The 128,226-nt window shown below is 43.2% G+C and overlaps 1 protein-coding gene and 3 gene segments (V, D, J or C); 2 read left to right on the top strand and 2 right to left on the bottom strand.

The window, feature by feature from the left end:
* The first annotated feature begins 562 nt into the window (after positions 1-562).
* Positions 563-17,927, top strand: LOC101350363 (T-cell receptor delta chain C region-like). The segment is given in 5 exon segments: positions 563-620; positions 13,919-14,197; positions 14,812-14,868; positions 15,241-15,354; positions 16,743-17,927. Coding segments are annotated over 3 exon segments (414 nt in total).
* A 3,631-nt stretch (positions 17,928-21,558) lies between these two features.
* Positions 21,559-23,014, bottom strand: LOC111819090 (immunoglobulin heavy variable 3-48-like). The segment is given in 2 exon segments: positions 21,559-22,131; positions 22,376-23,014. Coding segments are annotated over 2 exon segments (558 nt in total).
* Positions 23,015-47,180: 24,166 nt separating this feature from the next.
* Positions 47,181-103,847, top strand: LOC105756940 (T-cell receptor alpha chain C region-like). The segment is given in 6 exon segments: positions 47,181-47,196; positions 50,119-50,415; positions 100,176-100,433; positions 101,963-102,007; positions 102,877-102,984; positions 103,677-103,847. Coding segments are annotated over 5 exon segments (723 nt in total).
* Positions 103,848-117,957: 14,110 nt separating this feature from the next.
* Positions 117,958-128,226, bottom strand: part of DAD1 (defender against cell death 1) — a 26,727-nt gene continuing 16,458 nt past the window's right edge. Inside the window, exons 2-3 of the mRNA XM_004389937.2 lie at positions 126,638-126,812; positions 117,958-118,139 (exon numbers count right to left, since the gene is read on the bottom strand). Of these exons, the coding sequence (XP_004389994.1) occupies positions 126,682-126,812 (131 nt within the window). The 3' untranslated portion in view covers positions 117,958-118,139; positions 126,638-126,681. The remainder of the gene's footprint in view (positions 118,140-126,637; positions 126,813-128,226) is intronic.

Here is a 128,226-nt window from a genome sequence, read left to right as displayed (position 1 = left end):
TAGGCTAAAAGTCCAAATTCAGGATATCACCTCCAGGGGAAGGCTTTCTCTCTCTCTTGGCCTTCTCATCAATGTTCCCCTGGACTAGGAGCCTCTCTGCGCAGGGACCCTGGGTCCAAAGGACACTCTCTGCTCCTGGCACTGCTTTCTTGGTGGTATGGGATCCCCCTGCCTCTCTGCTCACCTCTCCCTTTTCTGTCTCAAGAGATTGCCTCAGGACACAATCCAATCTTGTAGATTGAGTCCTGCCTAACTAACACAACTGCTGCCCATCTTCCCTCATTAACATCATAGAGGCAGGATTTACAACCTACAGGAAAATCACACAATACAGGAATCATGGCCCAGCCAAACTGATACACACGTTTTTTGGGGGGACATAATTCAATCCAGGATACCTCCCAAAGTCAATCCTACCCCTATCTGTTATTGATTATATCGTCATGGACCAGCTGGGTAAAGAAGTGCCATTTTTCAAGGAGCCAAGTCCTAAAGATCCTCCAGTCTTAGAGCAATGAGAGGAAAGAAGGCGGAAATGTTGCTGAGGTTTTTAGAAACCTCTTGAGTGCTGTGATACAAGCTCATCTTTGGGAAAGGAACTCATGTGACTGTGGAACCAAGTAAGTAACCCATTTGTCTGCTCTTTGGGATTAAGGCATTCTCTATCTAAAAAGGCAGAAATATCAGGAAATGGAAAATGGGTAGTAATAGCACCAACCTAGTGTCAAGGAAGAGTCTTGGGAAGGAAAGAACTATGGTGAATCCTCTCCGTAAAAGTTGGGTAGGGGATGTCTGTAAAAGAGGGATTTATGGGTGTGTGAAGGAACCCACAAAGATCTGGGGAAACTGAGATGATTCTACTCAATTCATGAGATTTTGTTCTGGCTGTAGACACCAGAATCAATGGCCCAAATTCCTGAGTACTAGAGTCAAAACTGACCAGGACCAAAGTTGACCTATCTAGGTGATTCTATCAAGGTGGCTCCAGATATAAACAATTCTGACCTTCCTAAGGCCAAATACATGCTCCTGGTAGAGATCAGAGTTGAATGAGCCTCCAGGGCATGGAGGATGAGGCCAAAGTAAATATTCACTGGTGTTGCTATGTCTCTCTTCAGAAGAAAGGAACAAGTTATTGATGCTTGTTTCTAACTGTTTGGACTTCAAATAGATGTCAGGTTAGTAGCCAAGAATATGGAACATCTGGTTCCCTGGTGAGACCAGATTCCAAGCAGAGCAAACTGAATAAGTAATGCTTCCAACTAAGAAATGCTTTAAAGTCTGCAGAACACAGCCAAGAGTAGCTCCCTAAGGGCTCATGGTGTTCACCTTACTCACAAAGAGGATATGGTACCACTTATTAATTAACTATTAGAAAGAACTGATGCTAAAATGGTTGAAGGATTTTACTCTGCACAGAAGGCATCTTTCGGTGCCATGTAAGTGATATTTGAATTCAACGGTGTCTCACTTAAAAAAAGAAAAAAGATAGAGGTCTCCATTTGGCAGCCACTTTCAGTTAGATAGTGGATATTAATCGTAAGCCAAAGAATATAATAAGCCAAAGCAAAACCCTTTTCAAAGGTCCTAGGGAAGTCCAGCAGTAGGGTTAAGTGGTCCCAAATTTTCCAAAGTGGCTACTCTCCACCTTATGCCTTGGCATTCACCTTGTGTTTTCCAAAGTAGGAGACAACACTAAGAGAGATAGAGTGGGAAAGTATGCTGCGTGGGCTTGTCCCAAAGAATAATTGGGCAAGGACAGTCCTGGGTACAAAGTGAGTGAGGCATAGAATTGAAGGCAGAGGAAGGGACAGGGAAGGGCAGGGGCTAGGTATTCCCCAACCTCACACTATGGGGAAAAGTGGGGCTGGGACTTCACATCCAGAAAGAAAGAGAGACCCAAAGCTGCGCTAGCAGAATCAGAGCAGAGAAATTCAGATTAAAAAAAAAAAAAAAAACATAGTAAGATTTTGAAAATTTAAAGACTTCAGACCCTTGCCTTTAGACCTCTGGCTAAAATAAGAGCTTCTCCATGCTCTCATCAAAGACAAAGTTAGTGACTGATTTCCCTCACCTCCCCTTGTTTGCCAAGTTCTTCCTAATGAATCACAGTCCTCTGTTTATTGACTTCCTTGGTCCAGTGTTTTCGTAAGTGTAGAATACACACCTCATGATTTTAGGTGGTATATGAATAGACTTTCTTATCATTTCCATTGCTTTATGTCTGAATGATATCAGAATAATAGAACTAGGTCACCAACTCATGTGATTTAAAGTTTTTTTAATTATATTTTAAGTGAAAAAGTGAATAAATTTAAAGAAAATTATTAAGCAAATTATACCACAGATGGATATAACAAAAATCCACAAAATAAGATAGGATTAGTTGAAGTCTGGGAAACCCTGAGTTGGTGCATTCCAACATCATTTGAAATGAAAAGATAGAGAACACCCAGTAACAGGGAGATCTGGAATATTTTTTAATCGTGCCCTCTTTTTAGCCAACTAATATTGGATTAAAGAGCTATCACTTCAAACCCAGGGCCTTTATCTTCTCAGAAGTCTACTTCCTTTTGATGCTTTCTTTCTTCAGGAGCTTCTTTCAAGTTTTTACTTACAGAGCTCCAGGGTAGCACAAAACTAACAGATCAGGTCCACATAATTCCACAGTCCTAGATCCACCACACCTTTAGTTCTCTGGGTAGATAAGCTTGGGGGGCACCGCTTAACTTCATAAACCAGAACCAAAGCAGCATGGAATGAAGTACCTCAATGAGAACATGTGCTACAGGAGCTTAGAACGCGGCCAAGGTAGTTGGGAACATTTTAATGAAACTGGACCATGAGATGAACTTAGAATAATACGTATTACAACTTTTTGAGTGTCTGCTATGTGTCAGATCACTGGATTAGGTACTTGGAGAATGCCATTTAATTCAGTTTTCACGATGATCGTTTGGAATCAGGTACTTTTATCTGTATTTTACAGATCAGGAAACTGAATCTCAGAGGGGTTTCCCAAGATCACACAGCTTAGGACAGGACCAGGTCAAGATGGGAATCATCAGTCTGATTCCAGAATCTGGGCTCTTAAGAACTCCGCTGTCCTATCAGGGTTGCAGCTCTACTGGGCACATGTGAAGGTTTATCTTGCCTGGTCCAGCCTCCTCCTCAGGCCTCTAATCTGCTCCTTTCCAAGCTGCCTGTGGAGTCTGAAACAATAGTTACATTGCTTCCCTTCCAGCTGCTGCCCCCACCCCATACTTTCACAACGGAAGAGCTTCTGCCCCCACTCCAAAACCAGTTACCCAAAGAGGCATTCTCATTCCCCAGAAGGCGCTAAGAGGCTCTTCCCTCACATACATCTCCAGGGCCTGAGGGTCCCTTAACTCAGAATGGTCTAGATGATCAGAGCAATACCTCTTCCCCCAAGGAAGAAAAGTCCACAAAATCCTGGACTTCTCTTCCCTCATCGTGCTTCTAAAATTCTAAGAGCTAGTTTTCCCATTCCTCTCACCCCCCTGGACTTTACCTGGCATCGCTAGTATTTCTTCTAGCTCATGATGAGCATCTCCCAGAGCAAAACCATTGCACCTGTGATTCTCTGTGCCTGGAACCATCTTCTCCCAGGTCATCACATAGCTTTCTCCCTCTCCTTCTTCAGGTATTTATTCAAATGTCACTTCCAGCAAGGCCTTCCCCAACCACCCCTGTTGTTCTCCAGCCCCCTTACCCTGCCTTATTTTTTATAGCCCACATCTCCACCTGACACATCATATGCTTATTTACTGTTGCTCCATAAGGATAAGGACTTACTGTATCCACAACTACGTTAAAGACACTTAATAAATATTTGATGAATGAATAAGAGGACAAGTCGGCTGTGGTGTAAGGGGAAAGGAAACAGAAATGGAAGGGGACTTGGAAACTGTGGGGCTGAGCCTGAGTCCCAGTTCTGTAACCTGTGATAAGTCACTGTTGATTTTTCAGATTCTCATTATCCTCATATTGAAAATGAGGGTGATGATGCCCACTCTCAGGATGTGGAGGAGCTTTGCAAAGCATAGTGTTCTATACAATGGTAAAAGCTTATTGTTCCCCTGCAGCACAGATTTGCTTCTCATCATGTGCCCATGGAAGCTGAGTGTAATTATTTTGGTTGCTTAGAAAGAAAGTAAACTAGGATCTACCACATACCAGACATGACATGAGGTGCTTTCATATATATTGCTTCACTTAGACCCCACAGCAACTGTGCACAACAGATATTGTTAGAAGTATTTTTTAATAAGGAAACCAAGAAAGATGAAGATAAGTGACTTGCCTTGGATCACACAGCCAGAAAGAGGCAGAGGCAGAATTTGAACCCAAGACTCAAATGCCAAAGCTAATGCTTTTCCACTGCATCACATACCTGTCTAAGAAGCTACCTTTGCTGGGCAGCCTACCACAAAATTTGAAGTTAGTACAGTGGTATTTGTCTTCAGGCTCTCTCATCCAGGCTTTCAGCACCTCTCACTCCTTCTCCCCAAGCACAGTGTCCTCCTGATGCCTCCTGGTTTCCCAGGACTCACCTAGGCTGTCCACTCAGCCTTCTCTTTCCCTATATTACCTCCTATAATCAAATCTTGTGCTCACTACTGTCACACTGCAAATAATTGCCACCAAAAAATCATACCAAAGTGCTAATGATTGAAAGGCATATACTACATATTCCAAAAGCATGTGAATTTTAGCCATTGAATTATAATGGTAGAAAATGTTGAGTCAGTAGATGTTGTTATATATATACTTATAACAATTTTAAATTTGTAATGGTAGAATTATAGGCTCTATAAAGGGAATAAGGTAACTATTTACAGGGAACCCACAAGGGTTGTCCCAGTGGTCCTCAAATATTTCATAAAGGCACCATCTTCTCTGCTTTCTTTGAGAAGTAACTTTGAAATCATGAATAGCCAAGTTTCATTCTCTGGCCCATTAGGTTTCTCTGCAATTCACAGATAATTTTCTTGTTGCAGATGTCTCTTATGTAAACCTAAGAAGTCAATAAAAACCAGAAAGGTGTAATTCATTTATTATGCATTCATTCACTCAACAAATATTTAGTGAGTGCTCACTATATGCCAAGCACTATTCTAGGTACTGGGGAATCAGCCATGAACAAAACAAAAAGAAATCCATGTCTTATTGGAACTTACATTCTAATGGTGAAAGACAGATGGTAGAGAAAATATATAGTGTGTTAGATGGTAATAAGCCCTATGAAGAATAAAGCAGGGAATAAAGAGTACTAGTGGGAGGGAGGACTATGCAATTTTAGATCAAGAGGCCCCATAAGGCGTTGCTGGAAAGGGGGCATTTGAGCAGAAACCTGAAGAGGTGACAGTGTGAGCCATACAGATATCTAGAAGAAGAGCATTTCCAGGCAGGGGAACGAAAGTGCTGCCTAGGGTGTTTGAAGAATAGAAAGGAGGCTTGTATGGCTGGAAAAAAGGTGAGTGGCGTGGGGGGTGGGGATAGAATTTGAAAATGAGGTCAGGGTGGTCAAGGGGAAGAGGAGTGGCTTATAGGCCTTTGTAAGGGCTTCAGCTTTTGGATTTGAAAGGAAAGATCGGAGAATGGAATGGAGGTCACACATGGTCTAGAGAAAAGACAGACACCTGAATTCCTGTCCTCAATCGTAGCACTAGGAAGTGCACACCCATCCTCATCTCAAAAACACCAAAGCCATAGGAGTCTTATCTCCTTCAACAACCTCTTCCCAACAGTCCTTCCCACTGGGAAGTTCTGGTCTTAGAGAAATTACATCCCTCCTGATTCAAGTAAAACTAATTTCCTCTGAGTCTAACCCTAATAAACATTCTAATAACCATTCCTAGGCTTTCTAGTTTACAGAATGCTTTATATACACCCTTTCATTTCATTTCACAACTTCCCAACACAGATGATATAATCCTTATTTTATAATGGAGGCAAATAAAGCTCACAAACTTAAGGAACTTGGCCAAGATGACACACTTCATAAGGGACAGAATCAGAACTAGGTCTCGGGTCTCCTGAAATCTTTCTACTTTACCACAACTGAGAACCACCCTCCATTTTAGTGATTCTCAAAGGCTAATCAGCATTCCTTTAATGGACTGTGAACTGATCTGAAAATGCAAATTCTCTCCTTGGTTTTTATGAGTGACATACAGGCAATCTCATAAACTCTGACTTATATATGAAGAAGATATTTAACCATCACTTCTAAGTGTGAGTGTGTCAGTAACGCTTGCTAAAATTTGATATTCATGAATATATTACTAAAATGAAGACTAATTCTATTTTCTGCTAAGAAGTCTGGCTGCCACACAATGGTTGGCAATAATGCAAAACTCTGACTAGATATGAAATGGAATTCCACTAAAAATTAGGAGTGAGTGAGGTACATACCCACTAGGTCTTTGCCCCACCTAAGTGTAGCCCAAAGTTTGAGAACTGCTGCTCCACAAATGACTTTCTTTATTCCTGATCAAAGTGAGAAAATTCCATACCATTCTACATTCATTCTTTCTCCTTCAGAGCACAAACTCTGTCAGATTGTAACATGGGCAAAAGTTTGAATTGCAATTTGACACAGGAGTCACTTGCCACTCCTTCCTAAAGGACAGCCCCTAAGACTGAGGAGAAAAGAAGTTAGACCAGGTAGGACAGAAAATTCCATTAAATGGAGATCATGTGACTTGGCAATTGGTTCCAGGGTTGCCATAAAGAGAAAAGCAAAGTGGCTTTTAAATTGGGTATATTAGTTGTGCAAACTCCGCTAATCTTTGGCAAAGGAACCTATATGGAGGTAGAACCAGGTCAGTGACTTACTTTTCCTTCTTATGACCACTATGTTTGGCAATTATCTTTGTTAAACATTTTCCCAAGTCACTATCTTGGGAAACACTTCTCCAGCAGGTAACTTAGCAAGGGAAGGTTTGAAGAACAGGAACTGAGTATCAGATAAAGTCCAGGATGAGGTATGTGCTGTGGTTGTCTTCCTGATCCACTATATCCTTCCTGGAGAATCTTTGTTGTCTTCCCTCTACCTAACTAACTTTAGAGAACCCGCTTACTCAACATCCATGCATGCAACGTTTACAGATCCAGGCTGTGACCAGGCCCATCGTGTTGTTGTTGTTAGTTGCCTTGAAGTCGACTCTGACTCATGGCAACTTCAAGTGTTCAGAGTAGAACTGAGCTCCACAGGGTTTTCAAGGCTGTGACCTTTCAGAAGCAGATCACCAGGCCTGTCTTCCGAGGTGCCTCTGGGTGGATTCGAATTACCAGTCTTTCAGCTAATATTCGAGCACTTAACCATTTATGCCACCCAGGAACTCTTTGACCAGACCCATAATACAGTAAATCTAGGTTGTGGACATGAAGTATAATGAAGAGCAGGCCAGGTCAAGAATTTAAGGACTATAGTTCCAATCTTTCTCTTGGACTAACAAGCTCTGTAACTGAACTTCACTGAGCTCTAGTAAAGTGCAGGCTGGATAATTTCCAAGGTGCCTTCCATCTTTAACTCAATATGATCCTGATTATTTAACAAGCTGTGGTTTTGATTATTCTCCAGACCTACAATTAGGGTGATTCAGTAGGAGAAGCAAAGCAATTACAATAATATGAACATCCTGACTTAGTAGGAATTCTGTGATTTCATGAAAAAAGCACTGGAAGGGGAGTCAAATCTCTTCTTATTTATCCAGTAATCATCCCTTGCAGACCATAGTGACAAGCGCCAGGTGAGGCTCCTTCCAGTCCTATCACCTAGTACTCTGGTTCAATGTACAGAAACTGGAATCTGGAAACCTGAGAGGGAGACCCAGCTCAGTCATTCAGTATCTGTGTGACCTTGGCTAAATCTCTTAACCACTCTTATCTTCAGTTACTTCATCAGTACTATGGTTCTAACAATATCCACATCATGGAGTTTGTTACAATAATGTTAGTTGAGATAGTGTAGACACTGGCTGTTTGTAAGTAATTAAATATTTTATACAAATGGTAGTTATCTATGATTATTATTAACCTTTGGATAGACCCCAAATCTTTCACATCAGTGCTTCTCACTCCAGCCATCGTGTCCTTCCATCTCCAGCTGAGGCGTAGTCCTGTTGCAATTGATTTACTTGAGCCTTGTAGTTATGTTTCTGCTGACAATAGCCATCTGAAAATTTTCAACAAAAGCAAAATGATTCTTTTCTCCCTGTGAAAATATGACCCTGAAGCAAGGTCTGGGGGTAAGAGATGGCAGGTTGGGGAGATAATAGAAAATCCAGGGACTTTCCTACATGTCAACACTCTGAAGATACCAGACATCAAACAAGCTGCAAAATACAGAGCTTAGATCTCAGAAACCCTTGCACAGTTCTATGTCTCCAGCTACAGTTGTTCTGCTCCACCCACCCACTTCCAAACAGATGAACGAGATTGACAGGGTGGCAAATAGGCAAGCAGGGTTTTTGTAACGATGCCTGGAGTAGTGCTTTGACAACTCAGCTCATCTTTGGAACTGGTACCCAGATCATTGTGGAACCAAGTAAGTGATGCACTTTACTACAGCTCAGTTATGTGTATCCCCTTGGGGTTGCTGCAGCACAGCCCTGAATGAATGGAGCTTCTTGGCAAGTCAGGGAGTTCTAAATGGGAAATCCATTGCTATTTTTGCTGCAAAGAGTTATCATAAAATTTGAAGGTAAATGCATTTGGTTTCTCTTAAGAAGATACTCTGTGTATTCTTGGAAACTCTGTTCTGAGGCTTGGTATGTTTAAGTCTTTTACAAGTATATAAATAAAGCCCTGGGTCAGGCTTCTGGCATAGAATAGAATAGAGCAATGAAAAGACAGAAGGAACTCAGAATCTTGCTGTAGCTGATTGCAGCCTGATTGATGTTTGGCAAACTGCATCTGAGCAAAAAGTATTGTGTTTCATTTTCCCTTTAAATCATTTCCACTTGAAATTCAGAATTATCTGCAGTGTTAGAGTCAAATCTGTGAGGATGTGCCTTTGGGAGTCTTAGGGAAGAAGGAGAATGATGAAACTGATGTTTAGCCTCTTGCCAAGACACTGACCTAAGCTCCCCAGTGAGACTCCATTTGCTTCTTTGGTTTCTCTTCCTGCAGTGATGGTATAATGCAGTGCTGTGAAGCTCAGGCATGAGCAGTGAGAATTTCAAATCAAGCTCCCAAAGTTTTGACAGCAAATAAAGGCCTTATACCACTGTCATTCTCTTTTGCCTACCTCTAGCCCTAGACTCTTGATTTTTGGTGATGGGATAGAGTAATCCGTTTGTTTTTTAAATTCTACTTCACATGATTACTACATCCTCTTGAGGCTTGTAGCTGGATCCAGATATAGGACAAATTACAAAACAAAAATAAGCAACCCAAAGCAAACACTGGCTTCTCTGACCTGTATCAATGACATGCAGCACCAATGGGCTCCCCCATGGCAACCAATTTCTTGTTCAACCCTCAGGTCCTTAGAAAGCCCTTCACTGGATTCAGTGAAGTAGAAAGTAGATTTGTTATTATTGTGAGACTCAGTCAGAGTGATGGGGGAAATTAGGTTTCTAATCAAAAAGTATTATGTGTGACCCAAGAGAAGGGAACCAGAGTATGAGAACAGGACCTGTTTCTAAACCTTCTTCTTCTCAGCCTAACATTCATTTTAAGAACTGTCAACATTCCATGCCTCATCTCTACCCCAAGCTATTGTGTTCTTGGAGAGTCCTCCCAATAAACTCAATGTTCCATCTTCAAGGCAGCTTTCGGCCACCTGTCACCTTCTTCTCTGGCTCCATTTCAGCCTTGTCGCTGCACCTCTCGGCTGGCAATTTCATGCTCACATCCCTATCCATCTCCAGCAGCTAAACCATTATTAGCTTCAAAGTGAACTGAGACTTTGTGCACTAGGCCCCGTGGTCTCATCAAGGGCAGCTTTGTAGTTCTCTGAGCTGAGTGGTCTCTAGGCTGAGACACAGGCCTGGGAGGCAGGGCAGATGTTCTAGCCCAGGCCCCAGGGCTGCCCCAGGCTGATCGCCTGTGAGGCAGTGTCACAATGTGCTCCTGGGACACCCGACAGATGTTTTTTGGAGCTGGCACCAAACTCTTCGTGGAGCCCCGTGAGTTGATCTTTTCCTTATATTTCTCAGTATAATTTGAGTCATGGGACTGGAGCTGCCACCCAGTTAACACTACTTGAGTAGGTAGAAATAGAAATAGTACAGAAATGAAGTGGGTCAGAGTGAAGACACTGGGCTGATTTGCTAAAGTAGCTTCATAACTATTTTTATTTTTTAAAAGCATACATTAAAACTATTTACTGTTGCTTGTTAGTTGCCATTGAGTCGATTCCAATTCATGGTAACCCCATGTGTGCCGAGTAGAACTGTTCCATAGGGTTTTAAAGGCTGTGACTTTTTGGAAGCAGATTGCCAGACCTGTCTTTCAAGGTGCCCCTAGGTGTTTGAACTGCTAGTTCCCACTTATTTCTGAAATTTTCATAGCAGCCAAGAAAGCACAAAGTAATCTAGAAAAATTACACTAAGAACATTTGGTGCAGGGGTACAGTGGCAGGGACACTTTGGTTCAAATTCTCCACGAGGTTGCATACTCCTTACATATCCCTTTGGCTACACTGACTAGTATGCATGTTTTATTGCAACCTGAAAACAAGTGTCCTGCAGTTTAGAAGATTTTGGAGATGGTTAGCCTGCCTGGTCAGAGCAATCAGGGTGAGCAAATTTATATTTCAGGTTCAAATTAAATCCCATATTGACAGAGAGCCTTGAAATTCTGAATGATATTTATTATAAATGTTGCAGTTCTTAGGGGACCAGCAGCACTCTATAAGAAGCTGAAACACAGATGATTTCTGAGTTTATAAATTAAGAAAGACTGTTCAGGAAGGGTGTTTGTGTCTTTTTGCATTGCTCACCAGCACATAACCTTAGCATTGGATTTTTCAAAAAAGAGAAAGTCTGAAAATAAAATAACAGTTACCCAAATAGCACTTTGAAATGCGTGTTGAAACATAATTACACACGTGGACCATGAGAAAGACTGGAAATTCTTAAAAGATAAACAGTTAAATCTTGAATTTAAATTCTGGACTACAATAGTGCAAAACTAACTTTTATACAGCTTCAAATTTTGGTTTATTTTAAGTCAAATATAAAATAGGTGTGATGACATACAGCAACTATATTGAGTGAGTTCCATTTTTTAAAAAAGGTTCAATTCAGTCAGATAGCTTTTTCTTTGGTTACCATGATATCAAAGAAGGGATCAGATAGAATATTTTTATTTTCGAACAATTGTTTTGAACTTACAGACATTATTAATTGAGAAAGGAGGTCTAAGAAAAGTGTTTTACCAAATCAGTACCTTATGATCAATCTGAAATGCTGACTACAGATTCAGAAGTCAATATCGTAAGTGTGCACAACCTTCTTCAGACATCTGTTTTGTCAACTACATTACATCATTCAATAAATCAGGCCCCCCAGCCCAAAGTGATCATTGACAGCTACCTGATGAATTTAGATTTTAAAATCCCAGGCAAGCCTTAATTATGCAACAAAATTAGACTAGGATTGGATCATACTCTGAAATAACCAAGGAGATAGAGTTTTTTGGTTTTTTGGTTTTGTTTTGTTTTTAATGGACTGGTTTCCTTTCTCACTAACTCATTACTCCCTTGCAAATCAACCGGAATACATCTCAAACCGATCTCAGTATAGTGAGCAAGAAATGTAGCAGTTCTGAAGGGAGGGGCGGTGGGCAACCCTTGTGGTTTCCAGCAGTTAATGCTTAGGTTATCAGTGGCTGTTATCAGTGGCTTCAGATATGCAAGGAGACAAAACAATGAAAGTTTTCTCATGAATGTTGAAGGGAGATTCCAGGAAAGCCCTTTGAATTACAACACACCCCCAACCCCTCCACCTTGCTGAGAGCTAAAGCCAAAAATATAAGGCACCAAATTCTTAGGAATGAGTTTCCTGCCCTGAGTGAGTAGAACAGAATCCAATCTTTTAGCTCAGCTTCCGGACTGGGAAAAGAGACAAAGAATTATGATGGTGTGATGACGGTGCTTTGAACAGCTGATTTCCTAGGAAAGACCTGATCAGCCATTGTCCATTTATAAAGTACGTCAGCAGGAACGTCCTGACTAGGAATCACTCCCTCTAAACCAGATCTAACCAGTACATTTGGTTATGGCCCTACTACTATGAGCATCACAGCCTAAGCCCAAATCCAGATTTAGAACAGAGCATTAGAAAAATCATTTATTTTCTCTTTACACATTCATTATGAAGACTTTTTGTTTAACAATATCTAAGTCTTGCTTACAGACCATTTTAAATTAAAAAAAAAAAATCAAACTCAATACTATCGAATCCATTCCAACTCACAGCGACCCCATAGGGTTTCCAAGGCTGCAAATCTCTACAGAAGCAGACTGCCACATCTTTCGCCCAAGGGGCCGCTGGTGGTTTTGAACCACTGACCTCTCAGTTAGCAGTCAATCGTTTTATTGTAGATAAAAGCACATTGGAATTCAACATATTTTTAATTTGATACCAAGAAGCCAAATGCACCTAAGTTTTAAATACTAACAGCCCATATTCAAGAAAGCAATTAATATTGAAAATCAGCAGTTAAGTTTATGACTGGAAATACATCCAGATCTCCATTCACAGACTGATTGTCTTTCCTGATTTCCAGTATTAATAGGGCTCTTTCTTTAGCAGTTATTTCAAGGTACCCTAAGAATCAAAATATTCACAGACACAAAATCTATCAAGATTCAGCGACTCAAAGTCCCTGGGTGGCGCAAATTGTTAAGTACTTGGCTATTAACCAAAAGGCTGGTAGTTCAAATCCACTCAGAAGTGCCTCAGAAGAAAGGCCTGGTGATCTCCTTCTGAAAGATCACAACTATTGTGGGGTGGGAGAAAGATTCAGAAGCTTCAATAAGGCATAGTGGGAAAGAAGCATTATTACCTCCCTCAAAGCTTCAAGACTTTTGGTTTTAAGGAAAGAAAAGGATGCATTTAAAGAGTGGCTGAGAGGTCCAAGGTGAGGCATGAAAGGAGAGAAGGCCAGGAGGGGACCCAATTGTTGAGACCAACCATTCCACAGCTCCACTTAGAATAAAACGAGAAGAAATGAGCTTAAACTACAACAGGAATTAAAGTTATATGTCTGTAAGGATTTCTTGAGAACAATAGTTTTATTCTCTGATTAAAGACTCAGAAGAAATTGGTTGGTCTCTTACAAAAGAATAAGTATTCCCCTAAAGGCAGGGAGATATACTACTTAATTTAGCAGATCCCTTTCAGTTCCTAAAACCGGGGATGACATCCTGAAGTAACCCCAACACTACTATCTTCAGTACATTTTCACCAGCTGTGTATGCAGCCCTTCTCAGGCCCTTGTTTCTTTAACTGACATAATGCAAAGCATAAGCATCTGCCCTGATCTCCCTCCAAGGGCTCGTGCATTTAATATAAATCTGCCAATGCAGACACATATTCAGCCTGGCCTCCATTGTCCAGAGGATCGATTAATAAAACATAAATCATTGAAAACCCGAATGATCCAGAAACTGCTTTGTAGTTATTGCTTTCCATCTCTGCTCCCAGCTATATCCTTTAGCAGCTCCAAACCAGAAGTCAAACTGACTGCCTTTCATTTCCACTCCTCTTGGCCATCATTGCATGGGGTGCTAATAAGCCCAGGTCACTAGCAGGCTACAGGGAGATCTGAATTGTAGGCCACAACCATGTTTGGCCCAAGGTGAGTTGAGATAACCACCACTGTTTAACTTCCAAGTTGTAGGTAATCATCTCATGAAATAAGTTGATTATATTTGCAGAAAGTCAGCCTCCAACCAAACCATCTGTTTTCGTAATGAAAAATGGGACGAAGGTTGCTTGTCTGGTGAAGGATTTCTATCCCAAGGATATAAGTATAACCCTCAACTCATCCAAGAGTATAATAGAATATGACCCTGCAATAGTCGTCTCTCCCAGTGGGAAGTACAGTGCTGTCAAGCTTGGTCAGTATGAAGACTCAGATTCAGTGACGTGTTCAGTTCAACACAACAATGAAATCTTGAACTCCCCTGACATGGAGCCAAAGATAAGTCATTCAGGTAGGTGGTATCTGGTTTCAAGGAACTGGGGGTTGTCGGGGGGAAAGGGAAGTTGGAGATGTAAACTCTGGACATCTGTCTCAATATGGTATCATGCTGGAAACAAGACTTAGGCCTAACTATAGCCCATCATCAACTGGAAAGGTAATGCTCTGCATCCCTGAACTGGAATCTGAGACAAGGCCCATGTGTGGTCATTTCATCCCCATCTCTCTTCTTCACCAATCACTGCCTCCTTCATACAAATGGCTGTCCCACCACGAGTCTCTGTGATTGAAAGAAACTCTATTCTTGGAAAAAAATGTTCAGTCTAATCCAGTGCTGAATTCCAAACCAAAAGACAATCCAGTCTATTGTGTGGTTAATAATCCTAGTTCTTCTTACATATTAAAGGTATGCCATGCCAGGTTGTTAGTCTCAAGGTGCAATGAAAAAAGTCCAGAATGGGGAATATGTTGGCTATGTGAACAGCTGTATTACCTTAATCAAGTCACGTCTTCTGGGCTTTAGTTTAGTTACTTAAAGTCTCCTCCAGTTTTAAAATCCTGAAATCCTTTGAACGTCTTGGTTGGCAACGTACCTCTGACCACTGCTGCTTTTTCTATGTAATCTAGGACCAAGGGAACCTGAAAACAAAGAGGAAACTTCAAAGAACTGCCATGAACCCAAAGGTTAGTTCAAATCAAAGGGTCAACTTTAGAATTGAGGGTTAAGGCAAATTGTGTAATTGTTAGATGGAGTCAAAAAGCATCGGATTTCAAAAGAAAACAAAAACTGTGCCTGAGCTGAACTGATTTCCTTCAGCCTCTGACTCTCCCAGGAGAACTTGTCTGACTGTAAGCATGGATTTCCAAGGAGGTTTTGTTGGCTAGGTATGAACAGCAGCCTTAGGTCTCTGAGGGTATCTGGCTCCAAGCTGGGATTTGTAGACCAGGAAGAGTACTGGTGATTTGGGGCAAGCTGGTGTCAGTGTTACAGGTCCCCTTTCTGGAAGAATTTAGTATCTCCCTTAAGTCACCATCTTCACTCTTGTTCAACCACAGTTCACACCAGGAAGGTGAACATGATGTCTCTCACACTGCTGGGACTAAGAATGGTGCTTGCCAAGAGTGTTGCCATCAATTTTCTCTTGACTGCCAAGTTATTTTTCTTTTAAGGTAAGAATTAGCCCCTTCATATTCCCATGTCCACCAAAATTATGCAGCACATGGGGGAAAGGGATTTAGGAATGGTAAGAGACCAAGAAACATTGAGAAGGGAAAAACACAAAGACATATTTAGAATTAATAATGTGGGCTATCTCAGGTACTCAGCATAACAATATCCCATCTCCTGTTATCCTCTTATTTCAAGCTGGACTTGAAATCCATTATGTAGTATAATGTACTATTTTTCTAAGATGCCAGCCAATACCCCCCACCTCCACCCCAGGGAGAATGTTGGAACTAAGAAGGAGAATTAGTCTTCCTCATCTCCTATTTCATTTATCTGTCTGATGGGCCAGGAGCTATTTGCAAGACCATAAGTAAAGCTTCACCCAAAGAATATTCAGGGAGAGTGAAAGCTATCTTTGCCCAGATAAAAAGAATGCCAGATCCCAATCTTTAATCACAGGACTCTGATTGCACACAACCTGTCATTGAGATGATGTACACTCCTGTCCATAGTGAACAGTCCACTCAGGATGCATAAAAGTCAGGGCTGATATGTTAATTATTTGTGTTTTACTTGCATTCCCTTTTCAGGTAAACTTGTAGATGAAATTCAAACCAGGATCTTGGTTTGCCTATGAAGCTCCCCCTTGCTCCTTCTCCAGTATTCCCCAGTACAATATTACCAAATACTCTACAGCCCCAGTTCTCATTTAGGTGTAACCCTAGAGGTAGAGTGTTAGACTGATCTGACCTAGCCTGAAAACATACCTAATCATTCCCAAATGGATGTCCAGCTCCACCTGTTATTTTACTAACAGTCCCAAGGACATAGGCCTGTGGTTATATAAAAAAAAGTGCTGCCCTGGGAGTCAGAAAACCTGGGTTTTAGTTTTGATTTTGTCGCTAACTCACTGTTATCTTAGCCAGGTTGCTTCACCTCTCTGGGCCTCAGATTTTGCATCTGTGAAACAAGAGAATTAAGAATGACTAAAAGAAAGCAAGGAAACCCTGGTGGTGCAGTGGTTAAGTGCTACGGCTGCTAACCAAAAGGTCAGCAGTTCGAATCCACCAGGCACTCCTTGGAAACTGTATGGGGCAGTCCTACTCTGTCCTATAGAGTCATTATGATTTGGAATCAACTCAACAGCAACAGTTTAAAGGAAAGCAAATAGGCTTCATGGATTGGGATAACACTGACAGGCTGATACTGACTAGCTGCACTCTTTCCATGTGTAGAGGGAAAAAGTGCTATGATAGATTAGTGATGTCTGCAATGGTATAGCCACAGCAAGTATTGGCCTTCCTAGAGTAGATGACTGCTATGATTCCTTCTGGCACTGAGGGTGTATGATTCCGTAACAGGTGGCTCTCACAACCTTTTTTGCTTGCAGGCTGACTGGGATGAGGATGCTTCATCCCCTGAAATAAACCAAAAACCTACAAAGATGCTATTTCCTAGGCTTCTGACTTCTCAGTGATGACTGTCAAGATGACTGTCACAGCCTACCTTAAATGGCTACCACTCAAACCAGTTTTCTTTTGAAAGCAACAAACCCAGCTCATCCTTCAGACTGGTGGCAGGACAAAAGTCCTGGGTAGAGGGAATTTATGATCATAACTGTGTCAATGCTGTTTTATAAGGGGATATAAGACTCATTTTTTACTCCTACACCTGGTACACTTTGAAAGCAGTGTTCTGTTCCTTTTGACTTTCTTTGACTCCAGAAGTACAAAGTGGAACGAACAGGTTCCCCAATCCATTCTCCATGAGGAAAATAAGCCCTGGGAGGAAGAGAGTACATGTCCTTTTACCTAAACATGAGATGTTTTGCCCAACTCAGCATCATATTTGTCCCAAACTGACATTCTTATCCCCGCATCTTGTGCATGTCCCACCCACCACACTAGAACTGGTGATGGGGGGCGGAATAGTACCAAATTTTCAGCCTTTCTGGTTTTCCTAGTACTTTGCAAACAGAATAACATTTGACTTCCCTAGTATTCTCTGGGAGCCCTGGTGGCACAGTAGTTAAAGAGCTCAGCTGCTAACCAAAAGGTCGGCACTTAGAATCTGCCACCCGCTCCTTGGAATCCCTATGGGGCAGTTGCTATGAGTCGGAATCGACTTGACAGCAACGGGTTTTTAGGTTAATTCTCTCTGAGCATTCCACGGGTTTCTAAAACCTCATCTAAATACCCTCCAAGCTATTAGCAGAGATCAGAATAGAATACAGAAGAAAGAACTCCTTTCTATTAATTAACTTAACAAACATGAATTGACTCCCTCTAAGTTGCAGACACTGTGCTGAGGGTGCAAAGATGAATAAGACGTGGGTCTGCCTTTAATTTAAGCAATGAAATGTGCAAGTGTTTTTGGAGGGAGGGATAGAAATGAAATCTCCTAGGCTTCCCCTGTAAAAACAATATCTCTACTGTCTTTTGCCTGCCAGTCTGCCCAGGGAATTTGAGATCACTGGACACTGACTTTTTGCCTGGGTCTTTGGTGTTGATAGTTTTCTGCTGTTCATTTTAGACCCTGTCTCTACTGCATTTATTAAACTGCATTGTGTGCACTTGCCTTTGGCTTGATTCATTGCTGACCACTGCAGAGAGGAAGTGGGTGCTGTGAACCGTTAAGTCATTTGAAAGCCAAACTGAGCTTATAGGTCACACCGCAGCTTCCTGAGCTTCAAGCGTGCAGGCTCCTGCCTTGGGGACCCAGCTCTGGGCTTCCTGCTGTTGATGCTGCTACTGCTAAAGCAATAACAACAGCAGCAGCAGAGCCCTCGGTGTGGTGGTGAGTTCGGTTCCTCCTGCCTCAGCAGGCTCACAGCTCTTTCCAGGTGCACTCACTCGGGTAGCAGAGCCCTAGCAACCCAGAATTGTGGTTTCCATGACACCTAGCTAGGGTGTCAAGCAGAAGCTCATGATGTTACAAATGGAAGAGCAGCCAACATTAACAACTGTCCCTGCCATCGCCAACCACAAACTCCCGCATCATGCCTTTACAGCCAAACAAAAGAAAGGAGGCAGTAGCATTATGAGTCAATGGGTTTAGAACAATCTAGGATAAGCCAGGTTCATCAGAGGAAAAATAAATAAATTATTCCACACAACTTCACCTTGTATGTATAAAGAATGAATGCTTATTTCCAAAACATTCACATGTTACTTTGTGTAGCATTAGACTGTTTCTCTGAAGCGTCTAGGAAAGAAAAGATCACTTATCCTCATTTTTCAGCTAAAAAAAAAAAAAAAGCAATCTGCAAAACATCTCCCAACATGGATGAATCTGGAAGGCATTATGCTGAGTGAAATAAATCAATCACAAAAGGACAAATACTGTATGAGACCACTACTATAAAAACTCAAGAAAATGTTTACACACAGAAAGAAACAATCTTTTATGGTTACGAGGGATGGGAGGGGTGGGGAGTGAAAAACTAACTAGATAGTAGATAAGTGGTAACTTTGACAGTACCCAATACTGGGAAAGTCAGCACAACTTGACCAAGGCAAACCTATAGAAGCTTCACTGACACATTCAAACTCCCTGAGGGACTGAGTTACTGGGCTGAGGGCCGAGGATCATAGTCTTGGGGGATATCTAGCTCAACTGGCGTAACATAGTCTATAAAGAAAATGTTCTACATCCGACTGTGGTGAGTAGCATCTGGGATCTTAAAAGCCTGCGAGAGGCCATCTAAGATACATCTACTGGCCTCATCCTGGCTGGAACAAAGGAAAATGAAGAAAACCAAAGACACAAGGGAAAGATTAATCCAAAGGACTAATGGACCACAACTACCACAAACCTCTGCCAGACTGAGTCCAGAACAACTAGATGGTGCCCAGCTACCACCACCAACTTCTCTGACAGGAATCACAATAGAGGGTCCCGGACAGAGTGGGAGAAAAACACAAAACAAAATTCAAATTTACAAAAAAATAAAGACCAGACTTGATGGTCTGACAGAGACTGGAGAAACCCGAGAGTATGGACCCCAGACAACATTTTAACTTAGTACCAAAGTCACTCCCAAGGTTCACCCTTCAGCCAACTACAGGGAAAACAATAACACAGGTGAGGAACGCGCTTTGTAGTTTAATCATGTATACGAGACTAATGGGCACACTAGCCCAAAAGCAAACACAAGAAGGCAAGAAGGGACAGGAAAAGTGGACGAATGGAAACAGGGAACCTGGGGTGGAGAAGGGGAGAATGTTGACACATTGCAGGCTTGGCAACCAATGTCACAAAACAATTTGTGTATTATTTAATGAGAAAATAATTTGCTCTGAAACTTTCACCTAAAGCACAATTTTTTTAAAAAAAGAAAAGAAAAAATATATATATGCACACAAAAAAGTATGTACCTTGTCCAGAATCACTCAGTGAGGCAGGGTTATTGCTGGGAGCAGAACCAGGGTATTGAGAGCACCAGCCCGAAGTTCTTTCCACAAGAGCACACTGCGTTCTGAAAATAAGGATAAGGACTCGATTTGAATATCAGCTGGACTGAACTTCAGGACTGTCCTATACTAAACATATAATTGAGACACTCTCTGGCCCACTTTGATCATCAGAAGAAATCACCTTAGCACATCACAGGACTATGAATTTCTTTCACGAAAAGGAACCTCCAGAAAAGAACTATCACAGTGGGTTACAGTTCTTAGGAGCTTTCTTGTGCAGTATCTCATTAAAGTCCCACAACAACCTTAAGGTGGTCATTCAGGAGATTGTTATACACACTTGGTAGAGGGCAAAACAGAAGCCCCAGGAAGCCCAAGAGGCTTACCCACAGCCTTTGAATCCCTCACCCAATGTTCTTTCCATTCCTCCACATAGTAACTGCTGTTTGCCTGCCTGTTTTTGAAGCCCAGACACACTGGTGTCCAAACTCCCTACTGATAAAGCCTAGGGTGACCAGCAAGAGAGAGGCCAATAAGTGTAGCACCACAGCCCTGGCTCTGCCAATGGCCATCTATATCGCCTGGGAGCATCCCCACCCTCAGATTTGTTACTAACTAACCATATGACTTTGGGAAACTCCTGTCCCTCCAAATCTCTCACTAACCCACCATGCCACCTTTGGAATGTCCCTTCCCCCAGTTCTGCCATTAATCATCTATCTGACCTTGGGAACTTCCCTCCTTTCTCTGGGCTTCAGTGTTATTTCCTATAAAATGATTCCAAGGCCTCTTCCATTTCTAAAATTAAAGCCAATAACTCTAATAGTTGTTTGAAGGCAGAGAGTTCAATGGAGGTAGAGGAAGGGGGACCAATTCCCAGGGGCTGAGGGTGTATCTATTTTGACATCACATGGTTGTTTTCCACTGGAGGTAATTATCTCCCCAAAAGAGACTTTGGAGCTAGGATTCTGGGATTCACAGACAACTTTCTAGGAGTACCTCAGTGTTTTTCAGTGGAAAAAAAAATGTTCTGTAAAAAACGGTAAGTGGAATGGAGGTGTCAAAGAGCATCCAGGAGAAATAAGGTAGCTGGACAGACATCAGAAGATGCAGAGAAAATGTAAACTGGGGAAATTTTTAAAGTAAATAATTTGGTGTCCAATTTGATTCTTAAAATGAAAACAGACCAATTTATAATAATAGATAAATGATGATGGAGACTAAAATAAAGACACTTCCAATGGCCTCTCCTGCTCATTCTGGTCATTTGTCGAGCCCCAACTTGGCCCTGGCAGTGCAAAGATGAGAATCCCTCAAACACACGGCTCCTCCCTTCACTACCACGAGTCACTCAGGTAGCAAGGGACCACTGAGCAAAAAGTGAGGAGATGTGTTGTTCATCTGAAGCCAAGGTGCTCCCCAGGGCATGACAAGACCTTTTATTATTTAACAAATAATATTAAATATTTATTACTTAATAAATTTAATTAAATAAATTTAGGGCACCTCTAAAGGCCAGGTGGAGTCCCTAGGTGGCGCAAATGGTTAACACACTCGGCTGCTAACTGATAAGTTGGAGGTGCAAGTCCACCCAGAGGCTCCTCAGAAGAAAACTGCTGCTAAACTCATTGCCATCAAGTCAATTCCGACTCACAGCAACCCTATAGGACAGAGTAGAACTGCCCCATGGGGTTTCCAAGGAGCAGCTGGTGGATTTGAACTGCAGACCTTTTGGTTAACAGCTGAGCTCTTAGCCACTGTGCCACCAGGGCTCCTCCCTCAGAAGAAAGACCTTGAGATCTACTTGAAAAATCAGCCACTGAAAACCCTATGGAATACAGTTCTAGTCTGGCAAACAAGGAGTCACTGTGTGTTGGAATTGACTCGATGACAACTGGTTTGGTTTGGTTGGTTTAAAGGACAGGCTGGGGCACAAAATGACTAAGACGAAGGATGCCATGTTCAAGGGTATGACTTCCCCTGAGAGGTTGCTCCGCCGTGCTGGCCTATGCCCCAGGGGTTTGTGTGCGGACTTCCTGGGCACCTGCATCACCGTGGGAGCATAGGCACAGTAGTAAGTGGCACTGTCTTCAGCCCTCACTAAGGAGATGACCAAGTGGAAGGTTTTCTGGGTCTGACTGTGCTTCACAGAAAACCGGCCTTGAGTAAAATCTGCATCTTTGGATCTGCTGTTATCCCTGTAAAGGACAAACTGAAAGGAGTGATCTGGCCTCATCCGGTACCAGAATAAATCTGGATTTGAGATCTCCAATTTGTAAGTGCAGAGCAGCATTGCCTCACCGCCCAGCCCCACTGTCTGTTCCGTGGGACTCTGAATTACTTCGTTACACAGCATGCCCTCATCTGTAAGGAGAAGAGGTGAGAAAACAATGAGTGGCTGCCCTCCCCAGACACTGGGCCCAGCACAAACTCACCCCAAAGGGAACTCAATGGGCAGGGGCAGGAGGAAGGACCAGAAATGAAAGCCTAAGGCACAGAATCACTGAAAACCAAGTGGGAAAGAGAAAGATAGCAAGAAGCCAAGTAAGAAAAAGGGAAATGGGCTACAGAACAAGAGGGAGGGACACAAACGAATGAATTTACTCACAGGAAAATAAAAGGCTAAAGGCGGCAATCAGAATCATTTTCCTTCTGTATCAGGGCAGAGATTAGAGAATATAGACTAAAACAGGGCTCCTGAAATCTCTGAGATCATCTTAGGCTTTCTGACATGGAGGAGGTAGGAGGGAAATGAGAAGAGACAGGCATCCTGGCAGTCATGTGACTGAGTGAGCTGAGCTCTCAGAGGCAAAGGCCCCCAGCCAAAGAAACAGGTGTTGTTTTTGCTGTTTTGAACCTCCATCCATCTTGAACTAATACTTCTGTAAATACCATTAAAATGAGTTACAAGAGAGAAAGAGGGAGGGAGAAAAAGAAGCAATAAGTCCAAGGATCACATGCTTGACTATCAAATTGCTTTAAAAGTGGCTCACTCTCCATTTCTGTACCCTCTTGCCTCAGACCGATAACAAACTGTCTGTGGGCCTGTACCAGTCAGTCCACGAATCACACTTGAAGTAGCACTGTCCTACAGCACCTACCACAGCTGCAGGCACTTTGCAGCTACTCAATAAACAGAAGGGAGACTTGGTGGCACAGTGGTTAAGAGCTTGGCTGCTAACCCAAAGGTCAGTAGTTTGAACCCACTAGCTGCTCCTTGGAAGCCCTATGTGATAGTTCTACTCCATCCTATAGAGTCGCTATGAGTCAGAAGTGACTTAACAGAAACGAGTTTGGTTTTGGGGTTTTTTTGTTTGTTTGTTTGTTTGTTTTTTTGGTTTAATAAATGGAATAAATGAATGAGGACCTTGGACAAGTCCCTTACTCCTCTGTGCAAAGAGGAAAGGAAGGGGAGTTGGACAAGATGGTTTCCAAAATCCGTCCTAGCTCTGAATTCCATGAATCTGATTTCAGGTGTTTGAACAGTGGGGAGGGGGTCCCCTGATCCTGAGAGGGCTTACTGCACCTCAGACAGCATGACTTTCATCTGCACATTATGCCCTGTGTAGCACATGCTTGACTCTATCTGGAAAATTCTCTCCCTAAAAGCAGAGCTCTCCAAAGGGTGAGCTGCCATGAATGGGTTACAAGATCGCTGAGAGAGTGCTCAAGGTGGTCGTGTGGGACCCGAGGTGGCTGGAGCCCCTGGGTTCAGCCCCTCCCAGCCAAGTGCCATACAAATATTATTTTTCATGTAATCCATGACACAACAAAAGTTGGGAAGCACTGTCCTAAAATATCGAAGACTGACTGACTCCTCAAAATCCAAGAGTACTTCTAGGATTTGTAGAAGTTCTTTTGTTCCCCTTTTCCCCTATACCCAATTCATCGCAAGTCCTGCCAGTTCTACCAGGAAGATTTGTCTCTAGTCCATCTACTTTTCTCCATCCTCACCACCACCACCTCACCATCATCTCTTGCCAGGACCACTGCAATAACCCCCAACTGATCCCCTTCCTTCATCCTTGTCCCCCTACAATTTTTTCTCCAGGTCTTTATAAAAAGTAAATCGGATGACTCAATTGGAACTCTTTCCCAGGACCTGCCTCCTCTCCAGCCTCTCCTAACAACCCCTCCTTCTTTCCCTCACCTTCAGCCGCTGTGGCCTCCTTCTGTGCTTCCATCTGTCCATCTGCCTGAAACTCTGGGCCTCAGCTTTTCACAAATATCAGGTCAAAGAGGTTTTCCCTGGCCCTCCACGTAAACTGGACACCCACCCAGGTCACAGTTAGCCTTTGTTACATCTCTGCCCTTATTTCCCTTCGTATCTGAAATCATGAGATTTATACATATTTATTATTTGTCTCTCCCATATCATCTGCATGTAAGTCCCCCTGCGCACACACACACACACACACACACACACACACACACACACACACACACACACACACTATAATGTAAGTTCCATGAGGGCAGGCACCTTGTTTATCTTTTCACTGATCTATCCCCAGCCCCCAGAATTGTGACTGCCACGTAATATAGACAATCAGTAAATGTATGTGGAATAAAGGAATGCAACTTTCCCTACTTAACAGTTAACCACTGGCACAGAGAAGGTTGCCAGATTTAGCAAATAAAAATATAGCATGTCCAGTTACATTTGCGTTTTGAATAAAAAACAAATATTTTTTAGTAATATTTGGGATATATTTATGCTAAAAAAAATTTATTGTTTATCTGAAATTCACATTTCACTGGATGACCTATATTTTATCTGGAAACCCTAAGCACGGAGAATACCAAAAGTAAACCCCAGGCAGTCCAAAGTCAAACCGTGAGCATCGCCAGAGTCTCTGGGTGTGTGGGGGCGGGGGGAGGGTCCAGGACTGCCAGACCAGCACAGTCGCTGTGGAGGCCTGCACTGCCCCCTGCCTGTAGGGATCCTCTCCGCAGGAGCCCAGCCCACTGTTGGAGGAAGTCCATTCAAAGCTACCAGTTCTTCTTCCTCAGACTCTGCTCAGTTCCCCAACAACAGTCTCCTGGTGTCTCCCTCAGCTATAAAGGTGTTGCCCAGGTTTGATATTTACAGGAGAGCTGAGTGTTCCCTTCCTGATCTAGAAGGCAAAAGCTTTCAAGATAAATTGTTACTCCTCTTCTTATTGTCTAACCTCAGTTACATCAACCATACCCAAGAACAGAGAAGTGGGCTACATGGACCCTCCCACAGAGGGACACACCCTCTCCGTTGATGCTTTCCACAGAAGGTTCAGACACTGAGTCCTCCTTGAGGTGGCATGATTATGACTCTCCCACCGAGTGTCCTTCCAATATCCCTTGAAAGATGTCCTTCAGGAAAGGCATTGCTCAAAATAACTGCACAGTGTCATGGCTAAGAGTGTCCAGGTCTGGCATTTACCTGCTGTGTGACCTTAAAGGGAGCCCTGGTGGCACAGTGGTTAAGAACTTGGCTGCTAACCAAAAGGTTAGCAGTTCAAATCCACCAGCTGCTCCTTGGAAACTCTATGGGGCAGTTCTACTCCATCCTATAGTGTAGCTATGAGTTAGAATTGACTCGACGGCAACAGGTTTGGTTTTTTTTGGTTTTGTGACCTTAAATAATTACTTAATCTCTCTAAGCCTCAATTTCCCCATCTGTAAAATAGAGATTATAATAATAACTTTCTCACAGGACTGTTGGAAAATTAAATGAAATACACTCAGCAACTGATCTATAAATGTTAGGTATTGCTGTTGCTGCTGTAGTTCTTATTAAATAGACTGATGAATTTAGTTCCTGAGAACTTTGTTTCATCAAAGCTGTTCATAGAAAAGATGCTAAGTTAGTCTAAAAAATAAAGTTGTGAAATCTGGCAAAAGACATGTCGTGCCAATCAAGGGTAAAAAAGTGACTCACATCTTTAATTTGTTGTAAGTTCTGAAAGCATGTTGTAGAGTTCTGTGCTCCCTCAAGATCTGAGCCAGCTGTGCCCTTCCCAGACCCATAAGAGTATTAGGAGCATGAAAAATGAGTCTTCTAACTCAATATCCTCATATTTTCCAAAAGTTACAACAGGTTTGTTCATGAGAGATTACAATGTATGACCCAGTGACCCCAAAGTTTAGGGATAAGAGAAACCCTCGAGAATTACTGACTGATTACAGACTCATTGTCCTTGAATTTCTCCACCCTACTTCCCTTAAATCCATTGATATCTACATCATGAGCAGCTTCCCAAGGCAATAAATGCCTAGTAGGCACCACCTACCGATCAGTGAAGCAGAACTACCTTTCATTAGCTCTAGATAACTCCCTTTGTCTTCAAGAGAGGCCCTAGACCAGAGGGAGACCAAGTTTTTGGTAAACAAGGCCAACCCTAGTTCCACAGCTTGACTTCTGATCACTCCTATCACTCAAAAAAGGGAACTTTTCTCCCAGTTTCTATGGAGGTGGGTGACTTTGTTTTTGACCTTGCAGCGCCCTCTGCTGCTCTAAATAGGTCATACTGGAGTCTTAAAGAAAGTAGGTCAGGAGAAGAAAATATTCTTTGTTCACTATTTAAGTCAAAGTTGGTGCTTCTGTTTCCATTCACCTTTCAATCCTGAGCCTGGCAGCTGCTGCTCTGTTAGCCCAGGATTCATTTCCCACCAGTGTCTCGAAGAGGACTGTTTTTAAGCTTATGAGATAGCACCCTAAGAGGGTAGATGGACAGTTTCCCTTCACGAAAAGCCTAATGCTACAGTAGAGGACATGGGGAAATTTCTTTGGATGGATATGGACAAGTGGCCATCTCTTTCTTATGAAAGAAGAGGAGCTAGAAACGTGATAAAAATGGAAAAACTTAGAAACATCTGAACGTGTGGTAATGGGGGTGAGACCTCTAGAGAACGGGTTTCTGAATCACTTTGTTCCTGTACTACCACTCCAGCGTTCCAGGATCAGGCCTGGGCTGAAGAAAGCATGCCAGGAAGAGGACATACAACCAGCAGGCTGGCAGCTCTTCTGTGCTTTTTCTTCCATCCCCAGGCAGGAGCATCACAGTGGTCACCCAAGGACATCTGGTTTGGGGAAGGATCTTGCTAAAGGCCCTTCTGGTAAGAATGAGTGTGAGAAACCTAGCAAGTTTTGTTTTTTTTTTTTTGTTTGTTTGTTTTTTTGCTGAATGTCTTCTTCAAAGCCGGAATTTGAAGGAGAGCTATGTGGATGAAGGGATGCTCCATGGTGTTGCTGTTGCCACCTCTAGAACAACCTGTGTAAAGAACATAAAGAACAGTCTTGGTCAAACCAGGTCAGTGATACCTTTAGTGGTGAGGCTGCTTGAGACCTGGGCTAACTCTTGCCAACCAGATTTCTCAAGCCATCTGAAGGGTCTTCTCTATATTATTCACCATTGTTCACCAGGGCAGAGAGGGGAAACAGGTTATATCTCAATTACCAATCCATCTGTAGAGTCTTCTCTACAATTATTTCTCAGGGCAGGGAGAACAAGCAGATTATATCTCAATTGGTAATGGCTAACTGGAGCATATTGTTAAGAAGGATTCTGAGACCACATCCAGACTCAGAGGAAAAGAGTGATGTGTCTTTTAGCTATATCTGCCACGAGAGCAGGAGCAGGAGGTAACAGCACAGTATTTTGGATTTGCCGTCCCCGCTCTAAATGTTATTCCCTGTAATGAGCCCTGCAGAGAAAGAATAATCAGAGCCAATTCTCTGTTGGATTATCCTTTTGCTAAAGGGCAAATTTTTTAATCTCTACCTTTCCCTTGGCTTCCCTGGAATCTCATGGGCCATTTCCCTTGCTATCAATTGCTGTTGCCTGCAGTCTAAGAAAGAAAGTTTTTAAAATTAATTAGGAGGTTCTGTATCTCTCTCTAAAATAATAAACTATGTGCCAAAACCAAACACCTCTCTCCTATGGCTTACCCACTGTTTAACAGGAATAATCGTACCCTGGGCCAGCCAGGACCATTTATTTCCATAGAACAACTAGAGCCACTAGGGATGGAGCCCACCAAAGAAGATCCTTGTCCTCCTGAGTCACATGAAGGCAGAAGACAGGATTGAGAGGCAGGAGTTAATAGTCCCAGTTCTGCCTCTACCTACCTCCATGACCTACAGCAGATCTACCCTTCAGGCCTTCAGATACTTCATCTGTAAAATGAGGGCACTGGACCAGGCAGTCACTAAATTCTCTTCCAGGTCTAACATTCTAGGATGCTAATGTGTAAGTCTATAGATCCGACCTGAGAGCATTATGACTTTACATCCCTCTGTGCATGTTGCTCGAAATCCTCATTGCCCAGCAAGGGTAAAAAGTAAGGCATGCTTCTTCATTTGAGGGTAGCATAATGTCTTGGTTCGATATGTGTGACTGACTAGAACCCAGAGGTCAATGCCCAGATGCCAACTTGGGACCAGGTTATCAAGAAACAAAAGTGCTAAAAACAACATTTGGGAAAAACATCAACTTGGCCCCCCTCCCCCCCAAAAAAAAAAGGCTCGGCTTACTGTGATAACATTTTGATATCTTATTTCTCATCTTCATCCCTGAGATTCACTCTGCCCCTTCCATCTGTGCTCTGAAAGAGGGAAGGGAGGAAGATCTTCCTCTGCGAAGATGGGGGCACCTGGGGTGGGGGGGGAATGTCTCTGTCTAGGGAGGAAGGAGAACAAAGTCAAAGCCACGTCCCTTTCAACCATGCAGGTACTTCTTGCTTTTGTAAAGGTGTGCACTCCTGTGGGAATGCTGTTGATAGGAAACTGACACTTGGAGCGAAGACTAGAAGAATCATGAAACTAAGCAAGTACTATCTGGCAGAGTTAATTTTTTCATCTGAAAATTGTCAGAGAGAGATTCAAGTGTCCCTTAAGGAATAGGAACAAAAGATGAATATTTAATACAATTCAATATAACAAATATTAAGAGCCTACATTTGTTCCCAAGGAGCATCTGGGCCTATTTCTGAGGAGATGTTGTCATTGCCCTAAACAAGGTGGGGTTTCGTCAATGGTCCCAGAGACAATAGATTTACCTTTGGGATGGGAACATGGTTAACCGTGGTCCTGAGTAAGTAGCTTAGCTTCAGAAAAAAACTGTGCACAACGACATAGATCATCTAAAACACCAGTAGTCGAAAATGTTATTTTATGATTGACTTTAACACGTGTTTCATTATTTTGTAGAAAGGTTTATCTTCCCAATTGTAAGCTTTCTTAAGCTGATCTAGAAAGTCAGTGGTAGAGGGAATGAGGAGGAAATGTTTTAAGAATCATAGACTTCTGAAATTCGGCTCCCAGCGGTCAACATAGAAGTGGCACTTTCTGTCTTTCCAATAATAAAAAAAAGGAGGCTGGCACTCCTGGTATACCTGATGGACCATATTAGAGCCAGCCATGAACTACTGGGTATATATGTTGCTTATAAATCTCTATAGCAGGGTGAGCAACAAGAAACAGCCTCCTGGGTTTGGGGGAGCCGGGGTCTTAGCTCCCTGTGAAGCCAGAGGAGAACTTTGGACCATTCTGACACCTTTGGTCCTGTTGTCCTCACAGCCTGAGTCCTGAGCTTCATTAGTAGGAGAGGGGCTACCCTAAATGACCAGGCTTACAAAGCTGCCCTCCTAATGTGCCCTTAATCACACTAGAGGCATCACTGTGGCCTGAGAAGAGGAAGTCATGACTCAACACTAAGAGGGACTTTTTGTAAAGGGTCCAGGCACTGTGTGAAGAGCACCAAGACACTCACCTTTGGGAAGGGAACTCAGTTGATTGTAAGCCTGGGTGAGTACCTCCATTCAGAGGTAGCTTTATCAGGACCCTCTCAGTAACTAACACCTGGCGGTGAGGAGGCTGAAACACTTGGCTAGGTAACTAATTCCCTTATCCAGTGGGAAAAGGCTGTAAAGATCAAACCACCTTTCCTGTGGGTAAGCAAGACTCTGCGGTTTATGTAAAGGCGTCAGCTCCTGTGAGAAGGAAGGAAATAGGAAATTTACATTTGGAACAAGGACTCAGGTGAGAGTGAAATCTAGTAAGTACTATCTTGAAACCAAAGGTATTGATTTATTCGACTTGGTTTTTTAATTATCTGGAAGCCCCAATGAAAGAACACTTCTCCCTGAGAATTTTGTTCCAAAATTCTGACTTCAAACTTTTAAAAAAATCAAATGTTAAGGCAGATGGTAGACTTGGAAAACTCTACTTCCCTATGTAGTAAGTAGAGACCTACTTTTGTTGGCTTATTTATTTTATTTTGTTTAGGAAACAGGGAAGAGAATTAGACACCCTGGGGGGAGGGGAGATTATTTGTTCAGCAGTTTTTGAAAAATTAGATCTAGGGAATCAAATAAAAGCCTGTCAGCTCAGGAAGACCTTAAAGATCAGCTAACTCACCTTTTTAACTTTGCAAATAAGGACAGTGAAACTCAGAGAGGTTGTGAACTTGCTCAAGGTCACACAGCTGAGCCTGGTATCAGGGCAAAGCCAAGATAGCTCAAGGCTCTGACCAGACCACACACAAGGGAGAGAAAAAAATCACAGTCTTTGCCCATGACAGCATCATTTGCATCCCATACGTTCCTTATCTAAGACTTCCCAAAACCCACCGCTACTGAGTCAATTCCGACTCATAGCAACCCTATAGGACAGAGTAGAACTGCCCCGTAGGGTTTCCAAGGAGCAACTGGTGGATTCAAACTGCTGGCCTTTTGGCTAACAAGCAAACCTTAACCACTTGCTCCACCAGGGCTCCTATCCAAGACTTAGCGAACTCAAAATGGAAGCTCAAGTTCCAATGGGAGCTAAAATCATTCTGTACCTGCTGGAGGAAAAAAACTAGCTGAAGTAGGAACAATAAATGAAATTGATATCAAAGAAAAGGCACAGCCATCTGCAGACTGAAGCAAGGATGGAAAAATCCAGAATGAGTGAAAATGCTAGTCTTGTCTTTAGACAGTGAATATGACTATCAAACACTACCTATAAATTGTACGTAGATAATTTCTCTCCCAGCGGGAGTTTATATTCTGTGATAGATTACACCAGCTACGTTATAGCTTTGGGCCACAAAATAGGCATACAGAATTCACTAGCTGGGTTTTCTGGTGCCTTAAAGTGGCAATAATATATCTGGACATACTTCCCAGCCCTAAAGCCCTAGGCCACCAGACAGAAAGACACCATCACTTGTCCTTCTCTGAAGCTAGGAGGTTGAAGAAAAATTCTCGTTTAGGGGAAGCTCTGCAAAGCTAGGCTCATTAAGTTGATGCTACAGTTTTTTGCAAAGTTTCTCAGCACAGTTTCAGCAAACAGTGGCTCTAAGATAACATTTAGGAAGGGAACTCAGCTCACAGTGAATCTTGGTAAGTGGAAGAGAGAATTGAACTTTCTTCTTGAATGTGATTTGAGATCCTTTTTACACCAACTAATGGAGATACGGAGCCCTGGTGGCACAGTAGTTAAGAACTCAGCTGCTAACCAAAATGTCAGCAGTTCAAATCCACCAGCTGCTCCATGGAAACCCTATGGGGCAGTTCTACTCTGTCCTATAGGGTCACTATGAGTCAGGATCAATTCAACAGCAACGGGTTTGGTTTGGGTTTTGGTAATGGAGATGTGGCTTCTTGCCCTATCTCTACTAATATTCAAGGGCTTCCTGGCTAAAAGATGCCCTTCCCCACCTCCCGTAGTGGTCCAACTGTGGAGGTGCACCCATGCAGATGGATATGGTTCTTTCTAGATTCTTACAAAGTCACTGAACCCCCTGGTCAAAGTGCTTGGTGGCTCTTCTGTTGCCTTCAGAGCCCTGCTGTTTTATCAGTTAGAGGGAGACAAAGGCCCCAAGACTTTTAGACCTTTAGGTCATTGTGAAAATAAGGATGTTGACAATGTGTTTGGCTTCTTGGGAGGAAAATAATAATGAATGATGGTTAAATGCTTACTATTTGATAGGCAGTGTGCTGTATGCTTCCTACCCATTGTAGGTCTCCAAAGTTGCTAAAATAATCACTAGAGAAGCATGCTCTCAGCAACTAAAGCCAAGAATTGATCAACAGGACCACTGGGACACAGTTACACATTCCTAATCCTTCCAAAACATTGCCAAGCAGTTATTATTATCCTCACTTTGCAGATGAGGAAACTGAGGCACAGTTTCTGTGGACCTTACACTAGGTTTTAAACCCAAGTCTGTCTGACCCCAAAACCTGAACTACTAGATAGATAGATAAACAGACAGACAGACAGATAGATAGATAGATATAGACAGATAGATAGATAGACGGAGAGAGAGATTAAAAACAACTTAGCCAGTGTTCACATTAAAAGGTGATTAAATTTTTTCCATAGTCCTCTCCCTTTTCAGGATTAGCCAAATTATTGTATAATCACTCAGCATCGTGTTTCTGACTTTGTGGTTCCCTTAGCTCAGATCAGACCCAGCACCTGGTGGAAGGGTCTTGGCAGTATTCGTAAGGCAGTCTGTCAGGGTGTAACTCAGGGCAGATTGGAAAAGCTCTTCTTTGGAAAGGGAACAAAACTGACAGTAAATCCAAGTAAGTTTGAATAACTAATGCTTTCAAATTTCTCTCTGGAACCCTGATTCCTAAGTTTTCCATTCTGGTTTATAATCGAAGTACAGACCACAGCAGTATGAGTATTAATGGATTCCAATTCAAATAGCCGCTGATGTATACGTACTACATGCTGTTTACCCTCACATGCTATTTTATTTAATAGATGAGAAAATGATAGTGCTAATGGGGCATTTAACCAAAGAGTCAGGCTGTTAAAGAGCTTAATTCTTTTTATAATTGGTGGAATTTGCCATGAGACTAAGAGAAATCAACTAACTGTGCAAGCCTCTATTTTCCTCCTCTGCAAAATGGGGGAGGCATGTCCGGCTCTGGTTTTCCCAAGGCAAGTGTGCAGTGAAGGGCTGTTAACACTTTCTGGCAAAGTGACAGTAAGTGTAAGGAGAAAGGAAGGACTTCATTCAGGTGGACCATAAATTCTACCAGCAATCCCTCATTTTTATAAACAGCTGGTTGTATCAGGGGGTTTCTTGGATGACAAGTAAACATTTAAGGAGGTGGCAAGAGGTCCTTCAGCAACTGCATTTTTGTAGAGTCTTGTATCATTGTGTGATACTGGATCCAACAATAAGCTGAAGTTTGGGAAAGGAACGACTCTGAGTGTTAGACCAGGTATGTTTTAAAGATTATTTGCTTCTAAACATAAGCCACCACTCTTAGAAATTCAGGGTAAGATAACTGAATAACTTACCCAGTTATTAGTGTCTTTGGGGGTTTGTTGCCACAAGTCTTTCCGGTAAAAGTGACAATGCAAGCAGCCCCTGACTTGAGCCCCTTTCTTCAACACCTTTAAGCTCTTAGGAATGCTAATCCTGTTTTCCTTAACGTTGGAAATTCACATCTGATAAATGGAATCTGAATTCAAGTTTTAGTGAGTAGGGGCAGAACACATTTAGAAAGAAGGGGTCAAGGAAAGGACAAATTAAAGTATTGTGTATAGCAATGGCAAGGGGATGTGCAATGCAGCCTGATCCAAAAGGAACCAGTGAGATGCAGCCTATTAATATAAATAGCTGAATGGCCTACCCTCATGTTATCTCCCTTATCTTTCCAAGTCCTCCTTGTTGGTGCCATTAGGAAAAGAATTGCCTAATCCCCATAACTCTCAAAGACTTGGAGTCAAGCTAGTTGGGTAAAGCCATGTGAGCTTTGCTGGTATTGACACTGATGACAAGCTGATACTTAAGGAAAAGATAGGCTTGAAAGTAAACATCCAAATTATTTAGAAAGATCATGAACTTCTGAAAACATGCCCCCAGGACTCTGCTAATCACTGGGCTTCTAACTGGGTACTCATGGAACATTCTCATTCCTGCTTTGACTGAGATTTCTGCATCTGCGAAACCCCTTTTGATACCCACTCATTTCTGTGCCCTTCAATGAAAAGATGGCAACTAAGCTTGGAAGTGTGAGAGAAGGATTCCCTAATCCAAATGCAGTAACAACTCTTCTCTTGATCTTGCAATACCCAGAGGGATATTTTGAGAGTTGCCCGAACATTCTCAAAACAAACCTAATTTCAATTAACTTAAATGTAGCTGAATTTTTGTTCCATAAGGGAGTCTCTATTTTCTATAAAAACAGAAGTTCATTCCAGACAATTGTTTGAGGTTTAAGTTTTGCTCATACTTCCTAAAAGATATCAACTATGTAACAGGTACCTCAGAGTAAAGCTTCTACCTTCATCGCCAAATTATATTCCACAGTAGAAAGCCTAGAATCAGGATGTCCTAGTGAGTATTATGTTAGCTCCAGACAACCTTCCCAAAGTCCTTTATGTCTAAAACAGCATAAGACAGAAAAGCATTTCTATGCTGACCTGTGTGCTCAGTGGCAAAATACAAGGAGTAAGTGGGTCACATGCTATGTCTCCAAACTGAACTGGATACTTAACAGTCCTCTGGATATCAGAAATGATAATCAGAAAAAGCCCATGCAGTTCCATTTTATTTACAATTCTCATCTCTCCCAGAGAACTGGTATAAATTCTCTCCAGTAGGTGTTATATTCATCCTTCTTTTGGTTCTTTATTCATGATGTGTACAGAGACGAAATATTGGTTAAGATTCAAAAAACATCCATGAGATTTACCTTAAGCTTTCCCTGTCAGAGAGATTCTAAGAGCTAAAAAGATGGGAAGCTAACATTTGGGAAATAGATTAAAAAGAAAATCCAAATTAATCCCAAGGAGCAATGTTCAGGAGATAGTTATTTAGACATAAGCACGTCAACCCTGCAAGCCTAGTTGCTTAGTTGGCTGGTCTGTCCCTATCTTGGGCTTGCCTGGAAGAGTAATAATAACATGTTTGTCCCAGGCCTGTCTTGCCTTACAGAAAAATGTCAGCCTCCAGCATTAAAAACTCCTTGTGATGTGGTTTATTTCAATAGAGTTTATCATTATGCACAGTGATCTGGAAGTAATAGAAAAGTGCATTAGAAGCTCCTACAAATGGAAATGAAATGTAAATTTAGATTGTAAATATATGACTGCAGTAAATAGATAGCAAGAAAAAAGATGAGAAGATTAGAAACTTGCCACATTCCTCTACCCCTAATGGGGATGTTTCTATAAATAGTTTTAAAACTATTGAAGAGCAGTGGGGAGGAAGGAGGAGGACACAGGCAGATTTTCTCCTAATCCTCTTCACTTTGCAAAATGGAAATTGTTTTTCAATCAAATTTCCCCGAGCAGAGGAAAGAAACCATGTCTGTTATAAGACTAAAGGGCACGTGGGTAGGTGTCTCCTCGAATTGATTTTGATGGAGGGCTTCCTGTTGGTAACAAGTGCCAGCAATGCCCTGATTTCCAGGGCAGGGGTGCGGTGCTGAGCACAAAAATAAACCCAATAAGTGTGAGGTTCAAGAAGAATTTTCCCTGTTGCCTTTGAACCTTTCCTGTCTTAGCCCAATGGATTAGGTCCCAGACGTACAGGCTGTAGGCTTCAAACCAGCAAATTTAAGGAGAGAGCCAGCTTAGCTTCACTCGTGCACGAGACCTAGGTCTTCTGACTTAAAAGATTCTTTTAATCCAGCTTTTTTTAGGGAGAGCTTTGTTAAGGCTGAAGGAAAGGTGGAGGCTGTGGGGTGGGGAGAGTTAATATCTTGTGAAATGGAAATAAAGATGTTAAATATTTGACTGGCAAAGAGACTGAAATCTGGTCCATGTCTACAATTGCTAAAAGAAGACTTTGTAAAGGAGAAAATAAGCCACCCCAGGAGATGCTCTGTCCTAAACTTCCTGGTTAGTGAGATTCTGGCCGTTCTCCATAGCCAGCTCAGGGCTGCTGGAGAGCATTTCCGGCATTGTCTTCCTGGGGGCGCTAGGGGGACTTGGGGAAGTTTGTGTAAAGCTGTTTGCTGTGGTGTAAATCAGGGAGTCTGGACTGAAGCTGGTCTTTGGGCAAGGAACCAGGCTGACCGTCAACCCAAGTAAGTGTGAAAGTGTGAAGCTGTATGTGGCTCGTGACAGTCTTTTCCTCTCTCCGCCAGGCTCTGCAAGTGCTCCTTGAGGGCCACATCCTCTTGCCTCGTCCATCATAAGGACGCAGACCAGGGAAGCCCCCAAATGTCCACCTTTAAACATGTCCCTTTTAAAAAATCCCTTGCTTTCTTCCCCTTCCGTGATCAGTTTCCGGTAAACCAGAATTGAGTGAGTCGATGTGAGCAATTTCAATAAAAAGCAAAGAAATTGTTACCCCCAAAGTGCAATAAAATAGAAACTATGTGAGTGCCAGCCAGGGAAAGGCAATTAGGGAAGAGAAAAAAGAAATGGATTACTGAACTAAGGCAGCAGCCTAGCCATAAAAAGAAGAAAAACAATAAAAAAGAAAAATAGGGAAATATCAGGACTCCGTTGCCCTCTGAAGCCCAGCACCAGCCTGCAGCTCCCACCTTCTCAGCGTATTATCAAATAACCGACAGTTAAGTGCAGAGTTGAGAAACCAAGTCCATATTGACCCCCCAGGGCCCTTCTGCACAGAGCAATCCTGTTCCTGTTTTTGTAAAGCCTCCTCTGGTTGTGAGAATACTGGAAGTATCATCTATAAACTGACACTTGGAAAAGGAACTCTCGTAACCGTGAATCCAAGTAAGTCTGAAGGGAGTGTGGTGAGTGGGAGATTCAAAACCCTTTTTTCGATTTAAATTACTTGCCCCCCTTCAATAGTCCCAGCTAAACTTGCAAATCTGATGTTTGGTGGGGGGGGTGGTGTGGAGGGGATATAGTCCCCTTCAAGGGGATTAGAACTCCATTGGCACAAAGACTAAGTTACCCTCAGTCCAAACCGTTCCTATCATCCATCTTAAACAAGATTATTGGCACAGGGAGAAAAATTGAACATAGGATCCTAAGGGATTCAGCTAAAGCCAGGAAATGTTTGCCGAAAACATAGAGAGGAAATTGGCATATTGTGACTATGCAAATCCAATAGACCAAATATAAATCTTTCTGACATAGATACTAAAACTCCTCTAAATTTATCTTCCAAAATAATGGGACCCTGCGATTTAATTAACTAATGCGGGGAAATTCTACAAAAAGATTTTTCTTTTTTTTACCTTCACTTTATTTCTCTTATAGGAAGTGTTCCCAATCCCCAGCCCAGTAGTTGAGGTCTCTGTGGGTGGAGCTGTCTGGTTAACTCAGGCAAAACATTTAACCTCACTTTTCCCTCAGTTACTAAAATCATTGATTTAGCCTCCACTTGACTTAGTTCAGCTGAGGAGAGGGGAAACATTCATTTGTCTTCTGAGTCGTGAGAATAAAGCAGTACACTCTCTCCTTCAGATATACACCCACCGTTCCAGAATGGTAATACTGTGTGTGTAAGTACTTGGAAAAGTTAACAATGCTATATATAAAAATAAGGAACTGAGTTGTTACTGGCAATTCTTAAAAAGCTAAACTTCTGGTGGGCTTCTGGGAATGGTAATGAGAAACTATTGCTGTAGAAGACCAACTTCTTATAAAATTCAGGCAGAATGGAAATGGGAAAAACCTGTTGAAGGGCTGCAGTCTCTTTTTCACCTAAGCTAAGTATCCTGGATGCTGAGTAAAGGCAGGCAACCCCCATTTTATTTATTCAGGTCTGCTTTCTGTGATTAGGTGCGGTATATTGGAAAACACAGCCTAGACAAAGCTCTTGAAAAGGCAGGCTCAGGGGGTGCAAATGATTAAGTGATACAGAGCATGCAGCACTGAAGGAGTTAATGCAGCCCTGGTAGCAACCAGCTTGGAATGTTCTGGAATGAGCCCTGCCTGGCAAACTCTCAGTGTGGTTAGCCATGAAGTTACCATGCACAGGAGTGCCTTGCTCAGCAGGGGCAAAATCAGCACATGTCTGCAACAACAATTAAAGCTCCCAGGAACAATGAATAATACATAACATTGCTAAATCGCATGCATTCAGCAGTCTTTCAGGCCTTATCAAAATAAAGCTTCAAGGGGAGTCGTGTGAATATACTAGGAGACTCAAGGACATTGCTTTTCAGAGGGTGAGCAACCAAAGCTGGGGACTAGACAGTAAGTTTTATCTTTGGTGTCTCTCCCTGGAAACACACTAGGGCAGGGCTCTGCAGTAGGTTTTCCAGAATGTGTGGAGTAGTTGGGATCCCCTCTCAGCAACTGGTTGACCTGTTAGGGGACTGACACTGGATAGGCCAGGAAGTTTGATAGCCTAAGGATTTAAAGAAAATATCTCTGCAGGACAAGAATCCTTCCAGAGCTCTAGACAGCAACTGTATGCCAGATTGTCCAGGCAGTGTACTCTATATGCAGGGGCTACAAGGCAAGGCTGGAATCCAAAGGACCTATGATTAGATTCTATTTTCCTTCAATCAGCAGAGCACAGAGGTCAATGCCAAGCAACACTTTAGTGTCTGTCTTTTTGAGGGCTTCAACTGCAGACAGGCATCTGATTTTGGTTATGTCTTGGTGTCACGGAGGCTGGAAGGGGTGGTGAAGGGAGAGCTCTTTGGATAGTGTATGCTCTGAAATAGGGCAGAAATGGGAAGGGTTATTTGAATCCCTGAGCACCGTCCTTAAAGCAGATGGACACTTCTTAGCTAAGTAATAGAATTTCTTCTCACCCTTTTCATGATGATAACCAAGCTAAAGCTCTGACCCTTTGCTAATTAGCACTTGCTTGAAGAAATGACTAGACAGGCTAGCACGAATTCAGTCAAAACAGTGTAAGAGTTTAAAAGTTAAAGAGTTTAAAAGTTGAATGCAATCAAAGAGCTAAAGTATTTGCTTTTTGTCTTCTTTTGGGATAGAGTTTCATCACCGTTGTGCTAAGTAATGAGACTGCCTGAATTTTGTTCTTTACACCTTTTGTGGCCTCCACTAGACTCAGCCAAGGAGACCCTGGGGGCTTCCTATGGCTGTGACTGTCAGAATGGAAGCTTTGTTTGGTCATGAGATGAAAGAGTCTGTCTCTAGTACAGACTTCCTTTGCCTCTACCTCTGTGGTCCAGACTGGCTCTGTAATATTGGCACACCCTGGGTAAGAATTAGTATGACCAACCATCCCAGTTTGCCTGGGGTTGAAGGGCCTCCCAGGACAGGGGACCCTTCATTGCTAAGCGCAGAAAAGGCCTGAGCAAATGAGGACAGTAAGTTACCATCACAAGGCTCAGATGTAAACTTTCTGTGAAACACTACTAACATTCTACCAAGTTCAAGATGGACAGAAAATCCATGTGTGTGAAGGATCAGCTAAACGCACCCATAGTTTTCATTTCTTATGCCAGGGCATGAAGGGAGGCTTGGAGATAGCATTTCATGAGGCTGGAGCCGAGACCTCATCCAATTCTAATCAGCCTCCAAAAAGCTGAACATTCTTCTCCTCTCTCCTGATAATCAGTTCACTGTCATCAGAAATGTGTAACACCTCGAGGGGAGGAGAGGACATGTCTTGAAAACTGATCAGAGAAATTGTCCTGAAAATGAGGCTATAAAATGTAAATGAGACCTTTAAAAAGAGAGATGCTGAATATGAGAAATCAGTAACCTCAGGACAGAAACCAGAGGAAATGGAGAGAGAAGGGAAGAGGCCCTGGGTGGGATGCAGCAGGTCAGTGCTCAGGACATGTGTGGACATGGGCCTCTGGCCTTTGGCGGGAAACATCTCAGCCTCACATATCCATGCTGCACTGGGGAGTTTTTTCTACCCAGAGTTAGAAGAGGAAGCTATCTGTGAGCCTCAGACATCCCCCAGGGTTCTTGTAAAGGCCTCCATTACAGTGTTAACACTGGTGGTGCTGGCTATGGAAAGCTGACATTTGGACAAGGGACCATTTTGACTGTCTACCCAAGTAAGTATAACAGGACACAGCAGCAGACTGGAAATCCCGAAATTTCACCCCTGGTGTCAGGTTTGAGAGAAACATGTGTTTTCTGGGAACCAGATCTTGCCTGAAGTTAACTAGTGGCCTCCAAGGTCCTTCCTCTTCTTTAACCTCAATATTCATAGAATCTCTTTTGGACCTTGAGTCCGTAGGTCTATTCCCCTCCTGTTGTGTAAAGCTCACCCTGGCCTTGAAAAAATAGAAAAGAATCTTTGCTGCTTTCAGAGCCTTCTAGAGGTGATGCCCCAGCTTTTGGGGGGTCACTTTTTCCAACTGACTTCCCTGAGTACCCTGTTCTAATGTTTAGTACCATTCCCTGACATTAGTCCTTCCTTATATCAATCTTGGAAACCCTGGTGACATAGTGGTTAAGAGTTCAGCTGGTAACAAATAGGTCGGCAGTTTGAATCCACCAGGCACTCCTTGGAAACCCTATGGGGTAGTTCTACTCTGTCCTGTAGGGTTGCTATGAGTGGGAATCAATTCAACAGCAATGAGTTTGTTTTTTTCGTATATCAATCTTAAATTCTTCTTGGTGCAGCTGAGGCCATTTCCACAGTGGAGAGGAATAGTTGAGAGCATAATTTGAATCGGTATGTGATATTCCATTCCAATGAAAGTGGAGAGGGAAAAAAATGAAAACTGAATGGGATTCTGGGGTCTCACTTCAAATCCCTCTATGTTTCTGGCATGTCTCCTACTACTTCTACAGATGCAAAAAAAAAACTAGAGAGGGAAAGGATGGACAGAAATAAGCATCCACTGTGTCCAGTCCCTATCACTGAAACCACCAGGCAAGGGATTACAATTAATTCAAAAGAGTTTCAGATACGTGGCTTAATACCTTTCTGCTTGTGGTGACTTGTATCCTTGCTGGTAATTAAAGCAGATAGGAAGATTTGGCTTTGGTGTATTTGCTGCTGCACCCCACCAAGAAGAGAGAGAAGCTCTGACTCTTTTTTAAGATTCATAAAATCCCTTCTGTCAGTCGTTGTACAACTCCCTGCAGCAAGGAGATGAGTGACAGCTCTGAGCAGCTGATATTTGGAAAGGTGACGTGATTAACCATGAAGCCAAGCAAGCTGGAAAGAGCTAAACTCAAAGTGTCCCCGTGTATTTTTGCTCCCTTCCCCATTTTAGGCCTTTTGGCTCTTTCCTTCTTGCAGGGATTCTAATGGAGTCAAATGGAAATGGACTGAGGAGAGTCTGGAGCCCTGTGGATGCTCGAAAATGATAAATGAAAGAAAGGGGAGAGAGAGAGAAAGGGGAAAGAGTAAGAAGGCAGGACTGGTGTAAAGGGTGGAGTCCCTAGATGGTGCAGACGGTTAAACGCTCAACAACTAACCAAAAGGTTGGAGGTTCGAACCCACGCAGAGATGCCTCAGAAGATGGGCCTGGAGATCCACTTCTGAAAGGTCACAGCCTTGAAAACCCTATGAAGCACAGTTCTACTCTGCACACATAGGGTCGCCATGAGTCCGGATTGACTTGCTGGCAACTTGTTTGGTTTTGGTTTTTGGTGTAAACGGTTAACACACTCGGCTGCTAACCAAAAGGTTGGTGATTCGAGTCCACCAAGAGTCACCTTGGAAGAAAGTCCTAGTGATCTACTTCTGAAAAATCAGCCATTGAAAACCCTGCAGAGCACAGTTCTACTCTGACACACACGGGGTAGTCATGAGTCAGAATCGACTCTATGGCAACTGGTACTTGTATGCCTTTCACTGCAGCTTGATAAGACTGAAATGAGGACGTGGATATTGAGAAGGGTGTCATCACTCTGATTATTAGTGCAGGGCACCCTGTTTTCCCAGAATCTCCATCAAGGATAAAGTGTCATCCCATGCCAAAGGGATGGGAGTCCAGTCATTGTATTTTGGGAGGAGCTGTTTTTGAGCAGGAGTAGTGGATCAGGCAGACAGGACAGTTCCTGTCCTGTGTGTGTGAAGGAGGCTGTGTGACATCACTGCCTGTAGCTGCTCCACTGACTGGCAGCATAAATTCACACCTGGTGGGAGTGGAGCTAGAATGTGTCGGTGCTGTTCTAAGGCTGAATAGTGGGTTGGTATGATTATCTTGATTGTGTGAGATGCCTCATTCTAATGAGACATCGTTCTAATGAGCAGGCAGCAGGTTGGACCAATATCACTCAATTTTCATTGAGTTTCTTCAAGCCAGGTACGCGGGAGCCAACACTGAGAGGCTGACATTTGAGCCTGGGATCCCTTTGAATGAAATATGACAAAGGGGTCTGAAAGGCCAAAACAGCTGTCGGAGCACAGCTTTTGTTGTTAGCTCTCTGGCAGTTGTCATTTCAGCAAAACGCATCCACTTAGAAACGTCAGCGGCTCATTAACCAGACAAATGAGAACAACATATTGACCAGAGATAAGGAGCAGAGAGCCCAGAGGTCAGCCTCTGAGAGCCTGGCATTTCCAATCCTTTAATCATGGCATGCTGGTGAACATGTGCTGTCTCAGAGAAAGCAGATCAATGGGGCCTGAGGACCAGGTGTCACAGAACTAGGGCGTGAAGACGGAAATGAGATGCAGTTTTGGTTGTCACGTGAATGGGGGAATCATGGAGAAGGGAGGAGGAGACTAGAGAACTCAGTGGTGCTTTTTAACCTGTAACATGTGGGAAATTGTAATGATACCAAGGGGGAGGAACTCACATTTCCAGCAAGTGTTCTATCATCCCCAACAGAATTTGGCCTAAATGTGGACCCACACTCCCTGAGCCGACAAGTAATGCTAAACTAACTGTACCTGAGATGCTTTTTGAAGTGGCATCAAGAAAGACTGGGGTTTAAGATCTTTAAGAGCCAGCTGTCAGTTATTGCAAAGGGCTGGGTGACTGTGCAGTAGTCTCCTACAACAAGCTGATATTTGGGCAGGGGACAAGCTTATCAATCATTCCAAGTAAGTCTTCCCTGACTGTCCCTGTGGATCGTGATGGGGCTGATCTTCACATACATGGGGTTCGAATAGCTGTGCAAGTGGCATAATGGCTGGGGACAGAAAGCTGAGGGAATGGCAGACATACTAACTCTGATCAGAAAAAAAAAACAGTCAAAGAATGGCAAAGGTAGGTTTAGTCCTTAAAAAGAAAGTAGCACAGAAGCTTGTGACTCAAAAATGGCGATTTGTAAGTCACCAAGCTGTGTTCTATCTATACATTCTCACAGCGCCTAGGGGGCAGGGAGGGGTGGGGTGGGGGTCACTGGCAATGGATACTGCCTAATGGAAATGTTAGGGAAATGAGGCAGGTCAGAAAGGAGCAAGGTGATCAGAGCTTTATACTGGGTTAAACAAGAGAAAGTGAATTGTTTCAGAAATTTCACAGAGAAATAAAACCCTTCCCAGAGTCAAAAGATGTAATAAGGAGACCTGATTAAAATGCATTTCAGAACCATATGATCATCAAGAGAAAAATGAAATTTTAAAAGAAAAAGAATCTCTTAAATGCCCAAACATAAAACAAATGGGCCTACACCTTTAATTAGGCAGCAAGCAGCACAAGATGCACATTAGCTTTCCCTTTAATCCCTCTCAGAAGGAATGTCCCTCCAGCTGCACATGGTCGCAGCTGCTGCAAGCTCTGAAGTTCCTTCCCGCTAAAGCCTTTGCTTCTGTGCCTGCAGAGGGGGGAAAGAGGTAGCCTGCCTGTATGCCTGCCTGTCTGCGGCTGGGGCCCCAGGTGTCAGCTCTGGCTCTGTCTTCCGCCTGGTTTTTGTTGAGCTTCCTATCACAGTGGAACACCGGTAATGAGAAGCTCTATTTTGGGACAGCGACAAGTTTGACGGTCATTCCAAGTAAGTCAAAGAAAATTTTCCATCACCATTGTGTTGAGCAAATGCTTTAAACTCCAGAAAGAAACGTCCCAAGTCTGCTACGCTGTTTCCCTGCTGCTAGGCAAAACTTTATCTGGAATGTAGCAAAGAGCACTCCCTCCCCTCAAAGATGATTTATGCCCTGACAAGTCTTTATTTCCCTGCCTAAAAATTCCTGGGGGAACAGGGCAGGCAAGCATTGTTTGCAGCGATGGTCACCCCCTCTAGTTCACCCCTACATCTGCATTGACCAGAGAAGGTTGGCCCTTTGGGGCACAGGTCTCAGGAGCAGAGAATGAAGGGACAATTCTCAACTGATAGAAAATGGACTAGAAGACTAGAGAAGGAAAATAAGGCAACTTTAGAGAAAAACTGAAATATAGGATAGTGAAAAGGATGAGAAAGATGGCAGGTGTGTCCAGACTCATCCCTGAGGGAGTCACTGATACCAGCTGCAGAGAGAAAGAGGATTTCTGTTCTCTCTGAAGAGAAAATTGGCAGAAAAAATCGAAACAGACACACATGCCAAACCTCTCCTAATTACAGCCTTTCATCTCAGTTTTTCTCAGTTGTTCCAGCAGGAAATGATACTAAAGGGTCACTGATGGCTTTGACGTTGTGGAAGCATTGGAAGGGGAGAAGGAAGTCATAAGTGATGAGGGAGGGAGACTGACAGTGTGGGGACTTGCTTAGAGTTTGGGGCAAACTTCTAACTTTGAAGGAAACACCTTAACCTTTGGGACTGGAACCAAACTCACCGTTACACCCTGTAAGTACCTCGTCATTGATCAGGAAATCAGTTATCCTTTCATTGTCAGGTTACCTGTATGAGATTCTGGGGGTCATACTAGACCATGAAGGCTTAGACAGGAGAATTTTCATCTATCCTTTTTCTTAACTGATAGAGATGGTTGGAAGCCAAATATCTGAGTTTTCTAGGGAACTCCAGTCTTGAATATTTAGTCCTAAACTAGCAAATATGATTCACCATTCTGTTTTTGCTGCTGCCATCATTGGCTAATGTGACATGTGAAGAGAATTCAGATAGAATGCCTGCATCTTCATTTTCATCTCATATGATAATTTTAACTTTGAGTACTGCAAGTGTCTGGAAGAAATGGTAGAAGCGTGGGATATCAAAGAGATGAGCAAACCAGAAGACCCAAAGAGGCAGGCAGGTGGAATACCAGGCACGATAATTTCACAGAACTAATCCCGTGTTGTGACTCTCAGTAGATGGCAAAGGTGTTTGGATAGGTGCTGAGAGTTGGCGCTCTGGCTGGAGCAGGCTTATGGTTAATGGGGGCCCTGAGCGCTGATCCAAAAGGGAAATTTATACTTGGAAAACTCAAAGTTGTTTTTCCCCCAGTGTAGTTTATCAGTGTCGCATCACATCTGGATTTAGTAAATTACAGAATCAAGGCACAGAATCGACTGTTAAAAACAAGTATGTTTGATAAGTGTGTGTGTACGTGTGTGTGTGGCATATATATGCACACAAACATACACACAGTAGTGTGCAGTACATGGGGTAAATAGATTACTTGCACCTGAAATTCAAAACTGTGGAAAGTTTGAATATGTTCACTTCGTATCAAAGACAGCCTCGCAAAATGGAAAGAAAAGCATACAGAAAGAGAAAGAACTGGAGGTGTGGAACTTTTCCAAGTCAGGATTTCCCAGCTGTCTTAACCACTCAGTTACTTAGAGGGATCTTTCTTCTTTTCTTTTCTTTCCTTTTTTTTTTTTTTTTTTAACTGCATTAGAAATTAAAGGCATGGGGATTGAGAATTTGTATGGCTCAGACTCTTCTAGTGAAAATTACATTATAAAGTGTCTCCCAGTGAGGCTGGATAAAGCACCTTTAGACATCAAAGGGGTTTTTTTGTTTTTTTCTTCTCTCTGAAAAAGATAGGAAAATAGTGCTCTCCTTACTCTGAAGCTAGCAATGGGGAGCTCTGAGAGAGTCCTAGAGTTATGAAGTGAGGTGGTGGCAGAGCTGAGCTGTGGGACATGGGACCCAGTGACGGTCAGTCTGCTCCCTATCACAGATGCCACAATAGCCAGAAGAGTTAGGGCACTGTCTCCAGGTGAAAGCTTAACACGCCCGGGGAAAAACCCCACTCTTCTGTGTGCCACTGACAACAACTCAGTATAGGAATGCTTTACAGCCAGAGTCATTCTAAACCAGAGGCCCAAATATTTGAAAGCTTTATGTCGAAGCCAGCTATAACAAGTTCGTATTCCAGGCAGTGCTTCCAGAAATTTTTAGTGGTTGGTGGTTGCTATGGATTTTGAAATGGGAGGACATCTCAGCAGAGTAGAGTTATTTGGAATGGGGTTATGATTAAGATTAACGAGATGAAAGAAAATTCTGGATAGAGGGCTAGAAAAGTCCTAAAAGAAAAGATACAGTAACGCTTTGAAGGTGTTTCTTCTAGAGAAGAGTTGTAACATTTATCCTAGTCCAAGAAGCAAAGAGCAAACACAAGCCAAATTCCAATACACAGGTAACCTTTTCACATTTAGAAATTTCTGCAATTATTACGTCTTTGGTTTCTTGGCCAAATACCAGCCAGTCCTAAATGGAAAGTGGGCCAGTCCTATCTCCAGGGTCAAATCACTCACCTCCCCCCACCCCCCACCCCTACCCACACCCAAGTGCTGTTTTTGTAAAGGAGTTTGCTGCTGTGTGAATTACGGAAACAAATTCATCTTTGGCTCAGGAACCATTTTGAGAGTCATCCCTTGTAAGTATAAAACACATCAGGCCCACCCTAATCCCAACTGGAGTTTCATTACATGTTGAATGGAATCTTTCTGGTTTAGAAGTGTTTTATTCTAAAGAAATAGTAAGTGAAATTTCAGGTGCAACACCAGCACTGCATTAGTGTGATTTGCTTAAGAATTTCCATGCCTTGCGTCTGAGAGAGCTAATCACACCGATTAACTGGTGTGACCCACAGCTTTAAGCTTGAATTTGAATTGAAATTGAAAAAAAGAAGTCAGTGTCTCTGTGGACGGCGCTGTTTGGATGTCTAGACTCTCAAAATGGAAACCTTAGTCTGCAGTTTTGAGTTTAGAGATTTATCCTGAACCTGTGACTTAGCCAGGGATAAAGAAAGGATGCATACTCCCCAGCTTGTAGGGTGTTCCTAGGATCAGTGTCAGGAGAAAGCCTGGGCAGGCAGTTTGGTGAGGAGACACTGGTGACAGGTGTCTGCCCTGTTTCTGTAAAGCTGCTGACAACAGTGAGAGGGTGGCAGCACAGACACTCTGACTTTCAGGACCAGGACTCGGTTGGCAGTCAGGCCCAGTACGTCTGAGGGGAAAGTGATATCTTTACATCTTTTTCTATTATTTGTTCTAGCCTGGCATTTGAGTTGTCCTAGTTTAGATTCCAGATGTACACACCGGAGCATCTTTTGTACCCCTTTAAATATTTGTGACTAAGGGCCCCTGCCCTACCATCCTCTCCTACGTGGCAGAGAGTTTGGTGACCATGTCTGCTCTCATGAAGAAGTCAACAATGATATGGTTGGTAGCTGTGTCATGGCACTCCCTGTCCTCATCTGCAGGCCCCTTCTTGTTTTTGTGTGGTTTGAGCTTTTATGCCAGCAACTGGGGGGTGAGGGGGAGGATGACCAGCAGCACGAGTAAGGGCCAAAGGCCTGGTGTTCATGGGCTTCGGAGTGGCTATAGAGGTTCTCAGAGACTCGGGGCATGGGTTTGTGGCAGAGAGTTTATGTAAAGGGGAGATTCAGGGTGAGAACACCGGAGGAAGTTCCTACCAACTCACCTTTGGGAAAGGGACTCAGCTGATCATCCAGCCCTGTAAGTACTTTGACCTGGAACCTGTGGATCTAAATGCAGTCCCCGTGGGGACATTTCCAAACTCTGCTCATGAGCTTCTGGAACCACTGGTGTCGTTGCCACAGTCCTAAGCACAACAGGGAGTTTGAGCCTGTTGATGAGGGAGGTGATGCAGTCTGTGCTTTGGAGGACTCTTCAGAGCTGCACTTTTCAGTTTTATTTGACTACAAGGCCATTTGGGGAATTCTGGGCTCCAGCAGACAAAGGCTTTGAGCATAAGGCTGGGGCATGAGTACACACAGACCATCTTTGCAGTTGCATCCATAGGAACTGTGGAAATGACAGAGGTTAGGTTGTTTCTCCTTTTCCATCTTCATGCCCTCTTCTCTGCATGACTTAGGGACCTTAAATTAGAATAACTATTAATCATTTGATTTCTCAGCCCCATCACTCATCAAGTCTGACAAGAGGATCCATTAATATAAACCCCAAAAGGGAAAGGACAAACAGCTCAATTCCCAATGTCTTCAGAGTTGAACTTGACAACTCCTCAGCCTTAATCAACTAGCCAGCACCCCATGATCAATTTAGGTCAAAAAGGGCAGCCAGCAGGTAGTGTTAGTCAAGGAAGTATCTGTCCAGAGTCTGGCTGCCCTCAGAGCGGTTAATACTGCAGAGTTTGAGAAATGGGAATGGATCCTTGAGGGCTGGCCCAGGCTGCCCATCTGGGAAGAGGTCTTGAGAGAGCTCAGAGTAAGGGAGTAGAGGGTATAGACCAGATGTAAACTCAAGCAGAAGGTTTCTGTTATGGAGCATCTTATAGTGTAACCACTGACAGTGCCAGGAAACTTGTCTTTGGAACAGGAACAAGACTTCAAGTCACCCTTGGTAGGTAATAGGAACCATGAGGTAACCTTAGAAGTACGTTCCTCTAAAACAAAGGGGTCTACGAGGGAAATATCCTGGCTGATTGTAGTCCTCGCATCCTTCAGTGGGAGATGATTTCACTGAGGAGAACTGCATTCAATCAGTATTTATGTTATTTTTATTTCTGTTACTGATGCTTTCATTTCCACCTGTGAAAACAGACTTTTCTGTGCTCCAAGCTTCTTCAGTCTTAATGACTCTGTGCCTTGCCTTTGGAACAATGGGTTTGGAAATTAATTTATCATTGGGACTTTGTCACTCTGGGCAGCAGAATGAAAAGGCCTCTCAAATAGAAAATAGAGAGTCCTGCTTATTCTAATGACTTTCCAGGGGAGATATGTGTAAATGAGAGGGAGTGGGCTAGAATGAGCTTTTAATGATTGTTCTAGAGTGACTGTAAGGAAACTTAACATCCTACACGCTTGACTTCTGAGAAGAATCCTTTTGCTAGGCCCTTAATGGAGTAAAAAGCAAAACCTTGACCCTCTGTGAACATAATCACATGCCTACCTCCTTCCCTCAAAGTACTGCCATGTTTCATTATTTACCAATTACGAAATGACTACAGGATAGTTAACATGAAATTATATAGATGAGTAGTTTGAGCATTTTGAACCCATAATTAAGATGCAAATTATAGAAGTTCTGGAGCTTGCTACCAGGCAGTACCTCATACATAGTGGTCCCTGAAGACAGTGTGTTTGAGCATGATTTGTTTGTGGCATTGTTTTGTACACTGTTCAGGGACCTATTTGAAAGATATGTCTCAGAGCGCCAGTCTGGGGTCTAGATTAGCTGTGCTCAGTGCACTGGCAAATGTCCACTTTAATAGCCTAGCAGCATGACAAAATGACCCCACTCCTGCAGGAAAATGAAAACAGGAGTGTTGTGTTTTATAGTGTGATATTATCAGCGCCTCTCCCCCTTATCCCAGCCATGCCAGGAGCCTGGCTGCAAGGTTTCCTGAGGAGGTTTTTGTTAGAGGTTGTATTACTGTGACAATAATAACAATGCCCCACACTTTGGAGCAGGGACCAGACTGAGAGTAATACCAAGTAAGTAAGGGGAGTGGGTCAATCTCAAAAGCTGACCTAGGTGAGTGGTGGTGCTGTTCTGTCCAGTTTCAGTGGGATTAAGACACTGCCCACTCCGAAGAGGATTGATGCCCGTAGTTTCTTTGTGCACTTGAGCTGGTTGGAAGTTGGTTAGTTGCTGAATTCTGGAAATCCTAAGGATTAGGTCATGAAGATATAGAAAATTCCACTGGTTTCTTCACTGGCTCTGGATATATGGGAATGCTGTTGTTGCTGGGTGCTATCGAGTTGATTCTGACTCATAGCGACCCCATGTGACAGACTAGAACTGCCCTAAGGAGCAGAGCATAAGCAAAGCCCATATCTATAAGACAAGGTAAAAAGACCCGACAACGCAGAAATCAGGTTTTTCTCAATAAGACCCCTTCCATCCAAGTTGAGGAAACCCTGGTGGCGTAGTGATTAAGAGTTTGGCTGCTAATCAAAAAGTGCGGTTCAAATCCACCAGGAGCTCCTTAGAAACCCTATGGGGCCATTCTACTCTGTCCTATAAGGTCGCTATGAGTCAGAATTGACTCAACAGCAATGGGTTTTTGTTTTCATTTTTTAAATCCAAGTTGAATGCTATCATCTCTTTTGTCTTTTTTATTATTTTTCTTCTTTTGAAGAACTATGGCTGTGAATGTGGCGTGATTCTTGGTCCTTAAGATAGTCACTGTATGACCTAATGTTGACTACCTGTGCTGGGTGGCGTGTGTCTACCTGATCTTGCTATTCACCCCCATGTGTCTCAGGCATGAGCAGGCCATCAGAATCCAGTGTGCCAGGAGCAGAACTGGTGGTTTAAGATTAAGCTCAGATCTGTCTGCACAGCCAGCTGTTACGTTAAGAGAAATGTCCTAACCCTGCCAAGGAGCCAGGTGCTGAGGCTGCAAGGTGTTGAGACTTCCACTAGAGGGGAAGGTGACCTCACTGGCTCAGTCTCCCCTCATTCCTTCCGACTTGCTGATTATTGTAAGGTCCTGTATGACTGTGTGAATTATGGAGGAAGCCAAAGAAACCTCATCTTTGGAAAAGGCACTAAACTCTCTGTTAAACCAAGTAAGTGCTGGCATTTCAAATACTGCGACAGTGCATTCCACTGAAGTGCAACCCATAAGTGAGTGAGAAAAAAATGTACCAACCCCTTTCTCCGTGGTATTTCCCAACCTTCCCCCATGAGCCCCCCTTACTCCTGGACCATGCCCCTGTCTGTCCTCAGCCCTGACCAACACTTTTCATCAGGCGAACATAGGAAAGCTCTGGGCTTCATAGCATGTGACAGGGCCACCTCCCCATGACAGCATGTCTCCGCTTTGGGTGGGTGACCTTCTCAGCAACTATTTCATGGAAGGAAAGCTTTAATTACACTATCAAGAGTCCCAGATGACCCATTCTGTGTGGCTGTTGTGGGATGCGTTTTTAGACATTAGCTTGGCTAGGGGACCATCGGAGGAGCAGGGACAGGGTGGCTGCCAGGAGAGGATTTTTGTTTAGGGAGAATGCACTGTGGAACTCAAACACAGGGTATGCACTCACCTTTGTCAAGGGCACCTCACTGACGGTCACACCCAGTGAGTTCTTATGGTTAACTAATTATCCTTTCTGGAAAGAAACCCAGTGGAACCTGTTGAAACACAGCTGAATTTGTCTCATTTAGCATGCAGTTGTTAACTATGTAGAATGTGTGAGCAAGATATGAATACGTTTCCCTAGAGGCTAGATTTGGTTATCAGGGCAGTTTGATAAATTGTACTAATACTGCAGTCAGTGTTTCTTGGAGGTCCACAAAACACGTTGGGCTTTGGGAAAGAGGCAGAGATAAGAGGAAGAAAAGCTTTGTGATAGAGGCAGAAACAAACCAATGAAAGCAAGCCTGCCAGAACAGCAGTGTATAGCCAAGGAAGCATGTCCTTAACAGATAAGCAAGTTTATGCCCATGTCATCTGGTGGGACTGAAAAATCCAGACAGCAGACTGAGGACACGGGTGAGGGGAGAGCAGCAGAGCTTCTCATGCTTTCTTCTTCTGAGAGAATAGCAGAGCAGCCTTTGATGCGACACATTGGTTGGCTTGTTTCCCTTTGGACAGCCCCTTCCTTTGCCTCAGGGACAAAGTCATTTCCCACACGGCTTCACCTTTTCCCAGGCTGGCCGAGTGGGCTCTGGGAAAAGCAGAGAATCACAGTACCTTGGAAGCCTCCCCACCTCCTCTGGATTATCTGTGATAAAGCAGAATGTTTATCTGAGTTGGGAAGCTGTCGGGGACAAGGTAATACAGAAGGATTATAGAAAGCAGTATTGAGAATTTACAGGCTATTTCCACCCTTGCAGAGTTCACTGTTGTTTTTTCTGTTAGAAAACACCAGCACACTATTTGCAGAAATGCCTGCCATCTCATGTTTCTGCAGTGTTTCATCAACAGTCCTCTGTGCCTGAACCAGGTGTGACAGTAAAGTAATGGGGCTGATTTGTTAACACATAGAGTTTATAGATTCAAATGAGTGGTCCAGTTAACCCACTCGCCTTGAGGTGGTACACGCTTTAGTCCACCACACTCTCCATTGCTAACCTCCTCCTTTCAAACTGCCCTCAAAGACCAGAGCACATTCTTTTTATAGCATCCATGATGATGTTATCTTTTGAAGGTGGATTTCACTTTTGTTAAGGATCCAAAGGCTTTCAGAGCCAAGACTTACAAAGGAAGGACTCAAGTTAGTTACTGAGGTGTGGCTATAAAATAATATCATTGGTTTGTTTGTATGGCTCGTAAATTGACTCTCGAAGAGGCATTTCAAACCTGTTTTAAGAAGTAGCACCATCAGGTGTTTGTTCTGCTGTGTATATTCTCGACAACAACAAAAATATATATATATTTTTTTAAAGTAGCAACATCAGTGGAATAAGCGTCTGGATTCCCAAAGGGAGTACTTTGCAGGGTTCAACAATCATTTAGGTGTTTAAATCCTGATATGCTTGTTAAATCAGCCTGTTTATTTAATAAACAAACTTAAGATAAAGAGCATGATGGCAAAAGTTTGGTAAACTCAGACCCATTAGAAGCAGTGAAGACTTTCTGTATGGACTGAGATGTTATCCCAAATAAATTCCTTTCAGAAAAGCATGAGGTCAAGACCTTCCAACAGGGAAAGTGCATATGTCCTACTAATTGCTGGTAGAGTTACTCCAAGAAATGGCAACCTTACGTCAGTTTATGTAGAGACATATAGCACTGTGACTACCTCAGGAAGCTACAAATACGTCTTTGGGGCAGGCACCAGGCTGAAGGTTTTAACAAGTGAGTATTACATGCAAGACAGACTTTATTTTAAAAATTATTGCTGTTCATATTTGAGGGGCAAGGGCAGGTAGAATAAGGGAAGTACTTGTTATGAACTGTGGAAGCTAAAATTACTGCTATCTGAAGTGGCAATTCTGGGCTGCTCTACTCTGGACAAGAGAGCTCTGAGGCTCACCATGATGGACCTACCACCAATTTCATAAGAATTGTATTAACCATTAGAAAAATATTTATTAGCTGAAGACCTTGAGAGACTTCTCTAAACACGACAGGAATTCTTTGTTCTTTATTCTCCTCTTTAAAAAGTGTATTCTCATTCCACATTTTTCTCTCATTTTTCCTACCGCTCTTTATTCCTTTCTCCCCTGTGCAATTCAAGTGCTGTATCTGGGCATTCATATTTTGAGAAACCATCTCAAGGGAAAATCATGCCTACTTCTTAGCTTGTCATTCAAGACTCTCTAAAATCGGAGTTCTTACCCTTCTGCAAATTTATTTCCACCTATTCCCTTTCACAAAACCTCTGTTCCAGCCAAACTGGACACCTACTGTCCCCTGAACACCTATGCATACCTACATCCGTACTCTGTGTCCATAAATCAGATACTATGGGCCCATCACCCAAAATAGACTTTGACAGGTGAGACAGATTGAATTTCCAGTCTCTTAGCCAGGAGAAACAGTGCAAGTATCGCCAGACTTAATTTCACAGGGAGAATTTGAGAAATCTTATCACTTTTAAAAAATTGAGAGGCAAGGTAAGAGATCCAACAGACAAATAGCAAAGTAAGAAGGAAGGAGATGACTTCTATAAATGGGATGGGAAGGCGGAATCAGTCCATGGGAAGATACTCTCTGGAGGAAGAACAACACTGACTAAATCCAACAAGGAAATTTGTAGGCTGCCATATTACCTGCGTTTTTCTTGTTTTCTCTCTGGAGAGTTCCATTCCTGGTTGTTGGTTATTAAGTCCCTGGCCTTCAAAGTGACCAGTGGTGAAGAAGAGGGAGGAGACCCTGCTCCATACTCAGCAATGGTGCCCATGGAAGTTCTGACTCAGATTTTCCTTCAAGTTACTTCACAATTGAGACTCAAAAGGATCACGTAGAGAGGAAACCTCTCAGAGAATGATTCCAGGTTAATCCTTAATATGTATTGTCTCCTGGTAAAGGAACATCGAGAATGGAAAAATGTCCCCTAGAACAAGGCTAGAAAGTGGTGAAAAGTCCTGTTCCTGGTGACCATCTAAGTAGGGGCTGAAAAGATCTAGAATTAGAATCAAGGGCGAATCCCATGGAAGACCATTGTCTGGGTCTGCCTCTAGTTCTGTGGAATAAGAAAATATGGCAATCACCTTAATTGTTTCAGGAGCTGGATCTTGGTCAGTGGTGTCTGGTTCCAGCATCCTAAAGGTACAAACCAACATGCTAGCCCTTCTTGCCAGGTGGGCAATGACAGCTTCCCTAAGTCTCTCCCTCACTAACAACGGTCTCTCTCTGTTTTTTGCTTTGGTGCCATGGACATGAACTGTTCCTACTTTGTCCAAATGAGGTATGTGATTTTCAGAACCCCTGGAGAATTATTATCTAAAACACCAGAGGATATGCTAGGATTTTGGCAGTCACTATTCTAGGCCTGTGCAGGAAAACTCCTTCTTTAGAATATTTAGAAAGAATATCCTTCATTTATCCAAAACAGAAACAGTCCTGAAATCCAAGCTGGTGCAGGGATTCTGTGCCAGGTTATTACTGTGACAATTACTTAATATTCTCTGTGCTCACAGTATCGCTCCTTCCAGCAGATCTTTAGGGAAAACTTAGTTCAGTTTCTAGGAGGTTTTCGCTGAGCTCAAAATCACTGTGTGAATAGTAATGCCGGCAGCATGCTTACATTTGGAGGGGGAACAAGGTTAATGGTCAAACCCCGTGAGTATCTCTGCTGAATCCATAATGACTGCTCTAATTTCAAAAGGAAATTAAAGCACTGAGCTTTGTTTGGGGGCTGTTTTCCCCCCACTCAATTTTTTTTTTTTTTTTTTTTACAGAATCTGATTCTAATGATTATACAGTGTCTATACATGCAATATGTACATGTGAAGATGGGCACATAAATAATCTTCTGACACAGGGACAAAATAACTGGAGGAAAACATACTCCTTGTCCTTTTTTGCTTATCCATTTGGGTTGTAAAGTCTGATTGCATTAAACATTGGGAGGGGTGAGAACTGGAGTGGGAGAAGTTTCTTCTCTGCTGGCCTTGTCAGGATTTCATCCTTCCCTGCTGGCCTGGTCAGGGGGCAGCTCGATCTGGGTGTGGAGGGATGAACTGCCTAACCTCAGAAGAGCTTTTCCATCCTGCCTATGCTGTGAACTGACCATGATAATAACAGTCTTCTGCACTACCTCTTTGGCCAGGGTCCAAGCTGGAGGAGCATACCAGCTGGATTTGGGGATTGAAAGGGATTTCCTGATACACATTGGCCTGGTTGGTTTCTATAAAGCTTTCTATGACTGTGTAATGTTGGCAGCAGCCGTGAGCTGATTTGGGGACTGGGGACAAGTCTGGCAGTAAATCCAAGTGAGTCTTCATGTTAACTCTCGCAAACTTGTCTGTGCAGTATGAAATATCTCAGAGTCTGCCTCCGTTTTTAGCCCTAATGGTTAAAATGTCCAGCTATGAGTAGTGTTTTTCTCCTGTCCACCCAAGCTGAGCCCTTGCCTACCCTTAAATCAAAATAACTAGATAGAGCTATCTAGAAGTGCATTTGGAAAGTAGTTGGAGTCTGAGACTATTTTCTTAATAGAGCAAACAGGTGGCTACAAGCTAAAAAGGGCTGTCAGAGAGTATTCAAAGATAGAGAGGGTAAGAGTATGCACCCCGTCTCATGGCCAACCTCAGCATGGGCTTTGGTAAATACTGTTTCTCCCCAGCCAGAGACAAGCTAAGTGCTGCTGGGAGCTCCAGGATTTAGGGTCATCCCATTGACCACACAGGAGAATTATCTCCCCATCACGGATTATCCAGAATGACTTAAATTCACCATTTCTCGGTCCTCTTTGGCTTATAGCTTTATTGTGAATTTGCCAGAGGTACCAGGAAAAGGGTTGAATTCATCCCAATTCTGGCCTCCCCCTCAGAAATTCTCTCCAAGAATCTCTAGGAGCACCTTAGAGACTCCCTACCCTGTGCAGGAAAGGAGCCCTGGTAGCACAATGGCTAAGCACTCAGCTGCTAACTGAAAGGTCAGTGGTTTGAACCTACCAGCCACTCTGAGGGAGAAAGACTTGATCTGCTCCCATAAAGACTACGGTCTATGAAACCCTACCGGGCAGTTCTATCTTACAGGGTCTCTATGAGTCCGAAATCAACTCTACTGCACACAACAACAACACTCTGTGCAGAATTTTGCTCCATGCAAGCAGACTGTGTCCCCAATAGTCTTTACTGTGGCTTTGGCAGAGGCTGGCTCCCAGGTTGGTTCCGGAGCTCCAGGCTTGGCAAAGGAAGGAGAGTTGTGCAAGGGGCTTGGGGAAGACATCTCTGATAAAGGTGTTAATGAATTTCTAAATGAGCTCTAAATAAACCTGATAAGACTCTCCAGGGAGAAGGTCACCTTTACCTTTGTGGCTCTAAATGTAAGACGCATTACAAGAAAAAGTGGGAAATGGTTGATTGCAGCTCCAAAATGAAGAGGCCGGGCGTGAATATTTGACCAGTTTTAATGTTAAATTGATAAAATGTAAGCCTTTCAGAATAACCATCTCAGGGTACATTTATTAGGGTCAATGAGCTAACTATTTTGTCAGTGTTACTGGTATACATACAACTTCAAAGAGGAACCGAAAACAGAAACAAGGTTAATGAAAGGTAGAGCATAGTGGTTACAAGTATAAATTTTGGAGTCAGAGTGCCTGGGTGAATCCTGACTCTTCTACTTATTAGATGTGTGGCCTCAGGCAGGTTACTTAATCTTTTTGTGCCTCATTCTTTTCATCTGTAAAATGGGTATAATAATGATACCAGGCTCATAAGTTGTTGTGAGATTCAAAGAGTCAATAGCTATAAAGAGTTTTACATAATGGCTGACACATAGTAAGTCTTCAATAAATATTCATTTTTATTATCACTAGATCAGGTTGCTGGAGGGAAGGAAGGAAAAGTAGCAATGACCCCCTTTTACAGTTTTTGTAAAGTGCAGCATTAGAGTGTAGCTCTAGTAACACAAGGCTTATCTTTGGGCAGGGGACAACTTTACAAGTAAAACCAGGTAGGTCTTAGTATTCCTGAGTGAGCCATAATTGTCCACTATGTTTATTTTTTCATTGCCTTCTCTGTCTTCTCAGTTTCAAACCAATGAGTCTTATTTTTGTTTTATTTTCCTTTTGTAAAAGGAACGCGAACGTTTGTAAAGTCTGGCTAATATGGTCTTTCCTAACCCATTTGGTTTCAGCTAGTGGCAAAAAGGGGAGAAAGACATGAGGTGAGTAACTCGTTTATTTTATGGGTCCAGAATTCCTAGAATTTCTAGGCAAAGGCTGAAAGAATATAAGTTTGGCTGACTTGGGTGAAATAGAAACATCCAATGTGGGTGCTTCACAAAAAAGAGAGATGATTTTTACAAAATGGTATATTAGAGTAGAAAGCATTCTTATAGCCACCAGAATTTTTAAGCACTGTCTTTCAAGGAAAAAATAGGTAGCATGGAAATGGCAAGCTTTTCTTTAGGGGAAAAAAATATTTAAGGTTATCACCAAATAGGAGTCAAACTATGTAGAACACATCCCTGGTGAGCGTTATAGAGGAAAACAATTTAGGAGCGTAGGAAAGTGTTTCTGTACTGGGCAGGAGCACTGTGCCGACTTCTGGGGCAAACAAGCTCATCTTTGGGACAGGAACGAGGCTCACCGTTTTTTCCTGTAAGTCCTTTACCACTTGAGAAAAAGCCCTTAATCTATAATGACCAGCTCTCACAGGCCGGACACCTAATGAATCTCTAACTGAGCTTTTGTGTGTTAACTTGATAAGACTTCCCAGGAGAAGGTCACCCTTATCTTTGTAGCTCTAAATGTAAGATATGTGTTGCAAGAAAAAACAAGAAATGTCAATTGTAGTGCTAAACTGAAGAGATAAGGTATAAATATTAGACCAGTTTTAATGTTAAGTTTATCAAATGTAAACTTTCCAGAGTAACCACCTCAAAATACATTTACTAGTTTGTGTCTACACAGCACAATTGTCCAGTTAATTTAATGTCAGTAGCTGATCCAGATATTTAGGCACTTCCTTGAGGAACCTTCTTTGTGCTCAGAATCACCTGCATTGACAGTCCCATTACCTACGTAATTGCCAGATCTGTTTTACTTTGTGCTGTATAGACTCAGCCTAATAAAAACAAATGCTGTTGTGCTTTTTCCCCATTCTGTCTCCACTCCACACAGAAAGTTTTCCTTCTATTAAACAGCAGCTCTTCACACAAAGAAAAGCTACCCAGCAAGCCTTTTGACTTACTGCTGCTGCTGTTTTGCATTTGTGTGACTCCTTTCCTTGCAAGAGATTAAGACACTTTATACGACTTATTAGCTAAACAGATTGACAGGCTAATTAGGAAGAGAGAAACAGATTCCGAATATCTTTTTGTGGCTGCTGTTCCCAGCCCTTGTGTAGATCATCTGGTCAGATGCTTCTGTGAGACAGAAATAAGACAGGGAGGTGGTCTTCATTTGTAGTATGGGGCTTCTCAGCTGCTCGTAAGAGGTTGTCACAGGAGGTAAAACAGCACTAAATAGGTCAGGTCAACTGACAGAGCCAGGAAAATTGCTTTCTCCTAGATCTCATGTGTTCTCACAAAACAGCATGACAAATTTTGACATCAGCTGCTGGTGTGTGTCTACTCTTCTTTCTTTTGTTTTCAGATCCTTCCACTCCAGCTCCTATTCCTTCCATCTCTAACTCCTCCTATATTAACTCCCCTCTCTCTCCTTTGAATTTCCGATGACCCTTCCTCCCTTCACCCCCAGTACCCCCACCACACACTGCTGCTACTTCTTTAGCCTGTCGTATTTCTAAGGAGTTTTTTAGGTCCTTGAGTAATCCTCAAATGGCTGAGGGATCTAAGGGAATCCCCCCTTCGGTGACCCCAGCAGAGCCCCTGTGGAGGTGCAGGCAGTCACCATGGTCTGCTGAATGAAGGTGGAGCTGGGCTCAGGGTGAGGAGGAGCCTCAGGAAGGAAGGTCGGCCGGCCGCAGAATAAGGAATACCATGGCTTTCATGATACCATGTCCAAAACCTCTCTCGTACCTGGGAAACTTTAGCTTCCACCTTGGGACCCAGGCAGGGTTTTTGTAGTAGCATCAGCCATTGTGGACAGACAGGTGTTGGGGGTGTACTGCATTTCGGGTCTGGCACTCAAGTGATTGTTAAACCACGTAAGTGTGACTTTTCTCATTTCTGTGGGTTAGTATGTCTGTAAGTCTTGTTGTTGTTAGTTACAGTCGAGTCAATTCTGACTCATGGCGACCCCGTGTAGAGAGTAGAACTGCTCCATAGGGTTTTTAAGGCTGTGACCTTTTGGAAGCAGATTGCCAGGCCTTATTTCCGAGGCTATTCTGGGTGGATTTAAAGCACTAACTTTTCAGTTAGTAGCCCAGAGCTTAACCATTTGTGCCATCCAGGAAGTCTTTCCCATTGCCATCGAGTCAATTCCAACTCATAGCGACCCTATAAGACAGAGTAGAACTGCCTCATAGGGTTTCCAAGGGGCAGCTGGTGGATTCAAACTGCTGACCTTTTGGTTGGCAGAAGAATGCTTAACCACTGCACCACCAGGGCTTCCTAGAGAGGAGTTATTTTCCCCCCATTGCCCAGGTGGTTGTGATGAGATACAATACTGGGTCTACTTACACAGCCAGTTTGACCAGTAAGACGGTGAAATTTATTTTTAAAAACACCTTTGACTGATTTCATTTAATGCTGCCAACAGCAAAGGAAAGTTATCATGTCATGGGAACCAAATCTATGCCCACTCACTTCTGTAGGAGGGCAGTCATTTCTTCTTATCCCCCAGCACTTGGACCTCAGAATGCAGCTGACCTTTTCCATGCCTGTCTCTTCTGGAAGATTAGGTGGTTATGTCCACTAACTTTCATGTGGAAAAACACACAAGACAGATATATTCCACTTCGATTTTTACTAAGAAAGCTTTTTGTTCATTGTTTTGACAATAGACTTCAGCTAACATATTCCCTGCTATTCACGTTAATAAAATCCTGGCTTGAACAAGCACATTTTCCCCACCTTATTCAAAACGTCCCTTTATCTTCACAACATTCACTCATAAGGTAAACAGGGTCACACTTCATCAAACATAGTATTCCACAGACGGAAAAGCTGAAGCCCTAACAAGTTTAAGAATTGGAATCAAACAAAAAAAAAAAAAAAAAAAAAATCAGAACTGGGATTAGAGTTTGGGATTCCCTATTTTCTGATGGTGAATTATCTTGAGATGTCACTCTGTGAGTTGAAAACGTAATAAGTGCAGGCCAAAAGCATTTTCCAGGGTTGTTATTTATTCAAAACAAAACCTGTTTCATTGCATTGGTGTTTTAAATGTATTCCCCAAATCTGCTGTGCTGTTGGTAGTTATTTGGTGCCAGTGATTTGGTGGAAGGGTTGAGGGAACAATGTATAGGCAAAATGCCCTGCTCAGCGCAGGACGTTTTTGTAGGCCCCCATGTCACTGTGTCCTCCAGCACCAACAAGTTCATCTTTGGGGCTGGGACCAGATTACAAGTCTTTCCAAGTAAGTACTAGAAACCAAGGAGCAATTTTTAAAAGGTATTTTCTAGACACAACTAACCAGTTTGTGGTATGTTCTAAAGGTACTGCAGGACACCCTGCCCCACACCGAGTTCTGTAGAGCCTTCCGTACCTTTGGCCACCTGGTCGCAGATTCCCTCAGGACGGTACTTCTCACAGATAGGAGCCCTCTGTGAACCAAAACAGTTTATACATGAACACCATGGTGCTGACTAAAATCGTGTCAGCAGTGAAAATGCAACACTAGAGAATCAGATGCGTTATGACTCCGAACAAATGACTGTTTTCTCTCTTTTGCATTTTTATTTACAATATTCAGGAAGGTGAAGCAAATTCAACTTCTCCAATTTGAAAACTATTTATGAATTATGCTTCCCTCATATGCAGAGAGACCTAGATTAACTTCTGATGTTTAGTCATTCGATTTCCTCCTCTGTGTCTGGAATCTATAACGACCAAGGGAATCAAATGTAATTAAATGAGCAAATCATCTTCAATAATCAGTATTCCTACATTGTTTTGTGTGCTTTGCTCTGGACTTTTTATCTGGACTTTGTCTCTAATAGGTTCCCCAGAAGCACGGTGAAGGTTTTTGTTAAGGTTTTTGTGTCTGTGTGGATAGCAACTATCAGTTGATCTGGGGCTCTGGGACGAAGCTATTTATAAAGCCAGGTAAGTCTCAGAGATGTCACTGTAAGGGAGAGGAGGCACCAGTTGAATAATAGATGAAGTGTTGTATTCAAATTCTATTTCTAAGAATAATCGAGCCTGCTGGAGACAATACACTCGACCCAAATGGGGTTTCCACTCCCAGTGAGAAGCAATGTCTCTTGTTTGGTTCAGTTGCTTCCAGAATGAATAATGTTTGAGTAACACCCTAAGAGAGCAGAGCAGGGTAGTAAGGTAGTGTGCCCATGGCTTCCCCAACATCCTTGCTTCATACTGCTGTCCTGCGTGGGGAGCAGAAGCCTACAATGCTCCTGGCCACTTGTGGGTGAATCACCCAAGGCTCTCGACCTTAGAGCGAATCCCAGAAGGACATAACTTAAAAGGCATGTCAGATACATACAAAGGAATATTATTTGGCTACAAAGAGAAATGAATTTCTAATACATGCTACGACATGGATGAACCTTGAAAACACTATACTGAGTGAAATAAGTCAGACACAAAAGGACAAATATTGTATGATCCCAATTATATGAACTATCTAGAAGCATAGAGACCACAGTTTACTAGTGGTTACCAGGAGCAGGGGACAGGAGTAATGGGAGTTATTGCTGAGAGGTTTCTGTTTGTTTGGGGTGATGTAAAACTTTTGGAAATGGATAGCAATGACGGTAGCACAACGTGGTGAAAGTAATTAATGTCACTGAATTGTACACTTAAAAGTAGTTAAAATGGCAAATTTTTTGTTATATATATATATTACCACAATAAAATTTTTAAAAAAAGGCAGTGTCAGGGCATGTCAGAGGGATATGAAGGCTGAAGGAATGCCTAGCAAGTCAGAAAAGATGGCCAATGATAGGCTATTGTAGCAGTGGCACTGAGGCATGCTTCCCCTAAAAAGACAGAAAAGGCTATCCTCATCCCATCCTGCCATGCCCCTGCCTGAATGTTTTTGTAAGGCCCTAAAGGGCTGGGTGAATTATGCGGGTGCTGGAAACAAGCTCATCTTTGGGACGGGCACTCTGCTTTCTGTCAAGCCAAGTACGTGAGTAGTGGGATTTGTCAGGTGGATTCTGTGTCCATGGCAAGTGGGAGCTAAAAGCCACCCTTGGAAAAAAGGAGGGCTGGGGTTGCCTTTGCTCCCCACTGTCATGCCTTAAATTCCAGGCTCTCAAAGTGTTGCATTCCCCTGGAAGGCACACCACAGTCAGGGAATGGGCAATGGTGCTCATTTTGAGATAAACCCCTGGGAGAAAACTACTGTGGGAACACTGTTCTCATCTAAATCCTGCAGGCTCTCTGCTTCTGTGAACCCTATTCCAAGCTGTTTATCAACTCCAGTCATAGCTTTACCTGCATAGATGTAACTTCTGCTAAGCTGTTTATGTAATTCTGCGTCCAATGGTCCAAACGCCTTCTTCTATAGGGCCAGTATCTTCCTTTTCTTCCAAAGGAGATTCCAGAGCTTCACTTGGGGGAAATTGCTGAAAAATTAGGCAGAACAAACCCCAGAGGCTAGGAGAAGTGGGGAAAGAGGAGGCTTGGAGTATGTTATCTCAGTATTAAAACTCTGACCCATGTAACACTGTATCTTCATTTGCTTCCCTTTTCATTTTCCCTAGAATAAGTCCTTTTTGTTTGTTCTGGGCACCTACTGCTTCCAGACTGAGAGGAGAAAAATAAAATCCATTTTGAACTTTTCCTATTCAGGTCTGAGGAATCAACAAGTCACAGTCACGTTGAGGATGAGTTCAAGTCCCCCTCTTTCTCCAAGCTCAAAATTCTATAACTCAAGCTCTACTTTTAACCAAGTCAGTGACCTGGTATCAGTGTGTTGGATGCTCACTCCTGTCTGTTTTCTCCAGATTTTTAGTGTGCATTAAAGCTGAGCTAATGCTCAGCTTTGTAATAAAGGAGTTCTTGTGCGCTCTTATCTTTGCCTTTAGGATACAACCATTTTTATAATAGAAAATGTTCACTTCTTCCATTTATTTCAGAACTAGACTTTGCTGAAACATCATATGATTGGAGTCCATGGTGGAGCTTCTTTGGGAAAAGTTAGGACTGTTTGCCTTTTGTTACTCTTCCCTCACAAAATATTTTCCAGGCTACTACACAGGTACAATTGTGCAGTAAAAAACCTTTGAAACAACTTGACCAGTGAGTAAGGGACAGAACTGTGGAGACTGAGTAAAGTCTAGATGTGAGTTCAGATGGCTCTGGAGCTGGAAACATCCCTGTGGATGTAGAAATGAATCATCCCTTCAAACCTGTGTGTCTAAGGCTGAGCTCACACATATGAGAGCAAGAGTTGTTGGCAAAGTATATGAGTTAGCTTTGGCAGATTTAAGCCTAGAAATGCAAAGGCTCTTAAATTTGGTCTTTTAAAAGAAGAAATTGGCAGCACTGATTTTTTTTTTTTCTTCGTATCATAAAAGGCCTTCTCTCAGAGACACAGAAATAATCATGGAGAGTCTAGCTGTCCCTTTGCCACCATGCCTTGAGTTCAGTTGGAGTTTACTCTCCCCTAGGTAAACTGGGAAAGGTGAGGAGGGGTTTCAGTAAAGGCAGGAAATACTGTGGGAATAACATCAGAGTCTTTGGAAGTGGAACCCAGCTGGTGGTGAAGCCCAGTAAGTGGCCATGTTCTATTTATATTTGACCAAACAAATAAATCCTGTGAGTTTGGTGGAGATTTCATTTAATATGTAAACAAATGTTCCTTTTGAAAAATAACTTTTGCAAGCATATGGAACATTCTTAATTGTTGAGAATAGAGCAACTATGGTAAATAGATGCAAAATAATAAGACCATCCCAAATCAGCTTTCTTTCTTCCAAAAAGAGATTGAGACCATGAGTTATTTACAGTCACAGTACCTCTTAAACTATATTTTGTAATGATTTGTGTGTTTACTGTGATTTTGCCCACAGAACTGGTCTTCTATTCTGATAAAAATGAGGATCTGATTCATTTTAAATGCTCCTAATATTTATAAGGAGCCTTCTTTGTCTCTCAATGCCTGCACTTATATTTATTCTAAAAGACCTAATAGGAAATACAAACATTGTCCTATTTTGACAAATGTACGCATCTAGTCCCACACATAGCAAATTTCACTAAAAAAAAAAAGCTTTACTATTCAAATGGAATAGGAAAAGGCAGTTCAGAGATGAATTGATGATCCCAGGTGGCTTTACAAGCACCTGAAAGGATATTCTGAGTGAAATAAAGTGGCAGGTATGAAGACAAGATTTTTGTTTAATGATCAGTTCCTCTATGCAGAGTAAAAACTTTAAACATACCTCCTTGGGGAGGCTTTCAGGAGGCTGGCATTACTGAGGGTGTTCCTGAGGGGTCCACTTCTCCATGCTGCCATTTTGGGAACAGTGAGGCCCATTCAAATGTCTGTCCAAAAAAGAATGTTAAGAGGCAAATGTTGTCAAGTTGATTGACTGGGTTATTAAACCCTACAACAAGTTATAATTGAGACTATGGAATACCTACCCAAGGAGCTTTAAAATAGGATAGCCTGTTTTTGAATGGTTTAGCTGTAGGAAATGCCCAAAGACAAGGAAAAAACTAGATGACTCCAAAGGTTTGTTTTGGAGCTAGTAAACGTAACCAACCCATGTTAATCTTTTCTAATGATTGCAATAAAGAGCATCTTTTGGGTCAGGTAAACGATGAGGGGCAGACACTGGGGCATGGTTCTTTATGAGTCAAAGAAGGATCCAGTCAGGGTGGATGATAGTGGCATGAGATTTCCATCTCTTGGTGGTTTGAACTTCCTAGGCTGTGAAAGGAGAACATTTCTCAAAAGACTGGGATCTCACCAGGTCACAATGAATGATCCCTGATACCCTCAGCTAGGACACGGCTATCATGAGTATAGCAAACATGTGCTTGGCCTAAGGTAAGGTATCCTCAGGGTTTGGTGATATGGCTGCTCTAGAACTTGGATCCAGAGCGAGGTGTGAGGTGAGGTCTCTGTAATGCAGTTCCATCCCAAGTGAAAACTCAGATGAGCGTCTGCAGCCACCCATTCCTGCCTCTGTCCTTGTTTTGGGCTCTGAAGAGTGGATTTCTAGCTCAGTGGCTGTCTGCCCAGCCATTTTTTGCCTGTGGTTAACATAATAGAATCGTGTTTGATATCAGAAAGGAGTTTGTTCACTCTCAGTGTCAAATGAGGTCATCCAATTTCCTCTCTGTGTAGTTCCAATAAGCAGCAAAAACGTCAAACAAAACAACCAGAAGACCCAGGGAAAGATGGTTAACAGATAATGAGGCCTGTTTGTTACAGTAGAGGAGACAATGTGGAGATCTGTTAAGTCCTATGAAGGTAAAATATCCATCAAGGGATATGTAGCTTTCCTGAAAAGAATCACTAGGAATTTTTGTTATGGTCCCAATCACAGTGTGAACAAAATCATCTTTGGAAAAGGGACTCAACTTCATGTTCTCCCTAGTAAGTGCCACTCATTGGATTTTCTGATACCGACTCCCATTGAGCTAAAAGTGTTTCTGGTGGTGGGTGCGGAACGTTTCTTAGGCTCTAAGACATGTAGGAAGCCTCTAGGACCTGGGCCCTCCTGCCCTTGCAGAGGATGGTCTTCAGCCCTTCCACAGCTTAGCCAAGTACCAAATTTGTCCCCTAGATCTGGGAAAGTTGCTGCCACTGTTCTGCTACTTAAGTATCAATTATTGTTTTCATTGTTTAAATATTATAAAGAGTTTAAAAAAAAAATTGGGGCACTTTGTCTAGAGTTCATCTTTCAAGTCTTTCCCATAGGCTTGGTCCCTGATGGACTTTTTTGGGAAACATTTCTAAACCCAGTGTGATTTCTGGCTTCAATTAAATTGGTTTTGGAAATGGCACCAGCCTACCTATGACCCATCTCCCTCCACCCTTCATAAAACGACCTGCTTTTCTGTTTGGCCTCTGCTGGTGTTCCTGGCTCTGATGTCCCATGCCTTTCATTTCCCTTATTCCAGGGATGGAAACTACTTTAATGCCAGATGCAACAAAGATGTTCTGTCAACCAAGAACAACTTCTTGTGTTGAGCCTTCCCACTCTGTGTCATTTTCCAAACCCTTTTCTTCATTTAGGAGCAGTGACCACTCCTGTTTTATTTCTAGCATAGCAAAGAGTTCATGATGAGGCCAGAGACAGGGGTTTCCTTTGGAATATTTTCCACAGGCTAACAATAAGCTGGACATTTGCAGATGGTTCAGAAATGTGTTCTTGGGCCAAAACTCCATGTGTGGACTCTCTTATCAGCAGGGTAAACAGGCAAAGCTAGAGGCATCTTAATTATACCACATTTTGTAGAGGATCAAGGAGAAGGAGGCAAAGATGTACTAAGAGAAAAGAAAAACTATGGTTAGTGGGGAGATTTCAGGGTAGTCCTACTAGGGAAGAGGGTTAACAAGAGGAAAGGTCCAGGAAAAGCACTGGGCCAGGCACTCAAAGTTTTTGTTATGGAGGCTTTCATTGTGAGAACACAGGAGATAGGCAACTTGTCTTTGGAAAAGGCACAAGACTTTCTGTGATTTCAAGTAAGTGTCCCTGGCCACCCTTCATTTTGATCAACAATAGCTTCTTCCCTTTAATGATTTGTCAGCGTACCTAAGAATGCTTTTCTTCTCATGAAAGTTCTGTTAGAAGCTAGGAGTTAGTGCTGAGGAGGAAGATGAACAGGTTACTCTGGCCTGTTCATCATAATTCAAAACCCAGCTGGACAACCATGGGCAAGCACAGAGCTGGGCCCTGCCCCTCACCCGGGTCTCGGCACCTTCAGCTTGTCCTAACCCCACATCCTGGCCCAGAGTTCCCTCCTCTGATCCCTGGAGACCAAAACCCTAGAACAGAGATCCTGAGACTCCTGGGGAAATACAGAAAGGCTTGTCTGAAACCAATGAGCCATTTTTAAATATATTATGGGTTTATATTTAATGTTGTTATTAATTTTAACTTGCCTAAAACATAAAAATGTACCATTATAAACAATTCAAATTACAGATAAAGCAGGTGTTCACCTTGACCCCTTCCTTCAATATCAATTTCCTCCCCAAAGGTGACCACTGTGACTGGTTTGGTCTGTTGTAATAAGTTTCTATTTGGAGTAGGTTGACATGAAATCCCCTGTCTCCAAGGAGAGAAGGGCTCAGGCTGCAGTTTGCAGGATTTCAGTTCGACATAAGGAACAGTTGCTTGAATGCAAGGAATATTGGCAAAGGACAGCCACCTTCCCTAGCACTCTTAAAGACTAGATAGGTCTTTGGTCAGAGACTACATCAGCTAAAGGCAGGAGGATAGACTAGATGACCTCTAACCTCTGAAAATCCAGACAGGTCTCTTTCGGACTTGGAGGGACAGTCCACCTTGTTGCAGTCCTCTGTCATAGCCCTTTTCTTTTGCCTGTCACCTGGTTATTACAGCTTGAGCTGTTATCAGTGCTGCTTCTGTACCGTGTGTAGTTTGATTTTCTCAGCATCTGCAAGTTTTTTTACAAAGACAGGAAACTGTGTGCATACACTGGAACTGGGAGTTATGGACTCACTTTTGGGAAGGGGACCAAACTCTCGGTCACACCAATAAGTTCTTCTTTCTGGCTAATTATTCTTCCCCAAGAAGCCTGTCTTCCATCATACAGAAGCTGTCAAAACACAGGTGGTGTTTTCTTTGCTTGGTTTGTGTTGGGTGGTTCGTGATACCATTTGGAAAACTAGGTTATTAATGCATATACTCCCTAGGGCATTGTACTTGGGCTTCTGATATCCACATAGTCGCTCACTAAGAAAATATATGAACCTCCGTGAGGAAGCAGATCCAGGGAAAGTAGGGGGAAAGGCAGGAATTGGATGAAAATAGACAAAGGGCCAACAGGAGTAACGAAAAAGGCGGGATCCCAGGAGACTAAGCAGTAGCCACTTTGAGTGAATTTCCCAGGAAGTTCTTCTGCCAAGGCCCATTCTTTCAAAGGAAATTACACTAAATAGAATCAGGCTGGAAAGTTGCTAGTTATTAGTATTCATCACACGCTCTAACCTAATTACAAGGAGATTGTTTTGGCCATGGGCAGTCATTTCAGGTTTTGTTTTTCTGCTTGCCTCCCCCACTTCTACCTGTCTTCCTAGAGGCCCTAGACAAGGTTATCGCAATAGCACTGATCACTGTGTAACACCAGTGCAGGCAAATTAACCTTTGGGGATGGGACCACGCTCACAGTGAAGCCAGGTAAGTTGTGTCCTTCTCTGGCTGAGCCTTTAGGGGCAATCAGTCAAATCATTAGTTTGAAAAATACTTTAATCCCATGCATCTGCTTGGACTCTTTATTAATGTTCTTTCCCCAGGCCAGAGAGAGTTGGTTCCCTTTTCTAGGATGAGATGTGAGTGTACACACACACACTCACACACACATACACACATGCTCTTGCTCTGGCTCTGCTGGGGGGCTCACAGGAGCATATATTTATTTTCCAAAAAATAAAGATATAACAATAATTAAGCCAGTGAGAATGTCAGGAAGACCCTCCAGAGGGCACCCAGCTGCCGCCAACCCCGGCCAGGCTTCCGTGTAGGCTCCTGGACCAAATTGGATGTGCTTTGTCTCTGTCTGATGTTTTAGTGCAGGAAATCCCTCAACTTCTCTCCAGTCAATTCCAAATTTTAGCAACTCTTGTGGCCAGAAAGTACTTTCTCGCATCTAATTTTACTGCTTTTTGTAGCAATTTAATTTTCAGGGGCATCTAGATTGAGAATAAAATTTCTGCCCTAAAATGTGAGGCTCAGCATTGAGTCTACTTCTGCAGCACCTCTGAAATTCCATGTGTCCCCTCCGGACAGTTTGAACTCAAGTAATTATGTATTAGGCAGTACAACACAAGCTTTGGAGACTGAAAAACCTGAATTCAAGACCTGGCTTTGCTACTTTACTAGCTGTGTGACTTTGAGCAAGTTACCTAACCTCTCTGAGCCTAGGTGTCCTCATTCATAAACTGTGGAGTTTTTTTGTTCGTTTTTCTACTGCCCGCCCCCTGTGGAGTTTTTGTAAAGATTAAATGAAATAATACAGCTAAAGTATTTAGCATAGTGTCCAGGATGTAAAAAGAGCTCATTAAACCCTAGCTAGTAATAATAATGATAGATATCAACTGCAACACACAGTCAAGCTTTTGTATGGCCCCTCAGGCTCCTCTGTCAAGGCTCTGTCATACATCAGGAGAAGAGCTGGAATGGGAGGGGGTGAATGTCAGCCTGTTCTATGAAATTATTCACCTAGGATTTCAAAGTGTCTAAGTGAGAATAGAAAAAGAATTCTGGCTAATTTAAATACAAAATCATCCAAGTGTCAGAGGCCGGGACAGGTTTCTGCAGAGAGCTATGTGATGTGGCTCTGGAGGCTACACACAAACCCTTGGACTGGGAATGTGGCTCACGGTTTTTCCAGGCAAGCATTGCCAACACCACAACCTTGCACTACCTCAACACCAAGCTGATCCCAGGGTGACCCCTCCAAACTCCCCAAGCCCCTTTCCAAGAGACAGGCTCCCCATGCGGAGGGACAGGGACAGAGAGAGGATGGAAGTTCACAGGGCAAAACAAAAAACAAAACCAATCGCTGTTGAGTTGATTCTGATTCATGGCTACCCCACGTGTGTCAGAGTATAACTGTGCTCTATAGGGTTTTCAATGGCTGTGCTCTTTTGGAAGCAAATCACAAGGTCTTTCTTCTGAGGAGCCTCTGGGTAGATTCAAACCACCAACCTTTCAGTTAGTAGCTGAGCGCTTAATGGTTTGCACCCCACAAGAACTCCACTGGAAGGACAACCTGTCCCAAAATTTCCCCTCTATTTTTTGGGGCAATGAAGCTCATGAGAAATATGGCACCCTAAAATAGCCCCAAAATGAAACTCTCAGACCTGGAGATGGAGCATTAGTAAAGTCTACGGAGGCAAATTGGGTAGCTTATTGTGAGGAAAAGAGGCTGAAGTTAAGGTAGGAATTGAGTCACATATCTAAACCTGGGAAAGGAAGCATTAAACAAAAGACGGGGAGGCTCTGTTCTCCAGCTCCACCTCAATTCAGACCACAGGACGTGACTAACACCGCAAGAAAGGAGTTAGGTTAGTGGTAAAACCTTCCTAATAGGTTTTTGAACAGTGAAAATTAGCTGTCAAGAGTAGTTCCCAGAGCAACTACTCTAGAGGGTTTTTGAAAAGAGATAGACACCCTCCTATCAGGGGTGATTGAAGTGCAGCCCTGCCTCAAGGCAAGAGGAGAAATGAGAGAACCTCTTTAAGCTTCTTCCCAGCCCCCAGAGCCTCTCACCCTGAAAAGACTCTGGCTCATTAATGCAGAGCTGCATCCTTCGGGACACGGGGGTTTGCTGGGTTCAATTTTGGAGCCTTTTCTTGGTGTGTCCCAAACTTCCTCTTTTCTCAGAGCTTGTCAGGACAGGACAAACACAAACAAATGGGTTCTGGGTCACACTGGCATGTGGAGAAAATGCTCTAGGGGAATAACATTGCCCAGAATTGGATCTTCGGTTGCAGAACCAGATTGTCTGTTCTGCCCTGTAAGTACAGTTAAGTGGGGAGAGGAAATGAGTCCAGTGCTCAGCTTGGGAGTTAGTGGAGAGCCCATTGTGACTTCGGGAACAGGATGGAGAGGGAGGTAGAAGGGGGTGAGGGAGAGACCAAGGACAATGAGAAGTGGGAAGGTCTGCTTCTTCAGGGAGGAAAATCACAGAGTTGTGTGAAGAACACTGGACAAAACACCCTGGAGGTTTCCCCTCCCAGGAGGGCTTTGTAAGGGGAAAGCTGAGCTGGCAGGTTTTTGATGCTGAGATAATCACTGTGTGAAGAACAAGGCTTCTCCTTTATCTTTGGGAAGGGGACAAGGCTGCTTGTCAAGCCAAGTAAGTGGCATATAATTTGAATTGTGTGCTGAATACGATTATCTCAGAAGAAGACCTGCTGCTTTTCCACAGAGACTTCCTTAGGTCAAAAGGACACTAAAGGGGCTGAGCAGACCAAGACCCAGTCAGTACCTAGTCATCTTCTCATCCCTGAAAGTGCTCTGGGAGGTGTAGAGGGAAGAAGTCCACTAGGGACCAGGGGAATTGTCTCTGGGAATTGACCCCAGATATATGTGATCACCTGGCCCTGGGGCCCACTCTGCCAGAGCTCCAGCCAATAAAACCACATAATGGCAAGGGCCTCCTTAGAAGGAGACTCCAGTATAGTTATCCCCCTTTGATAGATTTGAAAACAAAGGCAAGTAGAGGTCACTGGCTCGTATAGTTCCAACAGGATCAGAAACCAGGGATCCTGAAACAGTTTTTCCACTGGCCTCAGGAATTCGAAATACCAGGGTATGGAAATGAGAGGATAGCAGTTATAATCAGCTATAGTTTGAGCTCCAGCTGTGTTGCGGACTGGGTTTAGCATGAGGCAAACTCCTGGATGTGGTGGGTTTTTACACTACAGGACCTAGAGCTGCCAGGCTCCATTAACCTCAGTGGTGTCACTTTCCAGTCCTGTGGCCCAGGAGATGCAGCTTTCTGCACACATCATCCTCACTGTATTGAAAGAAGAGAAAGTAGAAGAGAAGGGGGAGAAAGCTTATATCTCATATCATGCAGTTACCTCATTCTGTAGCAAGATTGTTTTCTCATGAGCAATTTGTCTTCATTTAGCAGCTGTCTTCTCTGGAGAAGCCATTTTGTAGGGGTGTTTGTCAGAGTGTGAAAACTGATGGCTGGGGGAAATTGAATTTTGATTCAGGGACCCAAGTTGTGGTCACCCCAGGTAAGCCCGATTCCCTGGAGCCTTAATTTTAACCCCCATGGGCCCCATTTGAAAGGAAGCCATTTCCCTGAACAGCAGTACCCAGAGCCATTAAACAAAAATGAGAGATCAGTTTGGTGTTAAATAGAAACATTTTTTGGATAAACAGCAATTCTCATTATTAGCTATCAACCCCCTGTTTGACTACCCTTGTTCCCCTTATAAGGAAAAAAAAAACTACAATAAGAAGTGTAGCCATGATTCATGCTGTGGTGTGGGAGAAATGTGCTGTGGATTTTGGGGGCGGAGGATTAGAAATGTGTTCAAGCAGATTGGATGTGTTTTTGACAGGCTGTGTAACACAGTGTAAATTATAACCAGGGAGGAAAACTTATCTTTGGACAAGGAACCGAGTTATCTGTGAAGCCCAGTAAGTATAAAATTGTGTCCATAGATTAAGCAATGTCTGTGGATTAAGGACTGATTTAGACCCAATTAGACACTATATGAAGAATGTTTAGACAGGGTAAATAAGCATTGAATAGAAGAAGGCCAAAAGTCTCCCTGGCTAGGACCTGGCATCTGGGTGCAAAATGGGACATGTAGGGGTGTCTCTGGGAATTGCTCCCAGAATGTACGTGGTGGCACTAAAAGTATGTGACGGAAGACTCCATGTACTGGCTAGGATCTGTGACCCTGGATTTGTGCAGTAATCAGCGACAAGAATTCTGATTCCCTAACAAACCCTCTAAAGCACTATTCTCTTTGCCTAAGATTATGTCAATTTATAGAAGGAACCTTCTAAATCATTGACCAAGATAGATGTGATTAGTCTCTCCAAAAGCCACACCCTGATCCTTCTTGGGCCCCCTCACTTCCTAGGAAATATAATTGATTTTTGTTGCAGTGTTGAAGTCCTTTAGCAGCTAATTCAATACAGATACCACTTCAATCGTGAGAAAAGAAATGGCCCAAGGTGAAGTAGAAAACTAGCAATTTCCTCGATAACTTGATCATTATAAAATTATTTTATCAATATCAAACTAATGGCCAAATTAAATGGATAATGCCAGCACTGTACCTCGTTTGGAGTCCTGGTTGCTCAGTGATTAAGAGCTCGGCTGCTAACCAAAAAGTCGTAGTTCAAATCCCCCAGCTGCTCCTTGGGAACCCTATGGGGCAGTTCTACGCTGTCATATAGGGTCGCTATGAGTCGGAATCAACTCAACGACAACGGTTTTGGGTTTTTTTGGTATACCTCATTTAGATTCTATAGACTTGTTCTAAAGAGAACTTAAGGGTCTGGGCAGTTTCCTGGTAGTATAACCCAGTGATGCCCACAGTGGAGGAGAAATATTCTCTGTCCTGGGCTTTGCGAGTCTTTTTAGATGAAAAGATGTGAACACTGGTTTGACATCTAAAATCAGAGAGCGCTTACTCTACATATGTTGAAAGCATATGTTTGATGCTTAGAACTCTGTAGTGGAAAGTGGAAAGCAAAGACCCCCTAAAAGAAAGTGGGATTTTAAACCCAAAGAAGGATTTATTTAGGATTTGTAGGTGGGTAAGTTGGTTACTCTAGACCAACCAACAATACAGGCCTAATTCATGGAGTAACTGCCAATTCTTTGCTCTCCCAATCTGGTCTATTTGCTCTGGTTTTTGTTGTTGGGCGTATAGCAGTGTATCTTCTGGTTCAGGCTGGAAACTGGCCTTTGGATCTGGGACCCAACTGACTGTTGTGCCTGGTAGGCTGCTACAATTAAATACTATTTATGCTGATTTATTAATCTGTAAATGTATGCTGTACATCTATATAACTTAATGTGTCTGGGGTTGAGAGTATGGGATAGACACCAACCATGCACACTTGAAAGGGTAAAGAGAGGAGAGAATTATTTATCAAAAACCAAAAAGAGAAAGAGAAGCTTTTGGCTAAATTTAGGATAGGAGTTGGAAATTAGTAGAGAAGAAGCCATCCTAACACAGGATTGCTAAAGAATGGGAGCACATTCCATAAAGAGAACCTTCATTTCTCATAATATTTGCACTAGGACTAGACCAAATGCTACAAGGTGGTTTTATAAAGGAACTATGGAAACCCTATAGGGCAGTTCTACTCTGTCCTATAGGGTCGCTATGAGTTAGAATCGACTTAATGGCAGCGAGTTTGGTTTTGGGTTTTGTATCTTAAACCAAAGGAGCCCTGGTGGCACAGTGGTTAAGCACTTGGCTGCTAACCGAAAGGTCAAACCCACTAGCCACTCTGCAGGAGAAAGATGAGGCAGTCTGTTTTCATAAATGTTTACAGCCTTGGAAACCCTATGGGGCAGTTCTACTCTGTCCTACAGGATCACTATAAGTGGGAATCAACCCAACGGCAATGGGTTGTTTATTTATCTTAAACTAAGTCTAGTTGGCCAACTACAATTCTAGCCTTTAATTAAGTTGCTAAACACAAAGGTGACTATTTAAGGTAGTTAAATGAGGCTGTGTTTCTATAGCTCTCTGGTGCCCTTCCAGCTAAGCACTCCTGTAATACATAGCTTATCATTTCTACAAGTAAGAACAAGTAAGCCCTTTGCCCTCCAAAACTGCATAAGTATTATAATTACTTGGCTTAGACTGAAGTCACCTCTATTTTATTTCTTGTAACTGTGTTCATTTGTTGAGATTTGTTTAAATCCAAACTGTGTGGGCGTCTAGCTGTTGGCACTGAGGTTTCCTTTCTCTTGAAATTGTCAGCAAAATATTTTGTTCATAAATAATGTTTCATCTAGACTTGCAAATGACAGCCAACGCTGCAGTCTTTTTTTGCTGAAGGGAATATGCAGGCAGGAAGCAAAAAAAAAAAGCCAAAATACATTTTCACTGTGGGGACCAGGGAGGGGTGTCCATGTGGATGTTAAAGTAAATTTGGTTATATAATGTAGGTACTTTGACAGATGAATATGGTGATTTTGTTAGATCACACATACAGAATAAAACTAGCTTGTTGATATGGTTCAGCATGTCATTAAGAGAAGCTCAGGTCTGGTTGTCAAGTACAACACAGACCCAGGTACAGAGTAAGAAAGAGAAGTTTCCAGATAGCCCTGGAACTAAAGGCAGAATAAGGGTTTTATCACAATAAAGTACACCTGAGGGGAATTTTCATTTACAATTAGAGGGAAGAGAAGAAAGGTAAAGAGCATTTACTTGCAGTAACCTTGTTTCAAATATTATGTGTATGGAGCACCAAGGAGACAAGAATGAATCCAAGCAGAAAACTAAGGAAAAGAAATCGATAAAACCACCGAAAAATATCAGTTGCCCTTATCTTGCCTGTCTCTGATAATGAATGTGTCTTCTCAGCTCATTCCTCACTTCGGTTCTTGAATTTTCTAGGGAAATAGCAAAGAACTAGTGGAGTTGGGTTAGTCTTAGCCTAACTTCGTTAGTCATCTGTGAATAGCGCACCTCTCTTTTAGGAAGTCCCAGGGGACTTTTTGTAATGATAGTAAACACAGTGTACGATGCTAACAGATTTTTCTTTGGATCTGGGACCAAGCTCAGTGTAAAGCCAAGTAAGTTATAGTTGTCTACAAGAAAGTCACCAGCTCATTATACTAAGTTCCTTCTACCACTGTACATTTATTTGGGTTCTTTTATCTTGTGTGTTGGTTCCCCACCCATAACATTCTATCATCCCTTGTTCCTATGTCTGTTGAACAGATATAAAATATAGTAAACTAATCCTATGATTCAGTAAACATTCTGAAACTACCAACCATGCTCTTGGGATGGTATCCTATACAAGGAAATTTCCAAAATTTTATCTATTGCACTTTTACAAGTTGAATTTAAAGTATCTATGAACGTCCAGGATTTCAGAGAGGAGATATAACAAACTAATATTATATGTTTTTTTAATAAAAAGAATTAGTCTTGATAATAACCTAGTAACTAACATTTATTGAACACTTACTATGTGCAAAGAACTGTGCTAAATGCTTCTCATACTTTAACTCACTTAACCCTCATAACAACCTTCTGGAACAGATAATATCATCCCCATTTCCACAGATGTGAAGGTTAAAAATGAAGTAAAGAGGTTAAAATAGTTACCCAATGGCCCATAGCACATGAGGGGAAAAGCTAAGCTGAAAGCCAGCCCTGCATTCTCCCCAGCTCAGTCTCTAAACCACGGTCTTGACAATGTTTGTGTAGGAATACATAGCACTGTGGCTCTAATAACTACAAGCTCACCTTTGGAGCAGGAACCCCAGTAATTGTAAGAGCAAGTAAGTAAAAATGAAAACACCAGAATAATTTTAAACAAAATGGTGGGTAGGTGTATGAACAATTTCACCTAGGAAATGCAATATTCAGTAACTGAATTCCAAAAAGTTTTCCCAGTTTGCTTGTTTCCCCCACCTGTTCTTCCACCCAAAACAACTCTCCTCCTCAAGTATATCTTTATAGTGATAAATTTGTGGAGGGCACAAGCTTCATGGTCAGATAAAAACTGAGCTAACTATCTGAAATTTTCTCAGGGCTCTAAAAAGAGTGAGAGACAATGTTGCTGGGCTATGTTAAGAGATACAGCTCTTGTCAAATATTCGAAGAACTGCTATGTAGACAAGAGAAGGGGTTAGTCCAGAAAGCAAAATCAAAGCCAGTGGATGAAAGGAGATGTGTCCCAGCCTTTCATAAAACCTTTTTTGAACAATTAGAACTCTCTTGCAGTGGAGAGAGGCAGTTTTGTGAAGTACGGAGCTCTTCTTCCTTGGAGATCTTCACACTGGATCCTTAAGGCTAACCATCAGGGTATTGTAAAAGAGATTTCTATGCCATTTAGATATTGGACTGAATCATCTCTGGGCTCCCTTTCAATGCTTAGTGCTAAGATCCCATGACTCAAGCCTAGAGGATGAAAAGGTGAGTGAGCTCCAACCTGTTTCTTCTATTTTTATCATTTTAATAGCCAAGGAAATAGATCATCAAATTATTCATGAGCTAAAGCCTTCTTGGGATTTTTATGCCTAGAAGAGGGTGAGGTATGACTTCTCAATGCAGTAAAATTGGAAAATAAAAGGAGATACCAGGAAGAAAAAAAAAAAAGAAAAGATAAAGGAAATACCTGGAGGGAGGACCAGAGGTTGAATGCTGGGAAATGGGGTGATTTTGCGAGGGTAGAGCTAGTCCATCAAAGTTTTCACAAATTCAGCTTTGGAAAAGGATCCACACATAAAGTCAATCCAAGTAAGTGAACAACCTTTTATACTGGGAGAAAGGGCCAGGGAAGCTAAGTTCTTTTCAATTTAAATACTCTCAAAAGGACAGGTAATTGCTTTCTGATGGAAGGGGACTCTGAAGGTGGAAAGACTATTGTTACCACAGATCATTTGTCCCTTGAGATAGAGCCTCTGAGGACTGACTGCCCAGCCTAGACTGCTGGCTGCCTAAGAGAAAGATTTAAGGAATTGTCAGCCCTCTGCCCCAGGGCAGAGGAGAGAGAGGATAGGGCAAATGAGTGCCAGGTTCACGTAAAGGAGACCAGCACTGTGTCGATAGAGGCTCATCCTTGGGTAGGCTGTACTTTGGAAAAGGAACTCAGCTGACTGTGTGGCCCGGTGAGTGAGTGATTTTCTACTCCAGAGAAGCAGTACTGTGAAGAAACTGAGAAGGGAGATGGATGAACTTCTTTAGTCTTGATAAGAAGGGAATATGTGTATGGCCCCCTTGGAGGACCCCCTTCCCTAGGTAGACTGGGAAAGGAAAGCAGAGGGTTGTGTCAAGACGACCTCAGGTCCCTTTTAGGGACCCAAGAATCTAAGTAGAAAAGGCTCAGAGGAGACTATGGGTTCCCACCAAAGGCAAAGGAGCATGTGAGACATCCCAAACACCCACTCTGCTCTACACTCAACGCTTTGGGGAGGATCTGGCCTCGACCCATGGGCAAGCCAAATTGGAGGGCAGGTTTACAAAGTCTCATTTTCTTGGGTGCTGTGATTCTTGGTACTCTCCCTGTCAGAGTCTGTGCTGACAGCTATACTCATTTCTTATCCAGAATGACCTCTCCCATTGTGTTCTGTAAACCTCAGGGGCCTGGGGAGTATTCTCTTCTTTCCCCAAGAAGCCTCTTCACCCTCTTCCTTAGTGCTAGCCTCTCCATGAGATGGGCTCTAGAGTAGCTGGAGGGTCTGAAGCTTTGACCAAAGAAACGAAGGTTGGTCCACAGTGCACAGCAGGTAGGGCAGCTAGGAGGTCCCAGGCAGATCCAGGACTCATGTATCTGTCCTCTCTTTGGGGCCTTGCCTGGGCACTAAGTTGAATGGAGCAACCCTGTTAGCAAGTACATACCTGTGTGTATGAGTGTGTCCGTTTCAAGCATTTATACTCTGGAGGTATGAACAACCTGGCCCTGAAGTTCCAAGGGCTTAGAGGGCTTCCTGTTCTCAGGTCCTTTGTGGGTTAAAAATGGCCAGATGGGCCCCTGAATGAGGTTATGGCAAAGAGCTATTATCTTCATTCACAGAGTCAAGTCCAAACAGCCAAAGCAGGGATGTGAGTAAATATATGAATGGGCTAGTCCCAAATATGTACCCCCTTGGAAGCATTCCAGCTCTATAAAGTGGGCACAGCACTTGAAGACAAGATTGCTCTGAACATTGCAACCCTTTCATTCTGCCATAGGCGTGGGAAAGGTCCTTTGTCGTGTATCTACCAAGTGTGGCTTGTTCTCTATGGTTTTTTGTTGGGCCTCAAACCACTGTGTGATCAACACTGCAAGAAACAAGCTAACTTTTGGAGAAGGAACCATGGTACTAGTCAAGCCAAGTGAGTACCAGGGCTTGGGCCACAATTCTGTTTCCAACACTGAAACAGGAAATTAGTCATCAATTTTAAATTGAATGTGCTCTACTGGCCCAAATTAATCTGTCTCGAACTTGTCTCAAAATTGTTTAGTGTTGCCCTTTTGCATAAGCACATGTGTATGTGCAAATTCTATGAGGATAAATAATATTGCGTTTTGAGATTTTCTAGGGTCTGTCTTCTTAAGGGAAAAAAATAGAGGTTCTTTCCTTATTTTTTCTTCATGTCTTATCTGATTATCCCAACAGGCAGAGGAAGGTGGAAAGGAATGATCCTCTCTATTCAAAATGGTTGAGTGATTTGTACATTGTCACAACAGGAGGGCAAGGATGCACATTTTCTAAGGTTCAGTATATTGCTGTCTGAACCAGGCTGCAGCCTTTATAACCGTCATTCTGATTTGTCTCCTCTGGCCCTAATTTTTCCCAATTAATGCGGGTAAAATATTGGTAACCCTTGTCTCCTGGCTCACAGAGAAAGTGTGAGGATTAAAAAGATGCTGTTCTGAAAAAAGGTTGAGCTGGGCTTTTGCTGGGGGGGGTAGATATTGCTTTTGTTGTTGATGATATTGTCTTTTTTTATTGGAGGAGGGAATAAGGAAAGAAGAGATACTTGGAAAAAAAGGTGATATGAGCAACACATGAAAATGTACAAAATAAATTATTAAGGCATTCAACTAGGAGCCAAAAGACCATGTGGACCCTGACTCAACCACTCACCAACTCTGTGGCCATTTTCATCTATAACATGGAGATTATGATTCCAGCCCTGCCTAGCTCGAGGGGTTTTGTGAGACTCAAATGAGATAATATATGTGAAATCTCTTTGAAAAAAGTATGGGGTGGTCAGATGATTCATGATTCTTAAAAAGTCAGATTTTATGAAAAATTTCATTTAGGGTAAACTTGGAGATGAGCAAGCTTAATGGACTTTGGCTATGGCAGACAAAGAGTTGAGTTTTGATAGAAGGTGGACATTTCTAATCATGAGAAAACAAAACATGAGAATCAGTAACCAAGAACTTCTTTGGAGGTCAAAAACCTGTCTGAGATAGTTTAGGAGAGAAACGTGTGAAGTTGGGAGTATGTAGTAAATGGTTTCTGAGAGTTCTTACCATTGCAAAGAGTGTGTGTGTAAGATATCCTGAGTGTACCTAAATACGTGCTTGGGATATGTTGGATTGGGGTTCAACCGATTCAGAGAACCCTGGGAGAATTTCTTTGCTTGAAAATGAAGCACCCTTTGTTTTTTGTGGTGAAATAGATCACTGTGGGGTTGTTGAGTGCCCACAAGATGGTTTTTGGAAGGGGGACCATGTTAAAGGTGGAACTTAGTAAGTATTGCCATGAATTCTGAATTCTGTTAGTTACTGAGTCAAGTAGCAAAATCTCTTGTAAATCTAAGTGGACTTCTAAATGCCCTTGATTCATCTACATTTCATGTGGAGCAAAGCATTTTCCATACCTTCCACATTCTAACTCTAAGAGCTCATTCTGTCAGGTAACTGTTTGCATTGTTTCAAGCTTCATAGGGAAGCTGAATGGAAGAGATCCTCTCAGCTCAGTGTCCAGCTCCATCAGAGACACCCCATCTGAGATGCCAATACTTTCTCCTCCAGTAGGCATCCTCATACAACCTTAATGCTTTCAACAACCAGTGTTAAGTGTCCAGTTGCCCAGATAACATCCCAAAGTCACCTAGGAAGAGCTCCTGTTTCACTTTATCTTTTCTAACCAGGAATTTGCATGGTAAAGCTAGAACTAATAACTTAGCAGAGCAAAGGCATGATCTAAGTGTCCATTGTTGACATGCTATGTGATTTCGAGCCTGGCTTTGATCTTTCAGGCCCTTGATTTGCTCATTTGAAAATGGAGGTAATGATTAACTCTTCCATGCCTGGACCTCACTCATGTATCACCTCTTGACAGAGAGGCCTTTCCTGCCCAGCCAATCGAACAAGCCACCAAACACACCACCACTTGGTTGCCGTCTGTCTCCTTACCCAGCTTGATTTTTCACTTGACATTATATTATCTATGCAGTTTTTGTTTATTGTTTGCTCTCCCTAGACTATAAGCACCATGACGACAGGGACTGTGTCCAAGCTGCCTTTTTATGTATCCGCAGGGCCTAGGGCAGTGCCTTATACATTGGAGATGTTCAGCGAGTAGTCACTGAGTGAACAGAGGCACTACCATGAAACAGAGCTTTGTTATTGTGTACCCAAACACTGAAAATCCATCGAGTTCCTTACTGAGGGCAAGAATGGAATGTAACTTTCCATTGTTTATAGTTTTGTACAAGGTAGAGTGGGTGAGCACCCAGGAAGTATTTGCAGGGTCTCATTTCACTGTGCCTATCAAGCAGGGAATGCACTGATCTTTGGAAAGGGAACCACCATAACAGTGAGTTCCAGTAAGTACCTCGCTATTATTGATCATAGTTCTTGCACTTGTCCTGTAGTTATATATTGCACAAGTGACTAAATGTCTTCGTATTCTTTAACTCTGGAAGTATTGAAGTTTAATGAGGAAAGCCATCAAAGAAAATGAAAAAACAAATGCTGTTCCCTATCCCTAGTACTCCAACCATATCCTATGTTCCTCTCTATGCTCATAATTTTTTTTTAATAAATTAAAGTGACAAAGATTCCATTCAAGGATATAGGCAGTTTGCTAAACACAGGTAAAATGAGATTGTGTACATGTGTGTTGATTCCTAAGTAAAAAATGGGGATCAGAGTGTTATCTTCTGGCTGGTAAAATGAGATTACTTGGTAAAATTTCATAAATCTTTTTTTGGAGGAAGTGTCAGATTGTCTAGAGAATATCATTTGGACTCTGCTCAGGCTTTTCTCTACATTACTACTAGTGTACCCTAAAAAGAGGCTTTCACAAGCTTAATTCCCTGGCTTAGTCTTTATTCCAGTAATAAAAAGGGGGAATCTCAGCCAGAGCTCCCACGAGGAAGGATAGATGCATGATAATCACATTTATCTATTATCAAGATAGCTTGAGCATTTTTGTCAAGCAACTCAGTGCTGTGATTTATATAATACATTCATCTTTGGGAGTGGGACAAGATTATCAGTAAAACCCAGTAAGTAGGCAATATGTCACTGAAGTAGGAGGCTTAATGTGGCTACTGAGACCCATTGAACTTACTGCAGTATTAGTAGGGCCCAAGTGTCAAGGAATTAATGGTTTATGCAGACTTAAATGCATTCTGATGGCAGAAAAAAATATTAAAGTAATAGCACAAAAGATAGAAAGATTTAGTGCTGGTGAAAAGTATTCATGTAGATGAACCAAAAATAACAGTCTGTAACAGCCCAGTGAGAGAGCTGATCCTAAAGAAAAAGGTTAAAATGCTTCCATTTTTTCTACAACCTGTCTTGGTCAGTGCATGCATCTGGGCCACAACTTCTTCAGCTGTAAAACAAACACATTAATATTACCTCATAAGTTATTTTAAAGATAAAATAAGTTAATACATGTGAAAGTATTTTGTAAATTATTAAATGCTATATACCCATACAATATTCCAGTAAAATCTGCGAAAGCCAGAACTTGTGTAAGGCAGAAACCTGTCAGAGAAGGAAAACTCAAATAATTTTGACTAAGATGAGCGGTAGAGAAGTGGTAAGACTGCACCCTGTCAAAGGCGGAAAACCTACAGGACCCAGAAAAACAGAGCAGTCCCGTCGAATTCTGGATCTCACAAAAGGCTAGGTCAGGTAATATAATTCTTTTAACATGAGGAGAATGTGTAGGTTCTTAGTAAAATAGTTCTTTTCATGTAGCCATAGGCTACTCTGGTAAAAAGCACACTCTCTTCTACTGAAATACAGTGACTTGAAAGGAGCCCTGGTGGCACAGTGGTTAAGAGCTCGGCTGCAAAACAAAAGGTCAGTGGTTCAAACCCACCAGCCACTCCTCAGGAAAAAGATGTAGCAGTCTGCTTCCATAAAGATTTACAGCCTTAGAAATGCTATAGGTCCGTTCTACTCTGTCTTACAGGGTTACTATGAGTCAGAATTAACTCGATGGCAGTGGGTTTGTTTTGGTTCGGTTTAGTTTTTTATAAGGATCCCTCAAGCATCTCTTAACATTTTAATACATTGTTCCATTCAAGTTGTGTTCTTTCTTAATAGAAAAAAAAATAAAGATATTGCCTGTGAGGTGAATGGAAAACAGTAGATTTGTAAAGGATAAGAACTAATGAATGATGTTTTTTACCAGACCTGAAGTAGAGTGGGTGTCCTTTAATCAGAGGGAAGCTTCACTTTGGGGGCAGAACGGGACTTGAGTAAGTAACAAGGCTACTACTGAGCCACTGAGCCTATAAAATGAGTCAGCTGAGGGGAGCAGAAAGCTGTCACTCATAATGATCTGGGTGAGATTCCATGGAAGTTTCAGATTTACTGAAGTGAAGATTAGAGGAGAAACTATGGCAGGAATCTAAATATTGATCACTGTAACAACGATCAAAGAAGGGCTAGGTATATTTGTTGAATAAATAAGAGTTTGAAAACCATGAATTTGATGGTGATAGACCCAGAGACTGAGTAGGTAAAGACTTCATTTTAAGCGTTGCACAGTAAATCCCCCAAATTCAAGTCAAATGGCCTGTGTGTTATGTGGAATGCAAAAAGAAAGCCGAAATGTAGTCATCTTTGTTGGTGAAAGGGCCACATCTCTAGGTCTTAAGTGTGAAAAGGATGTGTGGGCTTGTGGGTGTTTTTGACTGACTAAGAAACACTGTGGGAAAGATGGAGGCTATAAGTGGATCTTCGGGAGTGGGACCAGGCTGCTGGTCAGGCCTGGTAAGTGGAATATCAGAGGAATGATGGAAGGATTGAGGGTAAAATGCCTTCGTGTCTCCAGAAATGACTGTGTAATGGAGGATGACCTGAAGTTTTGGGGGAATCACTATTACCCAGAGTTCTAGCAAAATAATTAGCCCCCAGTGCAGCTGCAATCCCATTCTAGAAAGAACAAGGAGGAGGATTCTTCTCTCGTAGATCCTCCTAAGATTTATCTGTTCTATGCTAAAATGTCTTATGTATCCAGGATTTTTGTGTCTTTGTTAGCAGTGCTGGGCCAACCTGTTTAGCCTCGGACCACTTGTTCTTCATTTATAAAATAAGGATTCATAATATCTAGTTCATGGCGCAGTTGTGGCCTGAAAGAGGTAACGTAATACATGTAAATTGTTAACCTGCTTGGCACATAATAGGTTTTCCATAAATGATAGTTTTCTTTCCCCTTCCCTGAGTAGATCATGATTGAAAAGCTCAATACTGTAGGACATTTTTGTAGAGGGGTTTGCTATTGTGTGAATTCAGGATACAACAAACTCACTTTTGGAAAGGGGACTATGCTTCTAGTCTCTCCAGGTAAATGCTGTCCCCCTCCTACGCTTATTCTGCCCTTATCCGGGCTTCAGGCTTCTGTACTCACTGTGCTTACCCCCAGGGATTGCGTTATCCTTGTTTCAATTGACCTTCTGTGAATTTAAAGTTGAGCCTGCATGAGGGAGTTTTAAAAATGAAAACAGCTAACTGAAGAGTTGGAAATAACAGTAGAATTAATTCACTAGGACAGAACAGAGTAGATACTAACACGCTAGAAGACTAGGACATACCTGGTTTGTCGAGAAATAGCCTGGCTTCGGGTGTAACGCCTAGACTGTGGTCTCTCCCCCGGGATCATTCACCTTCCTCTCTCCCTTTATGTCCCTATACTTAGCTGTGGAATCTTGGACAATATTCAACACATATAGCTGTAAAAATTTTTCACTACTGAGAGTATCTCCCTATTCAGACTGAAAGATCCTTGAGAGCAGAGTCTCTTCCTCTATCACTTGAAGTGTCTAATATGGTTCATTCTGCAAAGTAAGTGCTTAATAAATGCTTGCTTAATTGAAATTAAACACCCTAAGAAATCAAATTTCCAGGCCAAAGGGAAGAAGAAAATAGGTAAATGACACAGTACATTCAAGCATGTGGTGGAGAGGCAAAAACACTACACTAAGAATCAAATGGAGCCAGGTTTTGGTCCTAACTGCATTACCAAATAGCAGTGTAACTTAGAGCAGATCCCTTGCCTTCAGGCCTCAGTTTCTCATCTGTAAATTGGGAAGTAAGTCCAGATAATCTCTCTGGCCCCCCAGCACCAACAATCTGTAGATCTATTCCATTGGGAGGTGGAGCTTTTTTCTCATCTGGGTAAATCAAATATCTATATTAAATCTCGAGCATTTTCTAACTCATTAGGGTAAATCAGGAAGAAGGATGAAGTGGCAGAAGGGGGTTTATTGTGAGGCATTGGACACTGTGGGACTTGGTGGAGGAGCAGACAAAATCACCTTTGGGATGGGGACCTGGCTAAAAGTGGAGCCAAGTAAGTGTGAAATTCTATGGCAACTACAAAAGGTATTCTGGAGACAGTGAACAGGAGAAAAAGAAATGCCATTTTTGTGATTTGTATCTTATTTATAATTAACTATACTATAGTGCTGAGGTAGTAAATACTGTGGCACTCAGATAAATTAGTGAAAGTATTTAAAGACTACATAAACATATTTTCTTTGGGGTGGAATTTAGCAAACCTTTAAGACTTTTCCCAAGATACGTGGTAGATAGCTGCTCTGTCCAACTTCAGAGTTTTTAGCACTATAATTGAGCTAAATAGAGCCCCATAGAGGAGGGGGGAAAAAAAAAACTAGAAGAGCAGAAAATTACATGGCTATGATCCTTTCTATTCCACTGTCATTGATTCAGAAAAGCACAGCGGGGAAGATATTCTAGGTTACTTTATCCGTGCCCCAAATAAGCCAGATCCAATTCACGTCAGAGGTTGAGTGTCTCTGTACTCTATATGTTGTCCAAGAAGATTCCATGAAGTACAGGGAAAAAAGCCCAGGGCTCCTGGTTTCAGTCTAGGGTTCTAGGTTTTATTTGGCCCCAATCGACTGTGTAATGTTTTGAATAGTCATCTCCCCTCTGTGTTCCTCAGAATTCTCAATGTTAGATGAGGGGGTTTAAGTGTTCAAAACCTGTGGTGGTTCTAGGATCTTATTCCTATGCCATCCTCAGGTTTATATGACTCAAAGGTTTGGATACTTGTGAGTATTTCATTAAAAATCCTGTAACCCTAGGGGAATAACCTGATTAATCAATAATCTAACTCAAAATATAAATAATAACCATCATTCCAGTGCCTATGATATGCCGGTACGATGCAAGGTGTATTACAAACAGTATTGCTTATCTTCAACCAACTCTGTGGAGTAAAGGACAGTATCCCCATTTTACAGGTGAGGAAACTGAGGCTCAGATTAGCAATTGCCCACAATCCCATGGCTAATGAGTGAAAGAGTCTGGATTCAAACCCAATTCTGCCTTTCTGATCTGAAAGCCCTGTTCGTTCTACTACGCAATGTCACAGACTATAGTGTATTTTTGTCCCTAGGCTTACATAGAAATAAGAGATGATGTCAATCACAGTGAGTAGGGAAATACATGAAATTTATCTTAGATATTGCTATGGGTTAGAGATGGAGCTCCAGGAAATCTTGACTTGGATGCCTGATAATAATTAATCTAAAGAATTCTCTTACCTTATTAATAAAAAAACAAAAAGTGGGGGGTTTGCTAGCAGCATTTACCCCAATTGAGAGAGGCAAGAGAGGAGCTGGCAGCAGCCACTTCCCTTGTTCTGACTCTCCCTTTCCTTCACTGTTTCTTGTACTCTCCCCAGGTAGACCAGTCACCAATATAACTGATCTGCCAGTATCTGATTTGTTTGTGAGTTATAGAAAAATGCAATGTTGAGGGCACTTTGAACATTGCTGGACCATAGAACTTTAAATCTAAGAGGGAACTTAGAAATCCTTTAGTTCAGACTTCTTTATTTTTCTAATAAGGAAATTAAGACCCAGAGAGGTTGGTTGAATTTTCCCAGAGCTGGGACCAGAACCTGGGAATCCTTCTTTCCAGGCCTTATTCTGTGATTACTGTTTGGTGAGTTAACCTTCTGATAAGTCAGAGGCGTAAGATATTTTCATGAACAAGGAAAAAAAAACAAACATATTTTACGAGGGAATTATTAAAAAGTGCTAATTATTACTAGCACCTTACTACAAGCCCCTGGGCCTGGTCCCCAGCTGTGGTATAAAAGTGGAAAGAGAAGGAAATGGTCCATTTTGTTGCAGTACAAATCACTGTGGGAAATACTGGAGGCTTCAGAGTTGTCTTTGGGACAGGAACGAGACTGTTTGTAGAAGCAAGTAAGTTCCATAAAATAACCTGATTTGTATTATAGTTGAGGAACATCTGTTTTCATTGAATTGGCTTTTGTTTTTTGTTTGTTCTTTCCATGGTTTTGGCTACTGTTTAAATAAGAAGATAAGTTGGCAATGATAATGTTGCATTATATAACATCCATGAATGTCATTCATGCAAGAAAAATATGAAACACTTACTACAAGTGAATGGATAAAACTACCCTAGGTCCCATCTAGAACTGAAACTCTGTGATTATATGAATGACTTTTTCAGCCTGAATGTTAGTAGCTTTCTTGATATAATCCACTCTATGCAAAGTGGGTACTCCTATTGAGTTTACTTATTGTCATCTTGTCTTAGGAAAATGACGGTTAAATAGCTAAATGATATGCCTATTCCCACTTTGGTGCATGCACGCACACACAAACACATACTTAGTAACTAACTTGTATGTGATTTAGGAATCCCAGGCTATGGCCCAGTTGCAAGGTACCTTTTTGTATAGAGTTATGACAGAGTGTGAACACAGGCTTCCAGAAACTCGTATTTGGAACTGGCACCCAACTTTTGGTTATCCCAAGTAAGTCAGATCTCCAGAAATGTGTAGCCCTACCCCTTATATTGGGTTTGCATTTATATACTTATAGACATAGAATTTAGCCTGGTCTATAATAGAATAATAACATTATCATTATGATTTGTTATTATAACTCATAGCAATGCTGCTAACATGGAATATACGTTTTCTGTCATATTGTTATTTTTACCATTAAAGGAGTAGCAGTTTCAAGATAGAAGTAAAATGCTAATTTCCCTTGGAGTCAAGTTTCTTACTTGTTCATTCAGTTCCCACCTCTCTGCTGAGGGTCAATAAGAGCCTCACAATGTTTTGGTTTTTATACTGCCTCCTCATTATGTCCGTTAGAATTGCTTCCTTGGTTTTTCCTTGCCTAAGCACTTAGATTTTCAGCTCACATTTACCCAAAGTATATTTAGCCTTTAACCTCTCTCAAAACTGGCCTCCTTATCCCAATAATTATACACTGCAACAGTCAGTTCATTTCAGTAAATAATTATTGAGTATCATCAACAAGGCAGGAACCATAGTTGGTTTTAAAAGAAAGGGAGAAAGAGGGAAAGGAGCGAGAGGAAGAAGAAGGCAGAGAGGGAGGTAAGCAAGGAGGAGGGAAGAAGAGCGAGAGAAAGAGGGAGGGAGGGAGAGAGGAAATGAAGAAGCCTAAGTTATGGCCCCTGATCACAAAGAACTTCAGACTTATCAGAGAAAACGAAACACTCATATGTTAAAAGTCTAATAACAATTTTTATCTGAAGTGTCAATATGGCACGATTCAACCATGTGTTTCTGGGAAAAGATTACAGTCTGTTATCTGCTGAAATGTTTGACTTTCTTGTGAACAAAAGCCCCCCTGGCATTAAGCATTCTTGAGTGAGGTGAGGGTAGAAGCAGGAATGAGTCAGCCATGAGTCACCCAAGACTCTTGCTCAGCCCAAGAAAACACGATGACTCAGTCATGCCAAGGCATGTTGTTAGCATGTATGGCCGGCCAGTGTACTGAAGATGGTCTTGTTCCTACTCTTTCTGGCAAAGTGAAAAGTGCATTTTTGCAAATGTCTCCAAAAAAATGGTGCCTTCTTCTCAGGCATGGCAGATGAGATGGGGACATGCCAGCCTCCTCCCTGCTATCTTTAGAAATTTTTACACCCACTGGGCCTATGAAGGAGGCAGTGTTTTCTACTAAGTTTTGTGAAGACTCTCTTTCCCAGAGGAGAAATAGGCAGAGCTGTGATGAGGAAAATGAAGGTCAGTGGGTAGCCACTAGACAGGTTCCTTCAAGTCCTGATGCCACCAATTACAAAGAAAATTTAGGGTCAGCCCTTAGCATCAGTTTTTCTAGGTTTCTGGCTTTTAGAGCTACTGTGAAGGGTCTGTTCCCCAGGAGAGTGTGGGCAAAACCAGGGCCCTTTTGTAATGCACTTATCCAAAGTGTGACTATGGGAACAACAGATTCACTTTTGGGAAGGGCACCCAAGTGCTGGTCACACCAAGTAAGTGAGCTGGGGTCCTCCTGTGCAAATGACCCCACTCCACCTCATCCACCTCACACCTACCCCCCGTGCTGGACAACTACTTATCATATTTCCATAGGGTGGAGGTGGGAACATTCATCAAAGCCACACACAAGGTTCTTAGATGTCACTGTGCCAAATCTTTGCCTGTACCTTCCTTCTTCTGCTCTCCCCTTCTCCTGGCATTTCCACTGACTACACTCCCATCCTCTGTGTAAAGCTGCCCCAACCATTCCCTGAAGCTGGGTTTCAGGTTGAACAAAGGACAACAGAAGTGAGAGCTGGAAGGGACATGGGGGACCACCTTGCTCATGTTGCAGGGAGACTGAGGCCCAGAGTCAGCCATTTGCCCAAGGCCATGCTGATGGTCAGTGCAGAGCAGCAGCAAGGCCCTGCCCTTCGCTCCCACCCTGAGCTCGGAGGAGCTGCACAGCTTTTGGCTAATGTGACTCTTTGACTCATTGTAACATGAATGTCGACCAGCTATGCACAATGGCCAGGGAACTGAGGGCTGGGTGCCCACCTCAGCTCAGGGCTGTGGCCCAGACCGTGACTTCTGGGAGGTTCAGCTTTCCCACCTCTGAAGTGTTTCCTCCCATCCTTCAAAAATATAATGGAAATTGTTGTGAGTTTTTTTTTTCTGTAGTCCTAGAACTTGATAGAGTCAAGGCCCTGTCTGAGTCAAGGTCATTAGGAGTTTATATAGGAATCAAAGGGCTTGGTTGCCTTGGCCAATTTCCAGGTGGTAAAGAGGGAAGTTTGTTGTTGTTAGTTGGCTCCAGCACATGGTGACCTATGTATAACAGAATGAAAGATTGCCCAGTCCTATGCCATTCTCGGAGGCCCTGGTGGCACAGTGATTAAGAGCTATGGCTGCTAACCAAAAGATCATCAGCAGTTCGAATCCACCAGCCGCTCCTTGGAGACCCCATGGGGCAGTTCTGCTCTGTCCTACAGGGTCGCTCTGAGTCAGAATCGACTCTACGGCAATAGGTTTGGTTTGGTTTTTGGTTCCATTCTCTAGGAGCCCTGGTGGTGCAGTGGTTAAGTGCTGGGCTGCCAACCAAAAGGTCAGTGGTTTGAACCCACTAGCCACTCTGAGGGAGAAAGATGTGGCAGTCTGCTTCTGTAAAGATTACAACCTTGGAAATCCTATGGGGCAGTTTCTACTCTGTCCTATAGGGTCACTATGAGTTGAAAATCAACTCCATGGTAACGGGTTTGGTTTTTTGATGCCATCTTCATAATTGTTGCTTTGAGTCCATTGTTGTGGCTATTGTGTCAATCCATATCATGGAGGGTTTCCCATGTTTTCGTTGACCCTCTACCAAACGTGATATCCTTTTCTAGCAACTGGTTTGTCCAAAGTAAGCAAGATGAAGAGGGAAGGATAAAAGCACTAATCACAGGAAGGGCCTGAATCTTGCTTGGAGTTTTGCCTAGGGCAGGGAGGGATATCCATAGACCTCCCATAGGAGGAAGGCTGGGAATGGGAATAGTCTAAAAGACAGTTATAGAAAGATGAAATAGTCTAAGAGAGAGTTATAGAAAGAGAAAGATGAGAACAAGAAGAGTTTCAAGGAAAGGAGGTCAGAACAGCCTCAGCAAAATATAGTATAAAACCTAAGACCAGACTTACTGGCTTGACAGAGGCTGGAGAAACCCCAAGAGTATGGCCCCTGGACACTCTTTTAGCTCAGTAATGAAGTCACTCCCGAGGTTCACCCTTCAGCCAAAGATTAGACAGCCCCATAAAACAAAATGAGACTAATGGGGCACAACAGTCCAGGGACAAGGACTAGAAGGTAGGAGGGGACAGGAAAGCTGATAATAGGGAACCCAAGGTCAAGAAGGGAGAGTGTTGACATGCTGTGGAGTTGTTAACCAATGTCATAAAACAATATATGTACTAACTGTTTAATGAGAAACTATTTGTTCTGTAAACCTTCATCTAAAGTACAATTAAAAAAATTAAAAATGCAAAATGCCGAGCAGGCAGGTTGGTGGTGGTATTGGGGGATTGGGAGGGGGTGTGGGGAGTTGTTGCACTGCTTCTCTGCTGACAGAAAAACTAGGGTAACTGAGGGTCTGAGTAGCTCTCCAGTCCCTAACCCCCAGCTCCCATCACCGCCCCTAGGCCCCAAGAGGAGACTCAGGGGCTCTGAGGACAGCTGAGGGAGACGGCCTCCAGCTCTGGGAGAGTTGGCAAGTCTTTCCCTGGATTGTTGTCTCACTCCAACGCTACTGGGACAATTGGTGAAGGGTTTTATCAAAGGTTTTCTTTGCTGTGAGCATCAGGAGGAAACTACAAACTTACATTTGGAAGGGGGACTAACCTAGTTGTTCATCCATGTGAGTATTACAGAAATGATCAAGGGAGATTTTATAGACAGAATATATTATGGCATGACATTATAATAGTGAAAGCATCTGTGGCGTGGCCTGCGCCATGGTTAAAGGAGTCCTTTGTTGACTGGGAGTAACTTTTCAGTGCATCTCCTGCTGGTGGTCGGGTCTAATGAAATGATTGAACCTCTGCTAGACAAGGGTTTGTGCAGTGCTTTCAGAGGACAAATTGCCAAGTTTTGAGAAATGAGACTAAACCTTTGGTTAAGTTTCTGAAGAAGAACTTTCTCCTTGGAAGCCAAGGGGTCTGCCATGCCCCTCAACCCTATGGCTGAGACTCTTACCACCTCCTCTTGGATCCATGATATATCTGTTCCCTAGATTACAGTATCCCAAATAGGGTGCTGGAATAGGTGGTGGGGCAGGGACAGGTCTCCTCTGATTGCGGACAGTCCTAGTGTAAAGCATTGCTGGGAATCATTAGATTATTAACTAGTATATACTGAATGCCTGGGGACATTGGTGGTTCAGTGGTAGAATTCTTGCCTTCCATGCCTGAGACCTGGGTTTGATTCTCGGCCAGTGCACCTCATGCACAGCCACCACCTATCTGTTAGTGGAGGCTTGTATGGTGCTATGGTGTAGAACAGGTTTCAGCAGAGCTTCCAGACTAAGACAGAGTAGGAAGAAAGGCCTGGTTATCTACTTTGGAAAATCAGACAACGAAAACCCTATGGATCACAGTGGTCTGATCCACAACCAGTCATGAAGATGGCACAGGATCAAGCGGCACTTCATTGTGTTGTACATGGGGCCACCATAAGTTAACGAAGTAGTAGCTAACAACAGCTAACACTGAATGCCAGCTGTGTGCCAGTGACCATCTGTCCTTCATATAAGTTCTCATTCAATGCACACATCTATCCTAATGAAAGGCAAGAAGTATTATACCCATTTTACAAATAAGGAAATAAAGGCTTGGGGTAAGTAACTTGCCCAAGATCACACAGCTCGGAAATGACAGAGCTGGAGTATAACTCAAATCTGTTTGACTCTAGGGCCACATTGTTAGCCTATCACTATACTGCTCCCACCATCCCTCTTACTTACATCCTGTGAAGGCAGACACCATACCCCAAGGACTGCCTGCTTAGTCCTTGGTGTGTCTATCCTGGGCCTTCTTACCACAGTGACCATGGTAGTCTTGGTGCAGGACTCAGCAACGATGAAGAGATCAGTGAAGTCCTTGAATTGGGTTGTCAAGATGCAGGTATGGCAGGAGGAGAAGTAGAAACCTAGGGGGACTGCTTACTGGGCATAAAGTGATATGGAGAGAGAAATTTATCATCAAAACCATTGAACCAAAAAACCAGTTGCTGTTGAGTCAATTCCAACTCATGGTGACCTCATATGTACAGAGTAGCACTGCGTTTCATAAAGTTTTCCAGGCCTTTCTTCCAAGGTGTCTCTGGATAGGTTCGAACTGCCAACATTCCGGTTAGTAGTCCAGCACCTAACTGTTTGTGCCACCCAGGGATTCTGAAACTATGGAAGAGGCTGTTTTTAAGCTTTGTTGCCTGAGTGTGAAGACTGTAAATGTATGAGGGAGTCAAAGGCAGCCATCCTGGGTGGCAGAGGGCAGGTATTTGTATTGCCTTGTTCCAGAGTGTGGACACAGGTAGCTGAAAACTCACTTTTGGGAGTGGAACCAGACTCCAAGTGCAGCCAAGTAAGTACCTGACTTTATACTCTGGCCAAAGGCACAGTAAGTCCCTACTCTGCTTTCTTCAATGATGAATCTGTACTTCCTGAACTAATTTTTCATGTTTCGTCGTGAGGCTTGAATATTTTGAAATTTGAATTCCCAGGCATTGGCTCAACAGTAGTTTGTTTTCTAATGGTAATGATTGCCAATAGGAATAGGCCTTTTCATCATTACAGAGACAGACTCATTTGCTGTTTCTAGATTCCTTTGAGACAAAAGATCTTTATCAGAAAAGAAACTGTGACTTTATTTTTGTTACCATCTAGTTTTCATAAAAGAGATGAATTCAACTTCCCCGAGACCCTGGGCTTTGGACACACTGTCACAAAACTCTGTGTCCGGTGGCGAGACATGAGAAGAACTTAAAGCCTAAATAATGCAGTAAAAACAATAAAAAGTTTGGAATCTGGAACCAGAGAGAAGTTAAAGGAGAATTGAAATAGTCTCATAGAAGAAGACAGAGAACAGGACTACATTAAAAATGAATTAAAATGTTTAGGGAGTTTATTCATTCAACAAATGTTTATTCAACTTCTATTATGTACCAAAAACTATGCTAGATATAGGGAACGAAGGAAGGAGGGAGGCAGGGAGGGAGAGAAGGTAGTGGCATCGGAGTGAGACAACAATTCAGAGAAAGACTTGCCAACTTTCCCAGAGCTGTAGGGCATTGTTCTCAGCTGTCCTCAGAGCCCCCACCCCTGGAGTCTCTAGTCTCACGGCCTAGGGGCAGTGATGGCAGCCGGGGGTTCGGGACTGGAGAGCTACTCAACCCCTCAATTACCCTCAGTTTTCCTGTCAGCAAAGAAGCAGTGCAACAACTTCCCACATCAAAGACGTAGAGAGGGGTGGTAAGAGGGGGACATTTGCTCCCAGGGCACAAGTCCAATCACTCCCCTCTCCCCCTCTGTCCCTCCCCACCCCATCGTTGGTGGTGAGGTTGGTGGAGTGGCAGGGGAGGGCTGCAAACTTAGAGATTGCCCCTGGGCCCTCGTTACCCTCGCCATGCCTCTGTCCCACATCACAGTTGTTCCTAGTAGGTAAACCCTGCAAAGCAGGCTTTGGGCAATGTGGTCCTGCATGTTTACCAAGTCCTATCTGCCCTGGGGTTGTTCCTGAAAGTGGCAAGAGCTGTTTGCTACACATATGTCCATGTGGCCAGCAATTGCCCCAACAGAATGAAGCTCTTCCTTGATGATTAGAAAGAAATAATTGGCATCACTGAGGCCCTTAGTTGTTTCTGCAGGAGTGGGTGAGAGACACAGATTCAGAGCACAGAAAATTTAATGGATAAAATTAGAGTGAAATTTAGAATAGAATTTTAAATTCTTAGAACTAGAAAGTGGACCTCCAGGGAATATATATCTAAACCTGCATATGTTCCATGAGTGTTAATGGATCTTTTAAGAAAAAAGTGTTCCTGGATCAAATAAGTTTGAGGAACTCTGGTTTTCTTTACTGAAGGACTTCTCAGAGCCTTTAAAATGCTAGTATGTGTTGTCAGTCTTCAGGGCTGAAATATAGTACACAGTACTTTCTAAACTTATTTGAGCTTAGAATCACTTTTTGCAGAAAAATTTTGAGAAGGACTGGAGTTGTATGAAATTCTCACTGAGAATTACTTGTCCAAACCATGCTCAAACTTTGGAAATTTTTTTCCATATCATCAACCCTTATCTTAGAAACTTTCAGAAAGAGATTCTCAAGTCCTGTATGTAACTCACTCTTGATTCTTACAACCTTCATAGTTAAGCAGTCCTCTTTGTGTTTTTTATATGAATATTCCTACAGCAATTTTAGTCTCTCTTCCTCTGCCCTCAAGGAATGATAGAATCCACTTTCTAAAAAGGGAGTCCTTCAGATGCCTCAACTCCATCATTTGGCCCTACCCTAGGTCTTCCATATATTTCCAGTGCTATGAATTTTTCCTTCAACAGTCATTTCCCAGTTAACCCCTGGCTCATCTCCTGACTCTTCCAATTTTCCTCCTTCACTTTGAATTGCGAAGCCCAGAATGGACATCCACCATCCACAAAGGCTTGACCAGCTCAGGACTGGCTCTGAAGAAAAGGTCTGTGGGACTATTACACAAAAAGCTGAGGAATTAGGACCCTGTGGGCCAGACTTTTCTCTGTGGTCCCAGGCTTTGGAGGAGCCTAGAGGACAGGGGCAGGAGGCAGAGCTGCCCCAGCCAGCTGGTCCTGCCTAGATTTGAGTTCTTGTAAAGTGTCTTTCTATTGTGGGTCTTCTGGTGACTACAGTAAGCTGATCTTTGGAGCAGGGACCAGGCTGGCTGTGCACCCATGTGAGTATGACCATGCAAATGACTAGGTCTAAAGTAACTGACTACTTGCCTACGAGAAAACAGGCAATGATTTATGGCAAACTCGGGGCTATATGAAACACTCATTTTCCATCTCTACAAGCTCTCTTGATGACTTAAAACGTTCCCATTTCTCATATTAAAGATGGAAGTGCCAAAAGCCAATTGAGTAAATGAAAATCTGTACAGAATAATTTACAGAAACATAAAAAGAGTTCCAGATACTTTCAAGCGAAGCTGATGATATCAGCACCAGATAATCTGAACATTCAGGAAATTAGCTAAGTGCCCTTGGGGGAAAGAGGTTAGTTAATGGCAAACACAAATTCTCTTCTAATGCAGCAGGTAGCTAAATTCCCTGGACTGGCTAATGAGCAAGGTACCAGGATGCCTGCTCATAGAATCTTCCTCTCTTGAGCTTAGTGGAGTTTTGAACCCTCTCCCAAGGGTGAAAGTGACACAAACTCCTATCTGAAGAGCTATTGTTGCTGTTGTTGTTTGCCGTCCGTCAGCCCCCACACATGGCAACCTTATGTATAACAGAACAAAACACTGCATGTGAAATAATGAGGTGTAGAAGCAGTATTGGGTAGGGCTCATAACACAGCTTGGGGGGCTAATAGACCTGGGGAAAATTCTGGTTTTACCCTCACCAGCTGCACTTAAGAAAGCCTCCACTTTCTCAAGAGCAAAATGACAATAACCACATCATAATAATATGAGACAAATGCCTGACATATAAAACTAACCAAACTAAACCTGTTGCTGTCGAGTCAATTCCGACTCATAGCGATCCTATAGGACAGAGTAGAACTGCCCCATAGAGATTCTGAGGCGTGCCTGGTGGATTCAAACTGCAAACCTTTACAGTTAGCAGCCATAGCACTTAACCATTACACCACCAGGGTTTCTTGCCTGACATACAGCAAGTAATAAATAATAGCTTTCTAAAATAATTATTGTCATTATCATCATCATCAAGCCTTTGTTATGCTAAGGTATACATTATTGTAAAGGGAAAGAGGAAAGTCTTCCTTGGGAATTAGGAGATCTAAGAAACAGACACCCAGGGAACCATTTAGGATGGTGCTCTGAGACCCTGGTAATCCCAGCAGGTTAGCAACAGGAGGGTTATCGAAAAGACCTTACCTGCAGTGGGGGTATAGCAGTGATACCAAGGTGATCTTTGGAGCAGGGACCAGACTGAGAGTCCAGCCAAGTAAGTAGAGTGGGGCAAGGGTAGACATTGACAATGAATTCTCCTTTGTCCAAGATGCTGAGTTGAGCCCAGGTGTTTTCTCCTGAAGGACCCCAAATGATTTTTTCCACCCATCCCTAGAAAATCCTCCCATCCAACACTCAGTGCTTCGGAGACATTATCCTTAGGCTGGGACCTTAGGAATAATGAGGCAGGTAATGAGCAAGTAGTCCTGGACCTTCCAAGAGAAGATGTAAGATACTGTTGCCCTGAACAAAAGTTTTTGCATCCTTAAAGTCTTAGGTTATTGAAAATCACCACCTCCAGCCCAGGGCACCATGGCAGGATGGAGCAGGAGAAGGATTGAACCACCAGAGACAAAATCTAAATCCAGAAGAGCAGAAGGTCTAAATCCTCCTGTGTGATCCTCCTGTTCCCTGTGGGAGATCAGTGCTTCTCCTATTTAAGGAGTAGGTAGATAGGTCCAGTGAGTTTCGGTAATGGTGTCACCTGTAGTGTGAATACTGGAGCAATGACTGGTAAACTCACATTTGGGAAAGGGACCCAAGTGACCGTAAAATCTGGTGATTCATCCCAGGTAGCACCATTTGCAACCCCATAGGACAGTGTCACAATCTTTTCCCTGGGAATATCATCTATGACTATGGTGAGGCTAACGGTGGGTGTTATAACCAATTATCTTACAGAGGCTTCTGTAAAGGGAAAAAAGGTCACTATCAATCTTGAATATCTATATTTCTCTAGGTCAAACACATTAAAGTTTGACTTTAATTGTTCAATTAATATTTTTTAATGCCTTCTTCGTGGCCATCACTCTGTAAAACGTTAGACTGAGTATAAAGAAGTCCAAGACAGATGCCTGACCTGTCCTCAGATAATGTAAAAACTAGCCAAAGGGACAGGATTATTGTAAATTTAGCTCCATGAAAACTATTTTAATGCTAACCAGTTGATGATGTCGATAGGCACAACAGAGACTTAGAGGAATGGGATCTTGGTTAGAAAGTTGGCCTAGGTGGAGAATGTTTTATGCAAGAGAAAGAATTCATTGAGCCCTGAAGGATGGGTAAGATCTGTATCGGCAAAGAAAGGTAAGAAGGGGAGTTCCAGACATAAAGAAAAATGTCATGATGTTCGGAATGAACATGACGCGTGCATTTTGGCCTAATAAAGTTGATAATAATGTTGGGTGAGTGATGAGGTGAAGAAGATGTCTTCTTAATAATGGAGAAAAGAAATACGATGGCCTTCAAGAGAATTAGGGCCAAAGCCAGCCACTATGAAACTGGGAATCTCATTTACAATGCCAGCCAGATGTGCAGATGAGAGTGGCCAACTCCCCATGGACAGCTTATGGCCTGGGGACCTCCCCTCTCCTTCTTCAGCAGGCTTTAACAGAGGTTACCCCACCACTAGGAGGAGGGGAAACCCAAGGGTTTCTGTAGTGGCAATATTGGGAGTGGTATGCAGGTGTTGCCTCCAAGTTGCAATTTGGCAAAGGAACCAGGGTTACCATTACTCCCGGTGAGTGTGCCTGTGCTCATGGGCTCTGGGACTCACCAGAGCCTCAGCAGGACCCAGAGTCAGTGTAGTAACCCACATTTCCAGGTTCCCAGTGCCTGACTGCAAAGCACAGATTTAGTGGCAAAGGAACTTTCAATCACTGCTACACCCCTGGGGATCTAAAGCATTCGGATGTGTTACTGCATGGTTTTGAATTAAACAGATGTATTAGAACCTGGAGTAGCTGAACTTCTACATTGAAAAATTGATTCAATCTTGCATAGTATGTCTGGGAGCACCTTATCCTCTGCCTTCCCCTCAGCCTGTATTCCCTCAGCACTTGCACACCCTGCCAAATCCCCGTCCCCTGCTCTGACCGTGACAGGCACTGATGGCTGACTAATCCGTTGGGATGTTTAGGATATGGTGATGGTGCTAATGGCCTCCTGTCTCTCCCCTCCAGTAAGAGTTAGACTTTGGGGCCTTAACCCACAGTGATGACAGCCCTCCCCTCACCCCCGGGTATGTGGAAACTAGAAGGGAGTAGGCAGAATCCTTTGGGCCAAGGCTTTAGATCTCTCAGATGGAACCATGGAGCCCACCCCCTGCCCTGCTGCTCCAGGTCCCCCCACCACCACCACCACTGCAGGCAGCTCTGACTTCAATTCAGCATCCCAAGGCCGTGCAAAGGGCTGGTTTCCCTGGTTTCAGGTCCAGCTGGACATCTGTGCTTCCAAGGCTACCCTCGCTGGCTTAACAAGTAGGGTGCATCTCTAGGTCTGAGAAAACTCACCCATGTGGTGAGGAGCTGAGGGAGCTGAGAACCACAGGGGCAAGAAGCTCTAATCCCAACCTTGCTGTAAACCTTCTGTGTGGCCTCAAGCCTTTTAATCCTCCCAGCAAACCTCTGCTTCCTTCTCTAAAGGCAGGAGGTCGGAAAGAATAAGCAATGAGAATCACATTAACAACACAAAATCCTACGGAAATACTGAAGAATGATTCCCAGCACTAAGGAAAAGCCTCCAACAACTCTTGCTTCCTGGGGTGACAAGTAGAAACTATGACCGTTAATTGGTAGCACGTTAATTGGCAACACCCTGGCAAATCTTACTAGCTACAACTACTAACGTTTGCTCAGTACTTTACAGTTGGTTAAATATAATTTTATATGGAGAATCTCTCACTGGTTTCTCAGAAGAGCCTGGAAGTTAGATGAGATAGCACCCCATTTTACAGATGAAACCCCTTATGGGGTCTCATGGAGCTGGTGTGACTTGCTTAAAGCCCCACATCTAGTACATGATAGAGCCAGGGCTTGGACTCAGGTGTTCTGATTTGTATTCCAAACCCTTTATTGATGTGACAGAAATCTCCTGGTGATGTGATAGATATTCTAACTTAATGACAACATATTGTAAACATCCAGCTCCTGTCCAAAGCCCAGCCTAGGTGAGGGAGACTACCCAGAGCCCAAGATGGAACGGTTGTCTTTGTTGTGCCTTTTTCTATGCTTGCTCTTGCCTTCTGCCAGAAGTATGTTGTTGTTTACTGGGCCTGTTGAGGTTTCAGAGAAGTTCCTATTAAGTACCAGAAAGAGCAGTATCATTAAGCAAGGCTGCATTTCTGCAGGGTGTGGCAGAGAATGTGGCCTCTGGCCACAACTCGTGGCTGTGCCTGTCCCTAAATTCAAATCCGTTGTGAGCAGCTGGTTTCTAAGATGTTCTTTCTCATCTGGAAGCCTGAGAATATGTCACCAGCCCCATCACTGATACCTGGACTCCAGTCTGGGTGGGGGCAAGGAGGGAAGCAACAGCATCTCCTAACCCTGTGTTCTCTTGACCCACAGATATCCAAGGCTCTGACCCTGCTGTGTACCAGCTGAGAGGCTCTAAGTCCAGCAACATTTCTGTCTGCCTGTTCACCGATTTTAATTCTAGCCTCAGTGTGACAAAAACCTCAGAGCCCTCAGTGTTCTTCACAGACAAAACTGCAGTGGACATGAAGGCCATAGGGTCCAGGAGCAATGGGGCCCTGGCCTGGAGTAACAACAAGAATTTTGCATGTAATGAAACCTTCTACCAAGGCAGCTTCTACTCTAGCTCAGGTCAGTGCAGTGTAGGATCTGGGGAAGCTGTGTCTCCTCACTTCCAGAGGCCTGGCTCTGCCTGGGGCACAGGTCACTGAGGTCTAAAGGCTGTTCTGATGAGTGGTCTCAGCCTCATCAATTGTCAGCAAATTGCCTTCCCTCTTTTCACTAAGGACCAGCAAGCCTCATCCTGGCAGTCTGCACAATGTCCTGGGCAAAAAGCAGATGGGGAGAAGGAGATGGGAGAGGCTTCTGGCCCAGCCTTGGCCTCACCCCTCCTGTACAGGCTCTAGGATTCTCACTCGCTGCCTGTGCATGGGCTGTTTGCCCCTGACTGCTCTCCCAGGCTCCAGTGCCCCTTCTCCAGGAGCTTCCCCTTCTCTCTCTCTATTCCAAAAGATCTTTCCCAGTTCCTCACCTCACTCATTCATTCACTCAGCATTCATTGTGCCCCCTACAAGGTGCCAGCTGCTGGAGTGAAGGAGCAAACAAGTCAGATGAGAGGTCTGTCCTGAGGAAGCTCCAGTCCAGTGAGGGGAGACCATCCATAAGCCAAAGAAGAACTAGATAACTTCAGATTGTAACATGTGCTTCAACATGGGGTTGAGGAGACAGCCACTTGAGGGACAGAGATCAGGGAAGGACTGTCTAAAGTGCTGTATGAGCTGGAGCTTAATGGATAAGAAGGTACTAGCCACATGAAGGGCAGAAAGAGTATCCTATGGAGGCTCTGAGACAGGGACAGAAATGGGTGCAGCACAGTGAGAGTGGAGAAGAGTGGTAGAAAATGAGGTTGAAGATGTAGGCAAGGGCTAGATCAGAGGGTCTTGTAGGTCAGAGAGAGGACAGATACTATTCAAATTGACTGGGAAGCAGTCGATTGGTTTTAAACAGGGAGCGACATCTAATTTATATTTTTAAAAGACCTCTCTGACTGCAGAGTGGAGAATGGATTGTAGGAGCAAAGAGTGGAGGCAGAAAGGAAGTTATTACAGCAGAGAGATGATGGAGATTGGGCCAGGTGGTGGCAGGGGAATTAAGAAAGCGGCCAGCACCTTTGTGTTTGCAGGTATGAGAGGAAAGGAGGGGATCAAGGAAGATGGCTATGTTTTATGCCTGAGCAACAGAGTCAATGATAGCACCATTTTTTGAGATGAAGAAAACAGCAAATTGGGGAGGCAGTGATCAAAGCTTTTGGAACACATGAAATTATCTGTACTCCTTATGGCACTTGTCACTGTGTACATGTCTTACTGCTCCTACTAGACGGGAATCTGTCCAGGGGCAGGGTCTAGTTCCTGTTACCTAGTGTCATATAACATGTGCTTTGCACAATCAGTGTTTGTTGAGTGAATGAAATGGTGCCAGGGAAGCCAGGGCCAGTGGCTGTCCCCAGCAGGTGCCCCTATGCCATGAGTTCCTTCCAGATCTTGCCACAAGGGAAAACTGTAGCCTGATGTTCACCTGCCCAAGTCCTAGGAGGTCTGGGATGGGAGAGTCGGCTAGGCTCTGGACTCTTAAGAAATTGTCTTTGCTTCTGTTTTTAGGAATTGTCTGTGATGCCACGTTGATGGAGAAAAGCTTTGAAACAGGTAAGAGAAGACTCTTGCCTGACTTCACACAAGGCTAGGGAGGCTATGAATCCATAATAACTCTGACTGGATAGGGGAGGTGGAAGGAATTAGTGGATCTGGGAATAAAGTTATGAGGAATGGGAACAGCAGTTCAAGTCCTGCTCAGACCTAACTGGGGTCTTTCTTGAATTCCCAAGCAACTCTCACCACCTCTAATTTTCTTTTCCATTCTAAGTACTTTGAGGATGAGTCTGTAGTTTTACAAGACAAATGTCTCACTCCTAGGCCTCTGCATTCCTTTCAATAGCTCCACTGTCAGGAGAGCCAAAGAGAGCTTCTGGTTGACACACTGGTGAAATTTATGACTCTCTTATTTTATGTACAGCTCTAAACTAATCTCCTGAGGTCATCTCCCCTCCATATCCAGGGTTATTTACCTTCATTCAAGAAAAGCAATGGTACTCACACAGGCCATGATACTGTCTATGGGCTCCCCCAACCCCTCCACACCACCTACCCTGAGCCATATTATTTCCATTTGAGCTATTCTTATGAGTCATCCCTTCTGTGGTTTAGCCACTAGATTCTTACCAAGGGGCCCAGACCCAAGACATTACAGATGAGTTCAGAGCACCTGCCCTACCCCTAACCCTACAGAAAATAACGGTAAGTCCAGCTGGTGGTATTCTTTTGAGATAAAATACTGTTAAACCTGGAGGGATACACAAATATCTGTGTGTAAGGGGGTGTTGACAGCTCAAAGGGAGAGGCAGATCCAGGAGCTGAAGCCCACCACCAGCCATCCCCCCCTGCTTTGGGGAAAGCCACTGGTGTGTCATAATGGAGCTGTGCAGAGGTGTACATGCTGTGGTCTCTTGGTCTTGCAGATATGAACCTAAACTTTCAAAACCTGTCTGTGATCGGGCTCCGCATACTTCTCCTGAAAGTGGTTGCATTTAACCTGCTCATGACTCTGCAGCTATGGTCCAGCTGAGGTGAGTGGGCATGTCAGCTGGGGGTGGGGTGGAGGGGGGCGTGGGTCTTGGGTGGGTCCCCAAGCCCCAGACCAAACCTCCCCCAGGGTCTTGCTTTTAAGTCCTAAATATGGGCCACTAAAACTTCCATTTCTTCCTGTTACAAGTTCTCTTGTTAATAACAATGGCCCAAAACATTTGCATGACACAATACACTCATTGCAATCACCTCAGTTGAAACACATCTCCCCTACGAGGTATGAAAATTATCCTCATTTTAGAAACGAAGAAACAACTGAGGCCAAGTGGCAGCAAGAGCCACACAGCTAGTGAATAGAAAAAAGAGAAACTCAGGGCCTGGGTTCTTAGCCCACATGCCTTCTGTTGAATCTCTTTCACTGGGTGACCTAGACAGGCCCCAATGCCTTTCTTCGTCCTCTTACCCCAGTACAGCTCTCTCAGCTCAGTAGTGAGGAGACATTGTACTCCTATTATGCCCCAGTCCTGCCTAGATCCTCCACACCCTTCTCCCTCAGTGTCCCTGGTCACCCTAATGACAAGTGCATTTTGTTCCATCACCATCAGTAAGAACTCCAGGTCCATTTGCTCCTAGAACTCTACAAAGGGAAGTATGTGGTGTGTGGCACATCCCCTAACAGTCCCGGGTCCTCCTTCTCAGTGTCCGCCGTGACTTCTGTTCTTGTTCATCCCAGGTCACCAAGACTGTAGGAAATCCCATGCTCCCTCGCTGCTTCTCCTTGTCGTCCATCCTCTCCCTCTTCAAGCAGAGAAGCGAACTCTCTGCCCTCCATGGAAGAGAAGGCTCCCACTGACTCTCTGGCCTCACCTGGCAATGCCACCAACTGGATCCTACCCAGCACTGGTGATCAAGATGCTGAAGAGCTACCAAATATACTGCAAGTCCCTCTGTTCCCTTATTGCTGCTTTTCACCACCCAGTGTTCTCAGCAAGGGGAGGGCTGCTGCCACCTCTCCTGGCTGTGGAGAAACACCCTCCTCCCAAGAGATTGTGACAGGCCCCCAGTAGGTTCTCTTGAACCCTACCTCCTGGAAATGTTTTGAGGAGTTTGTATTTTTTTAAATAGTGTTCATACAGAAATACATATTACTCTTCTTCCAAAGAAGTCAGAAAAGTTATCTCATTATCCAGGCCCTGTTATGCCATGTATCTGAGTCATGTTGTATATTCTGCTACCCACAGCTTCATTAAAAGTAATTTGGAAGAGCAAAGGCTGTGCTCCTGATTGACTGGGTTCGGTTGGGATCATTTTCTGGTTGCTGTTGGTCACTGGCTAGGCAGAAGGAAACCAGCGCATTTGTCCATGATGCCACAAGCAGGGAGCCTTATTCAGCAAGCTGCTTAAGTCAACCTCTTCTCAGAATCACCTCTGAAAGAGTCCGCTTTGAAAGCAGTGCTGGGGACCAGGCAAACCACTTCTAACCAAGGCCCCTGCTCTTCTGTTTTCATGCCACACCACTGGGCCACGCATAGCAGGAGGCCCAAGCACATGGGTGATAGTGACCTGTAGTTGACATTTGGCATTCAGGGGCCACAGGGCAAATCTCCCCAAAGCCCCATCCACTGTTTCTCTCTCTCCAGGAACATTCCCTTTGCCTCGCCTCTCAGACTGGATTTCTGTTGACGCTGTGCAATTTCCCCCACATTCATGGCTGGGAACCACCTACTACTCCACTGTCCGTATCCCACACAGTGCCCAGCCCCTTGGGGTGCCCAGTCCAGGAGCACAGTGAGGGGAAGGTAACCTTGTCAGGACTTTATACTCCCACCATCTGGATATGAGAATGAGGAAAGGGGACATGAGCTCTCTCCCCACAAGCCCAAAGACTCAGCCAAGGAGAGGAGATTTCAAACCCACACCTAGAAGACAAGAGATGGGATTCCCTGGGGCCCCACAGGGCACTATCTCTATCCTAGTACCTTTCCAAAGCTGTGAGAGCACCTTTCCCAGGGTCATGGACGCCAGTGAAAACACACTTTAGAGACTGCTCCACCACCTAGCAATTGTCCCTACCAAGGCCAAAACAGAGTACGTACTCATTCCTGGGAGTTCTATCCCCAAATACCTCTCTGGTTCATCTATGGGTCTAACCACCAGCCAGAAATACAAATCCTTCCCGCTACAACTCAGGCAAGGATGGAGCCATCTTGGGCACACTCCTCCCCTCTATGAGCTTCAGGGTCACTGCCTACAAATGTCAGCTGGAACCAGAGGCCACTGCCAGTTCAGTGTATCTCGAACTCTGTGACCCCTGTAGAACTAAGAACCACCATCCCATCTCCTTGTTGGCCCCAACAAGGGTAGTCACAGAACCCTCGGTTCCTCAAGCTGCCTCCTCTTCAGCCTAAATACGGGTCCCTTTTTAAGACCACTGAAGGGAAAGAGGGGCAGTGGTGGTTCAGTGGTAGAATTCTTACCTTCCATGTGGGAGGCTTGGGTTAGATTCCCGGCCAATACACCTCATGTGCAGCTACCACCCATCTGTTGGTGGAAGTCTGTGTGTTGCTATGATGCTGAACAGATTTCAGGGGAGCTTCCAGACTAAATGAACTAGGAAGAAAGGCCTGGTGATCCACTTTCAATAACCAGCCAATGAAAACCGTAAGGATCAAAACAGTCTGATCTGCAACCGATCGTGGTGATGGCACAGGACTCGGCAGCGTTTCATTCCGTTATGCATGGGGTTGCCATGAGTCGGGGGCCGACTCTATGGCAGTCAGCTAACAATAACAACAGAGGGAAAGAAAGACTCAGAGGAAATCACATCACAGCAGGGTCACTCACACGCAGGAGTGCCGGTGCTGTCTTCCCAAAGATGGGATTTGCCACCTTTAGGGAACTCTGGGAAGGCTTCATGCTCAAAACTGTCTTCTCATCAGTCTGACACACTGCCAGAGAGTTCACCAGTGGGAATTTCTTTTAATTAAAACATTCTCGTCTCCTTATTAAATGAAAATTCCCCTGGGAGGGTTAATAGAGCAAGCCTTTATCAACTGTTAAAAACTTAGGGCAAATTTGTTTGTCTTTTTTTTTTTTTCCTAAAGTGGTAATTCACTTTTCTCTGTATAAAAAAGATGGAGGCAAGGAAGTATGAGTGGCTGGGGAGGAAGGCCTGCTCCTGAGAGGCGGCTGCACTGATGCCAAAGGTGAAGGGGACTTTGGTGCTTGGGGCAAGGGTCAGCAGCAGAGGTCTTGGAAGGCAGAGAAGGCCAAAGACAGATTCCTCCAGGAGGCGCGGAGGAGGCCAAACTGAAGAAAACCTAAGGGAGGCTGGAGAGTCGTGCCAGCCCAGAGTCCTCAGATGGCAGGGCTAGGGTTCACTGGTCCCTGAAGGCCGCCTAAGGTGATGTGAGGTGATACAGCAGGAGCTGGGGATCGGCCCACACACCTGGAGGGAGAAAGGCCACCTCCTTTCAGGTCCAGCCTAAGCTGAGGTGCAGGGTGAGCAGGTATTGGGCAGCGTGGTGGCCAGGGAACGAGCAGGATCAGCACTGCCCCCAACAGACCAATTGCCGTCGAGTCGACTACGACTCATGGTGACCCCATGTATATCAGAGTAGAACTGTGCTCCATAGACTTTTCAATGGCTGATTTTTCAGAAGCAGATCGCCAGGACTTTCTTCTGAGTTACCTCCTCAAACCACCAACTTTTGGGTCAGCAGCTGAGCACGTTAATCATTTGCACCTCCCAGGGACTCCCACCTCCTGATAAACCTCTATCTAAAACCAATAGTTCCTCACACCCAGGCAGGACCGTCCCTCAGGTCTGAGGCAGTCAAACCTGAGGCCAGTTAGAGCTGAGGTCAGAGAAGCAGACCAGGAGCAAGTGGGTGGGTGCAGGGTGAGGTTAGCAAGACCATTCCTCTTTGATCACTGTGTTCTCATACCTGGCTCCAGGCCCCAACCTCGGATATCAGGGAATTAAAGTAGCCTTGTGGGAGACCCAGGGGAAGGGCTCCTGTGCCCACTGGGAAGGTAAGTGCTGAGCCGAGGGCTGCTGCAGTACAGCCCCTCAGTACAGAGGGCCCAGCAGTAAGGGACTGGGCACTGTTTAGTCTGAAGGGACAAGCCAGCTGAGGAAACCTGGAAACATGGTCATCAAGTCCATATAAGAAGGTCTGAGGAGCCACCGTCCCTGGGAGCCAGGGTGTGGGCTGAGCTACAGCCGGACCAGCATGGATTCAGCCTCGGGGAGGGCAGACAGACAACCCAGCAGTGAACATGTTACAATGGCCGGCTGTACAATGGGTTTCTCTGGACAGATGCCCTACTGTCCCAAAAGGCTTACGGGCAGTCTAGCCCTGGAGGCAGAATAAAGAACCATATGACTTCTCATGGCCCCAAGCCTAATACTCTAGAGGATTCTCTGAAACTTCACCCAGAGAACTTCCCTTTTCACAGTCCAGTCAGAGAAAGGGTAGGCTCAGCAAGTATGTGCTTCAGGGTCTTCAGTTCCAACAGAGCCATCCCTCTGCTGTTATCCATCACCAAGTCTTGGAGCATTGCTTATCTTCTTCATTCCCTCATAAAATCTAAGGCCCCTGGGTCACATGTAAAGCCCTTAACAGACATCACCTTAGTTATCACATAACATCCAGCAAGGAAGTCCACTAGACTATGCACTCCTTGAGATGTGTCCACAACATCTAGCACAGTGCCTGGCACGTAGTAGATGCTTAACACATACTTCACCGTGAAAGGATAATCAGTGGGATTAGGCATTGAAGAGTAAGTTGAGCTGAGTTGAGAAGAGGTGAAAAGCACAAGAGAAAGGAAGCTGGGGATTAATAGAGGATGCGGCTCGATGAAACTCTATTTCATAGTTTTGTCAAGAGCTAAGAGTAACCTGTCAAGACCTATCAGGAGAGGAAACAGCCTAAGTGTCTATCAACCGAGGAATGGGTAAACAAAATGTGGTACATAAATACAACGGTGTACCACTCAGCCATAAAGAGAAATGAAGTCTTGAGTCTTGATCCATGCTGCAACATGGATGAACCTCAAAAACCTTATCCTCCATAAAATGAGTCAACCACAAAAGGATAACTATTGCATAATCTCACTTATAAGAAATAACAATACACAAATGTATAGAGAAAAAAAATTATCAGTGGTCACCAGGGGTGGGAGGGAGGGGGAAAGGGAGAGTTTTTGGTTAGTGTTTGTGTCTAGCGATGGGAAATTCGGCAATGATTATGGGTGGTGGTTGCACAGCATGTTTAATGTAATTGATATCACTAAATTGTACACCTGAAAAATGTTACATTGGTAAATGTCATACTGTATATATTTTTACAACAATTTTTTTTAAAAAATAACTGTCAGGAGAAGCAACACGTGAGTGGTGGCCTCTTGGCCAGGGCAAACTCCAGGCAAGTACTCATCTAGAAAGGCCTAGAGGACAGGTACTCTGGGGAAGCACACAGAGCTCCCCTTCACTGTGTGGCCATCCCAAGGTGCAGGTACAAAGGTGGCGTTGCTGTTCCACCTCACTGTCTCAAATGCACCACACTAAAACCCCTTCTCCAATCTACTTCCTGGAGCAAGTGTGGGAACAAGAGCTTCTGGCTGAGATGGGTGGGTCTGGGAGAAGCAGCCACGTGGGTGCCTGGGGCTGTCATTCTTGTTTATAAACACCTGATTGCTGGCCAGGCTGCAGGACCACCGTGCCCGCCCCTGTGTAGAGCCCACCTGGGCAACAGTGTGGGGTTCCCAGGCCTCGTTTCACACAGCCACAGACATGCGTATGGTTTCCTCTGAGTAGCATATGTAGAGCTACATTTTTTGAAATTAATTTACAGGTCAGACGTTGAGTCAGTAGCCAGAAGTAGGGCAGGAAGTGGAAAAAGCCTCCCACATCCCCCCAGGTGTATGGGGGCGCGGGGCGGCTCCCGCCCATTTCCATGACGTCATGGCAACCCAGAGAGGCAAATAGGGCACCCTTTGAAGCTCTCCCGCAGAAGCCACATCCTCTGGAAAGAAGAGTTAAAAATACCGAGTTAGAGATAGCATCGCCCCAGGCCACGTGCCGGGGCGGGGCTGACTGGGCCGTTACACCGCGGTCACAGCAGGTGCGACGGGAGGGCCTCCTAGCTGGGAGGGGCTGGAACCCACGCCCAGCAGCAGGCCCAGAGGCGCCGCCCATCCCGCTGCAGCTCCGAAGCAGCCCTTGCCCCACCTCTACCCCGTCCTCCCACTAGCCAGACCTGAGATCAAACCTTGCTGTCACCTAATGAAACACTTCCTAAACAGGACAGACCCTCGAGGCTTATGTCTAGCCCACCCTCCCTGGGGAGGGTGTGAGACGGGACAGATGTGGTCCCCACACCTACTGCGGAGACTGGGTTCTCCGGGGAGACCCCCTGGCCAGGCCCACCCTCATCCCCCACCCCTAGGCAGAGGCTAGTGCTGATGGTAGCCCTGATGGACATCTGCCCCGCAGATACCAGGAGAGCAGGAGTCAGGAGACCAGGAAGTGAGGAACCGCAGAACCTGAGACCCGAAAAACGTCAGCCTAGGATTCCCTGCTCTGTGGTAGTGTCCCCGTCCAGCCACCTGGGGGCAGCAGCGCTCCACCGAAAAGGTCTCTTCTCCCTTGTTCTGTGCATTCTGGGCTGAGGAAGCCTCCCAAGCTTAGGAAAACCTCTTTTCAGAGGAAAATAAAAGAGCAGGTGACTTTCATTCCAGGAGCCCCTGCCCTGTGCCAGTCACTGCACTGGGCTCCAGGCCTGTGTAACCCTCTCACATCCCCACAGAGGGGCTAAGGTCAGGCCCCGCAGGCAGCAGGGGGCACTGCCTGCCCAGGGTCACAGAGCACTAGAGGGGAGCTCGAGGGAAGGGCCTGGAGGAGCCTGGGTGCCAGCGAGGAATGAGCTTGGGATTCAGATTCGGGGAGCCTGGGCTGGTCATATGACTGGCCAGGACACTAACCACTCAGAGTCTCAGTTTCCCAATGGGGCCAGTGCTCTCCCAGGGTAGTTCGAGAACCATGGCTTTCTTCCACATTGCATGCCTATCGTGTGCCAGACACTGTGACAGGCTCAGAGGTTCAGTCTCTGTACAAACTGTATGATTCTATACATATGAAGTCAAGAACAGGCAAAGCTATCACCAGGGATAGAAATTGCAACAGTAGTTGTCTCTGGGGTAGAAGAATTGACCGGAAAGGGGCATGAGGGAATCTTCAGGGGGGGTGGAAATGTTCCATATCTTGATCTGGGTGATGGTTACATGATATATACATGTGTCAAAATTCATCAAACGATACACTTAAGATTTGTGCATTTTAGTGTATGTAAATTATATCTCAGGAGTCCCTGGGCGGGGCAAATGGTTAACACTGTCAGCCGTTTGGAGGTTCGAGTCCACCAGAGGCACCTCAGAAGAAAGGCCTGTGGTCTACTTTTAAAAAATTAGCCATTGAAAACCCTGTGGAGCACAGTTCTACTCTGACATACATGGGGCCACCATGAGTTGGAGTCAACTTGACGGCAACTGGTTTTTTAAGTCATATCTCAATAAAGTTCTACTCACATTAAACACACACACACAGTTTCTGTTCTCGAGGAGCTAACAGTGCAGTCAGTACCTGGGCATGAAAGAGATGTGTGAATGACTGTAATTGCATGATAACTAAAAAAAAACAAACCCGTTGCCTTCAAGTCAATTCTGACTCACAGTGACCCTATATGACAGAGTAAAACTGCCCCATAGGGTTTCCAAGGAGCAGCTGGTGGATTTGAACTGCTAACCTTGTGGTTAGTAGCTGAGTTCTTAATCACTGCGCCACCAGGGCTCCTAATTGCATGATAAGGGTTATTATATGATTGGGATGAGTCCTCTGGCAGGAGTCAGAAGAACCAGGTGCTTATCTGCAATTTTCACTGCCCCCCACTAGCCTTCTCACATACAGCTTTAACTTTTCTGAGCCCCAATTTTTCATCATTCATATGGAGATAAAGGGTAGTGGTGGTTCAGTGGTAGAATTTTCACCTTCCATGCAAGAGACCCAGGTTCAATTCCTGGCCAATCCACCTCACATGCAGCCACCAATTGTCTGTCAGTGGAGGCTTGCATGTTGCTATGATGCTGAACAGGGTTCAGTGGAGCTTCCAGACAAAGACAGACTAGGAAGGATGGCCTAGATACCTACTTCCAAATTTTAGCCCATGAAAATATTATGGATCACAACAGTCCGATCCTGTTGTGCATGGGGTTACCATGAGTCGGGGAACAACTAACAAGAAGAACATACAGAGATCAAAATAACTGCCTACCTACTTCCCAATGTTGTTGAAAGGATCAAAAGAGATGATGAGTGTAAAAGTGCCTAGTAAACTGAGATCACAGTGCAAACATAAGGTGGCAGTTGGTCATAGTGCCCAGAAAGGTGAATCATGGTACATCAGCCCAGCCCACTGGCAGGATCATCTGGGTTTGGTCAAACTGGACCTCCATGCCAAGTGGTCCAGCACCCAGGTTAGCTTAGCCCCACCAATGTCAGTGTTTCCCGTGGTGGATGGCCACTTCTCCCATCACTGTGGCCCCAGGAGCTTTATGTTACACAATCCATGCATTTTGTTGCTCCTTCTACAGCTTCCAGGAGAGTTTGATGAAGAGGAAACTAGGGGGAGATGTGGCTCCAGCAAGGCTTGGCCAAGTGTCTGACAGAAGTCAACACTCCTGGCCCCAGAGCACTCTGGGCCTCTCCAACACCCCTCACTGCATCACCCCTGAGCAGACTCACTTCTTACCCTCCCCTCACACCTTCTGAGAGCCTCCCTCCTCAGAGGTTTCCTGAGCTCTCTGGCCCAAAACAAAGTGGGAAAGGGAAAGAAAGCATGGAGCCAGGTTTCTGTAGCAACCTCCAGCAGGTTGCTCTGGGCAGCCATCTTCTCTCTGGACAAAAACCAAATCAAACCAAACCCGTTGCCGTCGAGTCGATTCCGACCCATAGTGACCCTATAGTACAGAGTAGAACTGCCCCCATAGGGTTTCCAAGGAGCAGCTGGTGGATTCAAACTGCTGACCTTTTGGTTAGCACCCATATTACTTCACCAGGACCCCTGTCTCTGACCAGAACACCTCTAAATGGTTCTAGGGGGTTTCACTGCCTTTGAGAAGAGAGGGGCCCTGTGGGCAATGCCCCCATTCCAGAGGCAACAGCATCCAGGGAAGAGTCCACCCTTCCCCACCCCCCATCCCTGTTTTCAAAGCCTTCCTAAAGTCCCACTGAGAACCAGGGCAGAGCACCTGTATACCCTTCCCCTGCACCACCCCATAACTTTTAGCAAAGGAGAGAAAAAGAAAACAATATTAGGGGAAGAGCATATAAACGTAAGAAGATATGCTGCCAGGACTTAAGAGTTTAAGTAGATGAAGGAGTATGGTTTAGACAGTGATGAGCAACTGGTTTCTATCTTTTGCTTCCAGTCATGATGGGAGGAAACCAGGTTAACATTAAAAAATATTTCTTTCCAGTGAAGACTGAAAGACACTATACTTATCTACCTCTAGGGTGTCCATGGAGCTGTGGTGGCACAGTGGTTAAGAGCTCAGCTGCTAGCCAAAGGGTTGGCAGTTCAAATCCACCAGCTGCTTCCTGGAAACCCTGTGGGGCAGTTCTACTCTGTCCTGTGGGGTCTCTGTGAGTTAGAATTGACTCAGTGGCATTGGGTTTGGTTTTTTCTTTGGTTTAGGGTGTCCACGCTTCTCCCTGCTGGCCCAAGTTATTCCAGTGATTTACCAAGGGACATGCATGGCCCAACCTCCTTATCCAGAATCTTTATTAACAATATCCTGCATCTGTACAACACCAAAGCAAACATTATCTCCTTTGATCTTCACAATAAACCTAAGCAGCAGAAAAAGTATTATCTCCCTCTTTTACAAACGAACAAGTGAGGTGAAGTGGCGTGCTGAGGATCACAGTGAACTAAGACACAAATCAGCACTTGGACTCAGATGCCCTGACTCTTCCCACCAAGCAGTAGAGGCACAGCTGCCCTAGGTGGTTCTACGTGCAGCCATCATAGAGCAGGGAGCTTCAAGCGACTGGCGTCTCTGAGGACCCTCAGGACCAGTGTCTTGTATTCTGCCTCAGGTGTCCCATACTCTGCTGTGTCTCTAATTGAACCTACTTGATCATACTTCAGGATTAGATTAGAATGGTAACACAGAGCTAGTACATTTAGGAGGCACTCCCTTGATAAACATTTGGTGATATTGATGTCTCCTGAAACAATATTGTTCCCATATATACCAAAACAAACCAAACTCGTTGCTGTTGAGTCGATTCCAACTCATAGTGACCCTACAGGACAGAGTAGAACTGCTCCATAGGGTTTCCTAGGAGCGACTGGTGGATTTGAACTGCTGACCCTTGGGTTAGCAGCCGAGCTCTTAACTACTGCCCCATGAGGGCTCCACTTTCTCATACATAAACTCCACTATTCAATCATATGGCACTGATGGTTAGTAAGGTGATATCTAGACACACTCCCCCTGGCTGGTCCCGTGACTGACTCTCAGCTGTCAGATGTCAACCTAAGAGCTCTTTCCTGACCACTGTGTCTGTTACCCTCTCCCCACCCCCATTTACTATCACGTCAGATTGTTCCTTTCCTTCACCCCACATATGACACTATTTACACGCTAGAATTTAAGGCTCAGAAAAGAAACCACCCTGTCTGTTCAGATCATCTTTCTATCTCTAGTGCCTGGCACATAGTAGGCACTCAAATATTAATTAACTAAATGAAGGAGTAATGGCAGAATGAGCTCTCCTAGCAGATGCCTCTTATTGATTACAACCCTGCAACTAGATTAGGGTAAAATGCTGATAACTGTTGAAGCTGGATATTGGGTGTCTGGGAGTTCATTATACTATTTTCTCAACTTTTTGAGTACGAAAATTTCAATAATAAAAAGTTAAAAAATAGTTGGGGGTTTAGAAAGGCAGAACAGGGCCTCCTAAAATGGTCTCTCTCCTCCCGGGAGAGCATGACCTGCCATGGACCACCACAGTCCTTTAGCTGAAAACCAGTAAAGCTGGACATGCAGCTGAGGGATAAAAGCATGAAGCTGTGAACAATTCCCGGCATTTGATGACTGCCATGAGAGTAGTAATACATTGGTAGAGCAGTTACATTAACAAGGTACTTTCACTTAACATTTTGTTGGGACAACAGCGTCAAGTGTCAGTGTCAAGTATTATTATCCCCATGCTTTACTACTTTATTATTCACCTCATTCAAAGCTTAATCCAAATGCTTTGGAATCAGACAGAAATAAGATTCAAATCCTAATACTTGCAGTTCGAGTCTCTGTTCATCTGGAAAATGAGAATACCACCCACTTACCTCATGAAACATAAGTAAAAGAGGGAACCATAAATAACAGGAGGGTGCTTAATACCACGCCAGACACATGACAGACAGTAATGTTAGCTCACTCACTCCTAAACAGCAAGGCTGTGTCTTAGCTTTTGTAACCCCATGCACTGTCTAGCACAGTGCCTAGGAGCCTAATTAATCATTTGCTAAATTTTAGAGACAAAACAAAAGGTCCATAAAAGGTCAACAGACAGTAAGTGGCAGAACAGGACCTTCAATCAACTCTTCCAGATCAAGCGAAGTGGTTTCTTCAACAACAGGCCACCTCTCTAGTGGTTTAAAAATACTTTTTCTTTTCCATCCCATTGACAGAAGTTTTGCATGAGCTTGGACCCACCTATAAATTCAATGTAAGCAAAAAAAATTTTTTGTTTGTTTACCTCCTGGTGCAGTGGTTGAGAGCTCAGCTGCTAACGAAAGGGTCAGCAGTTCAGAATCCACCAGCTGCTCCTTGGAAACCCTATGTGGCAGTTCTGCTCTGTCCTATAGGCTCACTATGAGTCGGAATCGACTAGACAGCAATGGGTGTGGGTTTTTTGGTTTTACTCCTTCATAAGCTTCCTTCCACTTTTGTCTCATTCCCTCACATAAGATCCTTGTTCTGGGAAGGGTTGTTTCCCCCACAGGAGAAACCCATTTATTTATTTTAAATTGTGGTAGATATATAGGTGCAAAACATTTGCCATTTCAACAGTCTTCACATGTACAGTTCAGTGACATTAAATATGTCCATTCTGTCACTCACCTACCACCATTAACCATTCCCGAATTTTTCCATCACCCTTAACAGAAGCTCAGTGTTCCCTAAGTGTTGTCTTCCTTTCCTTTGAGAAACCCATTGTTCATATTTGTTAATGTTTTAAAAAATTAACTGTAATCAAAGTCACATAGCACTCAAACTTTAGTCTAGTCTTCCAGAGCCCAGAGCCGTTACCCACCATGCTGGAAGGGCAGCAGGGTAGGCTGAGTTTGTACACAGCTCCCCAGCCTATAGTGACCAGCCAGTACTGAGCCTCCAAGAGCAGAGAACTGGCCTCTGCCATCATAACAAAAATGTTCTGAAGCCCAAGATGAAACAATGTGATCAAAGAAGCCAAAGGTATAGGGTGCTAAAAGGAGTACACAGATAGTTTCCATGTGATAGGGGACAGGAAATGTGTGGGCAGGAGGTGCTCAAGGCTGGGCTTCCTGCCACTGCATTGACTCTCTACAATGGTTGTGGTAAATGGCTTCCGGCCTCACAAAAGAGCACAGAAAATAAAAATAAACCCACCCCATAGAGGTGCTGAGCTAGAGGTAGCAGGAAATGCTAGGATATACCTGTCTATACTGTAGTACTCAAAATCAAGTCAACATGCTTTATTGAGCACCCGTGTGTAAGGCATCATCATAAGACAGCCAGTGGATATCAAGAAAGGCCCAGAGAAAGGAAGACGCATGTTATGAAAAGATTACCTCTCCTGGTTCAATGCCTCTCATCTACCATGTGTCTACAGCAGCTGCTTCAGCTAAAAAACACCTAACAATCAGACACTAAAGGAGTAGGGGAGGGTCAATGCATTTCTTTAGGCTTGAATGAATAGCTCCACAGCTAATTCTTCTGTACATACCAGAGTTGAGAACCACTGAGCAAGACAACAGAAGACTAAATGCCTGTAATGAGCCCTTAATTAAATTTAAGCAGTCTGTGGGCTTTTGCCCTGCTGCAAATGGTGAAAAGACACACCAAAGATGACTGTTTCCTGTTGATGGTAACTGGTTTGAGTAAATAACCTCTGAGCTGGTAGCTAAATCCAATAAATGGGAATTTAGTATCTGCCCCATGGATCCCAAAATCATTGTTTGAGAAATTAAATAAAGTCTGTTGTTAAAGGCTCTGAAAATTGTAATGTCCTCCTTGACAAAAGTACTATTATTCTGTTTTCATCCCACTGATCTCAAATTTCAGGTGCTTTTCTTATTCAAAATACCCATTTATCCAATCTAAACTAAAAATAATTCAGAAGCCTCCTGACAAAGCTATATGACATATGAGTTTTAGAGTAAATGAAACTGCTTAATCACAATCTTAGTGAACTCGCATCCCTTAGTAGTGACAAACTACAGCCCACGAAGTTTTCCTGGAACATAGCCGTGCCCATTCAAGAGTCTGCCAACTCCCGATCTAGAACTGTGGTTCTCAAACTTTGGTGTGTATCAGAAATTACCAAGAGAGCTAATAAAAGAACATAGAGGCCCCATCTTTTTACCAAGTTCCCAGGTAACTGTGGTAATCACCAAAACTTGAGAACCACTGTTCTAGATCAGTGCTTCTCAAACTTTAATATGCACATGAATCACCTGGGGATCTTGTTTAAAATGAAGATTCTGCCTCAGTAGCTCTAGGTGGGGCCCAGTCTCCTTTTCAAATAAGCTCCTACCCATTGCTGGTGAGTCAATGCCGACTCATATCGACCCTGTAGGACAGAGTAGAACTGCCAAATAGGGTTTCCAAGGAGCACCTGGTGGATTTGAACTGCCGACCTTTTGGTTAGCAGCCAAGCTCTTAACCACTGAGCCACCAGGGCTCCAAAAAAGTTCCTAGGTGATGTCAATACTACTGGTTAGTAGACTCCATTTTTAGTAGCAAGGATCTAGAGTAGTGCTCCTTCAGTTTGGCTGCACAGTGGAATCACCTATATTACAAAATACAGATGCTACCCCCAAAGATTTTTATTTAATTAGTCTGGAGAACCGCCAGAACACAACTCATCATCTCGTATTCAGCTAAATTTAAATACAGAAATTCTCAATATAGTTTCCTATATAAGACAACCATATGGCACCCAAGAGGGAAATATGGCTGCTAGCATGAAACAAATATGCCTAGAATTCAGCCAGCAGATCTATAGTCTATCCAAGCTTTGTCATGAATTCTTTGACCTTAAGCAAGTCGCAAACCTGAACTTCAATTCCCTCACCTATCTAATGAGGACTGGAACCACTGAGATAACTGCAAAAATAAAAGGAGAGAATATTTGTGAAGGTGCTTTGGAGAATACTGTGTCTTATAAATCAACATATCAACAACCCCCACTTTTTGCACTCTGCTTACATTGCCTTATAGATACATATTTCAATTTTCGCCACTAAAGCATGTTGAAACAGATGTGAATATGGAAGCACACATTTAGTCCAATTTCTAACAAAGCACTTAATGATGCAGTTACAGGAATGCATTGTGGCATAAGAGCAGAACCACCTGTAACAATGGAACGATTAGTAATGGATTATCTGCTCCAGGGAGAAGACAAGGGACTGCATTTTTCCAAGGATGTCAGCACTGCCTTTTGTCATTAACTTCAAATACACTTAATGCAAATATAGAGGTGGGTCCACAGTTGCAAGTGACCAACTCCTAAAGAGCTTTGCTCAAAGGATTGAAGGAAAAAAAGGATTCTGACACCAACAAACAATAAAAACAAAAAACAGAGCCAGAGGCATAATGAGGAGTGGCATGTAGTTCTTTAATTTGGAAGGAGGCAAAAAGGTTACATTTAATGGAAGGCAGAGGTCATGTTAATAAATGCTCATTACAAAGCTGTTCTGCTCATTACACAGAAGGGAAGGGAGGAAACTTCTCCTGGGATCTCCACCTGCGTACCAAGTCAGAGTCGGTAGTAATTACAAGTCTGAAGAAAATCCATGTGTCCAACAAGCTGCCATCTCAAGAGCTTTTATCCAGGGGAAATCAAAAAGTGAACCTAAAAGAAACAGAAAGGTAAGAAGAGACATCCAAGGGTTTAGAAAGTCTTACAATACTACAGACAGGGTAGCAAATCCTTCAATCTAAATTCTAAACCCACAAAGACAGTTACGGGTTGCCAAACTCTGGACAGTATTTAAGCCAGGCTACAACCACCAGAAGTGAAGCAAGTATTTTTCACAGAACATTTTACAGGAGTAGGATCCATAAAAACGAGTGTTCCTACTGAATTCAAACACACTAAGGCAAAACAAACTAGGAGGTGGTAGACATGGATTCTCACTCCAGCTCTATCATTAATTAGCTCCCTGACTTTGCACAAGCCACTCTGACCTCCCTGGCCCATAAATTCCTTGAGGTCAGGGGGTTGCAGTTTAGCCTGAAGAGCTTTTCTGGATCTAGAAGGCTTATAAAGCACTGAACTCTGGTTTTGGGGCATGGGGATGGGGTAAAGGACTCAAGAGAGAAAGTAAAGAATTCCCAATCCCAGATTTAACAAAGGGCCAAAATAAAATAATTTCATTTTCATTTAAAGATAAGGTTACTTTTGTCAAGAGGAAGGTGCAGAATTAACACAGAGAGAAGTGCTACATTACTGCTGAAGCCAGAAAGGGACTGGGGTCTAAGTGTGGGGTGGAGTCCCCATCCCTACCCTCCACAGAGGCTTCCGTTTCCTTTCTAGCCCCTCGGAGAAGAGCTTCCTACCCACGGTTCTCCAGTATGGAGAACACTGATCCCTTTGGCCCTAGAGACTCCACTGTCTCTAATCATAAGCAGCCAATTTTCCATAGTGTGCCAGAAAAATACTGGAATCTTCTATGTGTGCCATGACTAGAAAAGGTTGGGAAACATTACCTTTCAGAAAAACCCCAGTAGGTAAGACGGCACCACCTTACTCTGTGCACTGGTTTAAGGTACCTGAAGATTCTAGCATCGGCGCTTAAAGGAAGATTTTAGACTTCTAGCCAGAGTGCTTTTATTTCACTAAAAATGGTATTTATGTAAATGCTACATAACTGCAGAGCGTTCTTGCATAAGTGGAATTGTGAGAAATGTGTAAAAAGGGGAGCAAAAAGCAAGAATGTTCAGTGTTTACATCACCAAACAAGAACAGACCTTCTAAAACTCACCTAGTCCTTGCATGAAACTTCTTAAGGCAAACTCTCTTACAGTAGACGATGAACTAAACATCAGTTCTATGACCAAAGTGAGGAAGGACTAGTGTATGAAGCCAATTCAGAAAACAATAGCCTTTGCACATTTAGAATTATAAAAAGAAATACATACCAGTTTAGTACAAAACTCAAGTTTCAAAGTTCTATGATACAGTATTAAAACATTTAAATCTAAGATATTGAGGTTAGTCGATCCAGAAACCAAAAATAACTCATAAGTTTCTTTGACAGGAGTTTCTAGAAGATCCTGTTTACAAAGATCTGTTGCCTTCTTTCAAGGCAAAAATATATTTAACCAGAAAGTATTCTAAAAGCAGAGGTTCTAGGAACCTTTCTGAAATGTTAGCTCGATAAGACTGGGACTATTCGACTGCTCAGAAGAATGGTTTCAACCGTTAACCAGGGGATAAAAGTTTTGAGAACTAATAAACGTCCTCCCCTGATAGAGAGACATGCAAAATGGAAGACACCTACCGAGAAAAGTTACCATGGCTTTCAGTCTATGTCACCCATGCAGAAAAAGACAGTGCCATCTGATCAGTCTGTTCTAATCATCTTAAAAGAAAGCAAGGTACAACACAACGAACTGTTAAAAATAATTACTCTCTGTATAGATACAAAAGATAATGCCAGACAGGATCATTTCTGTGTGGAATCTGTATTCTTCTCAGTGCCATCTCTATTCAGACACAGGCACTGGGCAGATATGCTCGAATACTGATTTTCCTTCAAATCCATCTCATCCTGGCTCCCAGTCACCCAATTAAAACCAAAATCAGTGAAAATATGAATCAAAGACCATTCTGCAGAAATTCTAGGTTCAGAACTCAATTTGATTCACTACAATATTAGAAGTCACGGATCGTATATTGCTAAAAATTAAAGGAGCTTTAGAGATCAGCTAGTCCACTCCTCTCATTTTACAGATGAGGAAACTATAACCTGAGGATTTGACACATTTGTCTGGAGCAGCTGTCCTATATGGCAGCCACAAGTGAGGTGTGACTATTTAAACTTATTTTAAATTAAATTAAAAATTCAGTTTCTCAGTCACATTAGCTACATCTCAAAAGGTCAATAACCACATACGGCTAGTGGCTGCTATAATGTGCAGATCCACACCATCTCCACATTGCAGGAAATTCTACTGAAAAGCATTGGTCCAGAGTCACCCTCACCAGGTAACGTCAGGTCCCTGGTCTATATTCTCCTCCACTTCCCCTGGACCATACTAGGGACAAATGACTTAGCAAAAACATTTTAAGCAGCCTGTCTTCATCCTTTTTTATCAACATCTTCTAATTTTTCCATTTAAAAAAGAGAAGCAAGTTTATTATTTGTAATGAAAATCTTCTAACAGGAAGATGTATACATACATCTTTCAAAAGCCTATGAACATGATATACAGGGAGGAATACAAGAGTTTGGCGTCTAAATGCCTGAATTCATGTTCCCAATCAGCCACTTATTAGTTCCAGGGCCTGGACCAGTCAACTTCAATTTCACCAAGGTTTAATTATCTCACATGTAAAATGGGAACACTACTGTTTGTCTACCTACACCACAGGGTGAGTCCTGAGGATCACATGATAATGTATGTAAAAGGAGACATGGAATATATGTGAATCCTGCAAGCCTGGTAATCTGAAAATAGTAAAACATTTGCAAACAGTGTTTAATATTATAAAAGACCTTATACAGATATTGTGCATTTTGTAATAAACCCTCACACCTTAACTTTCCACCTTCTGTGAATAGATAGTAAACATAGGGAAATATGGATAAAAAGCAAAAATTGGAAAAAGAATAATAAAGCAAAGCCAAACTGAGAATCCACGCAGACAGCACAATCCTCCTCCAGCACAATGGGAACCATCAGGTATGATATTGGTTATTATATTAATCAGAGGCTTCAACAGCTGCAAGGGACTTTGATGAACATCCAGGCCAATCCCCTCACTGTGCAGACAGGGAAACTGAGGTTCACAGACAAATGTATTTGTCTGTTCAACTAGATAACAACGGAGCAGGGTCTACAATGAGGGTCTTCTGACATCTCTTCTTGTGTTCCTCCCCACCCACAAGCCTCTCGTATTAATCTTGTCCTTGGCTTCTACCACCACATTTTCCACGTCTCAGCTTCCAAGCAACTGACGGCTCTGTTTATCAAGCATCTAATGATACAGCCAATTTTCTTGCAGGTGAATATGATTTATTCATTCATACACTCATTCAACAAACATGCACTGTGACTGTTAGCCCTGTGCTAAACCCTGAGAATTTAAGAGCCCATTAGAGAGACAGAAAAGTGAATGAAGAGTTTCCTAACACTGTGCTAAGTGCAACTGTAGAGGAATGCATAGTGGACCATGGGGGCAGAGAAGAGGCTGCTGTGCAACCTGGGGGTCGGGGATGATTTGGAATAAGTGTCATCCAAGCTGGAAGGACAGAGACAATAAAGCAGAGATAAACACAAATCCCTCTGATATTCTTTTTTTTTTGATAGCCTTAAATGGACCAAATACAAAACAGAGTTCAGTCACCAATTAGAGAATCATCAATGTGTGTTTTTTAGTAAACAGAATAAGCGATTCAAGGTTCTAGGAATAACAGATAAAGAATCTCACTCTCCAACCAGGGAAAAATGAGTTGAGAAAAAGTTTTGCTGCGCCTAGCTCAAAAGACTTTCTACCAGTTTAAAATAGTTTCCCTTTTGAGAACTTATTTGGTGGCTGGACCTAATTAATATAAGAAACATCATAAAGAAAATGAAATAAAAAGTAGTTTAAAGAAAAATGAAAGATTATCGCCCGTGGGAGGACATTGTAGAGAGCAAACTAAGGGCTAGAGAGGAAACTCTTGAACTGATAAAAAGGCAAACAAAGGGGAAATCTGGCCGTCTACACGCGTGTGGTCTTCGCTAAATAACAAAAACCTAGGGTCCCTTTTGTTCCTAACTCGACACTGCCCACTTCTGGCCAGAATGTAAACCCCCCGAGCCCCGGCAGCTAACTCCACTTGGACCTCTGCTGCCCTCCTGTGACTGGAAAGTAACCAGGTTTTATCATAGAGATATCTGAGGTTTCTTCCCCCAAACTGAACTTCTCTAATAACATTCTCCCGGTATAAAACGTACAATCCGATAGGTGGCAGTAGATCCTAAAGAACAACATTTAGATTCCCTTCCAGAGTAACTGTCTAGATTATACGTTACTGATGAATTTGAAAAACCAACAGCAATTGCCTATTTGTAAACAGTACTACCTGTCTGCCCAGCCCTGTAGGACCTTTGCTCCTGCCAGGTTGAAACGTTATGAATTTTTAAAGACCTGTGGGAGAATGGCCTCCACTGTGAAAACAAAGCAACACAAAAGGTTTTAGCACAAGCATTTGACAATCTCCCAGGCCTGGGTTTGTCCCTGTATACCAGTTTCACCTCTCCCTCTACCCCAGGGCCCAAGTTATCAGGAACTCCGCTTCCCAAACTAAGACCCAAGGTAGATATGTCCTCTTGTCCTCATATTCCTTCAGAAACCTGAGATAGGCTGACATTTTTTTTTAAAGAATTTCACAAAGAAACATAGAAAAACAAAAAAGGAAATAATGACAGAAAGCATGCGAATTTTTAAACATTAAAATCTACTGAGCTTCTCTATCATGCAAAAAAGATTTACTGTCAGCTAAGTGTCAAACACTGACTATCACTGAAAGTGTGCAAAGATTCATGGGGCTTAGAAGTTCACTAGGAGCATTTTTTACTTTTGAATTTTCACTTTTATGATCATCTATAAAAAATGTGAGCATATTCTGGATCACGCGGATAGCCTATAACTAGTGTTGTCAAGTGACTGAATAGTTAACTTTTACCACAGGGTTTCTCAAACTGCTGTCTTCACATATGTTTTCAGGAGACAGAAGCCTCAAGTTTGGAAAAAGCTGTATTAATAGATATAAGTTTTACATTAGTCCTAGCTGGACAAATTGCCATGAAGTTCAAATCTTACAGGAGAGGGAGGGAACTGGGACTGGAGAAAGATTCAAAGGGAACTTCAGCAGAATACAAAATGTTTAATCTATTTAAAATCTATTCATTCCAGGTGGTGGATACATGGGTGTTTGCTATATGATTCTCTGTACTTTTCTGTATTTTTAAAAATGTTACACTAAAAGCTAAGAAAAGAGAGAAATAAGGGAGAAGACAATGATAAAATACCTGCAGTATCTTTTTAAATAATTTCTTTAACTCTGCAATTGACAAATACTATACTGTGAACAGAGGAGCCCTGGTGGCATAGTGGTTAAGCACTTGGCTGTTAAGCAAAAGGTCGGTGGTTTGAACCCACCACTCACTCCACGGGAGAAAGACATGGCAGTCCGCTGCCGTAAAGATTTACAGCCTTAGAAACCCTATGGGGCAGTTCTAGTCTGTCCTATAGGGTCACTATGAGTCGGAATCGACTGGACAGCAATGGGTCTGGTTTTTGTGTTCATATAGTGAACTACCCTTAGCAAAAATGGGATACAAAAAATTGATTTTTGAAGTCAGACTGGATTATCAGCCTTACTGGTTTTCAGATTTCTGGCAACACTCTTGGAACCTCAGATCTTCATCTGCAAAATGGGACTAGCAAGCCTGAGGTTATTCTGAAAATAAAATGAGATACCGAACGAGAAGCATGGCATGCAGTGAACACTCAGTATATATTAATTTCCCTACTTCTCCTTGGAAATGTTTATTTTTTTAACTCAATGCCACTTTCTTTTGATCTGCCTTTTTCCGAGTAGCTGCTGGTTTTAAAGGTTACCCCAAATTTATGCAAAATCAGAACACTAGAAATGTTTATTCTTTTTATACCCACCTCTCAACTTACTTGGCAAGTATAGAGAATGTTCAATCTGTTTTGTTCCACCTTCTCAGTTGGTATAAATATTGAGAACTCACTCGGAAATTATTTTAAGTGTTTTGGCACACTGCACATATAGATGAGTTAGAAGCACATAAAGAGGGCAAATACATGTTTAAAAATTTAGAGTGGGACAGTGTAGTGTATGTCAAGTGAAGGATCTCTGTGAAAAATCCTCTGGGAATCACCCAGAGAGAAGGATTTTTCTATGAACATACTCTCTATACAATGATTTAACACTGCAATCTGGGACTGGAAGATTTTGCTATACCTTGGGCCCATAATTCCCAGCTGAACAGGTGGCCCAGGGCTGTTAATAAGGTCTGCAGTATGCAGTTTCTGCTGAGCCTGCTTTTTTGTCTCTGTTTATATCATAATTTTGAAATACTAAGCTCCCCGCAGCAGATTTCTCCTCCAATCACGACAGTCCTGGGAAATAATTTTCCATGATTTGGTATCTCCCTGAGCCTAGGAAACATCCTTGAAATGTTTGCTCTGTCCTCCTCCTAAGTACACACCATGACTCATCTGGGGAAAAAAGGTAACTTGAGAAATCTACAGTAAGGCAATCAGAAGATATATGACCTTTCCAGCAGAGTTACTATCAGAGAGCCCAAGAGTTACTCATGGTATTTGCAAGGGTATGAAAAGAAGGCTAATGGCAGCAGGTAGTTCCCTAGCTGCACACAAGGAGTTTCCGTTGGTCAGATGTCTGTCTGCTGCCCGTGTCTCAGCACCAGACGTTACAGCCACTCCCTCCTCTGGACTCAGTGTTTTGTGCAGATCTTTAGTGTGGTTCTAACTATGCTGCATTTTCACTTTTATGTGTACACGTCTGTCTTTCCTACTAGACTGTTCATTTCTTGAAGACCAGAGCCACAGCTTTTCTTTGTATTCCCAGTAAGAACACTGACTGGTCCATTAAAAACCACTTCAAAGTACAAAAGAAAGAAAGAAAGGAAAGGAAAGAGGGAGGGAGGACAGATAGACAAACTAAAATCTTGATCAGGTCTCCAAGGAGTTAAACTGAATTAGCATAGTATAAAGTAGCTGTCAAACTTTTTCACTGAAATAAACCACCTCTGTCAACTTACCACTACCAAAAACAAAACTTTACCCAAACTAACAGAGCAGTTTTTGAGACAATATCAATATTGGAAGGGATTCATATAACATTATAAGGAATTGATTAATTCGTGCAAGTACAGTCAGTGTCACATTAATGCATACACCTTACAGATGGGTTGCTCTAACCCCTGTGGTAAAGGTATCTGCTCATTAATACAAAAATAACAGCTTTCCTGGTAGTAACAGAAAGGCTGGTCCTAAGACAGTCTTCCCTGAATAGGATGACATTTCCTATAGCGCTCATTTCCTTTCTCTCACCCAGTAACATCAACACTAAATTCAGTAATGCAAAGACCAGGAAAGAGTAAATTCACTGACTGGTAAGCTGCATGGGCACTGTAAGAAACACTGGGCTAAGAGCACCACTGGGCTCAGACACCACTCCGCAACCGCTTAGCCATGTGGCCCAGGAAGGTCACTGGATCTTCCTGGGCCTTTTTTCTCATATGTAAATTAAGAGTGTTAATATAGAGTCTGAAAATACCCATTTATGTCTCAGAGCTTTCAGGTTCTATGTAGGTTCCTCACAGGCTCCTTGGGGGTGCAGGCAGGGTGGATGGAGGGGAGGGTGCAGCACACATGAAGAGGAGGCCAAGCAGGGGAAGCCTGGCAACTTCTGTCAGTCAAAACACCAGCTCCACTTCTGTTTTACACACTGACATTCTGTATAAGATCTTGTCTGGAGAAAAAAGAACTCTACTGCTAAAAAGGGGGGAAAGCTAGATAAATACGAAACAAACGGCTTTCTTCCCTGTAATTTAAAGTCTTCTCTCACGTTAAATCCAATTTTCCCAGTTTATTTCTTCTTTAGGAGATGTATTAGCAAATGTCCATGGTCATTCATTCAACATATACTGATATCTAGCAGATGTGAGCTCTGTGCTTTGTACTATGGGGACAATGGCCCAGCATTTAAAGTCATCTGAGAGCAAAACCAGAAACTACGATAAAGCAAATCTAAAGGAAAAACCTACAATGTATTTCTCGACCAAATCTCTTGAGATGTTTTCATGGAGTTATTGGTGTAGAAATTAATATGTTAGCTACTGGCAAACACTCATTTTCTGTTATCTTAATCATCTTCAGAGAAGTGAGAAGAGAAAGCAATGACCAAGAGGAGCTGCACTGATGAATCATGATATTAATGCATATTTTACAGACCATTAGAAAATTCTGCAGACATCTTATCAGCAATATGAGAACCTTGCCAACCACGATCAAAACCAGCTCCATCCAATTTCTCTTCCTAAAATCAACATTATGGGACAAGGGCTATGATCATCGCTTACATTCTTCTTGTCTCCTACTCCTCCATTGAGTAAATGGGAACGTTTCAGCCAACGAAGTTCATCACAACAAGGTGCAAGATGGTGCTGGCAAAGAGAAAATCAGCAAAGGCTCGCTCTGGGGAGATGCCTTGGAAATCCGCTTTGTTCTGTGGGTTGATCTGTATTCTCAGACAAACTATAAATGAAGCAAAATAAAAAAAATGATTATCTAGAAGTATAAAACAAATACGTCTGTTAATGAGCACCCACATACCCTATAACCCAAAAATTCTATTTTTTGGTATATTAAAAACAAAACAAACCAACCAACCCACTGCCGTCAAGTCGATTCCAACTCACAGCTACCCTATAGGACAGAGTAGAACTGTCCCATAGGGTTTCCAAGGCTATAAATCTTTACGGAAGCAGTCTGCCACATCTTTCTCCCGAGGAATGGCTGGTGGGTTCGAACTGTCAACTTTTTGATTAGCAGTCAAACGCTTTGATCATTGCACCACCAGGACTACCTTACAGAAATGAATGCATATGTGCAGCAAAAGACATGTGCAGGAATGTTCACGGAAGTTTTACTCATGATAGCCTCTAACTGAAAAGTCTAAACATCTATCAACAGTAAAATGGTGTCTTAGTTATCTAGTGCTGCTGTAACAAAAATACCACAAGTGGGTTGATTTAACAAACAGAATTTATTTTAGAAGGCTAGAAGTCCAAATTCAGAGTACTGGCTCTAGGGGAAGGCGTTCTCTCTCTGTAGGCTCTGGGGGAAAGTCCTTGTCTCTTTTCAGCTTCTATTCCTTGGTGATTGTGTGGCTTGGCATCTATTCCCCATCTATGCTTATTTAATTCTTGCTCAGTCTGCTCTTTTATATCTTAAAAGAGATTGATTTAAGACATACTCTACACTAATACTGCCTCATGAACATAAAAAAGAAGACCCATTCCCAAAGGGGATTATAACCATGGGTAAAGGCATTAGGATTTACAACACATATTTTGGGGGGACACAATTCAATCCATAACAAATGGATAAATTGTGGTATATGCATAAAAGAAACTACTACACAAAGAAGAAAAAGAAAGCACATCTGCTACACACAACACGGATGAATTTCATAAATACAATGCTGAGCAACACAATCCAGACATAAAAAAGCACATTCTGTATGATTTCATTTATATAAAGCTTAAAACCAGGCAAAACGAATCTATGGTAATAGAATTCAGGATAGTGAATTTATCTTTCATTGGAGTAGGTGGTGACTGGGCAGGAGCAAGAAGGCGGCTTCTGGGTGCTGGTAATATTCTCTACTTTGATCTGGGTGGTGGTTAGATAAGTGAATTTAAAACTTCATCAAGTTGTACACTTAGGTTTTTGCTCTTAACTGTGTGTTAGAGGAAGCTTAAAGAAAAAAAAAAATGGCTGCTCAGAGTTAGGTTAAAAACCAGAGGCATACGAAGAGTTCCGGCAAAATGGCGCTCTAGGCAGAAGCACCACGCCGTCCCTCCACAGCAAACATCCGAAAAACTAAGCCAAACAGAGAATACAACAATCCTGAAACCCTAAAACATCAAATGAAAAGATAAAGAAC

The sequence above is a fragment of the Trichechus manatus genome, unplaced genomic scaffold, assembly GCF_000243295.1.
Source record: "Trichechus manatus latirostris isolate Lorelei unplaced genomic scaffold, TriManLat1.0 scaffold00268, whole genome shotgun sequence".
NCBI classification, from domain to species: Eukaryota; Metazoa; Chordata; class Mammalia; order Sirenia; family Trichechidae; genus Trichechus; species Trichechus manatus.
The sequence above is the reverse complement of the archived record's forward strand: the minus strand, read 5'-3'. Positions and strand labels throughout refer to the sequence as shown.